Source organism: Cinclus cinclus, chromosome 1 (genome assembly GCF_963662255.1).
Source record: "Cinclus cinclus chromosome 1, bCinCin1.1, whole genome shotgun sequence".
NCBI classification, from domain to species: domain Eukaryota; kingdom Metazoa; phylum Chordata; class Aves; order Passeriformes; family Cinclidae; genus Cinclus; species Cinclus cinclus.
Window position 1 is genome coordinate 41,778,561 of NC_085046.1, and position 135,662 is coordinate 41,914,222.

At 45.0% G+C, this 135,662-nt stretch overlaps 2 protein-coding genes across 4 annotated transcripts; one reads left to right on the forward strand and one right to left on the reverse strand.

The window, feature by feature from the left end:
- The first annotated feature begins 58,002 nt into the window (after nucleotides 1–58,002).
- POMGNT2 (protein O-linked mannose N-acetylglucosaminyltransferase 2 (beta 1,4-)) lies at nucleotides 58,003–89,875 on the forward strand. 3 transcript variants are annotated; one of them, XM_062496620.1, is made up of 3 exons: nucleotides 58,003–58,037; nucleotides 60,271–60,403; nucleotides 87,554–89,875. In XM_062496620.1, the coding sequence occupies exon 3, from the start codon at nucleotides 87,646–87,648 to the stop codon at nucleotides 89,380–89,382; it is 1,737 nt and encodes a 578-aa protein (XP_062352604.1). In that variant the 5' UTR covers nucleotides 58,003–58,037; nucleotides 60,271–60,403; nucleotides 87,554–87,645; the 3' UTR covers nucleotides 89,383–89,875. The 3 variants fall into 3 exon arrangements, with proteins under 3 accessions (XP_062352604.1, XP_062352612.1, XP_062352621.1); XM_062496628.1 differs by lacking the exon at nucleotides 58,003–58,037 and adding an exon at nucleotides 58,365–58,394; XM_062496637.1 differs by lacking the exons at nucleotides 58,003–58,037; nucleotides 60,271–60,403 and adding an exon at nucleotides 61,599–61,625.
- An 18,862-nt stretch (nucleotides 89,876–108,737) lies between these two features.
- GASK1A (golgi associated kinase 1A) lies at nucleotides 108,738–120,287 on the reverse strand. The gene is made up of 7 exons (XM_062503272.1): nucleotides 120,195–120,287; nucleotides 118,772–118,921; nucleotides 118,603–118,670; nucleotides 113,453–114,107; nucleotides 109,886–110,008; nucleotides 109,510–109,613; nucleotides 108,738–108,948 (listed from the first exon to the last, which is right to left on the reverse strand). Exons 1-7 carry the CDS (start codon nucleotides 120,285–120,287, stop codon nucleotides 108,738–108,740), a joined length of 1,404 nt encoding a protein of 467 aa, XP_062359256.1.
- Nucleotides 120,288–135,662: the final 15,375 nt, after the last annotated feature.

Here is a 135,662-nt window from a genome sequence, read left to right on the forward strand (position 1 = left end):
AATCTCTGTGCTTTCCAGTGGGGTAGATACAGGGGCTTGTTCTAAGAGAGTCAGAGACATGCAACTAGAAGGAAATTCAGTCATGTCAGGTCTTCCATAGTAGTATGAGAAATTCCACTGGTCTGCACTTGTAAAAGGGTTTTCTAGTAGTAGGAGAAAAACAATCTGCAAAACATTAGGAATCATCTGACGAAGGAAGGCAAAAGATTTTTGCTTTTTCTCCTCTCCTCTCCTCTCCTCTCCTCTCCTCTCCTCTCCTCTCCTCTCCTCTCCTCTCCTCTCCTCTCCTCTCCTCTCCTCTCCTCTCCTCTCCTCTCCTCTCCTCTCCTCTCCTCTCCTCTCCTCTCCTCTCCTCTCCTCTCCTCTCCTCTCCTCTCCTCTCCTCTCCTCTCCTCTCCTCTCCTCTCCTCTCCTCTCCTCTCCTCTCCTCTCATTCCCCCTGTGGGTCACCTGTATATGTGGTTTTAACTCACTTCTGAGTAAACAAAATGAGGGGTTGGAGGTGCTGGGATGCAGATAGAGAGCAAAGCTTAGGAGAGATGCTATTTCCCAAGAGATGCTAAATTGATATTTTGTCTAGAAGTTGGAAGAGGCAAGATCAAGCACTGATCTCATAAGGAACTTGGAGGTACATCAAATCCCAGTGCCCAATTTTGTCAGGACTATAGTCCACATAAATCTGAGTACTTAGTGTTGAGCACTGGTGGCTCTGGGCTCTAAGCCTTACTCACATCTCTGGAATAATTATTCTGAAGCCTTTGGGGTCCCAGCTGATAGAAAACAGTAGGCACAAGGATTTAGGTGGAATTTAGGCCAGCAGAGCCTGGGACTAAGATCAATATTTAGATTAATTTAAGGTGTTATTCACCCTTCTCTCCCCCTCATTTTGGATAGCTAGCAATCAGCCTTTTCTTTCTTTTAGAGGTCTGAATATTCATGCAACCAGGAATAAATCTATCCTGACCTGCTCTAGCCTTTATACAATTAGTCATTCTAACTCCACTCCAGAGTTGAATCACATACCTTCTAGCAGCGATGTTCAGAACACAACTGGGTGATTGTCAGCTGGCCAAACTTGCACATGCTTTGGAGTGCATCTCTGGTTTCCTAGGGAACCTTGCCTGTGTCCTCCTGTGGTGTTCAGAGGCGCCCAGGAGACATTTTGTTAGCGCCACTGTTCATGGTTTTGTATATCCCTAATCAACACATGAAAAGTGCATTTGCATTTTTTTATTCTTAAATTTCTAAGGCAGTAAGATGAATTGCTGACCATACAAAGCTGTTGTACTCAAGAGTCTTTCCTAGAAATCTGAAGAAGAAGCTCTAGCTTATTCGTCTCACCTACACTGCCAGTATCAGCTAATGACCAGCTCTGACTGGCAGGCCACTGTTCATCCAAGCATCTTACCTGTGGCTTTGTTCTGATTTATTTGTCTCCTATTGTTCGGAACCAGTTATTCTTCAAAGATCCAAATCTGACTCACAGCCCGCAAACCTAGGGTCCTCCTGCAACCATTAACAGCTTACCTCTTACCTTGCACAGTAGGCGAGAAGGCTGAACTTTCTCAGAAAGTCTTTAAAGTACACAAAGTATCTTTGCTCAAGAGTAGGCTATTTATTTCTTAAGAGAGTGTGTGTGTTTAAGCACTGGATATTGGAGATATTGGCCAAAATCTTTTCCGTGAGCTTTTCTTTCAAAACAGAAAATAGTCCATAGAGAGCAAATACTTCTGGGGAAAGCAAAGGTTTAATTAGAAGATTTTCAGTCAGTCTTCATATGTGCTCATTCATCTATCTCTAGAGACTCAGAGACCCCTGTCACAGATGTAGGTTTGATATGCACCTTATCTTCTTTCTTCACACATGCTGGTCACAGATGTCTGAATGCTACATTTTCCATGGCAGGCTGAGGATTTAATGCTTTCCCCTAGAGAAGAGATAAGAGCCAGAACATGTGTAGGCACCATTACATTTTCATCTGTAATCAGTGATGTGTAAAGTTTGTAAAAGTTTGTTGACACTCGTATGATACATTCTATCTCCATTAGAGGCATAGTGGACAGAGTTACATGGTCGATACCATTATGTTGGAAAAGATCTCTTCTTTTGCCAGTTCAGAAATACTCTCCATCGCTTCTGTCTCGTGTAAAGAAATACACATCCTTAAAATTTTCCAGTCTTATTACTCTTTCTTATCATTCATATTTAATGTATTTCTACCTTATGTGTTGTAGCCATTTACATTTTATTGATTCTTGGATGCAGTTTACGAGTCAGTGATTTATTATCTTTAGTTTCTTTTTGTGCTGACAAGGAGCATTGCTATTTTGCTAATTCTGGTGTAGTGTGAGGTAACTATGTTTGCGTCCAAACCCTCTGAAAATATACACTTCACATATAAGCTCTGCTAATTGTTATTACACATATTTTTAGAAGAGGAGAGAGGAAAATTAATGGTAAATGGTGACATCCCATTTTCTGTTCATGAAGCTTGGTATTGAAGCATACACAATACATTCATTATCTGTCACTGTTTAGGGGGCTGTGCAATGTCTGGCATGAGAGAAGACACAAAACATTCTGGCCAGAGCTTTAAAACTGAGGTGCCAGAAGGTGGGTATCCAAGACTTTTGAATTAAGGATTGATTTAAGAGCCTATAAATTTAAAAATGGAATGTAATGCTATGTGTTCATAAAAAAAAAAATTAACAAAAACTACTGAAAAGTGAGCCAGAATATCTCATGTGCAGGGTAAGGTCTGGGGCATCACTATGGTGTGTATCACTTTCCAAGAGCAGCAGCATGAATAAAACCAGGAGATACGCACAACATGGGACAAGGACCAGCCACAGCTGCAGGGCACTGCTCACTCCCCTGATGATGGTGGCAGCTTGGACGTCTGGCCTGAGAGATTTGCCACTCTTTCCACACCAGGCATTGACAGAGCAAGGATCAGATCCCCTGTGTACAGTGTTATTTGCCCTGCCCTTTGCTCCTCTCTGCTTTGTACATTATTTTTTTTGTGAGGGATGGAATAAGGAAAACAAGCTGTGGTAGTTCAGTGGTCTTGGCAATAAATCATTCCCTTTTCTCTGGCTCTCCTGACAACAAAGCTGGTGAGGTGTTGAAAACCTCGTAGATTATTGCTGGAGGACCAAGTTCATGATGAAATGGCATGGCAAAAATTACACCTGGCAAAAGTGAGTTATTTGCTTAGGAAAAATAGTAATTTCTGCTCCTTATGGAACATGTGTGCCTGCCATTTCTCTAGCTGGGCTCCTCTTGCACATCACAAATCACCATTTGCTAGGAAGTTTCTCATTTTTGTCTGGCTGGGATGTTGTTACTAGACCTTGCCTATTGCAAGTCAGTTACTTGTTGCTTTACAGCTAAATTGCTGCCACTGTCTCATCTTTGGGCTACATCTACAGTCAATCCAGGAGCTGTATGCAGCTGCTCTCTTACTAAACAAGGTATTTTACCAGGAGCAGCAATTTTACGGGATCATCTGCTGGTTTTGATGTGAACAGCTTGCACAGGATTTACTGCATCCCTTTTCTGCTGTCAAAGAAGAGGATAGAGCACAGATTGCAGTTGAGGATAATGGAAGGACACTTTCTGTGATGGGCTCTCAGTTTTGGCATTTGCTTGAGGCTGTTTGGGGGCTGTGGGGAGGGGGGTGTTAATGATCAGGACAGGCTGTGAGCCTCTGTTTTTCGAGGATTTCAGAAGGGATGGGGCTAGACCTGACAGCATTCCCCAAATCTGTTGCGTTTGTAAAGATTTTTAAAAACATGACTGAAATACAATCCTGCGATCTCTGGCTGCTTGCCATGAGCACTAGCATGGCACTCACCGGGGTTTTACACCCTGACCCCACTACACTGAGCTTACAGGAGGCTCCTCAGGTGCTCCACACAGAACCACATCACAGCACTTGACTGTTCCTCAGTATCTCACACACTGTTTCACCATAGTCTCTCTCTGTTTTTCCAGTAAAAGAATTGGGATTATATGTAGAAATCATGTGTCCCAGCTCCACAGCTGCCTTCCTTGTGCTGTTCAGCAGCTTAAGCAGCTGCTGAGCCCCAGAGCTGCAAGTGCTCGAAGGTTCTCGTCTCACCTTTTCAGCCACCAGGGAGAAAGAAATCAGGCAGGTTTTCTGACTATTCCTAAATAAAATGAGCATGCTTACCTGGATGGTGTTTCCTAATGCCATGATCAGGGACAGAATATGAATCTGGACAAGAAATTTATTGTGCTGTCAGGTCTTATATCTGGCAAAAGAAATATACTGCTCTAGGAAAAAAAAAAAAAAACAAACAAAAACAAATTACCAAAAAAACCCCAAACCAAACCAAACCAAAAAAACAAAAAAAACCAAACAAATAAAAAAATGCTTAATGCCAATAAGCAAGCCTATATATTTCCTTGTTTAAATTTTGTGACGGATTTATGGGGCTCTTTGGGGTTAAGTCTAAAGTTCCCTGAGTACACAAGGTCCTCTGCTCTCACTCCTCCCCTCAGAGTTCTTCTCATCCCTTTCTCAGCTGGTTCAGCAGCTAAACCAAATCACTCCACTCTCCCTCTCTGTCATGTTTCCCTGTGTCTGTAAATCTCCCTAAGTATCTCAAGCTTTGCTGTATTTAAGATCACAGGTTAATACCTAATCTCTTTTTCCTGCTTCTAGTGGAAGTCTCTTCTTCCAAGTATTCTCCCTGAAAACAAACTTTGGAGGACTAGTTTTCCCAAGCCTCACTGTGGCCTCTAGCCTGAGGACTAGATCAAAGGAAAAGAAAGCTAAGGATAGATGAATTGTCACTTTACCTGACCTGGAAATCTTAAAATGTATTGTCAGTGCCAAATTCATAATGAGTGGATAAAGAAGAGAAAAAAGGATGTTTTTTGAGTTGTCCAGAGCACTCATTGAGAAGGAACAAACAGAACTCACTAAAAACTAGAGTATGTGTGGATCATATGCAATCATTTAAAAAAAAAAAAAGTACATCCTGTTGCAGTAACCTAAAGACCTTGCCCAAATCCTGTTATTGATTTCTTGCTCTGAACTGGCAGCTGTTGAAAGTCAATATTGGTCTAATTCTAGAAAGAGAAAGAGTCTTAGAGTCTTTTGGTCATTCAACAACACCCAGCTCAATCCAATGCATTGAGCTACACTTTCAATAGATCTGTTTGTTGGGATCCTCTTGAACAGAATTAAAAATGTAGATTTTTCAGATAGATGGGAGAAAAAAAATGGAAGATTCCTTAGGGCATCTCAAGATGGGAAAAAAAAACCAAAACAAAAGAAGAGAATAAATTCAAGGCATTGCTTTGCTGCTGAATGAGGCCACACTTCATCCTGTATGTGGATAAAAGACAAATTTCCCACTTCCCATTTCTGTTCTGTATTGCCAGGTTAATTGTTGTCATTGTATTCCCCACAAGAGAAGCTTCATCAATGGTGCCAAATAAACCAGATCAGGGGCATTTGCTGGAAGTGGTGCCAAATCCATTCTTGATCCTAATTATGTGAAATATGCTCCAATAATTTTCCACAAGGTGAATAAAAATAATGCCAGAATTGCTGCTTTCACTGAATCTCAATTAGGAGGTATTCAATAATCCCAAGGCATATCATAGCTGCTTCTGTGCAATTATATTCCCCGTTTTATAAACTGATGTTTACCTAGAGAAGATGAATATCCCAATTCCTGGCACTGATACAAGAGTGATATCGGGAGAGAGAGAAAAACACAGAGAAGGCCTGGCCCATATCCCAACATTAGGCAAACTGACCTTTGGTTTTGATCTCCACAGACAAGCTGTTGCATCTCTGTGGTTTCTAGGGGTACACACAGGAGATACACACTCCAGTACAGGGCTCATTCCCAAATCTAAAAGAAGAAGTCAAAAGCCACTTCATTTTGAAAATAAAATCAGATTATAAAAATTATCCCTTGTTAGTCATGGAACATTACCTGCAGTGTACAATATCTTGTTCTGCAATGAATTTCAGATTTCCGTGGTGACTGTTTTGCACCAGCTGACTAAGAAAGAGGTATGTGTCAAAAACAGTCAGTCACTTCAGACAACTGCAAATTCAGACTTTTGTTCTAACTATGGGAAATGCATGGTGAAACTGAGAAGCATTCAGCTATTAGTGTATAAGTATATAAGTACAATGAAATATGTGTTGATTGCATTTTTTAAAAAAATCCTTTAGAGCTAGATTTGAAAGAGGATGGGCAAACATTTACTGAAACAATATAATAACAAATTATATTTATAGTCTGTAGTTGGTTTATAAAGCAGTATCACCTTTCAAGATTCTCAAAGCATAAAAGACCTTTATTTTCTGTTTCTCACAATCCCCCCCATCTTTCTCAATTTAGAGGAATTTACTTATATGTAACCTAATCTGTTTTCCTTCTTGCCTTTATTTTTGTGACAAGTCTCACAAAAAACAAAGCTAATATTAGAGAAACAGATGTTATGTTTCATTACTTCATTTACCCACTTGCCATTTTTGAAGTTTCTCCTACCTCTAAAATTGCTGGGGACACCCTGTTTGTTGATTGCCTGATACAGAATCATAGAATCACAGATTATCTCAAGCTGGATGGGATCCATCAGAATCATAGAGTCCACTTTCCTGTTCCTCATAGTACTTACTACCTAAAACTAAACTGTATGACTGAGAGCATCATTCAGATACTCCTTGAATTCTGGTAGGTTTAGTGCCCTGGGAAGCTTGTTCCAGTGCCAGACCACCCTCTGGGTGAAGAACCTTCTCCTAGTGTTCCAGATGCACCTTCATACCACACCTTTTCTAGCCCAAGCTCTGACTGGTTTGTGGGATCGTATAATTGTTGGCGTCCAACAGAGTGAAAACTGACATTTAAAGAGAACAACAAAATTTTTAAGCTGAGTTAGTGACTTCGGGGTCGATGCATTCATAAGCTCATGTCATATTCTGTGCTGCTGTCAGAACTGACCTCATCTCCAGCTGACAGTTGCAATAGTAGCTCCGTAGGTCCATCTGCCCCAGTGGAATAATAAAGTATGTTGGTATTAAGGAAAAAGAAAATATGAGTCTTTCTTCTCAGCACATATATTGAACTCTGATTATACTCCCCATGCCCTCTCACAGGATTTGGCTAACAAAGGAGGAAGCACAAGATCTTACACCTCAAGCTGAAGTCCTTAAGCAGCCTATTATTTTCCTCTTGGCAAAAAAAAACCAAACCAAACCAACCAACCAACCAACCAACCAACCAACCAACCAAACAAACAAACAAACAAAAAAAAGGTAATTTCATTAGCAATTGCAGATCAGGAATAGGGATAGGAAATTGTGTATGTACTTGATCTACTTGGAGGCTGATCCCTAAAATGTAAGATGACAGGCAATCCCTTCTGCATACAATGTGGGGTTTACAGCTGTGGTGTCTCCTGATGCTCCCAAATGTGAAGACTCTTTGGATTGCTGCTGCTGCTGGATGGCATAATACGTTTTTTTCCATTGACTGCATTATCTCTGAATACAAACTAGTACCTTTCTTCCCCAGGAGCGCTGGCAAGTTGCCAGCAACTTGGCAATGTTAAAGAGGTGATAAAAGATGGTTTAAAAAGTCTCCTGGGTGAAGTCTGAAGGAGATGCACAAGAAAGCTAAAGCATGAGGGTACCCCTTGAGCTGCCTGCTTGCATTTCTTGCCACAGGGACTTCTGAAGTGGGACACAATTAGATGGAGGAAAGCTGCATTTCAGGAAGTGCTTGGGATTTGGGGAGCTTTCTTGTCTATTTGCTTGTAATGAGCTGTTTTAAGTTGCCGTGTAAAACCTAGCTGTAAAAGCTAGCTGAATTTCCTCAGGTTTTCTCACAAAATGCTAACTGGAACTTGGGAGATTGGGGATGTTTATAACCTCTGGGCTGAGTCTGAGGAATCAGTACTAGATCTTGAGGGTAATGCAGGTTTCAGGGAGAAGCTGACAGAGAAAATGTTTGGAGGGGAGGCTGTATGATCAACAGGTTGTACCTCACTTCTGTTTGGAGTATTCCCAGCAGGAATTCACTGCTGGGACTCCTGAATTAGAGTAACCCAGTGCATCTCCAGGGCAGGTGTATTCCTAGACCCTGTTTTGATGTGTGGGTACAAGACATCAACATACAGAAACAGACCAATAGAAGCATAACCTTGGAAACAAGTCCATGGCAATCCAGTAGTAAGCTTCCACCAGGGTGGCATTTGCTGAGAAATATTCACCATAAGTTACATACTCTGTTTAGTTGGTTAATGATGGTAAAGGTGTTCCTGAAATCTGAGAAGCATACAATGCATAAAAAGCAGTATCAGTACGCTGCATGATGACACTGATGGAGCTGGCCAAGCAGCATGGTTGAGTGCCTCTCTGAACTGCATGAAGAAATTTGACTGCACTGAGGAGTTTCCTGGAGGCTATGGAGGAGTCAGGGCATGGAAATGTATGCAAGCATGAGACAAAGTACTTGCAGTAAGCACATTCTCCATTGGAAAAAACGCAGGTGATTAATGAAGCTGTAAAGCAACTTGGGATGAGGAGACTCTTGTCTCTTTCTAGTGCCAGGAATAAACATTTTCTACTGCTGAGATGGGTTGTGTATGTCAATTAATTACCATTTTTTCAATTAATTGTTCCTGCATAGACCTTTCCCTAAAGAAATTATTGAGCAATAGAAGCAGAACTCAAACTAAATCTGTCACAGCTGAGAGGGTAACTGACTGCATTTGCAATTCCTGCTTCCCAGATGTCCCACATTTCTTCAGGTAATGGGCAGAAGCACAAAAAGGGTAATTCAAGATAGATATCTCTGCTCCCAGGTCTCATTGACTGATGCTCAGCTTTCTTATTTTGTCAAATTTGCTCAGTGTGATGCTGATGATTTTGTTAGCCAGCAGTCTCAGTGGATCTTGAAAAAAACAAAATATTTACATGGGCAGTGAATTTGTAGTGTGATGGGAACGAATGGAGGCTTTCTTTACGGAGTCTGCAGTGATCACTGGTGGTGATTGAAGCACTCCTAATGAGCAGCTTCTGCAGGCCCACTGGAGAAATAACCCGCCAAGACAAAGCCCCTTTATCACGAATTGCATCCTTGGATGTTCTGTCACAGAAACACAACATTAATAATTTCAGTAAAGACACTTTCTCCCTTGTACTCTTTGAGCTACAAATGCACCCTATGGGTCAAAATCATACTCTCTTACTGTGCCATGTCCACATATTCTCACCACCAGAATTTAGCTGGTTGAGGGAGGTGATTGTCCCACTCTGCCCTGCAGTGGTGTGGCCTCACCTCAAGTATTGCATGCAAGTTTTGGGCACAGCAATATAAAAAAGATATAAAGTTATTACAAAGTTTTCAAAGTAGAGCTACAAAGATGGTGAAGGACCTAGAGAAGAGAAGTGGATGAGGGCACTTAGTTTGTTCAATTTGGAGAAGACTGAGGGGAGACCTCATTGCAGTGACAATTTCCTTGTGAAGGGAGGGGGAGGAGCAAACACTGATCTCTTCTCTGTTGTGACCAGTGGCACAAAGTTGTCTCAGGGGAGGGTTTAGGTTGAATATTTTAAAAAAAGTTTTTCGCCCACAAGGTGGTTGGGCACTGGAACAAGCTCCCCACAGAAGTGGTCACAAGAGGTGAGCAGGTCACAGGTCAAGCCTGACAGAGCTCAAGAAGCATTTGGACAGGCACATGGTGACCCTTGGGGTGTCCTGTGCAGGGCCAGCAGTTGGACTCAGTGGTTTTTATGGATGCTTTACCACTCAGGATATTCTATGATTCTATGATTAGCTTTCTGTATCTTATTCTTTTCACTTGAGTACACAGCTAAAGAGTGGGAGCCAATAACTAATAGACTGAATTTCCTTGCAGGATAACTGGTAGAAATAGCATCTACTTTCTTCTAATAAGCCACAGAAGTTGCTGGAAGAAAATTAAATTCAGGAACACCCTTGGTTTTGTTGTTGCTGTTTCAAACTATTTTTGAATCTCCACTAACCTAGGAAGACTTCTAGATAAATGATTGCCAAAATTAGAATTTCTGATTCACATGAAATGTTGGGAAATGAGAGGAAGGGTTATATTAGCTATTTCATTAGAACTAACTCTCAGTGTCTGTTTCCCAGCCTGCAGCAGAAATGTCAAGAGGAGCAACTGCTACAGCACACAAGCCAGCAGAACATTTCCATCCCTGAATAAGGCAAAGGGGAGTGGGGGAAGCTGAGGGAATTGCATAAGACCTGAACATTGTAAAGTAGTGGCGGACTGTATGTCTGTAGAAATTTTGATGAACCTTTTATCTGTCCATTTTTAGAGATTAAATGTTGTTTTCTTTGTGAAGCATGCAGACTTTTGATTGTGTCAACATGCCATTGCTTTTGGGCTTTAGTGTGGTTCTAGAAGAGTGTACTGTACACTGTACACCTCAGCCCTTTGTAACACATGCTATTATTAGTAAGGCTTTTCGTTTTTAACCTCTTTATCTCCACTAGATGCCAAATAAGCAAACCTCTTGGCCTGTTATGCTGCTTAGTGTTACCAAACAACACTTGCCAGCATAAAAGTAGAGCAAATTAATTGAAGGGAACAAAGAGGATGGTCTTTCATGGGCTGTCACTCACACTTGAGTCTTAAGAGAGCTCCCTGACTAGGTAGGCCTTCAGCAATGTCATTAGGATTTATCATTTCTGTCATATATTTCTTTCTATATTTCTTCTGCATGAAGTTAGAATCCAGGTCTTCCTGGGAACTATTCTGCCTAGTATTTCTTCAGATATTGCTTAACATTAACACATTGTACTCATAAAGTATGTGAAAGGGCTGGGTTGGTGCTATGCCTTGTTAGTTGATGTCAGCATGTTGGACTAGAGTTTCACTGTAAAGCTGTCATGGTAGTATGCCAGGCTTTGAAGGAAAAAAAAAATTAAGAAGGAAAACATTGGCACTTAAGAAGTCAGGTGAGCATATAGGAAACCATGGTGCATATTCATTGCCAGTACATCCTTTGTTTCATCCCAGTGTCATTCCCCCAGGCTTGTAGAAATATTTGTTAATAAAAAATATCCAGAGGGGGAAAAGTAGAGCACTATGTGGTTTTGGGTATTTTCACATTTTTTAATGACACTGTGACAGAGCTACAGGTTTTTTGACAAGCTAGGTTGTGGGTGCATGTCTTCTTTTGGCTGGCTTAAGAGATCCCCGTCTGTAGTTTCATGTTACCCCCTATATCCTCTCTACCCAGATACGCTGCATGCTCAGTTGGTTCTCTGGACACTTCATAACTACTTTGGGACCATTTAAACTGATTAATCTTGTCCCTATAGTGGAGGAGTTTGGCAACACTGTACCGAGAGATGTGAGAGAGCAGTGGATGCCAGCAGGGAGGCTGTGTCAGAGCTCGGGCTGGTCATTTTGTCCTTCAGCTCAGCAGTGTTAGTAAGAGGTGGCATGGGCACAGTCTTGCTTCTGATCTGAGCCACACTCAGCTCCTAGACCACTGCAGCTGAGAAGCAGAACATTACTAGAGAGCTATAATTACCATGGGCTAGAGCTGTACTTTTACCAGAGCTCAGGCTCGTGGTGACTTGATCACAATCAGGTGACCTTCCTGCTTTTTGTTTCCTATTGGGTCTTGATCAACTTTCTAGGTACACTGACTGCTGTCTACACCATTTGTATCAAATATCCTTGCTGAGCTCACTCAAGTGTACAAGAGCAGCACCATGTCGGAACTTCCCATTTTACAGAGTGAATTTGCTTAGACTAAGAATTCCTATCACAATTCAGACTTGCTGTGTTACATCCAGCATTACAGAGAGCCTTCATGAAGCATGTGGCTATCACTCTGTGTAAAGTCCTGGTGATTCATGGTTGGATAGCTGTAGAAAGGCTTTTGTTTTATTTATCTAAAATGCGGATACTTCTAATTTATCTTCTTTGAAAAATAAATTAATTACTTTGTATTCAGTAAAAATATAGAACTGGGAGACCCAACTGGACTCTTTTACTCTGGTTCCAGAGTCAAAGTCTCAAGCAACCAGGTAATAGATGTTTATGATCCAGAAAGGTCTACAGAACACTTAATTTTCCTATTCATTATCTGCCTTTTTTCATAGCTTTAATTGTTTGTTATTGCAAAATGACTACCTAAATAGATATTAAGGCTTAGAAATTACAATCATTTAGTTTGACTTCCTCATAATGCTCATCCTAATGCTCATTCCTGCAGTGGAGGAAATTAATCTTTGCTGTTAATTTTGTCTATTAAGCCAGAATTCAGATAAGTCCATTTGGAGTCCTTATTAAATAAGGACCCCTGCTGGCCCTTATTAGATAGATGAAGGACCAGAGTGAAGTTCCTTGTCACTTAAATGAAACCCATGTTTAGCAAAGCTGTTAAATCACAGCTGAAGGCAGACATCTTGATGAATAAATCAGCATTCATGAATAAATAATTGACATGAGTGCTAAAATGGAATTTTCGTTTTCATGCTGTTTCTGTTCTTGGCCAAAAATTGAGACAGTCTGTGTAAGTGGCAGTGGTGGCCCTTGTGACAGAGACGAGTAAAGTGAGGTTTCCAAAGGCATAGATACAATTCTAGTAGGACCAGCAGAAGCATCTCAGTTTGTTGGAGGCTTCAGCTCCTTCAGTTTCAATGATTCTGATGAGTTAAGGATCTGGAATGAGCCTTACCAGCATGTTTCCCATAGGACATCAAATAAGTGAGTCAGTGCTGCTCTGGGACACATTTGCACTTTGATCTAGCAGTTAAAGGCTCAGTGTCCCATTAACAGTTTGTTCAAGACTGCTGCCTTTCCCTGTAATTGTCCTGGTTATTCACACCAGTGCAACTTTCATCAGCTAGCCACTTCCTGGGGACAACTCTTTCTCACTCTGCATCACCAACCTTAAATAGGTTATGAGTCTTGCAGCATTTTGTGTGCAAGGCCATGAACAATTTCAAGATCAATGTTTCTGGAACAGTCTTCATGTTTTTGTTAGCACAGTGGCTGTATCCTGCCAGAGACAGAGGAAGAATCACATTCCAGGCTCATCTTGCATAGAGCCAGCTCTGATATTTTTTGGTCTCCTGCCTAAGTGCTACGCAGGACCCATAAGAAGCATCCCAGAGTGCCATTTTGTTTTGCTAAATTTTTTAAATACCTGTGGTTGTGGGGAAATGCCAGTTCTGAAATCTGCCACTTTAATAATACAAGTGGTTTTCAGATGCCGGGGATAAGGATGCAGCTGCTCCAAGAGCCCAGAGTGCTGGTATTCTTAAGAACTGCAGCCAGGCACTTACAATGCCCTTGTGTCTTAAAGCCACAGCAAAGGGCAGGAACCGGTGCCACCCAGGAATCAAAGGCTGCCATTCATGCCCACACAGAGCAGGCAGGCAAAGCCTCTGCAACACTCCCAGTATCCAGAGCAAGACTCAGATGAGACTAAAGTGGTGCCAAGCTCTTGCTGTAGTTTTTTCCCTCTCACCTCACGCAATGCACATGATAAACATCAGTGCCCATTGCTGTCTGCGAAGGGCCAGCACGTGGCATAGCGTGCAGTCATCTGCAGTGCTTGCACACTTGAAGGGAGAAAAAGCAGGATGGTGTCTTACTACAGGCAATCTGTGGGCTTTGTGTCCAGTTACAAGAGCTCCTCACCTAGAATAAATTGACCCAGCTCCATCTGACTCAGCGGAGCTACACTGATTTACACATGCTCATGCTCTGCTTTGGGTTTCTGTAGCATAAAGACATTCAGTCTCTAATTTCACTGGCTCGTAACTTCCCCAAGTTACAAAACCAGCTAACAGATATTTGCATGCTATAAAACCAACAAGTATATCCTAGAAACAGACGTTCCTGGAGTCCTGGGACACACATTTCCTGAGCACGTAGCAGGATAATTGCGCAAGGCATGAAAAAGCCACTCATCAGACACTGTGAAAGACATTAAGCTCTCATGGTAGCATGACATGTAAAAGGAGTAGGTAAAAGGAGCACCAACCTCATGAAGAGGAAGAGAAGTTATGTGAAGTTTGTAATGAAATTTCTAAAGATCCAGAATTCAGGTGAGATAGGTAGCTAAGAATTTGGACCCTGACCCATACTGCTGAAGTTATTACATTGACCTTGCTCGATGGCCTCCATTGTCCTACAGCCTCTTCCTCTTCACCACTCTTCCAGCAGCAGAATTTCCCTTGACAGCTTCTGTTTCCCCACCAAATCTCGTTGTTCCTTGCCAAGTGTCCCTGTTTTATTTTGTGCATGGAGCACTTCCCCAGGATAGAGCCTGTTATTTGATAGTCACAGCATGTATCTGGGACGCGTATATTCCTATTCTTGTAGGAGAAGAAATGATGCCTGGGATCCCCACATTGTGGATGAAGCTTCTTGCTGTAAAAAGCAGAAAATGCAGAGTAAGAGTAAATTGTTCTACCTGTTTCACAGTTTTGGGCAGAACGGACTGGTCATGTGTGTGGTTGGAACACTGCCTAGGTAAGGTTTAATGGATGCCCTGGGCAAGGTCCATTTTGGACCTTGTAAGCCCTTCTGTCCTTAACTATGAAGCACCATGAAAATTGTGCTGTACAGACATAACCACCTGACAGCACCGGCCGGGCAATGCTTGGGGACTTTTTTCCCACTGCCTTTTGCACACAGCAGCTCCCCAAGTCTAAATATTGAAACCGGGGTACCTGCACAGGAAATCTGGTGGTAGAGATGTTGCATGGGGAACCCATGGGCAACTGTATCAATGTCTTCTTTTGTATATCCTCAGTCGTGGATTTCCTGTAGACCACTAAAATACATGCCAATGTGGGACCACAGGAAAACGCTTGGCTTGATCATGCTCTGTTGCCAAGAGATTGTAAAATAGGCTCCAGGCTTGCCAGATCCTTTCAGATGACAGGCCTCTATCAGCTGTGCAAGGCTCAACAAGGTTGGTATAAGCCTTTTTCAACCTTGAGAAGCCAAGTTTACTGGAGAAGTCTTACGGTGTTTGTACTATCTAAAAATGCTCCTGGTCAGCATTTTATTTTACTTTGTGACTTGGTAACCTAAGAAATGTTGTTGTTTTGGAGTTGCCTATAGGACTTCTTATTACTTTCTTCAGTGGATACAATATTTTAAAGTTTTGAAGCATAATTTTTACTCATCCATTAATCAAACTGAAGTTTTCTGGTCATGTGTTGCTCTGTATGTGTGTCCCCTTCATGTATGTGTGTCCCGTTCTGTATCTCTGACCTACAGATCAAACATTCTAGACTATTGTAGGCCAGATTTCAAGGGGGTTGTAAAACCTGGCAAAAACTGAAAAAGACCAAGACAGAAAATATATTGACCCTGATGCAGTCACACACAAAAAAAAAGCACCAACATTTTGCAGTGGAGCACCAGAGGGAGATGGTGCCCATCCAAAAATTCTTGTAGGAAACATTGTTGTTTCTCAGCAATCTTCAAAAGTGAGAAAAATCTCCCCGCTTTTATTGATGAAAGCACCTGCTGGTTCCTCAGTGATTGGTAACAACAAATAATGAAGTTGCAGAATGGCATTTATTTAACAGAAAGGTAGACTAAAATGGAATTTGAGCTCACCTGAGTCAGCTGTGCAAAACTCCCTCTGACTCAGTTCAGAGGCCAAAGTGCTGGAGGAGGACAAGGTGCTGGGCATGGCAGGCAAGATGCTGTGCTCAGGAAATCTCACTGCCCTGAGCATTTTCACAAGCACACATCCACAGTTCATTTCAGAATCTACTGCCTGCAAAGGTTTTTCTTCGAAATGTTTAAAAAAAATTTTGAAATTTTTTTACATATTCTAACATTTTAACATACTCTCATCAAAATGGTGCTTTTATAAAACATTTCTAATGCTTTTTTTCACAATATTTCCGTTGACTGCAGCAGGCTTTAGCATGGACGCTAACTGTACAAAGCCTAGGACTATAAATGTAGATTCCCAAGGACTTGACTGGAGGGAGTGACAGATACATAGCTTGACTCCATGATCTGCCAGGGCAACATTTTCCAGAAGCAAAAAATGAGAATCATCTGCTTTAAATTTATCCACACTTGGGTTTTTTTGGGACATGCAGGAGGAAATCGCTAGGGAGCAGATGACTTTTTAATCTGCCAGTAGTGTAAAGTTTGTGCACTGTCTTCGAGGCAATGCTGTTTATTACATTCCCTGGGTAAATTTTACCTCTGATGCAAAATATATGAAACGTCTTCACAAGGTAAAAGGGAGGATCAAAAGCATATGGTGAATAACCCTCTCTTCTTCAGCTCCTGCCTGAATTGTTGCTGGGTGCTCTTATGACATGGCTTAAATCTTGGATCCACACACCCAGTCATGCTGCTAACGTGCTTCCCAAGGACCCATGCACCTGGACCTGACCAAAAACCTCTCCACCTCAGGTTCCTGCTTTGGAACCAGGCTGAAATGCACTGACCTCCCACTGACACCCCACTGTCTATTAGAGACCTTCTTCCTCTTCAGACTGGAGAGGAATTTTTGTTTGGTCTGGCTAACAACATAAGAGCAGGGTTACATTTTTTCCTCCATTTCTGGTGACCTTTGGGGCTGGAAGCATGTTTTGGACATGATCTCTTGGGTAGCAGAGTGTTGTGTTTGCTCCTGCCATGGCGGGGACAGAAATGTGTGTTTAGAGGGAAGTTCTGATTAAAATCATCAAAGTGTTTCTTCAATTCAAACAGACCTGCACAGTGCAACCTCTGTAAGCCAAAAGCATGATTCAATGCTTTAATTGTTATGAGAGGTGATGGGGATGGAAAGGCATCACTCATTTTTCAAGGCATACTGGGAGGGAGATGCTCTGTACCAGTCTCATTGGCACAGCCTTTCTGTCAGTGCCCACCCAAGCCCTTCATCAGAGATGGGATACAGGGGTAGACAGGGCCTTGGCTTGACCCAGAACTGATACACTGATGCTTTTCTCAGTCGTTTGCAGCAAAGAGAACCAGAGGCAGTTTGAGCTGACTGGCTGGAGTGCAGGGCTCAGTAATTCAGGCATTCACAGCACAGGTTAGCAGGAAGGCCCTGGACGAGTCTTGCCATTGCACCTCCTCTCATTTTTCCCATCTGTCAGGAAGATTAACACTGACTCTGCCTGCCTTGCAGAGGTACCCTTGCAGGGCCTGAGTCATTTGGGAAGGGGACAGGCTCTGCATAGTGCCACTGGTCCCAGCACAGCTGCCTGGTGTTTCCTGAGAGGAGACCACAGCCAGCTGATGGTAAAGAGCTTTGAAGATGCAAAGAGACAGTGATAGCATTAAATCACAGGGGCTGACATGCTTTCACAAAAACTGTGTTTTAGTATCTCCTGATGAGCAAGAGAAAATGAATACCTCTCTGGAGGGTCCAGGCTCAATTCCCTCCTATGCCACCCCCAAAACAACTCTTTCTTCTGCACTTGTGGGAAGGAGAGGCTGGAGGCGGCCAGCTGGCTGGGAGTTGTTCCAGCAGCAGGGAGCACTCATCTGGCAGCATGCTGACAGTCTGGAGCTGGAGGACTGTCCCCCAGGGACCCCTGCCAGATGGCTGGGATTAGAGTAGCCCTCTGGCGATTTTAGCCCCTGCTGGAGCAGTGGAGGGAGCTGGGACTGGAGCTGAGCAGGACAAAGATTTTTTTCACTGGTTTATCTGGGAGGGCTTCAGGACAGAAGGGAACATGACCAATTGTATTCCTGTGGTTATTAGACAGGCTGAGAGAAGGGAATAGCTGCATAGGCAGAGAGAGAATTGTTGATGCTGGGTACTGTGTGAATACCAGCTTTCAACTCCTTGTGTGTAAATGTTAGTCTTGGACAGGTGATGATTGACCCTGGAATGTGTCACCACAAAGCCATTCTGAAGGGACTGGAGATTCATTTACCAAAGGCAAGGGTGTTCTAATGAAAAGGCATGAACTGAAATATCCACTCCACCAGCCTGCACTGTGCTGCTATTCACGGTTTGACACTGAGGGAGAAGCTGCTGTGCTGCTCCCCTTCAGTGATGAGAGGTGGCCTTGGTTTGCTGGACCTTTGTGAGAGGAGAGCATTGGCACTGTCTGCGTGGACAGACTGGCCCTCACCCCTGCCTCTCCTCTGCTTTGGCTTCATTGGCTCTGGGGTCCAGCATGGGTTTATTGCTCCTGTGTTCAAAAGCTATCTCTAACAAAAGATGTCGACAGTGCAGCCTGCAGACGTTCTCTCTGTAGAGGAAGGAAGGAAGGGGCTGGTTTTGGGACTGGGGCCCCAGGTTGACATTCAGAAATTGTCCTGCTGCAGCACCACTACATAGTGTCAAACATGTTGTTTACTTGCTGAGCTTCCTCTGCCCATCTGCTTTGGCATGGGGGATGGAGAATGAGAAATCTGCTGTTGAAACACTGGGCCTCCTGCACTGGGTCGCACTTTCCAGATATACATGTGATGAGGTGATGAGTATGGAGGTGCTAGTGAAGGGAGGAAGGGCAGCTAACAGGGTTGAATCCTTACTCCTCCTGATGCTACATGTGTGTTTCTGAATCCCATGGCACCATCACAGCCATCTGGTTTGTAACAGCTCAGTCACAGCTATGACCACCATGCTGGGGACTATAAAGTTTCTGAATAGATAGAGACAAGAAGATGGGCTTAAGGAAAACGTCACAGCTCTTGGAAAAATACCCTGACCTTTTATAGCCAACACTGATGTTGTGAGTGAAGAAATTGCTTCACTGGACAAATATGAGTTTAAGGGAGGGGTTTAGAAGGACTGTCCAAAGGAACCTTACACACAGGATAAAAACAGGGCTTCCAGATGCAAAAGGCACAAAGAATGAAGAGGAACAGTGAAGGGATGTAGTGTTTGGGTGAGGAGAACTGGGTGAGGTGCTGGGAAGGTGGATGGGTTAAAGAGGACAACTTACTCCCCTCAGACCATGGTCAGACCCTGCTGTAGTACCTCATATAGTCAGGGTATCAGTGTGCCAAGGGCTTGTAGCTACTCAGAGAAAATAATTCTGTGTAAATGTAGGATCATTATTCACTCAGCATGTCAACTTGTTTAAATTTCTGTGAGGAGAGCAAGTATATTACAGTATTGTTATCCTATGTGGAGAGTTGTTCATCTTTAATTATAGTTCATGAGAAATACAGACTCTTACAATGCATCGTCTGTTCAAACAGATATATACATCTTAGGAAAAAATATAATAGTGCCATTATACTGTTCTTATAAAGTGCTAGAACAAAGCACACATGCACATCTCCTCATATCCAGCAATAAAATAAGTGTAGATGACTAAACATAGAAATGTATCCTACAAATATGTGTAGCAGCTGACTGTGAGTCAACGGGACTGATCTGTGCAAATCCCTCAGGTACCTCTACGTAAATAGATGCCCCCCCACCCCAAGGGTGACATTCTTGGAAAAGGGAATGTCTTGTATTTCCTGACTTGCTTCCTTGTTCTTTAGAAATCACTAATCTTGCACTTGCCAATAGACAATTTAGGGATAAACTGTGAGCCAAAACCCCAATGTGACTCAGGGGGGCTCTTCCTGCCCACTGTGGATGTTATTCACATCACCTCACTCCTGACTGCTGAGAACTGCAGAAAATGAAGTGTTGCCATCATCCTTTGTCCTGCAGGCAGCAATTTTCTGCCTGCCTGTGGGAAATAATCCTCTTTTAATTTAATTATTCATTTTTCAATTATTTAATGCAGTACTCTGGGATAGCAGCAAGGCTTCTGGTTAGTTTTTAAATTGCTGCCACCTCAGACAGCAGAGCACTGGGATCCAGCTCCCTGGGAGAAGGGATTCGTTGTCTTTGAGCCACTGCTTTCATTAGGAGGGATATGCTGTCTCCTTTCCCTGGCACATCCCCTGGGAGGTTTCCATGTGTTCTGCCAACCTCCTTAGGTCCCATGGAGGCTTGATTTCGCCTGGCCAAAGTCAATGGCTCTGGACAAGGACAATTGAATGGCCACCACCAGGAGTCCCTCAGTGTTTCTTCTTGGAGGGCCCTGTAAGCACCTTCCCTGATGCCAGTGACTGCACTGTGCTTTAATGTTTTCTAGTGTAAGAAAAGCAAATGCTGGCCCTCTGTGGTGGCACTTTACACTGCTCTGTGCTGGCCCAAGGATTGTTTCCCATATTGCATGGGCCTTCACCAACGCTGATTTTCTGCTCTGAGCTATATCCATGTTAGCTCCTGAATGGCATCAGCTCTGATGTGGGGGGCAGGGGTCACCTCTAAAAGATTACTGCATCAAATATAAAAGATGTTCATACAGTATTGAGCAGGAAGAAGTTTGAAAGAAAAGAAGTCAGTTCTGCTGCCACTTGTGCAGTTTCTGATAGATGTAACTCCATTCATTTCTTGTAGCTAATTTTGTTTTATGCCAGCACAAGTGAGAGCACACTCAGGCCTTCCTCCTGCAGCAGCTAAAGAGAAAAGCATTTCTATTTTTAAATCTGAAAGCATTTCTTATTTCTAATAATAACATGTCACTTTGCTGGCAGTGATGGTGTAAATGGCACAGAAAAATTAAATAAACCTTTTATGGGTACTGCTTATGACCCTATTGCTTGCCCATCATGACAGCTACCAGGCATTGCTGGGCAGCAGAACCTAGAAAACTTCAGTGCCTGGGCAAAGACGAGGCTGATGGTGTTCACCTCTTCCACCCTAAAACTGCTAAAAGGGTGTCTTTATTCTTTATGGATGTCTGGTTTTGCACTGCTTCTGGATGCTTAACATCTCTAAGCTCTCTAGATCTCTGAGAAATTCTATTTCCACAGTAAAAGTGACTTAAACAAGGGGGCAGGTGTTCAGTGGGACAGTCTGCAGGACTCATTCTCATGGCTGACCCTGCATCCTTGGAGTGGCAGTGGACCCTTTCCAGGTGAGTTTGAAGGCTTTTTGGAGCAAGACAGGACTTCTTCCCCTCTATGTCATAATAAGTCCACTGGTAAGGTGTGTCGCAGAGACATTTTCTTCCCTCTCACAGGAAGAAATTTCCCTCCAGCTAGGAAATTTATTCTCTGTAAAATTGAACAGGAGAATAAGATTTCCAGAGAGAGCCTATGGCTGTAATAAAGGATTATTGCCAATTTCTCTGGCTGTGCACACAGAGCTTGGCACTCAGGTAGAAAATGTTGTGTGTCCAAAACTCCCCAACTGGGTGTACATGAATGCCAGGGTGCAAAGCCCTCCCTGAGCAATGACCAGAGGTTTCAAGGGATGCTCATCCCCAGATGAAGATTTCCTTAGAGGCCCTGTGAAGCTCCACCACGCATGCTAATGAAGCAATGTTAACAGTGTCACCATGTTAACCCCAGACTACGGTGCTTTGCTCGAATTTCCTATGTCAAACAGCTCACCTCCCCATCTGCAAGGCAGAGAGAGGGACCCTTCTTGGTCTCTTTCACAGAGAGGTTGTTATGCTGATTGCATTAAGGATTACAGCACACTCCAAGTGCTGGGGGAGCTATACAACTACCACGGGTTGGGATAAATATAAAATACTATAATTTAAAGGCCCTTATCTTTCAGTTGCTAATGGCTTAATTAAACAATAACATTTAACAGATGTGCTTTTTCTCCTCCAGTAATTCACTCCATCTGTGTCAACATAACTAGGTCCAAATTAGTGCATCAAAATGTAGATGTTAATGTCTTATTTCAGTTTTTATGTATCAATGTACATTTACATATATATTGTTTCATCTTGTGATGAGATGATTGCCTCCTTAGAAGGAGATATTGCACACTGTGGAGTTTAAAGAACCTCTCTTAGTTAATACAGTAAGAACAAAAAAAAGCAAAAAATCCAGAGACAAATTCTATACAGATACTTGGAAATTAAAAGAAAATTAGGCACATGTTATGCTAGGGGTTTTACATATTGAACTGCAGGATAACTGTGGCTCTGTGATCTTTAGGGTAGTGAATATTTTGTGAGCCTTTGTTTCTGAAGCGGTTTCTCTCCTAATTTCACATGATGGGAAAAAAGAAGCTTGCCTTGTTGCATGTGAAAGCAGATAACCATCTGAATTCCTGGAGGATGTGTTGGGGGAGTGGATAACTTAGACATATCTGTGAAGAGATTTGTTGTTTCATGAAACAGCTTTAATAGCATTAGAGATGAACGTAGCTCACTTGATTGTTATTACTATTACTTTAAAACACCCTTCCCTGCGCTAAGTGCTTTCTCGAAAGTACTTGGGAGTCGTTGCAGACCTTCCAAAACTCCTGCGCCGGTGGATGCTCCGTGTGGAAGCAGTCACACTGCTGGGGCAGCACGGATGAAGCAAGGAGCACGGTAATCCCGGCTGGCTCCGTGCTGCCCCGCTTCCCAACACTCGGCACCTTCCCGCACCCTGCGCTCCCAGCCCACGGGACCGGGAAGGGAAGGGAAGGGAAGGGAAGGGAAGGGAAGGGAAGGGAAGGGAAGGGAAGGGAAGGGAAGGGAAGGGAAGGGAAGGGAAGGGAAGGGAAGGGAAGGGAAGGGAAGGGAAGGGAAGGGAAGTCTGCAGGGCAGAGCCTGTGACCTCCTGCAAGGGCGTGTGACAGGTCCCACCACCAGGTCCTCCCAGCCACGCTGTCCCCTGGGAAGTCCGCAGGCTGTCCCGGAGCCAGCTGGGTGTACTGCAGGGCTGATGAGCAAGCACAGCGTGTTCCTGGCTGCTCCTGAGACTGGTTTTACAAGCGTGTGAACTCCTCAACCTAATCCATCTGGGTGATGCCTAGGAAAGAACACTCTCGGGTCCAGATCCTTTGTTTCCTTACAGTCTGAACTGCTTCTTTTCAATACTTTTCCTATGAATTCTTATAAACTGACTGGGTTACTTGACTTTCCCCTAATTTAATTTGGATTAATTTAATTTTAATCAGTCTGTCTTCTCAGCATCTTATTAACCTTCCAATGAACCCTTCCTATAAAGGGATTGCTGAAGGAGGCAAGTCTACATCTGTTAAAATACTAACCTGTTCTTTGGGCTGCAAATCATTAGACATCAGAAAAGGTTTGTTTGGCACAGCACATGGTCAGAAGGGATGGTGATTGATGATCCAACCTTATTCTCACTGAAGACTCCAGCAAAACCAGTGCATCATCTCCCCAGGTCTGCTTGGTCCAGTTCATACTGGCAGTAATAGGGAAAGCATCTAAAACTGTGTCTACCATAAAACTATAAGATCCTGGCTTCAGAACACCAGACTGGCGGTTCTGCCCTTGCCATTCTGAATCCAAGGGGACATTGCAGGCCCAGAGACACAGGTGGTCTCCAATAGATATAACCCAAATAACAAGATTAGAGTTGTATCTGCCTGGTGTTTCATCCTGTTATTCTGCTCAGTTTGCCATCTGCTTAAAAATTTATTAGACTCCTAACCAAAATCAGTTCTGTATATATGTACACAATATGTTGTCCTCAGTGTTAACACATGGCCAGGTAAATTTTGCTGACAATCAACCATGAAATATTCACAGCTTTTTTTTCACAAAAAGAGAGCCAAACTTTGCTGAGGTGGCAGCAGGACTCTCCTCTGAGTCACCTCCAAATTTAATTTTTTTCAAATTAAGGAGGGTAGGTAATAAAAGAATTTAGGTAAGAAAAGTCCGGGGAAATATGATTGTTTTATATTTTTTGTGATCACAAGGCAGTTCCTCACTCATCACCAGGAAGAAAGGAAAGTGTCCAACTGGGAGTCCTCAGCATCACAGATGTCAGTTATTGCAGCCTTTGCCACATTTTGACATGGGAAAAATCCCCAGCAACTGCATCCAAGTTTTGTCTGCTCAGGACTGACATGATGGTCACTTCAGTTATTCAGAATCTATTTCATCTTGTTAAAAATAGGCATTTAATGAACCTGTCCAATTAAAAGAATAGATATTTCCGAAAATCAGTGGGGCTCTGCCAGTGTTCTCTGGAAAACTTGTGTGCCATTTGGCTTACATAAATTTTTGTTCAGCCTTGCCAGGATTTCTCTCCCAAATAAGCAGCTGATGCATTTGCCACTAGGGCTGTTACACAGCCGTGAACAAGAAGAAAAGGGCTTTGGATTATCACAAATAGGGTGGAGAGTCCATTATGGAACAACCCTTTTGCTAGGATGCAGTCTGCAATCTGAAAGGGGGCATGGAGAGAGAGGTGTCTGATGCATGACAGTGCCATGGCTCTGTGCATTGAGCTGTGGAGGCTCAGCACAGGGCCCAGGAGCTGGGGGGTTGTCCCCCTGGGGCTTTGCATGGGGTCCTCAGCCCGAGCCATCAGCTCAGCAGGACCACAGCACCAGGACACACCATGGGATGAAGAGAGCCACTGTGTGGGACCTGCCAGGCTTGTCCCATGCCCACATCACAGCCAGGCTCAAACACCCAGCTGCAGGCACCTGCCTGCACCACAAGGCCAGCCTTAACCTCAAAAACAAAGTCTCCCTCTGCTCTCTAAGGATAGTCAGCTCTGATCCTGCTAACAGCTGGGGCTCTGACAGATGGGCTCTGGTGGCCTCAATGGTGGGGTTGAGGGTGCCACAAACCTCTTGTTTCCCCATGCCAGGGTACTCCCAACCTTGACCAGGCAATGTGCAAGGGCAGGTCCTTAACCCACTGCCAGTAATGCTGGCAAAACACGCAGGTCATGACATCCTTCCCTGGAGTCACTCCAGCCTCAAGCAGTATTTTGCTCACAAGTGAGCATTTTCAGGACAGTGGCATGGGGAATGCAGAGGAGCCATTGCACAAGGACAACCATCCCTCTTGCTCCTTTAAATAATTACTCCAGCTCTCCCTACCTTTGTGACTTCTGTACATTTGTGTTTGTGTGTAGAGATCTCCAGCCTGTATCAACTGGCACTGCATGGCTCTTAGAATTCAGTCAAGAAAATGGCAGTGGCAGAGCAACATCACAAAGTCAGCCCCTCGAAAATTAGGAGCTGTTGAAAAAGACATGGATAGTGCAATTTTAAATGAACAGTCCCTACAATATACAGACTTTAATTACTAATGTAATTGAGTGTGTGTTAATCAAAATATTTTTTTTTCTATGGGATTCCTGCCATCATGGATGCATAGGATAGAAATTCTATTTGGGAGCCACTATTGAATATAGTATTTTCCGTTTTCCCATCTTGTCTCTCCCTTACCTTTCAGTTCAATTTCATTCTTTTCTGCCCAAGCAATCCCAATTCTCATTCAATTCCTCATTAATTTTCCCTCCATCACTGTGTACCTGCCACCTGCAACCTCCATAGTCACTCCTAGTGTTGGTGTCTGTGACAAGCTTTCCTGGATCCCTTAGGGATCAGGTGTGCCCATATCAATCTGCTCCAGATGATGGAGCTACACTTGGCTACACTTGGTCACTTGGTGACTCTTCTTCCATGCACTGATCTGCCTCATCCCAGCTCCCAGTGTGGCCTGTGCAGGTCAGAGCGGGGCCATGCACTGCTAGGGGAAAAACAAGCTGGAACCTGTAGGGATGAAGGACCTTAAAGCTCATCCTCTGCTTCAAAATCGCCTTCCCCTGAAGCAAGCTTGTGTAAATTAGGAGTAAAAAAAGCACTTGTTTGCTGTCTGTAGAAGCATCCTTCAGTCAGGCAAGAGTCATCAAACCACCTTCTGTCACTGCTTGCCCCTCTGGTTCAGTGAGGCAGATATTCCATGGACAAGGCTCAAAGCCACTCTTACCAGTCCAGCCAGAAAACAGTGTCAAAACAACAATTTCTCAGAGGCTTATTTAAACTACAAGCAAATGACTAATCTATTATGAAGCCAAACATTCTCTTCCTCATTGTGGCTGCACAGTCAGATCTCAGACTGAGACCTTCTCTCCACATGGCCGTGTGCATGACAGCACCGAGTAAATGGGATTATTTTACTCACATACGTGCATGCCACAGATTAATGCCTGCAGATCATACACAACTTTTGTCTGAAAAGCAGCCTCAATGGCATGTTCTCCTTCTCCAAGCAGGAATGGGTTCTGCCTTTGGCAGCATGTGATGACTTGGGACCACCTTGGTCCACCACCTGCTCCATGTCCTTGTCCCTTCACATGGTTGCTCTGATCATCCTTTGAACCTGTGTTTCTTAGCAGGGTGAGAACAGGGAGTTCTGAAGAAACTGTGCCCCTGCTTTCCACCCCAGTATTCATACTGAGTCCTGGGGATATCCAAGTGGAGACCCCAGAGGCACAGAGTAGGAAAGTGTCATGAGACTAGAGGAGGGTGAAATTATCAGGGAATTCCTCTGAACTGTTTAAGTTCTTATATGCCTCTGAACTGTATTCTTAACATATGGTCTTGTTTTCCAAAGGCTTATACCTAGCCCAGATCTGAGAAGATTTTCACAGGAACAGCAGAAGGCACAACCCAAAGGTTTCTTGCACCTGCCAAATTTCACAACTCTGCTCCAAACCATGGAAAAATAGAGCTTGTAAAGGTCACTGTTATTTTTAGCCTACTTTGTAAGGAAATACAGCAATACAATCACTTGCTTGGTCCCTTTGCATTCCCTGCTATTACACTGGAATCATTGGCTGTCCTCAGACAAATCTGACAGAGGAACAAAAGGCGTGAAGATATTAAGTTCCTACAAGTTTCATGAAAATAGGAGCTGAGCATAGCAGTGATCCCAATAAAAGCAGCAAACAGAAGGAAGTAGCAGGCACTCGGCCTTTACTGGACAACAGATTAAATATCCTTCTTCTGCTTTGGCAATTGGCTCTCTTGGGGATATAGGGGATATATTTTGGTTGCAACATATGTTAGCACCTTGTAGCCCCTGGGCCCAGAGCTGATGGTCTTGTGGGAAAGGATTCACAGCTCTTTGTTTCCCCTGTGAGAGGCAGCAGCTGTAAGAGTCTCTGTAGCAATGCCTCCAGTGCATCTTTACAGGTTGTAGTAGGGTCATCTCTCATCTGGTGTTGGTGTTACCCCAGTGTAGTCATATATTTAGGTGCTTGTTGTAAACTAAGCATCTTCTGTGATCTCTATAACCTGAGGATTCTGTTTGAATATTAGCCAATATTTAAAAAGGCATGCCTGATACTTGAATAACGTAATTTATTTGCATCCCTCAGTGTAAATATGAGCTAATTAGTTTCTCACTTTAACTTTAATGACCTCTCATGTTTTATGTGGCATATAACATCCTGAGAGGACATAAAAGATGGCACAAAATGTGAGGCAATTAAGGCAAAGATTTATTTGTCACTTTTGAAAGAAGGATGTTTTGAGCCTGTAAGCAAGTCCTCCAGAAATCCCACGTCAGCAGCAGTCCAGAGGCCCTCAGGGATGAGCCAAGTAAGGGACAGTGTCCCTTGTCCCCAAGGGGCAGGCTGAATGTTGGGAGGCCACGAGTCAAGGTGGAATATAATTGCAGTCCTACCTCTGTAGGGAGTGCAGTGCCTCCAAACCAGGATTAAAGAGAACACGGCAACTATGAGGAGCCTTTAGCAGAGTAATAAGCAAGTCAACAAACAGGAGGAGGAACACAGAAGGCATCCAAATGTTGAGGTGGTCAAGGCTAGCTGAGGCACATGCCTGTGGGGTCCTGCCACAGGCTTATCCTAGAAGATCTGAGGGTCTTCTAGGATATTAAATTGTAATAGGGCTCTTACTGGACTAGTTCACCTCACAGACTGGATGTGGGCATGTGTCACCTGCCTCATCAACATCTTCTGGCCCTCAGGTTTATGGGTTTGTGTTTGGCTCTGCTCAGATGAATGCTTTTTGCTCAAGTGCAGGTGATGCTGATCTGTGCTATCCTTTCTTTGGTATTGCTGTTATCCCCCAAGGTCTGCATCACCCACAAACATCATCAGTGGTGGTGAAGTTTTCTTCTAAGTAGTTATCAAAAATATTAGCTGTAATGGACACAAAATACACGATCCCCAAAGCGGCCTGCACACCATGAACACAAGGTGATTCTTATTTACAGTTTGCTTTATGATGTGGACAATAAGCAGCTTGTAATTGCTTAATTTCATTTAATATTGACACATTGATTTCATGCCATCCTCATTTCTAAGCCAATGTCACGCAGTACCAAGTCCAAGGCATTTTATCGCTTTCAGCAAAATTTATCATCCCATCAAAGGCGGCCGGTTAGTTTGACAAAGTACATTTTATATAAACCACTGTGAGCTGGCATCGTTTTTGTGACCTCCTTTAGTTCTTAGAGCACTGTGCCAGCTGTTGCGTTATTTGGCCTGCATATTGGCCTCACTTCATTAGTTTGAATTTAACTCTGTCCTGCAATAAAACCCTGAAGCAGTTAATGTGAGAGTCGTGTCAGTTAATGTAAAAATTACAGGCATAATTTCTGTTCCTGCAGTTTCCTTATTTTATTCCACTCCTGATCCTAAAGTAAATGATAAATTTTAAAATATGCCCTGAAATTAAAATTCACTTTTCAACTGACTTTTGGGTTAACTGAAAGGTTTTCAATAACATGATGGATCTGGGATGTTTTAATAATATCAGCACACTTTGCTTAAACAAAGAAAATTGTAATTTCATCAAAATCAGTACATGGGGTGTGTGGTCAGTGTAGGGAAACACCAACCTTTCTGCCTAAAGGATAAGTGGTTAAAGAGAGTGACTTGGTTTTCCTGTGTTGACTTTGGTTTATAAAACCACTTTTTACATTCCCAGAAGAAAGAAATCCACTTTTTAATTAGAGCTGCAGCAGTTTATACTCCTAAATCTGGCAGTAGAGGCTCAGCCCTGCCACATTGCCCGTGACAGCAGCAGCAGCAGCAGCAGCAGCTCAGGCTCGGTGGAGATGCTGACATCTCAGAGCACTGAAGAGATCTCAAGAGAACAACATCTGTCCTCAGATATCAGCTATTCCACAAGGGAAAATACCCCCAAAATGCATTGGGGATCCCTGTTTTACCTTCCTTGGCCAAAGGGTAGCATGGTCATTCTTCCCCAGGGGAAGAGGAATTGGAAGATTTTTGATGTGCACCCCTGGACCAGATGTGGTGCCCCTTTCCCCAAGTCCTGATGACCTTTTTGTCAGCTTGTCGTTTGTGCCTGTGGCTGCCATGTCCTCAGTGAGCAGGGATTACCTTTTGCAATCAGATGGTATAAATGGAGCAGACTTAATCAGGCTGTTTTTGCGGCTGCTGCCCTTATGATAGATCAAAATATTCTCCTGTCGTGTATTTATTAACATTCTGTATGTAAGTAGCACATCTCAGTCTGCATCTTCCTTACAGCCAAAGGCAAACCCTGTTTTCTGTTTGTACTGGATAAATGAGACCTCTTAAGCAAGGGAGGCAAAATCCCTGACTTACCATGGAAGTCTTCTGATTACTTTTTCTTGAAAGCTGCACGTATTTCACCGAATGTCTATCATATTATCGCTTGGCCTGATAATCTGGATGCTTTGTCTCCTTGGCAACAGACAACACCCAGAGCAGAGTATCCCTCTGTCACCAGATGCTGCGGGAACCTCGCTGCCCCGTTGGGCAGGAGGGCTCAGCCTGGAGCTGGAGGTGAGGACCCTGGTAGCAGGGTGCCTGCAAGGGGAGGGAGGCAGTCAGCAGCCAGCCCATCTTCATCCCTGCTCTGCTCTGCCCCAGGTAATTCTCAAAAGCCACGAACCACAACAAAATTAACTTTTCTGCTTTTCAGAAATGTAAAAACTCAGTGTGATGGAATAATTAATGCAGCTGATTAAAGAGGAAGATTACACATTAACAGAGGAAGATAAGCACTTAATTTCCAGCCTTATTGCATTTCAAACTTGAATATATTGGTTCCAAAGGTGGCTGCAGACTTATTTGCCTTTCTCTATATGTAAGTATGTAATATACATATGTATGATTACAATCTCCTGCCCTGCTTCAATAATATACTTAATTGCTTTCTGGCCCCACCTCAAGCTGCCTAAAATCATTTCACAGGGAAAAGATTATTTGCTGTTGGCCTTTAGCAAGTAAATTGCCTGCCATCCTTAATCTGGGTAATAAAAGGTACTGCATCAGGCTGCTCGCAGTTCTGCACGATGCATCCACTGCCACACAAAGTATTACTGACAGCTATTTTCCTCGTGCCATCCCACAAATGGAGTGAGGGTGTAATGTAAAATGTAAACCCCACAGACCTACTGAGAGTCAGATTCCTTGTCTTCTGTTGCTCTTGCTGTGACTCTAAGTAAATTATTTGCATATGACGTTTGCTTTATATATTACATCTACTGTGCTATCTTTTTTAATGTCATGTATTATAATAAATGATAAATACGCAGGGGCAATACTCTGAGCAGCTCATATATTGGGATATATATATATATTTACACACGAAAGCACCCGGGTTCACAGCTGTCCATCCAGGCATCTGCACAGAAACAACAGCTGTGGTTCACATTGGTCCTGTCCATAGGCCTTTCCACCAAAGTGCCACACAACAGGACACAAATTGAGATAAAAAGGGGAAAAGACACCTAACAGACAAAGAGGGGCAAGTGTTCAGGCTGGGTTTTTCCACCCAAGAAGGTGTTGCTGATGTGATATTTTTCATTACAGGAGAGCACTAGCAGGCAGGACTGGCAAGGACAGGGGAACACACAGCCCTTCACTCCTGTTGTTTTCCCATAGGGGACTGTGGGAATGTAAAAGGCCCATGGTGGTACAAATATGGCCAGGCAATTTCCAGAACGTCAAGTGTGAGGTGGCAAAAACTAGAATCATGTTGCATCATTTAGAAGTAATCTAGCATGAGGAAGGATCTCCTGAAAGATAATCTCCTTGGCGTGCATGCTGTGCATCTGTGCTTAAGCATTTAGGCATCTGCGACTGTCTTTGGTGGAAGAACATAGGCCTTTGAAAGCTTCCAGACTGCCTTCATATTTTTTAGTATATATCAGGAGGAAGAGAAAGGATGTGACATTTTTTTCTCTGATAAATATCAGACAAATTCCACATTCAAGTTGCCAGAAAACAAGAATAATAGCAGCAAATGTCAGTACAAATTTTGCCATAGCCTCCTTCTGTACTGGTTTTGTTCAGCTCTCCATCAAGTGAACAGCCAAGAAGAGCATGAAATCATGAGAGGCAGGATGTTGTCAGGACTGGAACACAACCTACAACAGAGAAAACTGAGTAAGGTTGGTCCCTTACATTGGCAGACACGGAGGGATATTAGATAGATTGTGAATAGTTTTGGTCTTCAATGCACCTCACAGCTGGTCCACATTTAAAGCACAGCAGATATGAAAATATACGGGATATTGCCAGCCTGCCTGGTTTAATGATGCTAAAATATTATTCTTCACTCAAGAAAGGGGGGTAACTGGGTGGGGAGGGGATGGGCAGCTTCTTAAATGCAGGAGGTGAAGGCAGCAATTAAAGAAAATGGTAAGATGCTCATGAGCTTAGGAACAGCAAGGCAAAAGGGGAAGGGGTTGCCCAGAAGAGAGTTCTCCCTTTGCTCCTCCTGGGAGGAAAGAGATGCATCCACCCCCTCCAGCCTGAATTATCTGCCTGAGAGAGGCACTCTTTGGATGGCTGAGAGAGGATGTGAAGTAAGATATTTCTGCAGTGGTTGCTCCTGAGCTTCCCTCTAGTGTGGGCTCTGTGTTTGCTTTTTGGGTACTCTGGGGCAAAGACTGAGAAACTGAAGCAGTCATGCTGTTCCTACTTCACTTGTGCTACTTTCCAAGATGGACTAAGTGATCCCTGCCGTCATTCACTCATGCCAGGAGCAGAACTCCAGCAGTCTGGAGCTGCCAGTGTATCCACAGTCATGTCCAGCAGTATCATCCCCATGGCTGAGCATGCATCCAGGGGACAATGATGAAATTTTCCATGTAAAAGGCAACATGGCAACATCATGTCATGTGCATGACATGATGACCTCAGACAGATCATCCCAACGATGCAGCTCTTCTACCTGTAACTTCTTTGATTCGTTGTGAGATGCCTCAGGTAGAACAACAAGGCTAATGCTGCACTGCTGGGGAAAAAAGGTAGACAGAATTAGGGAACAGCTTCTGTGGGAGGATGGGCTGGATAGACAAGAAGTGAGATGGCTGCAGGGTAAGGCTGAGCATGCATGGGGCCCATGAAAGAAAGCGGAACAGAAAGAAGCTTTCATTCCTTCTCACCAGGCTTGAAATCATAATGTGGACTTACTAGACAGCACATTTAAAAGAAATGTGAGGAAACAGTGGTTCAGCACTTCATTGCCATTTGAGGTTGTTGGCATAGGATGGTGTAGGTGTTGGGAGCTTTGTCAAGGGTCAGAAAGCACTATACAAATTTAAGTAACTGAAATCCTTCAAGGGCTGCTGAACTCAAGGATGTTGTCTCAAGCAGGTGATGTCCATGAGCCACTGGACAGAATTTCCATGGGACAGATTCATTGTATGTTTGTGCTTTCCTCATTCCCTCCCTAGACATCTCCTCTGGCTGCTGGGCGGGGGCTGACAGGGGCTGGCTGCCCAGGATGGCTGCTTTCTCTCCTTGCAGCCTGATGTGCTGTACTGACATTCCTGCCAAGTGAATCACCTCGGCCAGCTTTTCTTCTTGGAATTAGACATGGAAAGGGCAGAAGTTGAAGGGACCCAGAGCACCCAGGAAGGTCTCCCCTGAACTATGTGAGTCCCACGCTTCAGGGAGCTCTGAGTGTATCTCCATCCATGCTGTACATGGAGGCTGTAGCCTGCTAATGATATTCCAGAATATGCCACACACATTTGTCACAGGGCTCCTGACTTGCTCTTGCCCCATTTTTCCCACTTCAGGAGTACGGTAGCATTGGTTTTGCAAAGAAATATTTTGTTCCTTGTGAATATCATGAACAGTGATTAATGGTGGATTTTAAAAAACCCAACCACACACCAAATTAAATGCAAATTTTAGAGTTCCTCATCTGGCACCTTTCAATGCCATTTAATTGTGCAGTTTGATGACACATTAAAAAATCTTTCATGAAAATTTTCTGGCATTGCCACAGTTCCCCATTCCTTTAGCTCTGGGCTAAGGAACACCAAGGCTACAAGGAACACTGAGCTTGACTAAGCTCACTGGGACAGAAAAAATAGAAAATTTTGTGTCTTGGTGTTCAGATCTGGTGCCCCCTAACAGCAAGGAATCTTGTTTTAATTTTAGAGGTGCAAATTAAACCATATGGAAGCACACTGTGAACTAAAACTAAACCACACAGGTGAAAATCCTGAAAATTGAAGCATTATGAAAGGAAAGGCAAGGCAAGGCAGGCTATACTGTGTGGGAAGAGGCTACCCAGAAAGTTTGCTGCAAGAGCCCCTGGAGCCTGTTCCCTGGGGGAGGTCCCTGAGGATGCTTGCTTGGGGACCAGCTGGCTCATCAGGTTCCCAGCAGCTTTAATTGTGCTTCATCTTGGATTTTCATCCTTCCTCCCCATCTTTCTCACACAGCAAGTCCCACAAGACACATAAGGGGTCACGAGGAGAGGCACTCTGCCTTGGCGAGCCCTCAGGGAGTTCTGTGGAGCAGAGACAGACCAGTGAATCTCTGGGCTTTACCCTTCATCTTTCCAGGTAGAGCAGCTGTGTCTAGCCAAGGGCTGGCTGAGCCTACCTTTTCAAAATCCCTCTGGAAAAGTAAAGGTGCTGCACTGCACAGCCCTTGCCCAGGGCTCTGCTGTCTGCTCCAGCTGTTGGCTCCATGTCCAGGCTGGTAGAGCCAGGGGCAATGTGAGCTGCTGGAGGGGCCATGTGTATTCCCAGCAAGCAGAGGAGGCCCAGAGGATGCTTATTCCTCCCTTCCCAGCTGGCAGGGGAGATGGGCTGAGGTGTATTCCTGTGTGGTCACATTATCACACTTGTCCTTGACTCGGACCCCTTGGAACCTCCCCTGGGAGGGGCTGGGAATGCTGGGCTTAACACTGGCCAACCCATTCTGGATAACTGGGCTAATCCTGCCCAGAGGCCATGGCCAAAGGGGAGGTGAAAGGGATTTGTCCTTACCAACTTCATTGAATACACGGGACTGCTGGCAAAGCAGCTGTGCTTGAAGCATGCCGAGAGATGCTGGGCTCCAGCTTTGAAGGGGGGGAAGACCTGCACCAAGGGGTTCAGCTTCAACTTTAAAATCTTAAAATCTAAGTAAAGCATGTTTTCCTTTGGTTTCTGTTGGAAGTAGGCTCAGACTGAAGCTCTGTGTGCACACTCCATCTCAAATTATATATGAAACGCAAATCTGGAGTTCTCGGGCTTCAGCATTACTTGGGACTGCAGCAGCACCCCAGACTCAGGCATCAACAATGCTGGGAATGCCTGGAGCTGGTGAGCTGCTTGCATGTTGGGTCTCTTTACTTAAATTATTCTTAATGAAAGCTGGAGTTGCCTGCATATGTAAATCACTCTGTTTATAGTTTTACTACAGCACCATCTGTTTTCATGGGATCTTGTGGCCATAAAGATAGTTGTTGAGAGAAATAGTGGTGTGTCTGTGTGTGTCTGTGTGTGTGTGTGTGTGTGTGTGTGTGTGTGCTCGCACGTGGAGGGGTCAGGGATCCACAGCTTTCTGCAGGCAGCAACCCCATTGTAGACAATATCATGATCTAAGAAACTCTGAATTTGGAGGCAATGCACATTCACAGGTGAGCAGAGCAGGTGACAGACCTGCTTTTTTCAAGATAGTGACTGGAGTATTTGTTAAAAGGAGTATCTGTTTTCAGACATCCTTTGCTCATAATGAAACCACCTTCTGCAGCATCTGTAGCCTGGAAACGGAGATTTTTTTCTGCCCTGAAAACCTTCTATTTTAATGCCTTTTAAAGTTACTAGCATAAAAGAAGGTATGGTTATTAATTTTCCCAGTTCAGAACTGCCTTTTCTTTTTTGCTGCAGCCCAAGCAAGCAGGTTTCTCTTCCTGAAATGGGCATTTGAAACATGGTTAGAGCAGCAGCAGGCAACTGTCAAAAACATTGGGTGCACTCACCTGAGCAAAGCATGGTAATATCAGCAGTGGTGAGATGAGTGAGCTCTGGACTCTGGAGACAAAGCACAAAAACCTGCTGTTGGAGACCAGCTTGAGAGGAGTGAAGAAGTAAATCTGTAAGAAGAGCAAGGTTTTGTATATCCAACAGAAATAACATTTCAGACCTGCAATGACACATAGCTTTAAACTGAGCAGAGTGTTCAAGCTGCTAATATATCCCATTGTCATGTTTCTTCTAGCTTTGTGCTGAAGGGATGCTATCAGAGGGTCTAAGCCAGAACCTTCAGGTTAATAAAACAAAAGGGTCCTTTATTTTTTTTTTATCATTTCAATAAAATAATATGTCTATTGCTTGTTTAAACATTGCTTGTGTATTCCCTGGCTAGTCTTGGGAAGAGAAACAAAGCAGAGTTCTCTGACGCAGAAGGGGCAGAGAACATCAATGACAAATGCCTGTCCTTGTCCCAGTCAAGCAGGACATGAAGCACAAACCCACTGCCTGAGTCCTGGAAAGTGCTGGAATAAAAGCACTCCCAGGCCTGAAGGTCAGCTCAGGTGACAAGGGAAAAAGAGTTAAGGGGCTTTCATCTCCTCCACAGTTTTAGCAGGAGGTCTCAGAGTTCAATAATATTCTACATATCTCAAAATACAACTGCCCTGTTTCAGAAGTCCAGGGTTATTTTTAGGTCTTTGGGATTGTTTTCTTGTACCCAAAAGTTTTCTCCAGGATTACAAAAAGAAGGTCAGCTGGAAAGCTTTGGTTTTAAGTTTGTTTTGGATGGCCAGAATTTCCTGGAGAGCTGTAGAGGGTTTGCCCCAGCCCTTGGTCCCCCAGCAGGGCTGTGGCACCAGCAGCAGGGGTGTTGGCTGTGCAGGCACCCCACATCACAGGGACTTGGCACCAGGTTTGGAGACAGAGCCTTGGAGCACTGTAGCACAAATACCTGCCTGACATCCCCACCAACTGGGCTATGATTTCAGATGGTGGGCTGCTGTTTTTCCCCTTCCCAAAAAGACCAGGAAGGAAACATCCTGATCTCATCTTCTTCTGATCTCATCTTCTTCTGATCTCAATCTTCTGTTTTCTTTATGTCCCTCATTAGTGCTGTGTTGGATGTGTGTAGCCTCTCATGGGGGCTGGCATGTATCCACCAGGACCATGCACGCAGCCTTCCATACCTTGTGTCAGGATAGGTGGACAGAAAGCTGTGTTTCCTATCTACAGCAAGTCACAGGATGTATTAATAGCCTTTAGAAGAGATTCCAAAGAATTTTGCAATGCTGTTCAAATTCTTTGAATCAGGATGTCTGAAAGGCCAGGTGCTACTTCTGGCAGTGCTTGTGATCTCAGTGCAGAAACCACTGGGTGAAGACGTACAGCTGAATTGTGAGAAGTTAAAACCAGATTATGGCTATAGTTTCCTCTGGCCTGAACATGGATGGGTCAGCAAGGGAGCAAGACAGAGCCTAGCTTTGTAAAACCAGAGCATTGGGAAGGCTGCGCCGCCCTGCAAGGTAGAAGCAAGGCTGTCCCTAAATCAGTACCTTCTCCTGGGGACCCTCCATCAGTCCTGGCATCCAGATGGGGATTTGCAGAGGGCACTGGGCACAGGAGGTGCAGGATGCCATGCAGTGTGGCCCTCCTTTGCAATCCTCCTCGGCTGAGTTCAGAGACATGCTCTGCCTGTCCTGCTTGGCCAGGCTGGGTCATGCTAAGAGACGTGTGTGAGGGATGAGCTCCAGAAGTCCACTGCAGTGGAACCACATTTGAGCAGGTTGCAAACCAAAGGTTAAAACTTTGCTAGAGGAGGAAAACCCAGCAGGAGCAGGTGGCAGGAGAGCTGACTCCGGGTACTCTCAGCTATGCTGGCCCACAAGCAGATGGTACAGAAAAACAGAGGCTCTGAATTAGTGAGTTCTGGGTTTATTTGAAGTAGGAGACGAAAAGCACTATGGAAAATTGACCTGAAGTGCATGCCCAGAGTTGGGATTTTTCCCTATGTGCATCTGTGGGGCTGCTCTAGGTTGTCACCTCCAGTGTGATGCAGGTTCCTGTTCTATATTTATCACACGGGGAGATGAACCCTGTCCTGCTTGTGTGTTAGACTCCTGTTTTGTGGTTACTACCTGCCAAATACCAGTGGGATGTTTGTTATAAAGGAGAACCATTTTTAGACCAGGCAGCCAGCTGGCCACCACAATGGATGAACACTGAACCCTTCCCCAACATCCTCAGCAGGCTGTGGGAAGGCAAAGAGGACTTGTCACCTTTAAACTTTTCCATGGAGTGTGCCCAGGTGACTTGCAGCAGTAAAAGACATCCCCAGCATGGGATGGTTGAGGCTGGTGCCAGCATCACTCCCCAGCAGCCCATAGCTGGCATAGCTTGGCCATGTGTGGAGCTTGCTGCTCCAGCCCCAGCTCCTGCAGTGGGCATACTGCCCGTGCTCCTCCTCACAGTGTCTGTTTTGTCTACAGGCTAATATTTTCCATTCAACGCATCCAAAAAAAATACAGCCCAGCTGGGCTGGAGAGTCCTCTGAACCTTGACACCCTGAGGCTGCAAACATTCCCCCCTCCAGCAGAGACCTGCAGCCAGGGCTTTGCATTCCCCACCACCCCAAGAGATCCCACTGCTGGTGATGTTTTTTTTTTGCCACCTGTTCCCCCTAGTTCTGGCTCCTCTGAGTGACTGGATGCTGGGAAGAAAGAATTGTGCTTTTCCCATGTCCAGGCTGGTGGCTCAGATCTGGGATGATGCTCCAGCCAGCCATGGAGATGCCAGGTCTCTTCGCTGGCAACTAGGGAAGTCAGCAAAAGATGCAGTTGCCATCCACCCCATGTGTTAAGGTGCAAACCATCTGACTGGGGTTGTGTGCCTCTCTTTAAAATAGTTGGTGGACAGGGAAGATATAATCTGAGGCTGGCTCCAGGCTGTTTTGCCTCCTCAGGGCTCTATCCCTGCTGTATTTCCAGCAATTATGGTTTAGCACATAGGAAGGTTTCCCAACAGGCTGCCCCCTCCACCTCTTCCTCAGGTGGGAGGAATGGCTTGAGGTGGCAGTGATGACCTTGCTGAGTGGGAACTCTGCAGAGCCCAGCAAGCAGTTTAATGAGCTACCTATCCCTCACAGAGAGCTCAGGAGCAGCTCCCCAGAACTGGCAGGCGGGGGGAAGCATGGGGTGCAGCGTGCAGATCACACGGCACATCTGCCTTGGCTATTGCACAGCCGCCCTGGGGCTGCTGCATGAGGGCATTGTGCTTGACCCAGCAGCAGGGCTGGTGACCAGCCAGAGGAAAACACCAGGAAACTCATGGCCCCACAGAGAAGAAGAGAGGAAGATAATTGAACATGCGTGAGGGCAGCAAAAACTACAGTGGGGAGGCATGTTTGTATAAATAAAACTAATTGCCTAGCCTGGCAATGGCTCTGGTTTTGTTGTTTATATCTTTTCTTTCCAGGTTCTGCCTATCCCAGCTTGCAGGTGCAGCACAACTTCCTGCAAAAAGCCACAGAGCAGACCAGCAGCAATAGAAGAAACTTCCCCAAATGCCTCTCCCATGCCTCTGGAAGAATTGCATGGCACAACCTTGACACTGGCAGCAAAGACCTTGCAGCACAGCTGGGAAGCTGGAAAACACAGCAGCAGCATCTGCTCCTTCCCAGAGGCCCATATAGAAATTCCGATCCTGATTCTACACAGGATGTGAGGGATCCTGACTAACACACCTTGCATAACCATGACTGGGAAATCACCCCATCATGCAAGGGAAAACACAGCAAAAACAGAGATGGAGGCTGAAAATAAGGAGCTGGGATCATTTTCCCAGCTAGCTGTAGGAGTGACTCCAATGGTGGTGTTTATTGCATGCCTTAATGATCTGGAAAAGAGGTGAGCAGTGAGGTGGCAAATCTGCAGATGGCCCCAGATTGTCACAGTTGCTTGGGAGGAGACTGCAAAGAGCATTTTTATGGTAAGTCCCCTGTCCAGGACCTTGAACACCCATTTGGGATGGGACTGGAGGGGTCCGCCCATTCAAGGTTCACTGTTGGCACTCTTTGTATCCTGGCTACAGCACACAAGGCAGCAGGGCTTCAAATCCTCACAGACAGTCCATGTCTTTCAGTTAGTTCTCAAAATAAAGCCTATGAAAGCAAATTTTGGAGTCACCTACCAGCCAGAGAGCGTGCACCCTGAGGGGCAGTGCAAGCAGTGTGACAGGCAGCTGTGCAGGCAGACAGGGAACCTGGAAGGAAGAGGTGGGGAAGGTTTTCATGAGGCATAACCTCTCCAACTGAGGGAACGAGGGGGGCTCCCATTCTCTTATCTCCTTAATTCTGCCCCAATAAATCTTCCCCTCACTCAACTAAACCATAAAAGGCTGCTGCTCTCTCTTTGTTTTTTTTTTTTTAAAAAAAAAGAGAAAGGGAAAGGGAAAGGGAAAGGGAAAGGGAAAGGGAAAGGGAAAGGGAAAGGGAAAGGGAAAGGGAAAGACACAAATCCCAAGGGAAATGGCATCATAAACCACTTCCTTCTTGGAAAAGAAAACAATAGCTTTGTGCTGAGCCTCTATTGCATCCATGAACAGGCTTAAATGAGTTTCACAGAACAAGACACCAACATCCCTATCTTTCCTAAGATCTTGGTCAACCTGCTCTAAATTCAGGACCTGACTCACCTGAAAAAAGGGGAATTTACCAACTGAGATCCCAAATTCAATGGGCTTAAATATGACCAGAGCAGCACATGAGCCCAATGGACCAGGGTGTTTTATACAGCAGTCTGGATAGCTGTGGAAAACACTAAGACTGAGCCTCACTGCACGTTCAACTTGCTTAAAGATGTTACAGTAAGTGAGCTAAGAAGCTGTGCTGAATCAAACCTGAGAAAAGCAGGCTGTAATGCCATGGTCGGTGTGTTAGACAGTGTTATCTTGTACATGGTGGGGAGCTGTCAAAACTCAGGAAGATGAATTGTGTCTAACTTCAAAAAGCATGCCTCACCTTCACATTTTCACATATATAATAGTGTTGTGGCAGCAGCAGTGAAGTGATAAAGCCAAGTCTCAAGGTAGCTCAGCAGGAATGAATAAATCTTCATAATTGACAGGCTGTAATAATAATAATAAATACTTGAAGAATTTATTTCTCCCTCTATCCACTTAGAAAATGACTACATGGGAATCCTTGCCAGCAATTGGGTCTCTTCTAAATAATTACCAAGTCAATGCACAACCTCTGCTGGCTCCAGCATCTCAGTAATTAAAAAGGTACCACTTGTAGTTAATGGTAAAGAGAACAGATGTTTCCCCTCAGAAGATTTTTCCTTCTTCTTTCCCATTGTTTTCACTGCCTTAAGCCATCCTGTATCTGAGTATCTCCCAGTTATGCCTGCACACCCATTCCAGCAGGTTGCAGAGGCAAAGTCCTGCACCCTGGAGCACGTGAGTGATGTACCTGCAGAAGCAAAGCTGGGTTTGTTGCACTGAAGGTGATTGCTGTAGTTGGCTGCAGGGTGAAGCAGTGGCATGTTCTCAGGAAGTTGGCTCAATGCCCTTAGCATTTTCCTGCTGGCACCCACCACTTGGATGCCAGGCAGGATGAAACACACAGCCACGTGCCCAGGCTGGCCAGGGCAGGAACCTTCAAGGCTTTCCCCACCTCAGTGTGGAGGCAGCTCATATATAAAATGGTGATTTGCTGTCTGTTAAAGACTCGTACCCTGCCCTTAGCCCTGGCACTGCACTGGACCGTGCACAGCCTCCACGTTCTCCAAGTGTGAACTTTGAGGGTTGTTCTTCCAGGCATGAAATCATCTGCTCAATGGGGCTGTTTTGCTTTCCTCTGACATTACAGCTCTTCTGTGGCACAGTTTGCTTTGCTTGTTACTACGACCACACAGTATATTATGACTCAATAAATGCTTCAGTCATCTTGAGGTGAGGTGTGAAATAGGAAAGCAAAATTTTTTGCTTGTTTGGGGCTTAAAAGATGCTTAAAAGAAGCAGAAGCTCAAAAGGCAGTATTTTTGCTGCTTAAAAATTGTGTTTTATTCAGTGAAATTGTATTGTTGCTGTTTGCTAGCATTTGATGTAGTAAACATGACCTAAATCTGGAATGCTGCAGATCATTAAAGGATGTTGGCAACAAAACTGCAAGCATGTGACACCTTTAGGTGGTTTCTTTCCACCCAAAGTTTAAAATTTGTTAGGTTCAGTTTAAGATAAGCAGTATTACTCTGGATTTGCATAGAGGATAAGTGGAGTTGCTGGGTTTGGTCTCTGCAAAGCTCAGTCCTTTTGCATCTGACAGACAGGAGCCATGGTAGTGCCATGGACAGTTTTATACTTGGTTGAACCCTTGGTGCCTCTGATCTCTCAATTACTGCATGGCTCATAGGATAAAAGTGGGATATCTGCTCTCCTTCTGGGTACAAATATAAGCAGGTTCAAATTCCAAGCTGTCCTAAGTTAGTCTTAAACTGGAGTATTTAAGCCACATAAGGAGATGGTGTGACTAATGTGAGCTTCAGCAACTTTTCACTCTACATCCCAGATACACATTTGTAGAAAGACAGACAGGGGAGGTGAAGGCACAGCACCTAAAAGCCTGTAAAACCAGACCCACAAAGCCTGTCATGAACCTCTCTGTACAAATACTGCAGTCCATAGCTGAAAGGAGCAGACCTGCAAGGATTTCATCCAGACAAAGATGCCTTACATAGTAGGTGAACTATTGGCAGCCACAGCCAAAATGTTATACCGCTATGAGCACACAATTGGTCAAGTTCCTCTTGGGGTGGGCAGTGATCAAAGGGACAACAATGGCAGCCAGTGACACTTCTTGGGCCACAAGGGGTGACATGGAGTGAGATCTGGCAGACATCACAGCAGAAAGACAGTAATCAGCAATGTGCAGGGGATGGAAGGGGACAATGGGCCCAAGGAGTCAGAAGGGGGGTACAGCAGCCTCTCCCCCCATGGTGACTGGTCACCAGCTCCACAGTCAGTCAGCAGTGCCCACATCAGACTGTCTGGCTGTGCCGCATGAGGGGTACCAGGGCTGGGGAGCAACCCCACTGCCTGGCCCCAGCCTACGGCAGAGGAGCACCAAGTGATCCCAGGACCCTCATATACAGCTTGTGAGACCTGACAACTTAGCTGAGTTTCTCTCCACAAACCCTGGCCTGATCAGGGTGAAGCTGTACAGATATTTGCATCCTTACTAAGGCAATCAGGGCTGGGCGGGGCAGGAATATCCTCATTTCCCTTTCATTGTCCAAATATCCTTTGCCCTGGAGGGATTGCACAACTTCTGCCTGCTGGGACAGCTGGACAATATCCATCAGCCTGCCTCGGCTGTACTGCAAGAATTATTTCTAAAAGCAGACACACGTGACATAGGTGCTCATATCATCTTGCAAGTCAAGAGGACTTGGGCTCCTTTGAAGGTTTTCAGTCCTCATGAGCAAAGAACTTTAAATATTTTGAAAACCACTGTAGAGGCATATAAATATTTGGTTAGGGTCATCCTATTTTAGACAAATAAAACTACCCACATGAACTCTTGAAGATGCTCACAACACACCAAGGATCATGGTGGGGCTGATGTCTCCTCCAAAGGTTACTTGTTTGATCTGCTCTCTTTTCTCATCTCTTTTCCCTCCTACTCTTTGGCTCCTGCAGAGAAAAGTGGTGACATGATTTATAGATGTATTCTGAGGCATTTGAATACCTTGCTCCTGCAACCTGCTCTGACAACTGCTGTGCCGAGGGCTCCCAGCACAAAGGCTTGGGACAAATGAATCCTTGTCTTCACTCAAAAGAAAGGTTTAAAAAAGATATACCTCCTTCTTCTATTATTTCCTTGTCTTGTTATTTTAATTTTTTCCCTGTGCAGACAGCAACATTAAGCCCACTAGAGAATGAATGAATATCAATGAGACAGGGCAAAGATGGAATATGCAGCAGTTCTCTCACAAAGTTATAATGAAAATGCCTACAGGGAGGCAGTATTGCAGCAAATAACACACACACTCTCACACCCACTGCTTTTGGGAAACATCCACATTTACTGGAAAATGTCTTCTAAGTGGGCAAATTTCCAGTTGTCCTCTCAAGTTTGCGGTGCACCCACTCTTCTAGCAATTTCATATAGGAATTGACTCCTTTCAATTACAAATGGAGGTGCAGCCAAAGCCCTGAGATGCAACAGGCTGGGAACACTAGAAAGTTAGATACAGGCTTTGCTGTAAATTCCCACATCAGGGATTGTTTCTAATCATAAATTATGTTGCTCAGGAATTAAATCAATCGATTCCTTGCTGGTAGGTAAAAAAGATGTGTTTCTAAAGAAAACAGAGAGTTAGAGACAGTATCTCTAAACACTGCACCAGCTAAATTCTCCCTTCAAAACTTCCTGAGTCCAGCCTTTGCCTAGGATGCCATTCAGCAGCATCCCTTCCTGCTGCTGCTGTGGGGATGCCCTCACAGCTCTCTGGTCTTATTAAAAATCAGGAGGGAACAGAGGCTTTTAGTGAGAAAGGAATTAAAGTCTAAAGCTGGTTCACAGAACTGCTGTCTGCAGCTGGAGCTGGTGGCTCCCCAGATGATTTCTGAGTACCCCTAGATCCTTCCTTTCCGCAGACTCCCAAAACAGAGGGACAACAGCTGTGTGTTACAGGACATGTTTTCCTTTACGAGGCTGCCCAGGTAATATCTAGTTCTAGTGACTTTCATGGCCTTGGGTAGAGGAGAAGCAGCTAAAGCCCTGCAGGGGGCAGAGCAGAAAGCAGCATTTTCCATGAAGCTGTGGGCAAACAAACCCCAACCCTGCCCTCCCTCTGCCAAAACAGTCTCAAAAAATAGGCAGCTTAAATTTTAGTTAAAAGCCAGTTGTTGGCACAGTTTTTATAAAAATATGGGTGATACGCTTTTCTTCTTTCTGAACTGCGCAATCACTGGAGAGCGAATAAGTGTTTTGTTAGGGTTTTGTTTTGTATGATAAAAAACTCAATGCTGCCCTCTGTCAGAAATGCATCAGTACTGGTCTTCAACTGCTGGTCCTTAATTAACAAGTACTGCGTGTTCTTTCCGTGGCAGAGCTTTTGACCACAAATCCCCCTCATCCCATCCAAGCGAGAAGATGATCCGATTGCCACCCGCTGCTCGGGTTCGTGCGCTAAACATCTGACGGTGATAAATAATGCACCTCCACAGCTCAGCTATTTTCAGACATGGCTCAGCTAAGGATGACTTCATGAAAAGAAAATCTATTACTGCCCAGGTAGAAAAAAGAAATGGTGCGGTTGCTGCTTGTGTTTGGTGCAGTTTAAGTGGAAGAATACATGGGTGCTCTGTTAAATGCTGATTAATCTGTGGCACAAGATGACTTCCCAGTTCATGAAGGCCAAGTTGAAGACAGGTGTACTGGGAGAAAAACACCCCTACAGTGTGTGGCACTGCGCCTCCCTAGCTGCTCAGTCCCATGCTGTGTGGCTGTAAAATGTGTGTATATGATCTGTGTCGCCTGCCTGGGGCGCAGGGCTTGTGCTGCCTGGACCTCTGCCCAGTGGTGGGTTTAACACACCAGGAGAAGTGATTGCTCAAAAGGGATGAATTACAGCTCTTAGCTATTTACCTTGTCAAAGGAAAGGCTAAATCCAGAGTTGTTTGGTCCCAGCAGAGTGTGGTTACAGGGGACACCTATTGTGGTAACAGGGGACACTCCTTGGCTAAGCCCCCTCTCAGCAGGGGCTGGTGAGATTTATGCACTGCAGACTTACAGACTGCTGCCTGTAGCTCCCAGTGAGTGGGATATATGTGCTGAGCAACTCACAGCTTCCCCCCTGAACACTAAGACAGTTTTTCTATGGCACCATGTCCCACAGGCCTATGAATCTATCTCCAGAGTGCCTGGCAGCCGTGGAGGGGACTGAATGGCCAAGGGGGTGATGAGAGCCTCCCTTGTCCTTACACCCCATCATGTGTCACCTTTGCACTTCTGCCAGGGTCACCACCATGCAGTCCTTGCACCTCCCTGAGAGGAGATGTTACAGTGAAGCCCACCTTGAGCTCAGCCAGCCTGCAGCCAAAGCAGATCTGCCTTCAAAGGCCACTTTGGACAGGATGGGCACATTCTCCAGTGTGGTTTGGCAAGGCCAGTAGCTGAGGGAAGGAAATCTGTGCTTGTAAAACACTGTGTTTGGTCAGTAGCTACAAGCACAAAGCACAAGGTTGCATTGCTTTTCAGACAAGTGTTGTCCTTGAGAAGGTGCAGAGGTCTGGGATGAATTTTCCTGACTGAAGATGGCAAAGATATAACTTGGTTTCACAATGAGTCACTGAAACTTGAGAAAAGCAATTCACCAGGGAAATCAAAAGGAGTAATTAAGAGAACATAGTAATTAAAAATGTATCCTAAGAGATTCTGTACGTGACATCCGCACCAGATGGAGAAGCATGCCTTTATCCACCCCAGGTTACACCAAGTCTGGGGAAAGCTGCAGCCACAAAGTCACCATGGTTACAAATGCACAAAACTGAGAGTGATGAGATGTCCTGCTCTGACACCAGCCACAGTGTTCATCTTCAAGCTGTGACTGTTTAAGTGACCCTGGATTGTGCATTTTAAAAAGAAAGAACCACAGAAAGTCCTAATATATTAATATATTCACGAATATGAAAGTAGACAGATTAGGGACTTTAATATATGCACACTGTTCAGGGTGTGCAGAGGAATATATAATATGTTATTGGACTGCAAATTGAGGCACTCATTATGCAGCCCTCATCCTGTGTCCAAAACTTCTGCTTAGATTTGCTTATATCACCTTCTGTCCTAGAGATGCCTGCATTTAACATACTGATGTATTATGTGTGCATTTGCATGCATGCATACTAAGATGTAGTTGTAATACATCATAAGCCCTGCGTACTAATTATCACATGCTAATGTAGCAAATTAACCATGCATTAGTTTCCATCAAAAGCAGATTTCCTTTGCATACAAGGTGCCAGATACAACTTCATGTGGCCTGATCAGAGTGGTGCATAATAACCACTTGGATATACTTCCCATGCTATTTTGATGACATAAATCCAGTGATAAAAGCTTAAGAAGCCACCGAGGATTTTAACTTCAGAGTGTTTACTGCACATGATAAGAAAACTGGATTTCACTGTCTGGATGTATTCCCAAGGGCACACTGATACACAGTGGTTTTTTGGGTGGTGGCAACAGTAAAATCCAACCTCACTTTTCAGATTTCTTGAGATGCCTTGTTATTTTTGCAAATGCTGTCTTTGTCTGATGCTGACAGGCTGCCACAGCAAACTCAGCAGGAAGTTACCTTGACTCTCTAAGCAAGTTTACAGGCAGGAAGAAGCTGTTTGGAAACACAAGCTGTGTTTACAGTAGGAAGTAACTCACCAAAGGGTAGCATCAGAGCCAGGTCCTGTCTCTTGCCCTGAGGCCCCCAGTCCACAGGACTATACTGACTGAAATTCCTCGCCCTGATCACCAGAGACCAAACAGCTTTTCTATGGCTGAGGAGGCTGTTCTTCCCTCCTAGACCATGGATACGTGTGTGACAAGCAAATTACATACTCATCCTTGCACTTTTTGCACAGACGTGGCTCCTAGGACTATTTAAGGCTTGCTGAAGATGTGTGGATGGAAGCAACTTCCACTTAACCACAGAGTCAATTGCATCTCACAGGAGGTTCACAGGAGTGCTCTTCCGAGCCAAGGCCAGCTCTCAGTGGATGTAACTGGCTGCCTTTGCTCCTGGGGAGATGAAGAAAGTAAACAGCAGTCTTTTTGCTCAAATATCTGAGCTTTATTTTAATTTTAAAAATAAAAGTTTGTAACTCCTGGCATACGGATACTCAGTATCAAACATAAAATGTTTTTCCTTGGAATCACTGAAAACACCTGCTCTACATATAATAATGGAACATAAAACAGAGCAACCCAAGCCTCAGACATCAAATTTCAGTAAAGCTGTTACAAGTAGTACTTCATAGGCAACGAAACTGCTGTCAGCATTCTGCTGTAAAGGATTACCACTGGGCTGGTAAGAGGACTCAGGCATTACAGAAAACCTAATTAGAAATGAAGTAATTTGCCTACCCCTACATGCTTACACCTTAGTCATGTCACTGCCATCTCATCTCAGGTGAGATGACCATGGTCTGTATGTAATGTCTACCATGATGAGGGTCTGCAAACATCTCAGCTGTAGCTCATGGTGCCCCTGCAGCTCCCAAGCAGCCTGTGCCCACAGTTCCCTTGGCCCGGGCGAGACAGTCCATGGGCTTCTGTGGCAGCTGGAATGCCAAATTTTAACTCTCAGCTACTGAGGCTCTTTCACCCTAAAATACAAGATTTTCAAGCCAGCCTTTTCTCAAAATCTGTTTTTTTTTTTTCTGAGCAGTTACTTTCCTCTGTGCTATGCATTTAATAGTCCAGAGCCTCAAGCTACCTGTCTGCATTCCTCACACATGGTCTTGCTGCTTTTATCAGCTCTTTGAGACATCTCTTCCCCTGGAATTGTCCAATTATCAATAGGGGGCATTGTTGTCTGAGGCTGCCTGGTCTCAGAGTGCTGCCTGTGGTTCCCTATTCCATTCCTTATACTGCATGAAGACTGTCCTTGAACAGATTGTGTGGTGACTAGAGAACTAAGACTGCTTTGGTGGGTAATCCTACAGGAGTTAATGATCCTAGAACCAAAGCCACAGTTGAAAGGCTTGGACTATAGCTATCATAGTCACACATTGCATCTACTATCTATTTGAAGAAGTGTTCTGTAGCATAAATTTGTCCATAGGAGTCCCATCCGCAGAATCAGATATTTACAGCTCAGAGGAGTTTGTGTGGACCTTCTTTACAAGGCAGAATATCACTATGCCTTGTAAAAGGAAACAGATGAGGAATAAGTCTTCAAGTTAGATTCAAAGTTGGGAACATGCCTTGAGGTTTCCATACACAAGAGTGGTATTTTGCAATTTTACTTTTCAAACAGTTTACTGAAAGACCCCAGATCCCTTCCCCCTGTAAATTTTCAGAATGTGTCAGCACTCCTCTGGTCAGATTTTCTTTTAATCTTTGATTTTGGAATTGGTAAAGTTGCCTTCAAATATGACCTAGAGCAGTGCTCTGACATGAACTTGTGCTTGTGCTCTGGATCCAATTCACTCACATACAGAGGAACCAGCAGAGGGATCTGTGTGCTGCTAACAACTTGAAAATAGGACTTACAGTGTCTCTGTGAATACTTTGGCCTTAAGACTGCTAAAGGGAGTGAATTTCAGCTCAAAATAGGACTTCATCTTCAAGCTAAAATGTGATTTTCACACCTGGGCTTTGCTTACTGAAGATTGCTATTACAGCCCTAGGACAAAAATGGTAATCCAATAGCTTTCATCTTTCCAGTGTCTCTGACCTGTCTCACTCCCCAACCACATTCTGGAGTATGCTCTGGATAGAAGGATATGCTGCAAGGATGGATGAACAGATAGCCCAGCGTTTCTTTAAACAGTTGTGTATTTAGTCACTAGCCACTATGAAAGAGTTGGATAAATTTTTATTGTGTAGCCTTCTCTGTGGAATAGCTCAGTCATTCACCCAAATAAAAAGCAAAAGCTCCTCCTTTCTTCCATCCCTGCTAAAGTACTCAGGTGAGACCCATCAGATCTGCACTGCACACAGTGAAAAAATGCAGAGGATTATTCTCTTCCCTAAACTGAATGTAATTGAGCAGGCAGCTGCATCTGAGTTAGCACAGGAATTGCCATCAGGACTAACCCCTCAGACCATCTGACCCAGTGTTCTTCACAAGAGAGTGCCAACACCATCTGACTTGGAAAAAGAAGCAAGTAAACCTAATAGAGCTGCTACAAAGGTTAGCTTTGGTCTGGGACCATGAGGACTGGCAGCTTTTAAATGCTTTGAATAGTGCATTGCTGGTGAATATTACTCTTGGATGCTCAAGCTCTCCATATGGCAGCAGCTTCTTTCAGACCTATAATAAAGGAAGACAATGGTAAAGACTAGGAAACACTTGAAAGCTGCAAAGAATTCACACATTTAAATCAAGCTTAAGTGAAAGACACAATTTCCAAGGTATTGGTTTGCATATTTATTGTATTGTCTGCAATCCCATACCAAGAATTACTCATTCCTGGCAGCATTTTTGCCTGTGAAACACAGTAATTGCAATTACACTTCCTAAAAAAGTCCAGCACTTCACCTTAAACAGTCCAATGTCTTTTGTCAAACTCACCTGCAAGGAAATATTTTTTTCATTAAATGCTTGAGAAATCACAGCAGACATCAGGTCTGACTTCAGTGTAAGTATCCCTTCATGTGACATACCATTTATGTGTGTGGAAAGGAAGATAAAAGCCCTTTCACAACTGGGTGCTACTCTACAAGTTAATCACTATGGTAATGTGCAGATGTTCTTTTGATACGACCTTTTTCATACTCCACACAGCAGGTTGTTTAGGTTTTCTGTGAAGAAAATGGAAAGAGACCCAGTGGGTGACTGGAGTGTTGCATGTTTGTTATTATCCACCTCACTCATCATAGCATCATATGAGTCGATGTGCCTGTGATTTCTCTTTTTTTAACATCTAATGCAGTCATTAGCAGCTGCTGCAGCAGTGCTGCCTGTGGAAAATTAAAGGATTGAGAAGTGAGGACAGATTTAAAATCTACAATTTAAATCCGAGTGGCACAAGAGGAAGAGCCTAATTTTCTATATCATTTCAGGCGTGAAGAAGAAGGTGACCCTGTGGAAATAATTTTAATAATATAAATGAGATGGAATGCGTCATCTGTAAGTGAGGGAGCAGGGGGAAGGCAGCTGCAGCTCATGGGGGGCTGTAGCTGCAGGGAGATGGAGCAGCTTCAGATGGAGATGGTTTTTCTGTCATCACAAAGCTCGTGAGGGGAGAGTTGGGGCATGCTCACAGACAGTAGTGCTTTGAAAGAGTAAGGGAAATGATCCTGTCTGAGAGATGCTCTGTCTTGCTGTGACATGAACGGAAGGAGCCAAACTCCCTGCTCAAATATGCAGGGAAATGTTTTGCACTACAAGATAAGAAAAAGAAAAAAGGAAAGGAAAGGAAAGGAAAGGAAAGGAAAGGAAAGGAAAGGAAAGGAAAGGAAAGGAAAGGAAAGGAAAGGAAAGGAAAGGAAAGGAAAGGAAAGGAAAGGAAAGGAAAGGAAAGGAAAGGAAAGGAAAGGAAAGGAAAGGAAAGGAAAGGAAAGGAAAGGAAAGGAAAGGAAAGGAAAGGAAAGGAAAGGAAAGGAAAGGAAAAAAGAAGGGGGGGGGGGGGGGGGGGGGAAGAGTACCTGTGTTACTGTTGCCTTGGAGAGTTTTTTCCATCCTGTGTATGAATTCTCCAGCAAACAGACAGATGCTGAATCCATGTTACATCCTTGAGGCCCTGTGTACCCAGATATGTGGAGCATTATTCTTTGCCTTGTTTTCATTTATTTTGCTGTGCTAGTTAAAAATTGAGCTTATAGGAACATACTTCCTGGGGCAGACAGAATCCAACAAGGGAGCCAGCTTTATTACCTTGCCTGGCTCTCCCAGTTCACTTCTATGATACCTAGGGCTTCTGTCAAGGAGGGTAAAGTTCTAGTTAAGTTGTGGAAAAGTTCACTGGGACCAAACAGTCCACTTGAAAACAATGCCACATAAGGATGGTAGCTGGCATTGCCTTCTGGCTCGCCTGGAACAGGATCATCCTGAAAAGCAGGACAACCAGTTTCCATTCTCTGTCACAGTCTGGCCCTCAGAGAAAAAGAGAGCATTTGGTCTCATTGAGAAGAAAGATCTGAACCCTTTCAGGTAGGAGCCAGCTAGTCCAGACTCTTCTGAAGGTGGGAGAAGGGTGGAATGGCCACCACTTCGCCAGGCAGTGGACAGTGGGGTTTATGAAGCAGAGGAATTATTGTAACTCATCCCCACTTGGATTTGGAACCACAATGGTTGTGCATGCATGTAAAAAACAAATTGCTGAAAATGAAAGTAATTGTCCTGAAGGAATAATGGAGCACAAAGCAAGGATTTCTTAGCATTAGGCTTGATGCTTCCTGTTATTTTGCAGGATGGACACAGCTCTCATGTTGCAATCTTGGGAGGAGGTATAATGCCACCTTGTTTCATACCTGTGTGTCATTAAATAGAGGTGACAGAAGTTAGGCTATGGTACACTGGGACAAAGCTCACATATTACAAATAGCAGATACAAAGAGCAAGAGGCTGGACTGTTCAACCATCAAGTGAAGCAGGGACATCTTCTATGTCCAGACCTCACACTTTTGCTATGGAGGGGTAACACATAAAACTGATTGTTTTCCTGTAAAATCACTTCCTAAAAATAGGCTGTGCACAGCCAAAACCTTATGTGAATGAAGGGCAACATAGCTCATTAGAGGTGCAGAAGGGATCCAGGGAGTGAGGATGATCTGCTGCATAAGCAGTCTTAAAGCAAAAATAAATAAATAAATAAATAAATAAAAATTCTCTCCTGTGTGGCGGCTCAGTACCAATGTCAATAATCTCTCAGAATTTCAGTAGGATGACCTGGAAGAGATGGCTGAAGAGAGGCTCCTCAAATGACTGCTCATCGTAGTGAATTTCAGGTGTCAGTTTAAACTTCAGCATCCAAGCTAACCAGTGACAAACTAGGCATCCCAAAATATATTTTAGCTGCAAGCTACCAGATATTTTTCAGAGAGTTACAGATGGATACTTGGGAGCCACAACACATACTTTAAAAAAAAATGGAAAGCAAATATTCTGCTAACCATGAGTTGGCAGAAAGAGCTGTTAAAAATCCTGTCCCCAAAGAGCTCATGAATAAAGGAAAGAAGGTCTTTGAAAAGAGAGACAGAGCATGTGAAAGTTGAGGTGAACCATATCTTTATTTGTTATCACTAGCTGAAGAGTTAAACGCTTTTTTATTTTGTTACAAACACTTACATGTAGAAAAAAGGAAACTACTCCTCTGTGAAGACTTTGTTTTGTTATTTTATTAAAGAACAGATTCCATTTCAAGTTAACCTTTGCTGGTGTTAGTTTTGTTTCTCAAACAGAAGCAAGGAAGCCCTGTGGTACTGAAACCCAGCTGATACTGGGTACTTTTAGCAGTAACACGTAGATTGTATTTTATTTAATTTACAAAATCAGGTGCCTAAGGCTCTGCAAAGGCAGATCTGCAGCCTTAATGCATCCCCTTGTGACAACGGGCTTGAATCAGCCTTTATACATGCATAGTTTACAGGAAGAGGCAGAAGGAATAGATGGAGCATATTAATTAAAAACAAAAAAAAAAGTGAATTGATAAATTATACCTCATGATATACAAATAGGAAGGTAAGACCAGATGTATCAAGCCAAGTCAAAGATCAAAATTTATGTAGCCATAGTTTGGTGAACATGCAGAGACATTGCACATTTCCAGTCATGTCTCTTACCACCAGTAACTCTCATGGAAGCAGGATGCAGCCCTCTGTTAGAGGAATTCCTGCCAGGAAGGATGGGAAGATCAAAGAAGTTGTGGTGATAGGAGGCCCCCTTTGTGCAGAACAGCGGGCGTGAGAGGGTAGGTCAGAGACACAGGGCTGGGAAAGCAAGAAGTAAGAGCACCATCAAATATGGGAGTCATTCTCAATGAACAGGGATGCCAGGCACTGAAGTTGGAGGATTTGTAATGACAAGACATGGCTAGCAGGTCTCATAAATACTCTGTGTGGAATAAGAATGATTAAATGGATCACATTCCCCCTGCATCTGGAGCCATCTCATGCCCTTTCACAGTGGCAACAGACAGTACTGCTCCTGCCATTTCCAAAAATGCCTCTCAGTGGGACATTGCTCAGTGCATCAGGGAACTGGTCTCTAACCACCTGTGTAATGTTTCTCATGGATTCTGGGCCCATGCTGTCCTGCTTTCTGCTGGACAGCTCTTCACCTTGGCAGTTAAATACATGACAGTGCTGTCACCTTAAGCAGGCAGACTACAGAATGCCACAGATAGCACAGCACCATCAATTCACTCACTGAGTGACACGAAGTACTAAGAGTGATGAATCCTTCCTACATGGACAAGAAATGATTGATTTGAATAATCACCCGAGAATATTCACATGACACTTGAACACAGTTGCTGTCATGATTACCAATGTCTCTCTTCCTCACAGAAAGTCTGTAATTGGCAGGAGTGTCTTAGATAATTTATACAGAAACAAGATTTTCACACTTTCCCAGTTTTGGATAGTTGCTAATATTTCATGGGACAGTAATTTTGTCATACAAGGGAGATTTTGGCACATCTGTTGATGCCGACTGTCATTGATTTCTCCATTTTCCTGTCTTTTTTATTCATTGTTACTAGTATCCACCTATTTTTTTTTTTGTATTGTGGAAGATTTATATTCATTTAATTTTGAATATAGATTAGTGCAAATCTTTTTCTATATTTAACAGAAACATCTGCTTCAAGTCCATATATGAATGGATTTCCTGTTATAAGGAAAAATTCCTTACTGCTTAATAATTTGCCTGTACCATGTTGTTAAATAAGTGAATGGCTAAATAAATCAGGTGTCTGCTTATCTAACTGTCCTGCATTCCAAACTAAGCAGACCACTCCAAAAACTAAGCAGAAGCTGTCACCACTCCAGGAGGAGCTAGGAAAGAGCTACTCTCTCCACTGCTTGGCTGTCATGCTCATGCAAAATGCCATGTGCTGCTCAGTTCTGTGTTCAGTGGGATCCCACTGTTAGCAGCAGAAGCAGGGGTTGGTGTCCCACTTGTGGGCCTGGGAAGTCTTCTTGTTCTCTTAGTATCACCCTGAAACTAGTGGATATGTTTAGCTGTCATCCTTAGAAGTCTTTTTTGATCTCTCTTTGCATAAAATAGTCACGTTTGGTTACCTGTTTAACAGCACATGTGCTCATTTCACCGAATTTTACCTGCAACAAGATAAAAAAAGCCTTAACCTTCTTTGGCAACATCAGCAATTACCCAGCCCTTGGGCTTAAGGAGTGAAACACTGGAACCAGAGCTGTGCTTTCAGTACACCCATGGTGTCCTTGCCGCCTCATAGGCGTAAGTCATTTCAGTAGCAGCATTGCTCAGCAGCAGAATTTTTTCTTTTTTTCACTCCTGCATGTGTTTGACATCAGTGTGTGAAAAATTGCTACTAGAGGGCAGACACTGATCATGATATAGCTATTACTGGATGCCAGGTACTGCAGATATTGGGGTCACTGCTTGCTTTTTCCAAAAGAGAGACATGTTTAATGAAATCCTACTCTTTGGAGGCAAGAAAGCATTTATCCCCTCCAAACAAATTCACAGTCCTGAGGTAAAATGACATGAATATGTATACTTTCTTTAGTGAATTACATAAATTTGTAAGAGAGGTTTGAGGCATATAACACTTTCAAACTCCTTCGTTCAGCTCTCTCTGCTGCCTGCATTTAGCATTTGCTGAGTGGATATGCACAGTTTCATGGTGCCTTCAGTCCCAAATGGCTTCACTAATGTTTTTGGCTGAAATGGTTTTCCTTGGCAGGATGATTAGGCAGCAGCACACTCCATGGATGTTGCTTATTACTTCTTACAAGACTGGAATCACTGGTGCTCAACATTATGTGCTGGCTGGTTGGCACGCAAGCTCTGCTGAGCTGTGATTATACCACAGGCAGACCGCTACATCCCTTGGGATTGTATGTACCACTACCCCTACCAAATGCATTTTACAAAGCTGGCATTTAAAAAAAATCTGAGTGGCTAAATCCTAGCAGGATCCTACCAACAGCTTGCATAGATCCTTCTCTCCGTCCTGCTGTGGAAAGGATAAGTGCACAAGTGCCCACAATTTGTGTAGCACACAGAGGTAGTGAAAAGCAAGGGAGAGCAGAGGCATTAGGTGAATGGCCAAAAAAGCTGGAGCAGCCTCACACAGAGACACACACCAAAAAGCCAGTGGACCTAGCTGACTTCAGCTAAGCAAGGCTTGGAGCACTGCAGTCCCATGTGTTGATGTTCATGAGCAGGCACATCCAGGACCCAACCCTCTGGTATTTTCTCATTCAAAGAGGCTGTACATACAGAGAGAGCTACAGCACGGGTATAGAAGGTGATGTGAGGAGAAGATGTATGGATTGGAAACATTACAATGTTTGCTTCAGGTTGGAGATACAGATCTGTCTATTGAACTGTACAGGGTGACTTAACTGTTCTAGCTTCCAGTTGTGAGCCCATCCTCTGCCTGTGTCTGTAAAAGCTGATTTATTCCCTGAATGGTCACATCAGAGGAGATTTGGGCAATATAACTGTGTGACACTACATTAAAGCTTAAGTTCAGGCCAGGCAGTGTCTTCTTATAGGTCCCATGTTTTATCTACCAGCCCTGTGCAGCTGTCTTGGGCAACCTAAACTTTCCGAAATGTCACCAGGCACCTATGTCTCGGCGCCTGAAGGGACCATCTCTGCCACTAGCACTTTCACACTGCTTCCAGTAGGTATCCCCTGTAGAACCTTGCACTAAGGAAAACGAATCCCTACCCCAAACAGAATATGTGCTTAAACAGATGTGGGGCTACAAACTTCTTACTCCAGGAATAACGAATTATCTGTTTTGCATGAAAAGTTTATCAGATTATGCTTTTTTTTCCCATTGCAGGTTATTCTGAAGCAGACATGACAATAAATCACAACAACCCTATGAATATTTCATAGAAACACATTTCAGCTTATGGGTGTTCTTTTTTTCTTGAACGATTATGTCTGTGTCCTTAGCCATTCATCGTCTGTGATACATGACTGGCCACTTGATTCAAATTATTGTAGTGTCTGGCTTTTGACTGGTTCATTAAATATTTCATAACAAGGAGGAAAAGTAGCACTGCAGATGACATTTATGTGAATATGTAAGCAGGTATTTGTGAAATCTTAGTCAGGATTTCTACTCACAAATGCTTTGGGAAGATTAATAGATATCTCTAAGCACTGTTGAAATAGTGACTTTTCATTCCAGTGAAATATCCAATGAAATAATGAAAATTATGGTGATAATGATTATTTGGCACTGTTGCTCTAGCTAAAGGGATATGGGTCCAGCATTCTGAAGTCTATCCAAGACTGGACTATGACTCAGAAACTTAACAAGAAACAGAGTAAATGGTATCTTTTGCAACGGATTTCAGCAGTGTAATAGTTCTTGAACAAACTGAAAAACAAATCTCAGAGGCCTGACATTTGCCTTGTCAGTCCATGGGAGCTTAATACTATAAAGACTCCAGAATTCATAGAGACTGTAATGGAATTAAATTTTAAGTAGCAACAAGCATTCCTGAAAACCTCAGTTCTTGTGTGTATCTCTTGTAACACAAGTTAATTCTTCCAAAATCTGTAAGGCAGGAAAAAGAGGCTGGAGGAAGGAGCACTAAGCTTTCAGATTTCACTTCCCCCAAATGATTATCAGCTTTTCAGGAACAAACTTTTCAACGGTTAAACTTTTATATTAAATTCCTGCATGCATGTTTAGCAGTCCTGTCACTCTGGGAGCATTTAACTATGCATACAAACACCAGCTAATGTGAAAGATGCTACCTAATCTCTATCTGTCCTTCCCATTGAGTGAGAACTCTGTGCGGGCTTGGAAAAGGCAAGCTCCCATGAGAAACAAAAGCCTCAGTGAAGTGAATGACAAAAGCCCCATTGACTTTTGGAGAGGCTGGGAGCAGAGGTGCTGTTACACACACTTGTCCACCTGCTCAGCTGATTCAACCTCTTGTTGCAGGCTCAGCATGCACTCGGCGGTTTATTCAAGCTGTAATGGTCTCTGAATGGCTCTGGTGAAGCCTGACTAGCAAACACCACGATGTGAAGGGGACCTTCCATTGCTGTCACAATTTCCCTGGTGGGAAGGAACCTTCCTCAACTAAGGATGCAGGTGCCTGCGATCTGTCAGGTTTTCCTGGTGGATTTGGAGCCATGTACTCATCATAAGGATTGCTGCCCTCTGCTTTAGCACCTCTTTCTGAGTGGAAGAGGGCAAGGAATGCGGGCGGCAAGGAAGAAGCCTGTCGGGCCAGGGGAGCAGAGTGTGAGAAAGGGACCCAGAAGGACAAGACAGGACAGTGAGGGGAGGTGATGGGGAAGTACAGCAGAAGAGGAGGCTCAGGGGAGACTTCATGGCCTTCTACAACCACCTGAAGGGAAGTTGCAGTGAGGTGGGGGCAGGTCTCTTTTGCCATGTCTAGCGTGAGAGGACAAAGGGAAATGGCCTTAATCTGGGACAGGGGAGATTCATATAAGCTATTAGATAAAAAAATTTCACTTTTAGGGTGGTCAGGCATTGGAACAGGTTGCCCAGGGGTGTGTCAATCACCATCTCTGGAGGTGCTCAAGAGACACTTGGATATGGTGCTGGGTGAAGTGGTTTAGGGGTTACAGCGGTAGTGCTGGGTGGACACGGACTGAATGATCTGAAAGGTCTCTCCCAGCCCTGATGATCCGATGATGCTACGATTTCTGTGGAGGCTGGAGATTTGGGAGAAAGACGAGGAGCTGCAGGTAGGCAACGCCAACGGCTGGGAAAAGCACAGGGTTCCAGGAAACCGATCAGCCGAGGAGGCAAGGGCTCGGCAGCCCAGGAAGAGAACCAGGAGGGGAACTCGCCGGGCTGCCGTGGGAACAGGGGCGGGAGCTGGCACCGGGAGCAGGGCGTGCGCTGAACGCGGGGAAGGAGCAGGGGCAGGGTGCGCGCTGAACGCGGGGAAGGAGCAGGGGCAGGGTGCGCGCTGAACGCGGGCACAGCACACGCACCCTGAGGGCCCGCGAACTGCAGCCTCCGCAAGGCCCTTCGCCCACACCGGGCATGCGCCGCCGCCGCCTGCGAGGCCCGCCCGCCCCGTTCCCGCCCGCCGCCGGGCGGGGCCACCGCGAGCGAGGAGGCGGCGGGGCCGGGCCGGGCCGGGCCGAGCCCAGGGGCGGTCGCTGCCGCGGGCGGCAGGTGAGGCGGCGCGGGGCGGCGGCCGGCCCGGGTACCCGCAGGGGGCGGTTCGTGGGGGGTGGCTGCCGCCTCTTTCCCGAAGGGAGAGCGGGTGATGGGGAAGCGGGGGAGAGAGGGGCCGTGTCCCTCGTGGTCGGCAGCGACCCCACGGCCGGGAGGCGGACAAGCCGGGGAACGCTCCCGGAACGGGGCTGGCGCCGCGGCTGCCTCTGCACAGGCGGGCAGCGAGAGCGGTCCGGCCCGAGAGCCCGCGGTGAGGGTGAGCGGTGCCTGCTCCTGCCGGCAGCTGTTCCATTACAACTCTGATAACCTCCCCAGAGGTCAAAGGCGCTGCAGGTTTAAAGCCTGCCGGGGCAGGTAAAGATGTAATTATAGTCTCCTGACAGGCTTCCTTGATGGCTGGGTGCCTTGGGACACCACCCTCCTAGCCCCCCGACGCCTGTCTTCGGCTTTAAAAGCTTGGCAATGAATTTGCGAGTTTGGCCCAAATGGGTATGGATGCCGGGTTTATCGCACCCTGCACCTTTTTAGTTACTGTGTGCTGACTAAGCATGGTGGAAAAGTTTCTCTATCCTGTGTCAGCTCTGGATGCGTTGCACGTGTATGTTCCGAGGCTGGGCTCACCGGAGTCTGCTGGGTCCCCTTGCTTCCTTCCAGCCCCCTTCAGTTAATCCACTGTTTAAATAGGCTGTGAAGATAAAGGCTACATGTTTGGAAAAATAAATAAATTGGGGAGGCATGCTCTTGTCTGGGGGTGAGAATAAGGGCTGTATCTGAACAACTGCTCAAGCCAAGGGAACGTATCAGCGTTTTCACACCAGTGCCATAGTTGGGTAACTACTGACAAATGGTGACTTCTGCACAGTGACTGCTGATTTTGGTAATAAAACAGAAACGACTCCTTTTAAGAGCAATCTCAAAACGCTTGAACTGATTGATTTAGCTTGTTAGCTCAAGCCTTGACTTAGCTGGGAAGCAGAAGAGCTCTTATTCTCTGCAACGACGTTCTCCCTGAAACAAATCTGACTTATGCTAAACACATAAGCTGTAAGACAGGGTGTTTATTTTGCAATGTCATTTTCTAAACTGTGGTAGATACCAAATGCGTGAACTAGATCCAGGAAAGCTGCCTTGCAGTCTGCTTTTCTGCCAGAGTGCATTTTGAAGGGTTTATGATTGCAAGGTGGCAGTTTTACTTGGAGTCTCACTTTTGTGTTTTAATTAGCTGTCATCAAAGCTGAAGTTCAGTTTCCAACACTTGTGAAATGTGCCATGAACATGCACTCTAGGTGCCTGGGTAATGTTTTGGGACTAATTACTTAGAGCCCACTCTCTATTAAGCAATGTGCAAAATGGATTGACGATATGGAAATCTCTTTCCTGTTAAATTTCCAATCTCCTGAGTTGCATCTCATTGTGAATTTACTGAGGTTTGCTTCAATCATTTGAAGGAAATTTAATATTCTTGTTCCCCTTTCTCTTAAAAATTGTTGCTTGAAAGTGCTCTATTAGTGCTGTGGGTTTAAATGGTTCCCTATGACATCAGCCCACATTCAGTTACTGCTCCCCAGAGTTTTTTTATGTATCTGGCCTGTGCTCTAACATAGCAAGGTCTTTAGGAGGTATTTAAAAACATAGAGGCTTAGACATCTTCCACCAGTAAAACTATCAAATGATCAGAGCTATAGATGACTTTTCTATTTAATGAGCTTTCTATTTAAAATGGCTTTTCCAGTCAGGGTATATCTAGGCTGTGAAAGAGTGGATTTTTCTAGGAAGTAGTGGGAGGCAGGAAGAATCATGAAAAAGAAGGTGGTGCAAAGGAGAGCATTAAACCACAGAGCATTAAAGCCAGAACCAGATCAGAGATCCTCAGCTATGCAGATAAAATTTCTTCAAGACGACAGTCTTGTCGCACTGTGGGACAGTATTTTCTTAGGTTGTGTTCCAGGGTGGTTGCAGAAGTCAGTGTTGTAGTTCACACTGAGAAGCACAGTGGGTCAGTAGGTAAACAAAGGTCAGGGAAGAGTGGGCTAGGAAGGGTCAGTGGGGGTTTGGGGAAGATGAGTGATGCTCCACTGTTCTGCTGGCTGCCTTCCTGAGGAAACCAGTGGCTGTCCCTAAGGGACTTTGCACTGTTGATACAGAGCACTGGCTGAAGGTAAGCATTGGCTGGTGATTCTGCTGTGCTGGATGAAGGCGTAACATGGGACCCTCTTCCTTCTCGTTTTAGGTCTTTCCCCCCCATTCCTTCACCTTCTGTGGCAGTGTGCGTCCCTTTCTTCTCCAGCAGCACACCACCTGCTCCAATACCACTTTGCCACCTTTCCTGCACAGCTGTCTCTCCCTGTCCTGGAAGCCAACTGGTAGGTGTGAGGGGCTGGAAGAAAGCAGGTTTCTTTCTTTGCCTTCCAAGTTTGCCGATTGTGCCTGGTGGCACGGGCAGGGGAGAGAGGGCCACTCACACGTGGTGGTGCCAGCCAGCGCCCAGCTCTGCCCGTGTTTGGTGCAAGCTGTGAGCGGGGCATTGAGCTCAGCACGGGGGAGGCTCAGCCACGAGTGTTCAAAGCCAATTAATGGACGCAGTCTGTGTATGACAAGCTTCAGTTTCATTAGCTGCCTCCCAGGAATATTGAGCTGTGCGGCTCACCTTTGCAGAGATCAGAGTCTCCTCTGTGATGTTATTAGGTGTTTTTAAAAATAGCTTCATCAATCCACTTTAAAAGAGCTGGTCTGTTCTGATAACAGTGCCTGCTGGTGCTTTTCCAGATAAGGAACTTGTCACTTTTCCTGCTGTCATACATGCAGCGTCTGCCCTATTTAGAATACAGTATAAAAAAAGACTACACAATAATCACCAGTCTTGAGTAAAGATTTATGTGTTTAGTTTAGGAGCAACTGAACACTCCTTATTTGACAGCTTTGGACAGCATTGGCTTATGAGGATGTTAGGATCAACATAAATAGAGAGTGGAAGATAATAATTCACATACCGGTTTCTTGAGGAAATCTTCATGATAATGTCTTTTATATAACAGAATGACAACAGGCCGAAGATACATTTTTTTTTCCTTTCTGTCCCAATTAGAAATTCCTTAGCTTTAAAAATAATCTGAAATACTATGTTGTTAATGTATGTGTATCATCTATACAACGGTAGGAAGCAACCAGATGAAATGGTGTAAAACCAATTTTAGTCTCTTCTGGGGGTCTGAAAAATAGTTCCCAGCAGTATCATGAAGAAACTGCAATTGTAGGACATACCTAGTAATTAATTCTATAATGGTGCATGTAGGAGCAGTGTTCTAATTTACACATTTCTTCGATGTTTTGTGAGCAGATGGCATTTTTAAAAAGGTCTGTTAATTCTGTGGGAATTTGGTAATGCCTAATTGCTGGGTAGTCAGAAAAGCTCTAGTCAAAGTGAGGGTCCTGACTTCTCTGCTCTCAAAAGGGAGACAGCCCTTTGCAGCCTCATTTTTAACCTATTGTCCTTTTAGAAATCCTTCCTTAAGAATATCCACCAGTGCCCTCAGCATAAATTTGGAACTTGCTGATTGGTCTTCATTAATTGGACTGTTATTACAGGTATAAAGTACTGGGGTGATCATGGCTTATTGTGGGACACGTTTGTTGGGGGTTTTTTTCGTTAGCTCTTTTCTCTTTCCCTCTTTCCTTTTTTCTCACTTGTTTCGTAGTTCCTTTTATTTTTCCTTTCTTTGTTTCTGTCTTTTTCACTGCACCTTTGACTTGGTTCATGTACTTCAGGCACTTGTCTAAAGGATTTGCAGCACAAGACCTAAGTATCTGTTTGCACTGTGACATCCAAGAATCACATTTTGAAATTACAACTTTTCCTTTGAACAAGAAGAAAAAAAAGGTTCCTGGTTGCTGTGGTGATGAGCGCTATATAAATGCCTATAAATAAATAAGTAAACAGCTGAATCATGGACTTTGATTTGCACAACTTTTTTCTTTTCTAATGAGATACAATTAAATATCAGAATGGGGGAAAGTGACTTTCTATCAGTTTTGTTAAATATGTGTTATGCCTTCTCTTTGACAGTATTTCAGCTGAGAATGGTTAAATAGTAAGATGTGTATTTTTCTCTCTGTAGGAAGTTGATGGTTTAGAAAAGAATAGTCTAGTATTTATAGAAAAAACTTTTAGATGCCAAAAGGCACTCCAGTAAAAAGGTGGTGTCCATTTTCAGTTTAATCAGAACATACATTTTGAGCTAAATGCCTATTTTTCTTATCTCTAAGAGACTGTTATAGCTGTTGCAACATTTAAGTTCCAGTCAAAAGTGTCTATAAATGTAATTATGTTCTTCTGCAGTATTTGAAAACCCCCTGGTGCACAACAGCAAAACTTGAAAATGTCACTGACTTTTTCTTTTATGTCAAAATGACAAAGGCACAGTAAAAAATCATATATTCCTTGTTGAAGTTCGAGGAGGAGGAGGGAATTGGTTTTTTCCTAACCCTTTTGTTCTCAGGTCCGTGATGTAAAAGTAGCTTTCTCTTTGTGCTAAAGGTGGTAATTGTAAAATGGATTGGATGGAGACAATAAACAGTGCACTGGAGTAATCCCACACACAGGTGTTTCTCACTCAGGAAACGGGTGTGCTTCAATTAACAGCAAAGGAGAGTCTATAATGGAAGGAGCTGTCCTTAGGGGAAGGAAAAAGGGTATATGTGATATACAGAACTACTCTCTGGTTAAAGGATCAGTCTGGTTTCTTGGTGGAAACTGATTTTGCCACACTGGCTTGAAGAGAGGTTTCCTTAGCCCTGAGCTGTGGAGTGCAGCTTGTGCACTGACAGGGAGTAGTTCTGCTTTCTGCCACAGTCACAGCTTTGTATTTGAAGCAACTGTCAGATTTCCAAAGGATTTGGAGCACTGTCCTATTAAACAATGTCCTATTAAACAATGATAAAATAACACCACATCCTTCACTGTCTTCCTTCCCTCTGTGCATTCAGATTCATGTCTGTTTGCTTTACCAATTAAAAATATATTTGACTAAATACCGTTTACTTCCAAGTGTGGGTAATTGGGAGGACAAGGACACATGGTAGATTTTTGCAGTTACACACAACTACTTCTCACATGCAAAACATGTATCTGCACACAGCTGTAGAAGGCAGGGGCAGAACAGGAGCAAAGAATGGTGTCCCTGAGGGTCTCAGTGGAGCAGTGACACCCTGCTCTGGTTTGATTTACTTTTCATAGGCCTGTCACTTTCGTTACAGCAGAGCTGCTGCTGTGGCCAGACTGGTAGTGCTCACCTGAAGGACCACAGAGCTGCTTCTAAACCTGGAGTTTTCTGCCATGGGACTGTGCTCATCTCTCAGAGGGTGGCACAGTGTCCCCACTCTGACCCTGTCCCCAGCACAGCACTGTTTCTTGTGGGCCTGAGGCTGGAGCAGATTGTGCCTGCTGGAATGTGATTTGCACTTCACATTTATCAAAGGCAGTTTTACCTGGGTTGAGGACAGGCCTGGGCAGTCAGTGTTTGACCTGCATGACTGACAATGGACAAGGCAATCTAAGGTCTCTCCTAAAAGAGTTGCTGCAGATGCTGATGAGGTTTGTAAGCAGCCTAAACCCAAACAGAATCTGCTGCCTGCCAGAGCAACAGGGACATGGAAAGGGTGGCAAACAGGGAGTCTTGAACGTGCTTCAAGTTTGCAACTACTCCCAGGGCTAACCACATAATTTGGTGTTCCTGGAGACCAGGCTGATGCTGGAGGAAGACCAGGCTCCAGAGTCATTGACAGAATTTTCTCAATTGGAAAGCAGCATTGTTAGTAGTACATACTGCCTTTAATGGAAAGGCATCTTTATTTGGAAGTCTTCAGGGAGGAGGATGAAATATAGATATTAGTGAACAGGACAAGCTGGAGCTATTGTGTATCTCCTTTTCTGGCATGGTAAGGACAAAGGGTGAAAGAGTGCATATACCAGATTTTTTTTTTTTTTTTCATTTCTCAGAAGCTCTGCTTATGTGTGGTTAGGATTTTTTTTTCTATCAGAATTTTTTTAATAGATAGATATGATCCAGGACCATCTGGTGGAATTTGCTGTTGTCACATCTAGGTTTTCTGATGTATTGCCTGTCAAGTTATGTTGTATGTTCAGATGAATTTCTCATATGATCTGCTGACAGCTACTGACAGCCCTGAGATGGGAAGTTGGAAGCCTGGGGGGGAGAACAGAGGGGCAGAGCTAGCTTTAAAAATGTAACTTTGATTGCTTTTGATTGGTGGGCTTTTATTTCTGATATTTATGGGTGACTTTTTTAGTGAAGAAAGGTGAATGATTGAACTGTAAACCAAGTGCAAATAAGTGCACCTGTAAAAGTACTGTAATTTTACTTGGAAGGTCTTGGAAGTCCACCTGTAGTTTTGTTGTTGATTTTTTTTCTTTGACACTGGGTTCCTTAGTCTTTCTCTATCTTTAGTTCTCCGTCTGTAGACAGTCTCATAGCTACTTAAATTGCAGCCTTTTCTTCATCCTTTACTCCTCTGTTCTTATCCAGTTATTCTTTAGAAAGATCTCAAAATATTTTTGTATTTATTAGGATACCATTAGTATCCTAATAATCATAGTATCTCATTATGCTAATACTAAATCCTAATACCATAAAAATTCTGTAGTAAAATGAACTTAGATTTTTGACAAATTCTTATTAATCTTTTCAGACAGATCACATGTATAAAAGCAATAAGCAACTCTGAAATAACTACAGTAATTCTTTTCTTGCTGGTATAATACTCAAAATAATTAATTAAAGTAGATGGTTTTTGATGTAGAGGTCCACAGTGCAACTGCATTTCCTCATACACTGATGAAGATAATGCTCTACTTTGTAAACCAGAATCCAAACAAGCCATAAGCACTTTAGTTTTGTTCTTCATTTTTTTCTGCCATAATTTGAAGCTCGAAGTAACAATTACAGGCTGGTGGCAAGATAAATTCCACAACTTGTTGTCATTCATCATTTTTCAATTGGTAGCTCATAAAAAAGTGGGGTTTTTTTAACTTTAAAGGTTTTTTCGTTTATATAGAGCTGGTAGAAAGCACAGTACAGGTATTTCTGAATGGGTTAGGAGGAAGCCTGTTTGTAGACAGGGGTGGGATTGCACTGCAAAGGCACCTCCAGGCGTGGCTCTGAACACAGACTTGCCCCCTTTTCTCTCAAAGCTGTCCTGGTTATACCAGGCCTCCTGCTCATTACATCCTGCCGAAGTGTTGATGAAGTTGGAAGTCACCCTTGAAAAGAAAAAGCTTTCTGCTATGGGACTTTGGATCTTAAGATGACAGTCCCCAAGCTCAGGGGACTCTTGCTGAGGAAGAAGCTGCAAAGCATTTACTTGCCTCTAGTTAGTCCTGTGAGTCCTTGATGCTGCTTCCTGGTCTGGGCACTGCCAGTGCCCTTCTGTGGCAGCTGAGAGAGACATCATATTAAGCTGACCAGGCCAGTAGAACCTGAATATAGGGACCACTGTTGTGTACTCCAGTCTTGTTCCATACTTTTAAAGTATCAGGTAAGGAGACTTGGAAATAAATGGTCCCACTCCTGGGCTGTCATAGGTGAGGGATTGGGTACGTAAGGGTCAGTGTAAAGACGCAGCAGCTCTCCATGGTGGTGATGGTCTGTGTTGGATGGATCATTGTTGTCATACTGCTCAAGCATCAGCTCAGCTATTTTCAGAAGAAGTGGACTTTGAAGGAAACCCCATAGATGGAATATGGTCAAATCCTCTGCCTGTAACGTTTGATAGCACTGCAGGGTGGCAAAGCTGGTCTTCAGTCCTTAAATGCATTGAATTAACGCTAGGCAAGCTTGCTGAGAAAAGGGTAATAAAGTGGGTCCAAACTGGGGCATGTGCACTCAAGTGAATGCGGTGGGCTTAATGCTCCAGGAAGCATCCCTGTAGGCACGTGGCTCGGGAGCAGCCTGGTCATGGAGCACACTGTGCTGTTTGTTAAATGTATTGCAGACCACAGGTGCAGCCAAAATCCCTTAGCTAGGCATAAAAGAGAAAGTCAGTTAGGAAGGAGAGCAATCCCATCAGGAGAAACTTGTGAGAGGAGCTGGATGCAGTCTGGCATAATGCTGGTTGTGGAGGATGTGTCCCAGTCAGCACCCTCTCAGGCCCTGCCTGAGCCCACTTTAGCAAAAATTTCAGCTTCTGATAATGGAGACTGATGAGGATCTCAACACATGGATTGTGTTGTTTCAGGTAGAGGCGGCATCTGAACAGGTCTGCAGCGTGACTGACCTTGTGCAATCTTCATCTTTACTTCATGTGATGAAGAGGTGGGAGGGTGGAGATTACTTGAAGCACCTGGCTAGAGGCAGAATGTCATTTATCAGAGTTCCTTTGTCTGAAGGAGTACACAGCCCATTTATAATTCAGAAACATTTAAAAATAGGGAGCTGCTGTCTTCTAAAATCAGTGAGCACCCAAGTCATATCTGGCTGTGTCTGCAATGAACCAAGAAAGTGTATATAAACACTACTGATAAAACTAAGCCCTTTATAAACTCAGAAAAATGTGTATTTTCCACATTTAGGCTGAAACACCTGGAGCTGCACATGGATTTATCCTTGTCAGTTCTTCTAAAATCACATTTAATAGAGATGTTCTTTTCAGATGTGATCTGTAAACAGATTTTTTTTGTTTGCTTCTTTTGCAGTAAATGTTGCTTCCCCCACTCATTTTTTTCCTTCTTCTTCAAGTCTTTTCTTCCTTCTTCTGATTTAAACCTGATGATGTTTTGCTATAGTTAAATTATCAGAGAGGGAGAGTGATATCAATGCCCTCCACCTTGTTGTAAAAAAAAAAAAAATCTATATTTTTGTTTTCTGCAGTGTATTGAGAGCAAGATAAATGAGCAAGGTGTTGCCATCCTTTATCACAGTCAGAATGATAAATGACATGTCCTAGAAAGTTTAAAGATGTGTAAGAATGCAACTCCTTGTCCCCACAAAGATGTGTGTTTGAAAGTGCTGATCCAGCCAGGTATTAGGCACATCCTTAAATCTAAGCAGAAGCATTAATTCCGTTGAGTATATGTACCTGGCACCATTCTGTGTGGGGTAAGCAAAGCACATTCTTTGAAAGGATATTTGACTTGTTTTAGTGGCTTGAAGTGGGATAAGAAAATTAGCCTTTTCCTGTCCCCTTGAAGAGCAGTCTGAGGGTAGTGCAGGTTTAGCTATTCTGTGTTACTGTCTTTGACTCAACAGTGTGAACTGATGTAGGTGAAAATCCTAATTGTTTGATACCTTACAGTGTATCCCTCCACTTCTCACTTTTCACACTCTGCCCATGTCTGCTAACCATGAGCAGAGAGCCTTGTTCGTAGCAGGTGATACAGCACTGCAGCACCTCAGCCTAGAAGGTGGAAGCACTAGAAAAAACTGAGGATGTTACACGGGATCGTGTGACTTTTCCTCCCTAGCAAACAGGGAAATATGTAGAAATTTTCAATAATTCACAACTCAGCCAGGAGGGCCAACCCTGTCCTGGGGGCATCAGGGACAGCATCACCAGCTGGGCAAGGAAGGGGATTGTCCCCCTCTGCTCTGCACTGGGGCAGCCTCACCTCAAGTGATGGGGGCAGTTTTGGGAGCCACAATGTGAAGAAGACATTTAACTACTAGAGAGTGTCCAGAGGAGGGCAACAAGGATAATGAAGGGTCTGGAAGGGAAGCCTGGTGAGGAGTGGCTGAGGTCACTTGGTTTGTTCAGTCTGGAGGAGACTGAGGGGAGACCTCATTGTGGTCTTCAGCATCCTCAGGAGAGGAAAAGCAGGGGCAGGTACAGATCTCTCTCAGGACGAGTGACAGGACCTGAGGGAATGGCCTGAAGCTGAGTCAGAGAACATTTCATTTGGTTATCAGGAAAAAGTTTTCACCCAAATGGTGGCTGAACATTGGAAGAGGTTCCACAGGGAAGTGGTCACAGCACCAAGCCTAACAGAGTTCAAGAAGCATTTGGACAGTGCTCTGGGGCATATGGTGATTCTTGAGATGTTCTACGTGGGACCAGGAGTTAGACTCTATCCTGATGGGTCCCTTCCAACTCAGCCTATTCTATGATTCTATGAAATTTTCTCTATATGGTTATTTTTCTGGTTGTCTTTTAGTTGAAGTACTCTTTTTGGCTCTATTTTCTTTCCTCCCTTGTAGTTCGTTTTCATGCCATGTTTCTTGCTTCTTTGTATTTGATGTCATTTGTGCTTTCTGAGGATGCAGTGTATTCTGCTCTGGTTGCTGTCCACATAGTCCTGGTAGTGTGAAGTCATCTATTTCTTTCCTCATGATTTGAGCTAGTTTTCTAACTGGGAGGTGATGTATCATTTCTGATGGAAATGTTTTTATTTGTTATTTTTGGTCTGAATTAGATGTCATCCCCCTTACATCCTTAAGACTCTAAAAGAGAGATGGAGGCTGAGTTTTCCTGATACAGTGATTTTACAGCATCGGTTTCACTGAATTACCACCAGCTGATCCAACAGCATTGTGGCTGGCACTGCAATTCTCACATTCTTCTCTTGTGTTTTAAGTGATTTTGTTTACTACATACAGTGCAATGAGGTCTCAAGCTCGTGACTGGAAATTTCTTGGTGTTTTATTGATAAATACAGATGAAAAAGATGATCTCCCTGCTTGGTTTTGTGTTTTTTTGTTTTTTTTTCCTAGAGCAGTCTTTGAAGGTTGCACATTCTTCTGTTGTACATCCTTAGTCAAAGTGTGTCTTCTTTTTGTTCTCTGTTCCCCTCCTATGTGTTTCTTCTTTTCCTTCCCTTTATTTTAGTCTTAGGTCTTTTATTCTTTTGGGTTGTTTTCTTTAGGTTTGAGAAGAGACACACTTGAGTTTAAGTATAGTTGGCTATTTAGAGCTAGAAATTTTCTTTACAACTGCCATGTAAACAAAGAGCTCAGTAATTTGCCTCTTCATCTCTTCAAGATTTTTTCAGTGTTAACTGAAAAGTTTCACAAACTTTTCCCATCCTGCCTGTTTCATTGCCTTTTGACCATCTTGTGCTCCAAAGCTTGCTTCGTCCTACCTGTGAGAGGTTGTGCTGCACAATTCTCACATCCAAACCAACTGATGTTTCCCTTTTCCTTTGTAAAATGTTTTCAGCTTTTCCTTTCAAAACATATATGAAAGTGCTCTCCTCTCATCTTGCCTTTGACTCTGCCTTATAAAACTTCAAGAGATCTAGGTACTCACTGGCAGCTGGACTTCTCTGCTCATTTGCATCCAGGAGCCCCTTCTTCAGCTGCTAGATGTTCTGAATCCACATGTGCATAAAAAGGGGCCAAGGGACACTTTGATATTCAGTAAAGATTTCTTGGTTCTTGTGTGGAGATTGCATATATGGACTTTGGGATTAGAGGTGAGAGGAATAAGAGTTTATTTGATAACAGAAGATGTTTCTCATATTTATGAAAAAAAAAATGTTTTTTGTACCACACAACTTACTTGCCAGAGTTCAGCTGAGAAATGTTATTCTCACTGAAAACAGATCATGTATTTTCAGTTGCAAAGATTTTTTTGTATATAGTGTTAATTGCCTTTCCATCTTTTTACTGTTTTACCTTAACAATTTGATTACACATGTATTTTTGCTCTCAGGAGACAGTGGGTGTGATACAATCTCTCTTTTAAACTGTTATCATGTAATTAGCAGGGAAGGATGTCTCTAAAGTCTGATCTGCTGGCTTCTTTGCTGCTCAAGATGCAAAGAGCTGCTGAATTATGGGATTCGAGTCCTTGTGTAAATTTGGCATAGACTGTTTCAGAGAACCATCTCTTTCTCCAGCTTAGAGCTGTGTATTAGAACTGTGCTTTAATGACATCAAGAAATTATGATGGGTTTCCTGGTTATGTTGTATGTACCCTTTGTATAAAGTGGGCTTTCTTATTCATCTAGTTATGTTCTCTGATAGTAAACCATATAGGTTTTTAAAGATTACTTTTCAGTATTAGCCATAAGACTTCACAAAAATTAATCTTCGCTCTCCCTTCTCAGACCTTCTAATCCAGACTATTTGGGATGTTCCTGCTACATTCTTCTCACAGCCATGCTCTGAGTTTTTAATGTCTTCTGTTGCTAAAATTTCACCCATTTTGTTTTAGGGCTCAATTTTGCATACTCTTCACTAAATAGCACTTATTCTTGGCAGTTCAGTTCTCTTCAATGGTGTACTAATGTGAATGTTTTGTTCTAAGAGTGGTACTCAAGTGAGAGTTTAGACCTTAGTTTCTTTAAACTCAGAGAGAGACTTGTGCAGTTTTAAGCTGTATGTGACTTTTGAATTACAGGTGACCAATGAAATACCTAAGCACAGTCTATGTAACATACCTTGGAAATGCCTTGAAGGAATTTGAAATCAACTGCCTCTGTCCCTTCTGTCCAGGAAAAGAAAACCCTTCCCCTTTTGAGTTTGTGTGTAGGGACTGCACTCCCCCTACAGAAGAGGAATGTACTGTGTATTGTCAATGATTCCCTAGATGTGATGGGGTTTTGCATGTGCTTCTGGCAAGCACACATTCAGGTGTAGTTAGGGATTGACCACAGTCCATCACACAGGATACTCACTGGTCAAGCCTTTGATGCATTGGAAATGGGTGAGTTGCTAATTGCTTCATGTCTTACTTTGCTTTTGTTTTCCCCTTTCTCAGCTCTCCACATGCAATGTAAATTGAGTGGGATGGTGTTGGATTGTAAACTGAAATACCTTTGCACCAGAAAATTAGTTTCCCTTAGCAGATGAGGCTTTCATCTGTAGCTATGTGGACAAAACGCTCTCCTCAGAAAGGTGTGTGACAGCACTTTCATGACCTCTTTTTTAGCACTGACTCAACTGTATCATAAACTCGCTTTCGTGAGCCAAGCCAGACTCAGGCTGTGCCTGCTGTTGTCATTTATTTCAATTTTAATTTCAATATATTCCCACTTACCTTTCACAACAGAGAGGAGGAGTGGCAGGAGGGAAGAGGAGGGGTGGTGAAAAACAAAAAGATGCATAAAGATTACTTTGCTGTGTAATTTTCCCTTTTAGAAGGAGGGAGAGACACACCTGGAAAAATAGGTTATCAGACCTCTAAGCACACAGATGAAATAATGTCCTTTCGAGCAGACACTGTGGTGTTGCACTGAGGCAATCACTTACTCAGCACTAAAACTATATGACCAGATTCATTTTGAGGAGGCATGATGTGGTTTTCTCTGTGTGTCTGCATTTTTACTGCCTTTAGCTAAGTTAGGGCCCTTGGTGCTTATCACTTTTTAATGATTTGTTCTTACCTCTGCTCCTTCTGGCTGTTTGTTCTTTACAACTTAGGTTGTTACTCATGTTCATGTAGAGACCTGAGAGTTAATAGAAAATGAAGATTGGAGTTGCTCTCACCTTCCCTTCTCCTGTAAGGTTGCCTGGGACAGTTCCATACACGTTTATATATTGCTTTGCAGAGTCTTGGCTTCTAACTCTGTTATGGTTGTGTCAAATATAAAGCCAAAGCTGGGAAGCTAGCAGCTCATTGAAATTAACTTCTTTGGATTTATAAAATCACTGAATAATCATCTTTTAATGTAGGTATAAACATGGATGAAATATGTAGTCTCTGTCTTAATTGTAATCTTCTATATGAATTTTTCAATAGTCATACATATGTATTATATACAAATATATATATATTTAGCACAGAGGTTGCAAGGCAAGGTATTATACACAAAGTTCTTTAGTCCTTGCTTAATTTATGTGCATGTATTGTTCCCATTGAAACACAGGACTCTTGTATGCATGCTTATTTTTAAGCCTTAAGTATATTAAATCAAATTAGAATGAGGTTTTTTATTTCACTGTATTTTGGGCTTTAGTTTGGTTCATCACCTTGATGGTAACGAAATGGTGGTTATTTTGTGTAACTGTAAGTCACTTAGCAAGATGGTGGTTTTCTAGTCAGTCCTCAGTCCCTGACTTTTGTGCTTTCTCATTTCACATAGTTGGCTGCAGTAACACATGTGCAGATTTTGATCTTCGTAGATGCAAAGAGAAGCACTTTTTGTGCTGTAGCTTTAATCCCTTTGCCTGGAAAGAAGGGTTGGCTACCTCAGCAGATTGTTCCTGTCAGCCTCCAGGTCAGATTATAAGCACATCATTCTGCCACAGAAGGGGTGAAGCAGGATGAGCCAAGGCAGGAAGGTTGTCAATGTCCTCTATCTCTGACCTCTCCAGGCTGGTGATAGGATTCAATGCCCGTGGCCAATACATAGGTATATTTAGTCTTGCCTTCAAGGTCACAAGACCTTCCTTTTTGAGGCTGCTGGGTGTGACAGCACTTATGTTGTTACTACGGCTCATCTTGAGAATGCTTCTCTAGTGAGGGGGTTCAGCCCTGCTCCAACCCTCCCCATGCTAGGTGGCTTCTCTGGAGAATGGCTGCATTAATGCCAGCAGAAGCCTAGAGATGAAAATGCACATCCTGCTGCCTGGAGAGCCCTTGATGTCTTGAAATACTCTGTAAAGTAGTTGAAAGACCACTACTCTTGGCTTTGCAAATATCAGCACATATGGATCCAGAACTGCACAAAATAAATGAGGGCAGATGTTTTTAACTGGAGCTGTCTCAAACAGCAGTTGGTTTATCGGGCTTATGTTGCTCTTCTCTCAGTGACAGTCAGGTTACACTTCAGTTACTTGAAGAGATTCTTATTGCCAAAGACTTGACTCAGCATTTGATGCAACAGAGGCAGCAGATCTTGCTGGTAGGAAGGAAGGGAACAGAAATAAGCTGCTGTGGAAGGGTTGGGTAAGGAATCTCCCATTGAAGGACCAGAGGTGAATAGCAACTGTGTCAGTAGTTTTGCAGGTGTTCCTCTTTCAAGAGATACTGCCTGCTTTTCCTTTGAAACTTTCACCTTCTTGCGTGTATTGAATATTATATCGTCTATTTATGAGGGTGTTAAAACCTCCACACAAGTGGGTCACAAGGAGAGCTTGTCTAGAAATGATACATTGATTTATTGGTGGGGAAAAACTGGGGCAAAAATTAACCACCTTTTTTTTAATTAATAACCAGATAAATACAACAGCAAGTCGAATACAAAAAAATTCCATCAGGTCAGGCTTGGACTTCTTCCTCCTGCTGCTATGCCCTTGATAAATATGCCTAGATTCAGTAGTCTTTTCATGAGTTTTCAAGCTGTTGAAGGCGTGAAGAAGCTCTTCTTAGGTATTGAACTGTAAATGTTTGCATATGACACATGGATGAGTTGAACTGGGCTTTTACAATTAATTCAGTGTATTCATCACACTTTCCCTATTGTGTGCAGCGGTTCATGTTGAAGCTGAGAGCAATTATTCATTTGCTTTCTTCTCCCTCCTGTCAGTAGCAGCAGTAGCCATCAGAGCAACAGTAAATGCCTGGCCTGCAGCCATGTATTACTACTTCTCTTCTGGGCCTTCTGATACTGTAATCAGATGAGGGACCAGGTAAGCATTGTTCTTTTCCATGGGGAAAATCAGACTGGGATTTTTAAGTACTAATCAAAACCCAGTTGTTAGGATATTTTTTAATTGGCCAACTGATATTTTTAAGTCCTGTGGCTTATGCTGTCAGGAAACTTTTTTTTCCCCCCTCCTATATAAGTTATTTTATGATTTGTGAGACCTAATGCTCTGTTCTGAAAGCTCTCCACCCAGAACATGGATGTTCTGTGCTCCCTTAGAGTCAGTTTTAAAGGTTACACTACAGGGAGGGTATCCTGTGATACTGTGCTCTTGTCTGTTGTTAATATTACACTGCTGTCCTAGAAATAGGGTTGGATTATATGCTGGCAGCATCCTTTGAAATGTGATGATGTGTTGTACAGGTGTGGCTGAAGAGGGTTTTCGAGGCAAAACAATCAGTTTGCAATTACGGGACTCAAAATGGCAGTAAACCTTTTCATTTCCCCTGATTTGATTTAGATTCTCCTTTAGCTTGGCTCTGAACTATTTTCTTGTCATGCTGCTGTTCTAGCTACTTCCAGGTGTTTGTCAGAGACTGGCTAATTGAAGTACATGCTCTAGCTTGGATCGAAACTGCTGTTTTGATCAAGACTGTAGATGCTGTTATTGCTCCCTTGTGGAGTTCTTTCCATCAAGTACTAGGACTTTGGTTTGTAGGTTTGGATTCTTGAGGTTTTTAAGAAAGCACAAAGTCTCTGAACATAGAAAAAGTGGAAGGTTAGAACAAAGGCAGCTCCAGGCAACGGTCCTCTCAGAGAATATTCTGAGTTGGAAGGCACCCATAAAGGCCATCCAAGTCTTGGACCTTGATCCTTGAAGCCCTCCTGTAGTCCTGCTTATGAACTGAGATGTTCTCATGAGTTGTGGAACAACTGCAGCCCACTTGCAAACCAGTTGCATAATCCAGTGAGGGCAGTCAAATTGTTGGACATCTTAAGACCTATCCTTTGGATACTTCCACACAGTTGTTACCTGTTAACCCCTATAGGTCTAAGTGGCCTGTCAGTTCCTGAAGACCAAGTTTTGTATTTCTGTTATGTCTCTTTTCCATACCCTGGCACCCCTACGATGTTCACATTCATGGGTGTTTTTCCTTTCAATAGCTGTATTTTGCTGGATATAAACATCTTAATTTCCTAAGACATCTACTTGACTTGCTGGTTATGACTACCCTGTTTGTCTCAACAGACAGGAAAGGAAGCTCTCTTCCTCCAGCATTCCCAGGACAAGTCATGCTGACAGGGCCTCCAACTTGAGGCTAAATTATGGGTTAGGGGTGGGGGGTTTCCCAGGCTTGCAGGAAGCCTCTGGACCTTCTGCACAGCAAGTGCAGTGGGAATGGAAGGGGTGTGGGGAGCAGAGCATGTCAGGCTTGTGGCTATTTCTGCAGCAGCTCTTTGAGAGGAATGGGGACAGAGCTGATAACTTACTTCTCTGTGTCCTTTACCATGTTTACTCTGTCAGTTGTGGTCTTGGAGGCCCCAGCTTCTGTCTTGAGCCCTGAAGCCCATGAATACAACCTTGGAATACACAAGAGGTTTTGATTGTTGGTAGATTTTTGACAGGAAGCTGCTCCCACATTGATGGATGCTGGTGTGGTACATCACACCCAGATCCTATTGACAGGTTTAGTCTTTTTGTCTGTAAAATGGGAGATGTGTTTCTTCAGGTGAGGTCATGGCTTAATATAGAAGCGTCATCTGAAAGAAGGCAGATGATCTTCCTGCTGCCTGGGCAAAAACAGTTAACAAATGGCAACTGTGGGAAGCAGCAGGGTGAGGCTGTACCCAAGGATCTCACAGGCAGTGTTTTACCCTTGGTTTCTCATGTCAGTCTTGCTGAACATCTTTGACTTACCAAACTGCTCTTATGAGCATGAATTAGCTCAGATTCCCTTACAGACGCATTGGCACTAATTACATTTGCAGGTGTGCAGTTGGCAAAGCTGTAGGAGAGGGAATTGATTTATCTGTTACCTTGCTGACCTGTCATTACCAATGGCAAAATGGGAACTTGAAAGAGCACAAGTGACACATAACTTGAATCAGAACAGCTACCAAAGCCATATCCTGCCTTGGGAGCTGGCAGGTGACTCTGCCACACCTTTCTTGCCCACACACACTGCATACAGCTGCAGGAGCAGGCCCGTGTCCCCCTGCAATGCTGCTAGGGTGGTTCCTAATACGGATGGAGGGGTTTATTAGAGTGAGTAGTTTAGCTATGACAAATTCAGATAGCAGACAAGTATATGTTTTATAAGTATAAAATATGCACATATCTGCAGAGGAGAATAAATACCTATGAATGTGTCAGGTTGATGTCAAGACATGTAACCTAAGTGTGTGTGTAAAATATATTTGATCATAATTAAACCTTTTTAAACCTAATATTTATGTAAAACTTGCATCCTACATCTCTTAAGCCTAAGACCATGTCATTCTTGAAGCACTTTGGCAAAGTGGAGTTTGACCCCTGAGATATTCTTCAGAAAAATACCTTATACTCCATCAAAGCATATTCTTGTTCAGGAATTTTCAGTATTTGGCTGAAGTCGTGATTCTTTTGGCATGAGTTTTTATTTTAGCTTCTACAGAATCAAAATATCATCTCCTATGTATGTCTTGGTATCCAGAAACCAAGTGCTTCCTTTGTGTCCTTTTTGTATTTATCAGTACAAAGATTTTTTTTGTTAGTTCAGGTGTAATTTTTTTTTGTGTGCTCTCAAACTGAACGCACTTTTGGTTCAAAAGCACTGCAAGAAGAATAATTTCTTATAGAGAGTCATTCTGGGACTATAAATAATAAATGCTGGGACTCACAGTGATGCAGGCACCTCTGCAACATATACATACACTGGAAAGATTCAGTAAATAATGATTTACCTGGTCTTCATCAGCCCTAAACCAAGAGGGATCTATCCAGGCTTCCTTACTAGCTTCATGAGTTTTGTTTGTGCTGTACTGCTTTGTAAGTGTTCTAAAATGTGGTGCTGTTTTTGAAGGCTGCAGCTTTATGAGGGATATTAAGTATTCATGAAATTCTAAGTCCTGAGACAAGACCTCTTATTCAAACCTCACCTGCTTATAGGTCACAGGTGCTGACTGTGAAGAGCTTGGGACTGCCACACTTAGTGCTTTATGTTGGAATAGTAATGGACAGTTAGTATTTCACAGTTGCTGGAATTATTTGATTATGGTTGCTCCCCCATCCCTTAATGATGTTGTTTTGTACTTTGTGGTGTGGCAGCCCTCTTCAGGACTGGTGTTAAACTCTTTAACTCTATGCATTGTGATAAATTGTACCTAAGAAATCTATCAATATGACTCACTCCAGGGGTAGAGAAGAAGCTTATTCATAAATAGAAGACCAGTCTGTATATGTTGTCCTTTCTTCTCCAGTAAAATAAAAGCTCATCTAAAAGAAAGAGCATGGTGTGTCTGGGTTATCTGGGATCCCACTGATAAAGTCACTAACCAATATCTGTGGGGTCAGTGGAAAGGCACCCATCAGCACCAGTGGGAGGTAGGTCACACTGTGGAGCTCTCTGAAGTGCAGAAAACACAAAGTCAAGATGTGGTTTTTTTCAAGTGAACTCAGCTTCAAATATAACTCCACTCCTGGAGTTTCAAAATTCAGGGGAAAAATATCAGACTTGTTCTGCACAAGGCAACATCTTTCTATTCGGAGGGGCAACGGGACAATGAGATGGTCTTAAAAAGGGAAGGGTGACTTTGGATTTCCTTCGTCCCAAGAAGGAACAATAGGACAGGCTGAGGGCACTGGGTGGGCTCACTTCTCTTTGCTCTTTTTTATTATTTATTTCCCCCAGACAGATGTGCCTGACCAGTGTGTCTCTGAGATTCTCTCAGGACAGGCATAGGTTCATGCTGTAGTTCAAAGTCTACTTTGAGCATGTGGGAGGGAGTGTTAGAGAACTTCTTTTTCATCCTTACTTTACCTGTTAGGTCTCAAAGGGAAAATCTTCACAGACAGATATTCAACAAGATGTGTCCTGCAAACATACAGTCAAGACGTTTGCAGAGCCTTGTGTGTTTGCTTGTGATCTCCCTGCAGGAGTGTCCCTGCAGGGCTGGGATTGCAGTCCTGTGTTTAGTAGTGTGACTTCGTGCCATGAACCTTTTGGAGAGCTATGATGTGCAGGTAGATCCCATTGTGGGATAAGAACTGGAAGTGTTCCCAGTCAGTTCTGTCTGGTTTGCTTCATCTTCGTGAAGCTGCTCAGAACCCACAGATTCAGGCTTTGCTGTGGAGGTTGGTGTAAGGCATTCACTCAACGTCCGTGAGCTTGTGTGCAGTAGGAGATTATTTTATAAGCTCCTGGATATTTTCTGTGCCTTTGTGTTTAGGAATTACTTGTTTCCACCATTAAAAAAATAAAAAAATAAATAAATAAAAACCCTTTAGTACGAAAATACTGTTCCCTGGATCTCTGAAAGAGGGCAATCACAGCCTTGTCTAATTCTAAGCTATTTGCTGACCATCACAGCTGGGAAATTGCTTTCCTGGTGCCGAGAGAATTACTAGAAAGCATGATGAAAGGCTTTCACGTCTTCAAGCAAGGGGCATTTTTTCCTTTCTTACCTATTGTTTTCTTCTTTTGTGTGAAGTGTTTGGAGTAGCAGTGGCGTTAATGATGTTCAAATGCAGGATTTCTAAAATGCGTGTGTCCCCCTCCCCAAAGCAGTTTGCCGCCTGTCTCCCAAGACACGCTCAGCTCCGTGGAACAGCACGGTGGTGTTTGTTTCAGTGTGGCCGCCCGTCGGGGATTTGCAGGAATACTGCAGCAAATCATCCTGCATGCAAGGCTGACCTCTGGGAGGCTAACAAATTGAGGTGAGCCAGCTGGAGCGATAGGACACTGCCGGCAGACGGAGCATGCTCAGACCTGGGGGAGAAAGGTAGCTCAGGCTGCAGATGGTGCATGGGTTACGGTGCCGAGAGCTCTTAGATGGGATTTTCGCTTTTTCTTTGTGATGGTAAGGAAAGAAGAGGGCTGGACAGTGCTCGTTCTCCTGCAAAGCATAGCTTTAAGGTGTCTTCTTTTTTCTTTCTCCTGTGAAAGAGAGGCACCGGATAGCATTTCCTGTTATTTAGCAACACCAGGTATGCGTGCATGTGCTGAAACACTGGTCTACCAGTGATAGTACTTCCTAGACTAAAAGGTTGCAGATGCTGGGAATTACTGCATTTCTTTGCTGGATGTCATTGTAACTGTGCTGTGTTTGCTGTGCTGATCACATACGGCTCTGAATTCAGTTTTGTTGGCAGTCCTGCTTGCAGTGTACTGAGGAGAGGGGGGAGGTTGGCATGTTTTCCATGATATCTCCTCGCTCTCTCCTTCCATGCAAGTTCACACTGAATCCCTCCTCTGTGTGTGTGCACATGTGGGAAGGGAGTCAGTAGTCCATTTGTAATTCCACGTCTTTGTAGTCCCTCTTTGTTTGACTAGTGGTTTGCTTTATCGTTTTTAAACAGAAGTCTCACGAGGAAAACATCGCTGGTATGGACTAAATTCTGTAGGTTTGCAGAAATGTACTTCTTGCCGGACACGTGCTGCTATGGGATTACTTTTTTTTTTAACCTTCCCCTAAAACATGCTAATGTGGAGCTTGTGGTAACCAAGGAGGGATTTTCACTGTTCTTACTGGCTGCGCTGTGCTCTGAACAATTTTGGCTCCTTCTTAGGATTTGCAGCACATGGGGAGCGGTCCTGATGGAAAGCGGGGAGAGCTCAGGCTGTAAATGCCGCTAAGCACCAGTCTCAGTACCCGGGTAACACAGGTACTCTGCCCGCTGGAGAACCCGGAAAGAAAAGGTAGATAAAATTCAGAGAATAAATAATAAATGGCAGCTAAAGCCCAGAGGCTCAGCTGGAGTGGCTGAAGATCATCTTGTTCAGTACTTTGGGATTTCACGTCATATTCTTTTAAATTCAGCTTTGCAGCATTAGTAAATTTTCCCTTCAGCCACCCCAGCTCCCTCTTCACTTTAGGCAGACCACTGAAGTAAGATAAACCTGCTGCTCTCCTGACACTTTTTTTCTGACAAAGGTATCTTATTCTCAGACTAAAAGCAAGAGACCAGGATAAACGAGATGTTTTTTTACTCGTATAACAGGGCTGTTAATGTAACCAGATAGGTTTCAATGGGCTACTCGGGTGAACAAAGATCAGCCGGAATCAACTCTGCCTGTTAAACTTTCCCCTTTGTCTAGTCATGGTTATTTTGAGTAACTTGTGTTTCCCTCTTTAGGCTTGAGACTCTCAGAAGGTGAACAAGACTTGAGGGCTGAGAGAAATATCCTTTTTTTTTTTAATTCACCTTTTTAGCTCATTTTTCTTACATCTCTTGCCTCAAGCTTGTTTATCAGAAATGCATCTTTTTAGGGGAATTTTCTGGAGATCTGGGATTTTGTTTGGGGAAAGGATTTAATACTCCATTATGGATGGAGAACTTGGAAATGCAGATCTTAAAATCCCAAGAAGTATTCTTTTTAGATTTATACTTTCAGTTCAGCTTTGTGGCTTGCTTCTATGCATTGACTGTTTCGTGTTAGAATTTTTTTTAACCTGTTATTTTGTAGATCAAGACAGGAGTGTCAACAAATATATTAAATCAATGTCTGCTCGTCATCACGACAGTCAGGTTGGGTCTCTTCCTGTCCCAGCTTTCACAGACTCTGAAATTAAATGGAAGAAGACTTAGGTTTTCTATCTCTAAGTACAGTTAGGAGGTGTCCTGTAGCCACCAGTCTTCTCCTGTTCATATGGAAGGTACTTTTGCAGTAGGGACCATTGCACAGAGCCTCAGTCTCCTCGGTTGCAGTCTTGTATAGAAAGATTTACAGTTTTGTTTTCTATTCCTCACTTAAGCTGAACCATAAAAAACTGAAGATGGACCTAATTTTGATCACAACTCTCTTTAGATAAAGTTTTTATAAGACAGGGGTTTTTAAAATATATTATTATATTTCAGTTTTTTTTCTGAAGAAAGCTCTATTTTAATTTTTTTTTTCTTGAGACTACGTAGTGAAGATATTCTTATTTTTCATGTCCCCTCTTTGTATCAGGCTTCAATAATGATATTTTTATCTTTAACTGCTGGGCTTACTCCCTCTACAAGAATCTGCTCTTTTCCTGTTTAAAAAGTCAGCACTTTTACAGTTGGCTGCTTTTTACAAAGAAAATGTTCCAGTATATCAATCATTCAGTGTACCATCGTTGCTCTGATATGCTATGTACTGTGAAAGATATATGTATCTCATTAAATAAATAGAGTGAATAAGATGATAACAGCTTTTTGGGCTGTGGGGATTGACTTGCTTGTAGTTCTGTGGGAATCTGTGACAGAGATGAGAATAAAAGCAAATTCTTGGCTGCTGAATCCCAACTCCCCCTCCTTCCAATTGGGAAAGTTGCCTTCTAGCAACTTCTGCTTTAAGGATGAATGAAGTAGGTATTTAAAACTGTATGTTATATACACTGAATCCTTAGTTAAGCCTCTTGCATCTGGATGGGAGAAAGGACAGAAGACATTTTGCAGGGGGAGTGCAAAATGCCATGGTGTTTGCATGCAGTTTTTTTCCTGTACTGGTCCTGGGAAGCCAGTCTAGCAAGAGATGGATCCAGGTGTGGGGAGTGCTGATGGGGAAAGTGTCCCTGAGGAGGGAACGTCTGTTCCTACCCCTCTCTCCTACTGTGTTACTGTAACAAGAAGCCCATTTCCTGCCCATGCAGCTCTGCCCTAACTCCTTGGCTGTCCTTTGGCAAGGGCAGCCCCAGTCCACTTCCAGTTGTGTTGTGTTTCTGGGAACTGTGGAGATGGTTCTGTCTGGACACCCTGCCACCACTGGCAGGCTGTGTACAGGAGCTGACCAGCTGGGCCAAAGCCAAGTTGGCCACCCTGAGGAGGCATTTCCCTCTGCACAGAGTGGTGATGTTCTCTGGAAATGTCTCCTTCATGCTTTTTGGTTTTCCATTTTATGAGGCCTTTTAGCCTGCTGTGGATATGGAAAGCTGAACATTGGTCTGGAAAATGTTTGGGCAGTTGGTAACAAAAGTCCATTGAAGTCTAAATAGACAAAACCAGCACTTCTGTTTTTCTTAATACCTGCAGGAATAGGTGACCCCTCTTTAGGCATGCTGGTCACCCTGTTCACCCTTGTTCTCCCTAATCAAGCTCTTGTTTTTTTACCCTTTGGAGGTCTTACTAGTGTATATTTGTCTTTGTAGTTGAGATTTTTTTTTTATTTGAGTTTTGTAGCCTTTCTCCCTGTTTCTTACCTAGATTGCAATTTTTAAAGTGGAGAGGAGATTTGGAACACTGTCCATCATATTAATAGCTTTAGTGATTCATCCTACTGTAGCTTCACAATTAAAAAAAAGAACAACAGAACTCATCTCCTAAATGAATCCAAACAGTTCTTTATGCCAACTGCCTATTAGTGGAAATTCCTCTCTCATCCCACCCACTCTGATCTCCTAGGCATGTTAACAGGAGATGGAGAACAGTGTCTGCATCTATGCTTCCTGTGAAATTACCGCTTCCTGAGGATGTTTAATGTATCAGATAACCTGTAGCTAACAGGCAGAAGGTGCTGCTGTGTCCAAACTTGCTTGAGAGTGTTATTGATCTGCAAGACACTGGAGGGCTCTGCCAGAAGTACCTGCTGAACACACCAAATGAATATTCCTGAAGACTTTACCTGCTCACCAGCAGCCAGTGCTAGTTAAAGGAGAAGTAGCTGGGCTGCAAGATTGAAACTGTGATGCTTTTGCTAAGTGAATGGGGGTGGAGGAAGAAAATGGGGTAAGCTCTTCATGCCTGTGAGCTCTTGGAAAAAGAGTAAAGATGAGCTCAAAAATAGAGTGCCTCCCACAGGCTCTCCGCTGCTGGAGCAGCATCCATTGTGGCTGAGCTGCAAGCCTCAAGATATGCTCTTAATTCCCCTGCACAGTCTTGAGCTGCCCCCACACCAGTGTTTTTGTTGAACTCCCCATGCCTGGCTCCAAGTCTGCTGCCCCCTGCCCTGTCAGAATCACTGCCAGGGGAATCTGCCCCTTCTACCTTCCTCTCTCACTCCTGCTGCTCCCCTGCAGCCCTCTCCTCTCAGGAGTCCTTAAGGGCACATCCTATCCCCTCCCATGGGACATCATGGCCCTCTGCCAGCTGGCAGCGAGAAGCTCTGTGCAGCTTTTGCATGCACTTCCCTTCTGGCTTGGCTCTGATCTATCAGTTGTGTCTCCTGGTGCTGAAGGATGGTGCTTTAGCATTTCAAAGCAGAGAGTGAAAAAATGTCAATCGAATAGATTTCCTTGGTAACTGGGGCATATTACTCACATGGAGCAGAGCCCTGGTTATTCCAGTGTCACTGGGAAGCAAGAGGGTGGATGAACGGGGCAGGGATGGGGAGGAGGGAGTCTCTGGGCAGCTCTGGGGGTGACTGGCCTAGAGGCTGCCCTCTATGTAGAAAGAAACAGCACAGAGCACTCTGCTCTTAAGAAGAGTATCAGTGTGTCTGGCCTGCCACTTCTGCAAGTGCCTTTCAGTTCTTAGGATGTTCTCTGATGACACCGTGGGAGTGGCATCTCTAGATCCATTTCATGAGAGAGATTTAGTAATGAAAGTTTCTTTTATTGTGAAGCAGCTTTCTTCAGGTGGAAAACTAAATGCTTTCACCTGTTTCAGTGTTACCCTCTGCCTCCTGGGAAAGTTTCTTAGTCCAGGTTACTGCTGACAGCACTTTATGACTGATCTCAGCTTGGGGGACTGAGGAACAAGGGAACATGGAAAGTGTTTTCTTGCCTTAGCTCCCTCAGTGCAGCCTTCTCTTGGGTATGTTAAAGCAAACAGGGGGATTGTTTGTTACTATTTATACTCTATCGTTCCCTGAGGGACCAAAAATAATAGTTCCTGAAGGTCTGTTTTCACTGAAAGTGTCAGATTGAAAAAAAGGTGGATGATAAAATGTGGGAAAACAGGCAAAGAATTAAGACAGTTCTCTGAGTACCTGTGAAATTCTCCTTTTATTTCTGCCTTCAACACCCCTTCTTGTCCACATCCTGTAGTTCACTTCCATCAAAAGCAGCTTTCTCCCAAGCAGCATGAATCAGGATTTAGGAACTGGCAATGAGGAACAGAAATGAAGATGGATTACTTTAGCATTGCTGACATTTAACATACATTCCTGACACCTCGTTGGCTAAAGCACATACACTCACTTCAGCTAAGTGCAGGGAGGTGAAAGAGCTGCAATGAGGGAAGAGGCAGAAGAGGGCCTTGCAGGTGATTTTTACTAAAAAGTTAAGTTGTTAATTCCTACCCATTTAGCAGTATGGCTGTGGCAGAGTCTGAAATGAGAATTGCTAACCTCTGAACACTGGCTGTGTCCATCAGGCCGCATCTCTGAAGTGCCTCTTGTGCCCTTCCCTTGAGGCTGAAGGGGAGAGAACAAATCAGTCAGGAATGAAACATTTGAACAGGCTGTTTTCAAGGAGCCTGTTTGGCTCAAGGGGTTTGTAATGGTTGGCAGAGCTCTCTACCACCAAAATGTCCATGAAATGCAGGTGGCATCAGTGGTGTTTTTATGGACTGTGAGCTTCTTATGCCTTTGAAACACCCACACATACACACTCATCTTGCCATAATGGAATAATAAAGCCCTGTGCTTTTCCCTCCTCTGCCAAGTTGTTGCAACTTACATTGACTCCATCAAACTTGTAGGTGCTTTGTTCTCCTGACCCACAGAAGTTAACTTTCACAGTGCCTGCAGACTGGCCTTCCTATAAGTTTGTGCTTGCAGCAGGGGACTTGCTTGTTAAAGGTTTTCTCCTCCATGTACTGGTTATCAGGCTTTGCACATGGCTGCTGGGACTCAATCCTTTCCTTGCTGATGCTGTTGAAGTCACTTAAAGCTGTGCTCACAAGATGAGAGGTTTGTAGTGGAGAGGTTATATACAGAATTGGATTATACCATTAGACATTTTTCAAAGACAGTGAAGAAGTAAAGTAAAGCTTTGAAAGTTAGTACCAATAAAATAATTCAGGATCTGTCCCCATCAAAAATTTCTCTTCCTGAAAACTGGTTTGATTGCATTAGCAAAACCTGAGTGATGTACTGCTGTCCCCAGTGGGTTTCCATTCCAGGCTGTCCATGGAATAGCCATGGTTGAGAGTTGCACAGCCATGAGAAGCAGCAGTCATCCCCTGTTGACAGAGGAGGACAGATTGAGATGTGATGTGACAGTGTCCTGGTTTGAAAGACAGGTGTTTGCCAAGGAAAGCAGAAGCTTCCCCTTGGACTGAAAAAAAAATGTGATTCTTCCGATTATTATAATTTTGGAATTAAGAGAGCTCTCAGGCAAAGATATGGGGGTAGGAATAACAGTTCTTTACTAGTATATTTAACAAGACAAACAAGAACAACAACAGCTATGAAATTACCCACAAACAGAACAGTAACTCAGTCCCAGTGTTTTTTGGCTGCAGGCACCTTTTCCCTGAGCTGCAGTTCCCGGTGCTGGGGGCGGGCGGGTCCCGCAGAGCCGCAGGAGGGCTGGGGGTGATGGCAGAGCTGTCCCAGGGGAAGAGAGAGATGGAGAGAGAGCTCTCCACTCACGGTGTCGGTTCTGGTGCTCAGCAGAGTGCTGGATGGTGGTAGTTCACAGCGAGAAGACAGCCGGGCAGGGTCCGATGATGGTTTCCCGACGCTGGGATGGCGGAGATGGAGGAGAGGCGGCGATCGTCCTTCTCGTCCGAACTCCGCGGGGGAAATGGGCCGAGACCCAGCCTTCTGTTTCCTCTTCTGGCTGTTTGAATCTCGCGGGGCTTCCCCTCTTCCCTCCCGTCCCCTCCCCCTTGTCACCAGGGCCCAGTCAACAGGTATCTTAGCATGACAATGGGGAAAATTCCACAGAGGGAAAAAAGGGAGAGAACTAACCCTCAACAGACAGCCATCATTTTTCTGTGCAGGATATCTGTGGCACCTGGGGCAAGACCTAGTTAAAGCTGCTGTGGTGGGAACAAAAGTGAAGTGTTAGAAAAGAGTTTATCACAGTCCTTCATGCCTCTCTCAACAGAGATGGGCTGAAGAGATGAATGAGTACTAAGAATGAGATAGAGAAGCATCTTTGGGGCATGGTTTATGGAGAGTTGATCCTGCCCTGGTAATCAGATGATCACTCTAGGTGGCTTTCCTTTCTTTCTGTGGTTGAAATCAAAACAACACAGTTTTAATTTGCTGCTTGCTTTCAGGGAGTTTCTAAACAAAGCAGTTTTCAGACCACTTGCCAAAGGAGGTGGACTTCATTCTGTTTAAGTAGCTAGAAATTGAAATGAATTAGTTGCTCAGGTCCCCAGAGATTACCTCATGAGTTTGTGTGGCTTACAGTTAGCGCTTGTTTATTTGGCATTATTCAGACTCCCACATACCTTCAATTCTTCCTAAGACAGATCCACCAGGCTGTTGGGATGAGATGTAGGAATCCCTTCTGATTTCATTGAGTTCCATGAATGATTCTCCATTCAATTCCAAGTAGCAGGATCAAGCTTTTAAGTTGCAGTAGCTGTTTCCAAAGGAACTCCTTTGGCAGTAGAGGAGGTGTTTGCTTTAGTCCCAAACATGCCTGGCTAACTTCCTCCACCTTGCCATGTACAAATATCTTTTTGGTTAAAATGCTAAGGGATACTTGGGATGTCAGAACATGTTGAGAACAGCTTGAGACATTTTTTTTTCCCCCCATGGCAAACTTGCACCAAAGGAAATTTAAAATGCCTACGTTTAAAAATGAAAGCTAGAAACAATCTAGTGGGGTAAATACTAATCAGAAATTTCCCTTCCTTAAAGTTCTCTATGAGTCATGGGTGCAATTATTTACAGACTGACTAGCAGTGAATCTTGATGCATAATGAAAATAGAAGCCCATAAATTCTGTAGGTGAAATCAATACCTCAATTGAAGTTCACAATTGAAGTTATAATCAATACTCTGATATAAGCCAGTACTGTTTCTGCATAGGAGGAAAACAGTGGCAGGCTCTAACAGAAGAACCACAGAGACTTTGGAGCAGCACAGAAAAGGTTCTCAGGTCGGGATGGGAAAATGCCAACAGTGAAACCCTTCAAATGCATTAGCTTATCATTTGTATAAGGGATGGCTGTGCTGTGCGTGCCAGACTCTCACTAAATGCAGGTTTGATTGCTTTAATGACACATCAGTTCCTCTCATAAAGAGCGGAGCTCTTCTCTCTCCCATGCCAATATTTCTTTTGGAAGACGATGGCAGTTTCTAGCCTTTGATCCTGGGTTGCAGCCGGAGCAGCACCCTAGTGATTCGGGATTCTCCCTCAGGGCAGTCCATAGACCTGCACGTCCTTCCCCCACCCCTGGATAAAATGAAACTGAATGTGATGTTCACTAGTTCACATTGCATGCTGAAGTGTAGCGAAATCTGCCCTGGCAGTGCTCCTGGAGCTATTGCTACCTGCACAGTGGAGGTGAGGGCACGCCGAGTGCTCTCAGCCATACAGAGCTGAAGGAGGAGCTTGGTCGCTCAGTGGAGATGGCCCAGTGATTGCAGTGCTCTATTTCCTCTCACTGTGGGACTGGTCTGCAAAAACCAGAGTGATCCAGAGTCCCAGAGAACATACTTTTCTTTCTAACAGATCTTCACAGAACTCATCCTTAAACTCTTTTTAAATTTTCTTCTTCAAAAGCATAGAAATGAAAATGAGAGAGGAGCCTTCCTGTATAGCTGCTCCCAGTTCTGTTTGCTTTATATTTCTTTTCAGTTTTGGGAAGAGCTTTGTCACTTTTTTTCTTCTTTCCCCTAATTCTCAGGAAGGGGGGAAAATTGTGGAAAGAAGCCTAAACTCTCTTGAATAGTCCATTAAATATGATTTATGGTGGAGCTGTTAGCCTGATGTTTAAATGGTTCCTCTTTTTTATTTTCCACAGGTCTTTGCCCTCACCATGCCAAAGAGTGTTAATGATGTGCTCCCTCTCCATTGCATTCCCCACCTGTCATCCTGCTAGGATCTAAGTACAGAATGAACATAGCAGCTGTGTTCAATGCCCTGCTTGTGTCCATCCTCGCTGCTGTGCTGTGGAAATACATCAAACTGTGTGATCATGCTGCCATGGTGGAGGAGGAGTTGGTCCTCATGCGCCAGTCTCAGGAACTTTCTGAGGCTCAGATTGACTACCATGCAGCTCTGCAGGCCCTGGTGGAGAACGGTACCAGGATGGTGTGCACTGGCAGGATGCACACCGACCGCATCTGCCGCTTTGAGTCCCTCTGCTACTCTACTGAGGCTGAGGAGTTTGTCTACTTTCACAGCAACTCCTCCGTCATGCTGCCCAACCTGGGCTCCCGGAGGTTCCAGCCAGCTCTGCTCGACCTCTCCTCTGTGGAAGATCACAACACCCAGTACTTCAACTTTGTGGAGCTGCCAGCTGCTGCGCTGAAATTTATGCCAAAGCCGGTCTTTGTGCCTGATGTGGCGCTGATTGCCAACAGGTTCAACCCAGACAACCTGATGCACGTCTTTCATGACGACCTCCTCCCCATTTATTACACCATGCAGCAGTTCTCTGACTTAGATATGGAGGCGCGGCTCTTCTTCATGGAAGGGTGGAGTGAAGGTGTTCACTTTGACCTCTACAAGTTACTGAGTAACAAGCAGCCCCTCCTCAGGGAGGAGCTTAAAACCCTGGGTAGGCTCCTCTGCTTTACCAAATCCTATGTGGGACTATCCAAAATCACCACTTGGTACCAGTATGGATTTGTCCAGCCACAAGGACCAAAGGCTAACATCTTGGTTTCTGGTAATGAGATCAGGCAGTTCACCAAATTCGTGATGCAGAAATTGAACATCAGCTTGGAGGAAAGCTCTAGTGAGGAATACATTGTAGTGTTCAGTCGGACAATCAACAGACTTATCCTAAATGAAGCAGAACTAATCCTGGCTCTTGCTCAGGAGTTTCAGATGAAAACCATTTCCGTCTCTCTGGAGGAGCATTCATTTTCTGACATTGTCCGGTTGATCAGCAACGCATCCATGCTGGTCAGTATGCACGGGGCCCAGTTAGTCATGTCGCTCTTCCTGCCAAGAGGGGCCACCGTGGTGGAGCTCTTCCCATATGCTATCAACCCCGAGCACTACACCCCTTACAAAACCCTGGCAACCCTTCCTGGCATGGACCTGCAGTACATTGCCTGGCAGAACACTGACAGGGAAGACACCGTAACCTACCCGGACAGACCTTGGGATCAGGGTGGGATTGCTCATCTGGACAAAGCTGAGCAGGAACGCATCATTAAGAGCACGGAGGTGCCACGGCACCTCTGCTGCCGCAACCCTGAATGGCTGTTCCGTGCCTACCAGGACACAAAGGTGAACATCCCATCTCTCATACACGTGATTAGGCAGACTGTGAAGTCTAAGCCAGGACCCAAGAAGCAAAAGTGGTCTGGTAGTCTCTACCCTGGCAAAGTGAGGGATGCCAAGTGTCAGGCCTCTGTCCAGGGCACGAGTGAAGCTAAACTTGCTGTGTCCTGGCAGATCCCCTGGAATCTGAGGTATGTCAAGGTCAGAGAAGTAAAATATGAAGTATGGATACAAGAGCAAGGGGAAAACACTTACATGCCTTATATATTGTCCCATCAGAATCACACCTTCTCAGAAAACATTAAACCCTTCACGATATACCTGGTGTGGATACGCTGTATCTTCAACAAAAATCTCCTGGGACCTTTTGCAGATGTGCTCTTGTGTAGTACATAACCTGCTGCACTGCCTGTACAGCTCTAACCTGCTCTCCACTCCATCTGTGGTTTATAACTTCTTGTCTTGTAGTTTGTAGAGGGCTGAAGAGGACTAGACTGTACCAGTGCCTAAGTGTCCATTTTATTGCACTCCACATGTATTCTTTCAATGGTATTTATTTCCAGTGAGTGTTTGGGAAAGAAAAAAAAAATAAATAAACCTCTTTGTTCTTCAGAGTAACTGCCACAGGTTAAATTACATGTTGAATACATGTAATTAAAAACAGAATGGAAGTGAATTGTGTGTACCTTGGTCGTGATTTAAATTTGTTCCTATTGTGTGGTGACTATTTAAGCACAGCGTTAAAGTGCAGTTGTTAATTCCATGGCTAAGTGGGCAATTCTCATCAGCTTTTTCATTGTAAGTTATATTTTTCAATAACTCTTGACTGTAACTTTGAGTTCAAGATTTTGTATGAGAGCTTTCATTAAACTGCTGTAAACCTCCTCAATACTTTTTTGCATTTTATTATTTGCCAAAAGCATTACTGTGATAGATTTGTCCATTGCTGTGATAAAAAGTGTATCCGTAGCTTCCTATATTTATATTTTGACTGAAGAGAACAATTACAGACTATAACTTCATGTTTAAAATCAGATTTTACTGCACCCCTATTGCAAAAGGTTGTAGTAACAGATAAGAGGTAGAAGGTATGGAGAAGATAAAATAATTTACTGTGTTTTAGGAGTTTTCATTTTGTGAATTTTGTACAAGTGTGCAAGAAAGGAGTGGGGTAATTTGGGAGAGCTGATGGGGAAGAGATTGCATTTACAGCAATCTGCTCAAGAAAATACTTTTTTGTGTGTGTCTGATCAGAATAATCAGTTGTTAATAGCTACTAATAGGTATATGTTTGCTAGGGAATAGGCAGGTGGTGGCAAAGGGAAGCTTTCTGTGCATAGATGTTCCTGGACGTTGGTGGAAGGAAACAGAGTCAGGCAGGAAACGGGTAGGTGTGCCAGGGCATTGGGCTGGCCAGAGCACATGGCAGGGATCAGGCTGATGACACTCACACCTCTGTTACTCCAGTGGGGGTAGTACTTTAGGCTTAAATTCATTTTCCCTGAGATCAGAATCTGGCTTCATTGCCAGGGTAACACACTGACTACTTTGGACCTGATCCTGATCAGATCTGCTTCAGCTGGAGACCCTAAATGGCACTGTCTTTGAAAAACAGCTCTGAGTCACAAGTGCAGTTCTTGAGGAGGGGAGAAGGGGCAGGACTGTGAGATGTTTCCCTGATAGATAATGGCACCCTGTGTAGTTTATAACCAGTGTTGAAGCAAAAGGAAAAGTGCTTTCTTCTCCTCTCCTTCCCAGTCCACACCTTCCCAAGGTCTGGATGGACATTTGAAGAGTAGTATAAATGTCTTGCTTTCTGGGCTGATAGAAGAGCATCTCAAGGCAGGATCATAAATATGGGTTCTAAGGAGAGGGGGAGTACAAATGGCTGTACAAATTTGGACAAGAAACAGAAGGATTGAAAAATGAGCAAAACACAACATTGGACCTTCAGGCAATTGCTACTTGTGTATATTCATTTTCATTATGTCCTGCTTTGTTTTCAAATGTGTTCATGATTTAAAGGAGGAGAAGAAACAGAACATGAGTCCTAAAGTCTGCATTTGCTTTGCAGTTGTAACCTTGCCAACTAAGGGTTTTTGCCTTGATATTTTAAAGGGGTATGGGAATATTCCCATTGTTGTTTTCTTAGGACAAATGGGCTTCTTGCTGAAGTGAGTATTTGAGCTGTTCCCCAAAGGCTCCGTGTGACTGCACATTCCACACCATATATGTCAGAGCAGAGTGAGAAAGGCTTCCTAAAAGATGACAGTGAAAGCAAGCTGTTCAGGGAAGACTCCAGGACCTGTGGCTCCCCAGGAGTTCACTGGCCAATGAACCCACTTACAGAAGGGTTTTGCAGCAGTCCTGCATCCTCACATCCATTCAAGCTGAAGGTCACCCTGTGGCCAGTGGCCATCCTGCTGGCTCTTGCAAAGGTGTTATTGTTGGTATCCTATTTGGTACTGAATGATTCTTCAGACATCTGAAATTTAGTCAGCATTCATTTTGTATCAGTTCCCAAAAAAATTTTCTTTGGGTGTGTGAGCTGCCTGTGTTCTTCTAGCCATTGTTCGTCCTCAGTGGGATATTGATCTGCTTGTTGCCTTCCTGCCTGCTTTTCTTTGTGCCTTTTGTAGTAATCCTTTGCCTGTAATTTGTAGATCATCCCATTTCACTTAAAATTAGTTCCATATGATTGCAGATTTTGTAACATTTGCAGATTGGTTACAGCACATTAACTATTTTCTTCTCGTATCCTAATGACTAATTAACAGAATTGGCTACAGAGCAATGAAGTATCATATATGTGGGTTTCTGTGCTCTTAACTGTGACATGAAACAGTCTCTTGTGTTCAGAGAAAGAGAGAGACTCGTTTTTTCCAGAAGATAATCAAATGTGCTTTCCAAAAATGTGCATTCACGTTCTGTCTTCCTCATCAGTGCTATGAGTAATTTATGAGGTGGAAAAAAAATAAGGGCTTTTTCATTTTCAAATTCTGAGGTAGCTGAACACGGAAGTTGTGCTGGTGATGTTGCCATTTGCCTCCAACATCTACCCAGTGTAAAAGTGTCTGTGGTGGCATCTCACTGCTACACCTTAATTTCTCCTCTGCCAGAGCACATAGCAGTGAGAGCCCCTGGTGCAGCCTCTAGCTGTCATAAACTGGGCACGGTAATGCTACGCTGATTTATACTACCTCAAGAACTGCTCTGGAGTGCTGGCATCTTTCCACAGTACATTTTCTTTCTTTTAATAACTTTGCCATCAGTGCTTTGCAGGCCCGTTCCATTTCTCAGCCCCAGACCTCCCCTGTCCCATGGGCACTTTGTTTCCCTTGCTTCTCTCCATCAGTGCAACTTCTGAATGGACCAGGAATGTTTGCCTGGCATCATTTAAAGTTCTGTCCTATAGTGAATGCAGACTCTCTGTGCACAGGGGCTGAGGCTGCATCTCTCATGTGTGCAGGAAGGCGGGACTGGAGCTGGATTAGTCGATATCCAGGAGAGCATTTTCAAGTGAGCTTTTGGGGCTCCTGACAAGTTGCTTTGTGCAAGAGACTTGGAACTTCTACCACTGTATCATTTATTTCTGCTCCCAAAGGGAATACATTATGCTCTCTGGTGCTGTCTGGCCACACTGTCCTGGAAGAAGAGAAGTATCTGGGATTAAGTCCAGAACCCTTTGGGAGCAGTGCAGGATGCTAGTCTTGAACTTGCTGCTGCTGGATTTGTCTGTGCTTGCAGAGATGGATCATCCAGGGGGATTTCCTCTGGCTGCCCTTTCATATCTCCTTCTAAATAGTCCAAGTGGAAGGACCAGCTAGCAGCTGTGGGAGCGCTCTTACTGACATGCATGAGGATGAAGAGGAACTGAGGAACTGGAGGACTTGGACCCATGAGATGTTGGAGCAGGAGCTGCAGGTTGATGGTAATACCTCCATGGGTATTACCCAGGGGCGGGCAGTGATGGGCTAGTTGCAGCCCAGATTGGTGACCTAGGGTGGGTTTTACAGCCCCAGGAGGTGACTGGAGATAGTCAATCAAAATACTTGGGTCTGCAGAGTTCAAATTGAGATGTTTCTGTCTCCTTTCTCTCCCCTCTCCTGATTCTTTATTGACAGATCCTTTTCTTAAGGAAATGGTAACTCTTAAGAGCAGTAACTTGGGACTTTGCAAAGTACCTTTTTTGGTTTATCACCTCAGTCTCTAAGAGCTAAATATATTACATGTATGACATGATTGTTAAAGCTGTCTGTTGACTTTTAAAATTTTTATTTTTTTCTTCCATTTCAAGCCACTTTATTTCCTCCATCTCTTAGGGCTTTGCATGTCCACTGCTCTCAGATCTGTGGATGTCTCTTGTCCCAAGACATCAACACCTCACAAGACCCAAATTAAGTGAAGACACTTAGGATATTATTCATTTCAACACCCTGTAGTCTGTTGGTGTTGATGGGTCCAAGGCAAAGGCACATTTACTGCAGGTGGACTGGTAAGGACCCTGACACAAGCCTTCAGCCTCCTCAGGGCAGGAGTCAGTCCAAGTCCACAGCAAAGAGGGCTCTCTGGGATCCCTGAGTGAAAGGAATTCTATAAGCACATCATCATTTAATTTGCATTGAATAAAAAAGTGAGTTTGGCATCTTTATTGCTGCATCTCTTCTGCTGAGCTGTATAAATAGCAGACTTATTTCTATAACATTTTTGCTTCTGATGTCTATGCTGGTGAAAGGCAGGATAGGTTTAGTGGGTAAAAGAGCACTTAATTTTTCCCTGCTGGACCTGGGGTAGGCACAGTCTTGGAATGGCTTTCAGTGTGATGACTGACAGTCCATCTGTGCTGTGGGTGGTATGAGAAGCATCACCATCTGCACGTGTGTGAGGCACATCACCGTCCTTATGTAAGAGAAGTCACCTCCCCCAACATGTCCCTCCTGAGGAGCTTTCAGCCAAACCCTCTGCTAGCATGGGGCTGGCTGCAACACAGAGGGCCATGGCGAATTTATACTGATCAAGGGCCTAGCCCTGCTTGTCACCCTCTCAAGTTGTCCCTTCAGAACATGCTGATTACTAAATTAATTGTTGGCACATTCAAACAGATGCATGGAATAGCCTCCTGTTTGCTTGAAATAACTTTGCAATGATCACCGCCTTTAAATGCCGCTTAGTCCTGCCGTTTTCAAATGTGCTGCCTTTAAAATTTAACTGGGTTTCCCTTTGTTGGGTGTGTATTCAAACAGCTCTTTCCAATTGCCCAGTTTACCTTCTGGGTTAGCCACGTCCCTGTGTGCATAGTGTAGCATCCACCGACAGATCCACTCAGGGTAACATCTCTGTTCCCTGCCCTAGAGACTCCCTGCTCCTGAGTCTCTCCTTGCTTTAATAATATCCTGGCCTCTAACAATAGCCAGCCAGCTGTGGGTAAGGTGGATGGAGGTGGAACAGTCTGCAGGCATTCCATCCCCAGCAGCAATGTTGTTTTCTTGCTATGTGTTTCCAGCAGTGTTATCCTGTGGATGTTCATAATGGTGTGATGTTTCTGTGATGAGTCAATTCCTCCTGCTTCTTCAGTCTGACTGGCAAAAACCTGCCAGATCCCTGCTGCTATCCACGAATAGGTACTGTGGCAGGAGCTGCTGTGTGGGCTCCAATGGATCTCCTGCTTTGGGGTGATTTTTGGGTGAGACACCAGCATAGGACTGTAAATTGAAGCCTTTTGTTTTAGCTTGGCACTCCAAGATTTGCTGTTTGTGCAAGTCCTCATCTCAATTCTGCTCCTCTTTTTCCAGGATTTATATAATTTTCCATTACTTTGTCCATTTTATTTGCTCTTCTCGATATTCCATCTTCTGTTTTGCCGTTAGAAGATGAAAAAGTTGAGCTGGACTTTAGGCAGAGGGGAGCAGGGGGAGAGCTTAATGAGAAAACATCTGTGTCTCCAGCTGTGGCCAGGAAGCTCCTGACAGCAATGCTACTGCAGGACAATGGAAGACGAGTGCTGTCCTCCATATTTCATAAACATCTTTTTCATCTATTTCCTTCTGACAGAGAAAGGTGCTTTCCTCCACACATGAGTACTTTTTCCGTTTCAGAGCCAGACAGCTGTGAAAAATCGCTTTTCTTTCTTCTTCCTTCAAATTCCTTCCTCAGGATGGTGATGATGCTTCAGAGGAGCAATTTGAAATGCTGTTTGCTGAGGTGGAAGAATGGGATTCAGTTGTCTGGGAGTGAGGGTTTCAGATGTTTTCAGTTCTTGTTCTTTTCGCACCTCTCACTTGCTAAATTTTGGGCAGGAGGTGACTCTGTAGGACATCCTCTGGTTGATGCTGATGCCTGGAAGATGCTGTATCCTTGGAGAAAGGGGACAAAGAGACATTTCTGCTGCAGCTCCAAAGGGCCAAACACCACCGTCACATGTCCCAGCTGCTTCTGTGAGAAACATTCCATTTCTCTGACAACTTTTCCTCCACAAAAAAAAGCCCCAATAAAACCAAACCAAACTAAAGAACCAAACTCTATTAGGGAGAATTTTTTATTAAATATCTAAATTCCAGAGCTATCTTTCAAAATTCAAAACTGGGTTTGAAACATTTTTCAGCAATTGATTAGGGTCTAGAGGGGGTTCTGATTAACTGTGTCTTATTTGTTCCATTTTCCTTTTCCCAGGCTAGAAGCAGGGCTTGGAAATTGGTGGGGCTGACCTGCACTGCCTGTCTGCAGTGCAGAATTTTCAGTGCAAACCTCAGGGCAGCCTTTTCCTCCCAAAACTGTGCTGCAAAGCTGGTAGGCAGAAAAAAAACTATCAAAGAGCAATTAGCCTCATTCTCTACAGTGCATGTTTCCCTTCTAGGTGTCACCACCCTTCTGAGAAAGGACCTAATTTGAGCATTCTCCTCAGGAAAAGAAAAAAAAAGAAACCAAAAACCAAAAACCAAAAAAAAGCCCACGTTTCTTGCAGCCCAGGTTTGGGAAATCTCTGACCAGCAGAGTACATTTACTATAGCAGTGGTGTGGAGAAGGGTGGAAGGTATGTAACCCCAGGCTGTGATGGACCAGCTGTCAATGTGGTTTTTCCCAAGGTGAGCACCACTGCTCTTACCCTGCTCTTGCTGAGTTAATCCTTATCCCATAGAAGGCAAGAGCATACTGGTGGCCAGTTTGATGTATCCTCAGTGGTAGCTCCACCTAGGTAAGCGCCACACACAAATAAATGGCACAGTTCTGGGCAAGGATTTTGGCTCTGCTTTCTCAGCTCTGTTTCAAAGCAGGAACATTTCAGGGGAAAAAAAGACCCACAAAGTGACCCATGTGGAGCAGTAGTGCACCTTGGTTTGTGCTGCTCCAGGCCAGACAAGCCATTTAGCTGGAAAACCTCTCTGCTTGGTGGAATTAAAGAGTATCTTAACAGCCAATCCCACATAATCTGTTGGAAAAACAGATCACCATTAGGTGATCAACAGCTTCAGAAGCAAGCAAACATGCCTGAACACAGCCAGGTGTAGTCAATGCGTCCAGCTGTAGCTGCATAGAGCTTTTCCCTTTTTACCCCTGTTCTGGTCTGATAGCTTTTTTCATACCCTTTGCCTTCATGTAAACAACCACACGGATTGCAGTGGAACAAACAAAAATCAGGCCCTTGAATGTCATTGCTTACCAGGAAAGAGACCAACATGGAGCCCCATGGAACACATGGGTGTGCAGTGCTGCCAGCACAGCCTCCTTTGCTGGGACTCTGCCGCAGTGGGGGCTCCAGCCACCCTCACTGCCTTGGGAGCCTGCTTACCTTTGTATGGATATACAGCAGGAGGGGAAATCTGGCAGTGGCTGTAAAAGGGATCCATCTATTGTTTAACTCTGGAGCTGCCTGGCTCACAGGGGAACCTGTTCCTCTCCACAAAATCTAAACAGACTGGAAATTCATGTTTTTAGGCTAAAGTGTTTTGAAACACTTTAAAAATGTTAAGTGTCCATAAATGCAAACTAATTGCAGATCTACAGCTTGAAGCAGAGGTAACAAGAAGCGTAACCCCAGTGCAATTTATTTTAATAGGTTTTGTCCGTTTCCATTTAAATCATTTAAATAATCACACTGGTACCTCTATGCCCACCTGATGTGCACCTGCTGCTACCTCAGCCCGGATATTTCCCGGGCTGCCAAGAGCTCCAGATATTTCAGACCTCAATGTACAGTGTTTCTTTCAACATCCTGCCTACTGGAAGCCATGGTTCTACAGCACACCAAGTGCTTGATTTAGTGGTTTGAGACCAGGCATCACCAAGACCAAGTTGCCATTGTTCACTTGGAGGTGTGGCTCAGGGTAAATAATTTCCCAGTTTAGCTAAGAAGGCAGCTCAAAGTCTGTCGGAATAGGATCCCATGTGCGATGGCAGGGCTTCAAAAGAAAATGCTGCTGCCAGTGGGCTCACTCTGTTTTCCCATTATCCAAGCTGCATCCGTGGTGACGCCAGGGTGATGCTCCAGGGCCGAGGCTGGGAAAGAGCAGGGGATTGGCACATGGTGGTGGTTTTCATCTGGTGTCCCCTGCCAAGTCCCACAGGTCACCTTGTCCCTGGTGAGATATGAGCCATTTTCTCCTCAGTTAACTCAGTTCGACCATTCCAGCTGGTCCAAAGCCATCATAGTGCCACATCTTCCCTGTTTCTCTTTGGCTTTCGACCACGTGCCCAGGCTCCTGCCAGCTCTCATCAGCCACTCCCCTGGTGCCAGCAGAGTAGCAGCAAGCCAGGGAAAAGACCAAGTGGGTCTGATGGTGCAAGGCCAGGTTTTGCCAGGTCTGGATGGGACTGGTGCGTCACCTCCCACCTCAGAAGTATGCTCTTGGGCTGTTTGCAAAAGTGGGATTAAATCCTCTCTGCATTTGGTGGCAGCTTCCCTGTCCTCTTCCACTGTTTTCTGGCCAAGTCAGAGGACCATGGAGAACCTATGCGTGTGTTGGCCTTGCTCCCCATCATTTATCAGAGTTGTTTCCTCCTTGAGGTGTTTCAAGCTCTCTACCTAGAGGACCTCTGCCAGGCAAGAGGGTTATCTCAGTGCAGCTACTTATGTTCCCCTTTATTGTCCACATTTACTTTTTTCCTTCCATCTTCAGAGAAAATGCAATGAATAAAAAAGGGTTTCATTTGAGGGGAATATGAAAAAAATTGTGGAGTAGAATATGTTTTGCTCTGTTTTGCTAAAATGGAGATAAAAGCTGTCCGAACTCATTCTGCACCTGGAGCTGAGAACTGCTTGAGGACTTCTCTGCAGGCATTCAAAGACCTGATGTATGACTACCAGGTTTTAGGTGAAATATTTTGTTCTACCCAATGGCAAAAGTGAAACATAAAGCCCTTCAAAATCTGGCTCTTCCCAGACACATTGAGGAAATGGACATATTCTTCTCATGTTTGGGGGCTGACATTTCAACATCAAGTTCAATGCTTGGGTTTAAGGATTCCTTTGGCATCTGGATGGGATTTTATTTGGGTTGAAAGATAGAGCTTGTGAGTGTTTTATTAGCTATTCCTTTACCTTTGAAGGGAATGTCTATTGTTTATTAGTTTAAGAGAAGTACAAACAATACACTGAGTTCTTGTTTAATAACATCCCCCAGTTCTCCAACACAATGGAAATGTAATCTCAGCATAGGCTCCTCTCTGGAGCTGGAGAAGATTCCAAAACCATGGGGAAAAAAACAGGCAAACCTTCATCCCATTGGGCAGGAGAAGCCTGTGACAGAGATGGTTGCAGAGGGACTGCGGACACTGGTGGTAGGGTCTTGTAGAGTGTCAAATAATTTTGACTAATAGCTGAATATGTAAAAAAAAATTATGTCTGGGTCTCCTCATGCATAATTCACAAGCAGTAAATTGAACATTGTTTTGCTGGTAGCATCTTGCCTCATACTTTTTGTCACATGTATCTTGTGTATGTTGCCACCTGGAAGCTTAGCTGTCTGCATGTGTATGCTACCAACATCTCTATAAAATCCAAGGGAAATAAGCTGTGAAGAGCCAGGGAGCTTTTAAAAGAGGAATGCTTTACAGAGGAAAATAATGCAGCATTGAAAAGACATCCAGCAGATACTTCTTCTCTTGGGATAGTTATGGTTTAAGATTTATTTGTTATGGGAGTAGTGAAGTTGGATCCAAGCTATTAATCCAAACCAGAGGGAGAGAGCTCATCTGAGAAATATTTTCCTACCAAACTTCCCCCAACATGTAGAAAAGCTGTCTCCCTGCTCATGCAGTTGGGTTTAGTTGTTCTTTTTGTCTCAAGGGACCTATGACTTTTTAATTTCTCAGCAGGATTTAATCTTTAAATTCTCTTCCTTTGCCGAGGAAGAAAGAAAGGAGAAATCACAGTGCTTGTGAGAAAGACCACAAGTGAAGGATCCCTTAGAGGGATCTAGGACAAAGCCAGCCTTGTTGAGGGCTCCCTGGGCTCCAGTAAGGTGATGATTCCAACATCCTTCAGACAATACAGTCTCACCTGGAAATAGGTGTGACCCCTCAGTCCTAGCATCCTCATAACTGAAACTGGGCTGAGCATCTGGGTCAGGAATAAGGATTTGGGGGGAAGATTAGGAAGACAACAGGACTTGAATGGAAATATTTGTTTTGCCCAAGGATTTTAATTTCTTTGATTCACCTGGAAAAGCTGCAGCGAGGTCATTAGAAACCAGTTCAAGAATTGGTTTAATCTGCAGTCTTCTTTGCTTTTCTGGAAAGGGGGTGCTCCACCTTCTCCCCACTCCAGACTAGTTCCCCAAACACTACCTACAGAACAGAGATGGGGGTGTTTTTCAATGTTTAATTTAACTATTTTTAAAATATTTATTCATTTCACATCTGTTGGTGGCTCATTAGGGTGTTGGTTGAATGAATGATTTAATTTTAAAGGAAAAAAAATGGGGAATATTTTCTCTTCCTGTGTAAGTGCTGATTAAAATGAATTCCAGCACTGTGGGGGGCTTATGCATTGGAGCCTGGGCTCTCCCCAGTAGCTGGGTACCACACTACCCCTTATTAGCCCTTAGTTCTAGAATTTGCTCATCAAACACCTCATACCTGCCTGATGAGCCCTGCCAAAACCTTTAGAGAGCTCCAGCCCAAGCATCTCCACGGAGATATTGTACAGAACAACTCCCCGAGGGGGTGTAAGGGACAGGAAGGTGGAGGACAAGGGGGCATTTCCTTTACTGATTCCCCATTAAATGGTTTCCACATGACCCATGCTGCCTCTGTGCCCTCACCCCCTCCAGTTCACTGATGTGTGGCACTGCTGCAATCTCCACTGCACTGCAAAGGTGAGGGAAAAGGATTTTTGTGCAAAATGGATGATGGCTGCCCCAATTCATGTGAACCAAGGATGCAGGTTTGCTTCTGAAGCATGTCAGAAGATGCTGACAGGAGGCACCTTTCTTCTCTTGTACCATTGCAAGAGCTTAAACTCTAATGGCATCACATTAAAAAAATTAATGGTAGCATCATTATAACCATTAAATTTGGGTTTTGATGAGCTGACAGGACTTGACTCATCCCAGGATATGACTGCTGTAACCACCCTCTTGTGATGTGATGATACACAGCCTGGGATGTCTATGCACATCTTTTGTGTAAAATGGCAGAGGTGAATGACCTGGGACAGCTGTGAGGAACCATCCTGCCTGGCAAATCTCCTTTTTGAGGATGGAGGAGAAGAGGCAGAGATTTGTTTCAAAGCTTCCAGCAGGTAGCACTGGGCTCTGTCTGCTCTTCCCTGGAAGTTCCTCTGATGGGGGTCAAGACTTTGCAATGCCAACTAATAAATAACCACATTTTTAGAGGCTTTGCTAAGCTCTTTTTTGAAAAATAAGTCCATAGAGGCTGTGAATAAATGAGCTATATCTCCCCACAGACAGGCTGTGATCAGCCTTGTCATTTGTGCTTGGAGGGTATTGCTTTTTTAATAAACCAACATGATTTTATGGTATTGTTCTCATATAAAGAAGAAGAAAACAAATTATTGATTCTTTACTCACAAAGAAGTTGTTTTGCAGCCTCCCTGTAATACCTGCAATGATTTTGCAATATATAATAATTTGAAAAAAGGGACAAGGACAGTTCACCTATGCTTGTGACCATCCTTGGCAGCGCACTTTTATTGTTGTAGGAATACACTGTTCACCTTACAGAACTATGTAAGAACTGCACAAGACCAGAGAGAGTCAGATCTTGAGCCATTTCCCTCCCTGGCTCTCTCCCCCACTGCCCACTGCAACCTGCTGCAGCAGCCCCTGGAACAAACATGTTATCCACCAGGCAAGCCTGTAGCTGCTGGGAATCAGGCACCGGTAGTGCCAGAGGAGACAGAAGCTCCAACACCAGCACCTCTGCAATCTGTGTCTTCAGTTTTCATGGAGCAAAACTGGATCTTGGAGGTGCCTCTCTCAGTCCTGACTCAGTGGTGTCCTTCATTATGGGAGCCTCCCTGCCCACGCTGGATGCAGATATGCTGCAGAGTGTGTTGGGGAGGGAGGTCAGCTGGGAGCTGAGAAACAGATCTGCACTTACCTGATCAATTCAGGCATAGCCTAAGATATTTTCCACCATCAGCCAGGAAATATGAGAGAGGGGGAGAAATTGGATTTCAGCCTCAGGAATGAAGCTGGAGCCCTAATCACTAACCTATCTCAGAAATGTAAATTTTGCAGAGTAACTCCTGCAGACCTGGTTTGCAGCACTCAGCTGGAGACAGACCTCTCCCTGAGATGATTAAAATCTGATTTACAAGGCACGATGGACAGATGGCATCTGTTTTCTGCAGTCAGTGGTCCCTAGAGAATAAAAGAGGCAAACTTCAAGGCCGTAGTTCTGCAAAGACAGAGAAATTATTGTCCATATCCATGCAGGTGCCTGTACTGACACATCTGCTCCCACCAAGCCAGTGGGTACCTGCTTCCCCTGCCTCTCAGCACCCAAATGTTTCCTATTTCCAAGCCCTTCCCCTGCCCCTAAAGCTAATGTGAGGGCAAGCCAGGACGTGGGCAGAAGGACCTAAAACAGGACTGTGCCTGGCTGCTTTGTGGAGTGTGCAAGAAGCAGCTCCAGCAGGCAGGGGCAGGGAATTGATAATGCTGCAGGCAAAAAAAGGGCAGTGTCTACCTAGAGCAATCAAAATGCCTCAGGAAGATGAGACTTTTTAGAAGGGTAAGTGCAAAAGCATCACCAGGTGGGAGAGGCAGGGAAGGGCTGAGCAGATTTTGTCTCTTCACAGCCTGGGGCTGGGCTGGAGCGGAGCCCCAGGATGTGAAGACCCAGGGGCTGTCACCACAGAAGCATGGCTGTGCCTTTTTGGAGCTTTTTTCCCCCAACTCTTGAACTGTGATCAGGCTTGGAAAGGCCATGCCTAGCTGAAGTAGCGATATCTGCCACACTGGTTGTGTCCCATTTCTAGAAGAGGAGTAAAAATAAAGGCAGGGAATAAGCTGCAGCTGATATAATGTCCCTGCACAGGCACTGAGTGCTACCCTCCAGTTAAGCTCCTCAGCAAATTGCTCTGGCCTTCGGTAGAAGCCTTTGCTCTCTGCCCTCATAGTTTACAGTTTTGACTCAAATAGGCAGGATTAGGAACACCTAATTATGACTCTTTCCCTGTGATGTCATGTTTCATGCTCAGATAATAAAGCAGGAAGCATCTGACCTAACCTGTCCATTCTGTGCATAGATGTTGTGCCACCTCTCCTCTGCACTCCAAATCAAGTAAAACCATGCTGAATTGCCTTAAATTTAATACAATCATCAGTTCCCTGCTCCCAGACTATTTACTGTTGGCAAGGAGCAGAGCTGGCAGACCCCAGTGAACAGAACAAAAGCCATTTAAAAAGATTTGTCCCAATTGTGGCAAATCTCAGCCTCCTGGTATCTTGTTGGCACCTAGATGTGCCTCCTAGAAGCCCAAATCTGCAGCTCAGCTTATTAGATCCCTTTTATCCCCCAAGATTTAACTCAGAGGAGCCAAGAACTTGTTTCAGGGAAGGTCAAGGCAATAAACCTCCAATTGTTTATGTACATAAAGAGCACTGGGATGTAACATGCTTTGCTTACTCCAAGCTTTCCCCAGATGCCCAGAATGAGCAATTAAAACCAAACAACGTGCAAAAATACAGCAACATTTACAGTGTAGCCTGCGCCACTCTATCCACTTACCTCATCCTCAATAAAAACTCCATCCCTGCTTAGATGCAGCCATACATTAATTCCAAGGGAACAAAGCTCACTAAAAAAGCAGGACTGGAGGAGGTGGTACCATACCTGCTCAAGTAGAGAGCCCGGCCAGCAGCACCACAGAGTCATGCTCACTTCTTGCCAGGGAAATACCCTTGCATGGGCACATCCTGTTCCATTTCTGTGCACAGTCAGGACTCAGGCTTTCCTTGGCCTCTTCCCTGTACCTGGATTGAAACCCCAGCATATTTATCTGGCTGGACTGGGGACAGGATTGAACCATTGTCCATGGAGAATTTCTCTTTGTCTTCCCAGGGCTGAGCACCTAGTGGGAAAAAATCTTCACCCACCCCTTTCAGATGTGGCATCACCACACACTGCCTCCTCCAGAAAGGTGGGGGAAAACCAGGCAACTCCTTTGCTGTGTTAATACCTCTGCAGACTGACAAATTAGTTCCTAGTGCTGGCAAGAGAACTCACAAATTGAAAGAAAAGAGCTGATGTCTCAGTCCCTGCCTGTCTTCATCTCTCCTGCCACACGAGCCTCCCTTCTGCCTGACGATGCAGAGACATCACCAACTACAGCCTCTCATCCAAAAGGAAGTAAAACAGTGAGTCCAACTGCCTAACCTGGAACTTGGACAGGGACTGAGGAGGGGAAAAAAAGCTCCTGTGGTATCCAAACACAAGCCAGGGTCAGAAGTTGGAGGGACATGCATTGCCTCACCACCCCTTGCATGGAGGCATGAGCAGCATCCTGCCTGTAGCTGGCATCAGGGGGTCCCAAGAGGGCCTCCAGGGTGCCAGATGCAAGAAATCTCTTTTCACCCAAGTCATCTCTTGGATTAGTGATGCTGGCCCAGGGGAATTAAAAAGTGGCTCAGCTCATCTCAGAAGAGGAGAAAAAGTGGGGGAGGTCCTTCAGTCAGGAGCGAAGCAAAAAACCCAGGGAAATTCCCAAGGACCACATGGTGATAGGTGATAGTCTGGGGGTAGAAAACTACTCCTGTTTGGGAGAGGCTGTTCCTATCTTTGGCTTGTCTTGCTTACAAACCAGAGGATTTCAAAGCCCCAGAGCATGGTTGGATTTGTGTTATCTGCATCTGGTTGGATGCACACAGCTCTAAAAGATGTATTTTTTAAAAAATCCATCCCAGGGACAGCTGCAGGGCCCATTCAAAATGTCCTGTGGCAATTTGTTCTTCAAGTAACCACTTGCTCTGTCTTGCTTCCAGCATGGAGCAATGCTCTGCTTCCATAACTTTAGATTTTTGTTGGAAAGAGAATAATTGAGGGGGGGGGGGGGGGGGAGGGTTGTGGAAGATGGTGCTAGTGAAGAGATATAAAGTACAGCTGGGTGGATTAGGCTGCAAAGGGATTAGGGACTTAATGATACTTTAGCATCTTGAAATCTGCCAGTCCAGAGATGAAGCTTTTAAGATGCTCTTGGCAAGCACTGGGAAAAGGCAGCCTGTCGAGCCAATGCCACCTGCTGGAGACAGCACTTGGACACTAAGATTCATGGCGCTGGTTTTTAGTCGTCCTTGTACCCAAAATCCCTCTTCTGAACCTTGAAAACCTGAGCCCATGGCTGGCAGAGCAGAGACCTTGGGAGCCCTTAAGCACAGCCCCTCTGGCATCCCCAGGAATGTTTTGTTTCTCCAAGGTTCCCTGTCTCCTTTCTTCCATTTGCATTATCTGGCAGGTAATTATCTTTCCAGAGGTAATTGCTTCAAGAACCATATGGGATCCATAAGTTGCTAATGCTGGGGGATTTTTTACAAAGAATCATAAGACCTGTACATTATTGTTGTTGATATTAGCATGATTATCACTGTATCACAGTGTAAAAGCAGCCAAAGTTACCAAAATAGGTTGCAGAAAATGGTTACAGCAGCACAGACATGAAGACAAAGTTACCGTCTCTGAAGTCTTAAGGGTTTTTAATTGAGAGGAAATCATATGTTCACAAGCTCAAATGAGAGAATTACAGAATAAACCCAAACCTAAAGGGAGGGAAGGAGGAGGGAGGTGAAATCTTAGTATGGAGACCATCCCACTGGAATTTGGGAAGCAGCTACCAACAGTGCGGCAGATCCAGGGGGGGCTCAGCACTTCCCCCGTGTGTGTACATGGTGCTTATCTAATAAGCCATTTCTTGAGCTTCAGTGATACTGCTACTTATATCATAAATTCAATGGTCTTCACTTTACTGGCCATTAATCTGCTTCTTTTCCTGACAATTTTATACTCCTTTGATAAACTGTTTGTCTAACTGCATGGAAGAAACAATGTCAAGAGCTGTACCTTAGGCATTCGCCCAGCTAATGAAGAAAATCCATCACAAGAAGAGTTTATCTATTGCTTTTCTGGATGTAAATAAAACATCAGGCTAATTTACTTCCATTTATCTCAAAGACCATTGCTACAACAATAGCCCTATGTCAGAGCAGACCTTTTCCCCCCTTTTTCTCATAAATATTTAAGTACATACTGAAAGCATAAATAAATTGCTTTCTAAAAGCCAGATTATTTTTACATCCAGAGATTTAACAATTAATTTGGATTTACTTGCTAGCTCTTTCCTTTCAGGCATCAGTCAACCCACGCTTCTCCTGTGTGGCATGGGGATTCTTGAGTGGAGGTTTGCAGAGCACCCTGTGGGGTCTCTGAGGGGCACCTGTGACAACCTACCCTTTTTGGGTGGGGGAAGGAAGCACAAGTGTGGATCATCATCTCACCCCCAAGTACCCCCCCAGTGGTGTCACCCCTGGCCATTGGGAGGGTTCAATGAGCACTGAGGCTGCAGAAGACTACTTAGTGTCCTGTGTCCAGCTCAAGAAGTGGCCCTTAAATGCAGCAAATGGGCATTTAGTTTACAGAGGGTGTGGCCAGCAAAGCAGTGGAGCAGGTTTGCTGGGCCTGTCCAGGGATCACCAGCTTTGGGGGGGGTAAGATCAGGCTGAGCAGAAGCAGTGACACAGACCGTGTTTGCACGTGTGAGTGCGTGTGCTCAGCAGGTCAGAGACAATCTGGCCCTTGCCTGCCAACCCCCAGCCCTATTTTCTGCCAGCTGGAGGGCTGTGCACAGCCAGAGAGCTGTTAAGCATAGATCATGTCACTCGGATCACTGCAGAATGAAGCAGCTCCCTCCTGGTGGAGTTCCGTGGAGGTGCGTGCCTGTGCTCCCAAATGCTGTTCTGGGAGCACATTCCAAGCTGCCAAGGGTGAGCAGCAGAGTGCTGTAGGGATTCGCCCCCATCAAGGAGCCCATGTCTCTCCACTGCTCTTTCCCTTTCTTAGCTGTTTCTACTGCTTTTTTAAAGACTAAGCCATCCTGCAGCCAGCTTGGATCATCTTTTTGTGACCACACCCTAACACGATGCGTGATGATGTGCAGTAAAATTTGGTAAAAGAGCATCCCTGCTCAGATGAAATCTAGTTTGTCAAGCATGGCCCCACACAAATATTTATAACTATGAAGTAGTTATAAGCATAAAAGTAAGTTTGTCATAGGAAACACAACACACTGATAGCTGGAGCAAACCAAGCCCAACCAACACGGTAAAGGCTGACACAAGCAGTCCACAGGATTCCTCTGAACAGCCATGACCACGGTTCAAAACCTGTGCTGGCATAGGCAAGCCCATGGAAAAACAGACTAGTTGGAGAAGATTAATGATGAGTCTCAGCAAGATCTTGGCTTTTGCTTCTCTCATTTATCCATACATGGCTCTTTGTTAAATCATGAGGGATTTTTATTCACATGTATAACTGCTAACAGATGTTCCCACATGTGTTTAGCCAGCAAACTCACATTACAACTAAAGAAATGCAAAAAAAAAAAAAAAACACTACCTTGTGCAATGTTAAGGTCAAGCAGATACAACCAGAAGCAAGGCAAAAACTGCTGGTCCAGCTCAGAAATGTCCACAGCTTTGCCCACTGTACAGAGCCCCTCTTGACTCTTGCTGAGAACTTGGCTTACATGGGATGAAAACCTCTCTTTTAATGAAATTTCTCACTTTAATGAGAAAAAGAAAGGCCCTGACTGATGCTGCACATCATAACTAATACTCTTGTTACCTCACAGTTTTTCCCAGCATGTTTTTTTTAATTTAATTATGTTACAAAGCTATTGCAATGGGACAGCTGCACCATGGTGCAGCTGGGTACCCATGCCAGTCTCACTGAGACTTTCCAGAGGGACAAGTGAATTGGAGTGCCTGAAGCATGGATGCTCTGCCTGTAACACTGGAGAAATGGAGACCCTTAAAAAGCCTTCTCATGGCAAACCATAAATCCACAGGCCAGGAACTGACTGTTCCAGGCATGCCTCAGCTGGGAAACACACTGTGGGGAAAAATGGAGCCCATCCCTGCATCTTTTTTTCTTCCTATTCAGTTTTATTTTGAATTATCTCTCAGCCCTGACATTTGAGGACCTACCTAGCTGGGATGCTGCTGTGCTTCATCAGAGTGGGCTGCTGGGTGAGAGCCTGAGGGGTGACAGGAACAGGATGGGCTCTGCCAGAGGTGCCAACATGCTCAGAAAAGCATTTTGCACTCGACTGCTTCTGCTAAAATTGTCTGGCATTTTTGTTAAAACATATTTCTGCAAGCCTGAGGAAGAGTTACATGCAGTCATGCCCAAGAGAGCAGCCAGTAGGGTTTTTCAGAAGTGGGGTAGTTTTGTCTTTAATCCCCTGGCAGTGAAGGGAAAGAGTAAACAAGGGACTTAAATCTTGAAATCCAACACTGAGAGCATTGGCAGCATCCCATTCCCACCAAGGCACATGCAGGGTTCATGGCACAGGCCACACAGCACATGGCTCTCACTGGGGATGGTACCATAGGCTGTGTGAGGGCAGCTGCTGCCCAGTGCTGCTGAGCTCCAAGGTCCTGCCCAGTCTAAGCTTCAGGCAGTGGCTCACACTCACTCCCAGCACACATCACCTCTTCTTCAGGGGGAAAGGCAGAGTTCAGCTCTAGTGTCTTGTCTTGGTTTAATCCACTTAGAAAGCTCCCCTCTGCTTTCCCCCTGCCTCTCTGTCTGGGATGTTTTGGAAATAGTGAAGGCATCATCAAAAAGCCCAGTACAAGTCATGGAAAGGCTGCCAGTGACTTCTTCCACTGTTTCTTTAACTCTTTCCAGGGTCCCTGTCAGCTGTTCAACTGTCCAGGCCTCCAGTTTTCATAGTTGCTGTGTGTGTGTTTGTGTGTGTATCATTAAAGGCACACAGAAAAACCTCACGGATGTGCCCTTCCTTTGAAAATCCATGCTGAGATGGATAACAGTCATAACTTGGTCAGTGTTGCCTTTCTCAAGCAGTTGTGGGTTGTCTTAAGAGACATCTCCTACCCATCTTTCCTACTCCCTGTGATTCCATCTGCTTCTCCAGATCATCTTATGAGGGAAAACACCTTGTGGAGAGCCAAGCACCAGCACAGAGCCTCATAATGTCCATGCCAAGGGCATGAGGTACATCCATGGCTGCTTGGATGTGCAAGGCAGGCCCTGTGAGCCAGCTGGAGGTCGGTTCAGCGCAGCGAGTCCTCAAACACCGTCAGGTTGTGCTCTTGGATGTGGCGGAGCAGGATTTGTGCCCGCCTGTCAATGGTCCAAAGCAGGGGTCTTAGCCCCTCGGCACCACCCTGGCTCTCCCAGAGCTCCCGGTCCAGGCGCAGAGACTGCAGCAGCAGGCTCTGCAATCTGCCTGACCGCAGCGTGGCCACCGCCGCCGCAGGGAAGCTGCAGTGGAGGAGCAGAAGAGACAGGGAGGGAAGGGGTTATCCAGGGAAGGCTGAGCAGAGAGGAAGGGAGCAGCGGGGCACTCAGATGCTTCAAAAGGAAATGCATGTCTACTTGGAGGAACACAGGACGAGGAGCCTTCTGCTTAAAACTCTACCCATGGTGAGCATGCAGGATAGCTCCATCAGGCAGAGACCCAAACAAATTCCAAATCAAGAGGTCTTTAGCATGCCAAAATGCCTCATGGGCAATGGTGCAAGAAATGCTGAAATACCTGATTATTCATTATTTTTGTGCAGCTGCCAATTAAAGAGGGGAAACAGGCTTTGGAGCCTGCCATCAGCAACCCAGAGTGGAATAAAGAGTTAGTTTCAGGGTAGGGGCACGTGGGATGTTTTTGTGAGCCTAGCCACCCACCCTGTTTGGGGTGGGAGATGGTCCTGATTCAGAGGGATGCCCCATCAAGGAGGCCAGGAGCAGCAAGAAGGTGAGCACACACAGGGCTGCTGGACATCCCCTGTGTGCCAGCTCAGCCCTTGCTCAACATGTGCACGTTCCTACCGGTCTATGCCTTGCAGAAGCCTGAAGTTGAGCTTCTCCTCAGGGTGCTGTGGCCTGCCCGCATTGTCAATGAACACCAGGCGGGATGGAGCACTCCTCCGGACCTGCCAGCAGGATGGGAAGGAGAAGTTCCTTCAGTGCAGAGTCACCAGTGTGGGGGGTATAGGCAGATTTTAATGCAGTCAGAAAGCCTGAGAGTATCTATGGGAAAGCAGATGCCAGTGTCTATGTCCCTCCATGCCTGGGCACACCTTCCAGGAGGGACCCAGCATCACCTTGGGACCTACATTCCCTTTGTTACCACCTCAGCCCTGCAAGTGCCTCCCAAGGCTCCATGTTAGCCCCAGAGCAGCCCTTGGACAGCAGGGAGACATACCAGGATGTGGACCAGGACCAGCTCTGCTGGATTCCGGCACTTCTCGTGGAGCATCTCCTCCACACAGGGCTCAGAGGGATCAGGCTGAAACCCACAGCAGTAGCGGTCCAGGCGGTCGTGAACCTGCAGGAAACCATTTGGGGACCTTAGCAGGGACATGTGCCTGGAATGGGGAGGTCCTATAGTGATCTGTTCTTATACGGGGGAAAAGAAAACATTTCTAGGTATCCTCAGGAGATGTGCAGTGGAAAAGCTGCATAAACTGGTGAGTGAGAGGAATGAAAGCACACATGCAAAGCCCCTTTGGCATGAAGAAGGTGATGACAAAGGTAATGGTGACAGGCTTTTCTGATGGAGTTCAGATACCTGGTACCTCCACATTCTGTATTTGCACAGAGCGAAGGGGTTGTGCTTCCAGCTGAAATGAAGATGCACAATGATGAATGAATAAAAAAAACCAGAAAAGCACCCAAGGAAACCTAGAGTCTGAAACCTCAAGAAGAATTTTTTTTCCAAGTCCTGGTGCTCTGTATGACAGTTTCATCTGGTTCCTTTCACATATGCAACCTTTCATCCATCCCTATGGTAACCTGAGCAGCTCTCAATGGAAAGATGAATAGAAAAGTATCACCAAGGGAAAAAGCAGTCTGTGCATATGCAAAGCATGCCTGACATTTAAGTTGTGCCACGGTGACTTGTTTAAGGTACGTTTGTGTTTAATCATTTGCAGGTGCTGCTAAGGCTCCATGTCATCTAGGCTGTCAAACCTCCTTCTTCCCATCCCAGTTCCCTGCAGAAAACCTGGAGCTGCTTGACAACTTCCAGTGTTTCAACCATACCCTTGGAGGAATGGAGGGCTTTTAAAAAACATAAAACTGTCAGACCAAGCCTCAGTATTTATGGGACTTTCCCAGCTTTGTCAGAAGCAGCTGATACATCCTCTGGGGTGATTTGTGGGGCAGACAGGACCTTGTTGGCTGTCAACAGATCTCCCCATGGCTGTGTGTTGACATGACCCTGTAGGGGAGCTGCATCACCTGATCCCACTCTTGAGTCCTATTTACAAAAAAACCCCCACATGTATATATATATGCTCCTTTAAATATATATGAAATATAAAATATATATATATAATATAAAATAAATATATTTTCTGGTTGCAGCAGGAAAATGTCCGACTTCCAAATTTGCTCAGCATTGCTGGTGCCAGCCCAGCAGGCAGGGCTCGGGGTGCAGAGAGGCTCCTGGAGACACTGGGAGGGCTGGAGCAGGTCTCAGGTGATCCAGAAGGGATCTATAGGTGACAACAAGACAGAAACCAAGTGACCCACAGAGGCTGCCTATTCCCGTCACCCTGGTAATTAGCACTTGGTAACTAAAAGTTACCAATTACAGGCTGTTCTTTGACACAGAGTTCAGTTTGAACCCAGACACCAAGCACTGGATAAGTTGCTGCAGGGAAACATGAATTGTGATCTCCATGGCCATTCCATAAATAACCCTTTGAGAAGAAGGATTAGTCCCACAGTGGAGCTTCTTAAACCTCTCTGTTTTCTGAGATTTAATGAAGAACTCAGGTCAGTATTTCTCCATTGGGAGACACTCCAGTTTAAAAAGTGCTTGAGCATCTTGTCACAAAACACATGGAAACAGAACAAAATATCACATTTCCTCCACACATCTCCTCGGTGTGCCTACTGGAGAGCTTAACACACCAGTTTCTGTCACCTGTTATGTTACTTTGCAGGCAGCGCAGAAGGTGAAGACAACCTGAGAGAAATTACAAAGACATTAAATGAGGCGCAGTGCTCCACTCACCAGCCCAGGAGCACTTGTGAAACCAAGGTGGATTGGTGCTGAACCCACAGAGGTGTGAGATGGAGGCAGATCTGTCCAAGTGGAGCCTCAGGAGAGGGACCAGATGGCTGTGGAGATGATGAGAGTGCCCTGATGTGCTGACAAACCCTCCCTCCCCTGGCCCTCCCCTGATTTTTTTTTGTATTAATTTCTTGTTTCCAGAACCTAAACATCTCTAATTCATGGGAATTTTGGTATTATTGCTAGAACCCAAATACATGAGCCACACCTCCCATCCAAGCCCAAACACTACCAGAAGCTCACTTTCAGTCCCTCTTATGCCCATCCTGGGGCATCCCCTTGCATCTGATAGGTTTTTCCAGTTATGATTCAGCCTGGGATGGCTTCCCTAGGGGAAGTTTCCTTGCTCTCCCCCTGGCTGCAAAGAGGGTGTCCAAGGACAGGATGTGGCTGCAGAGTTGATTTGTTTTGGGCCCTCTTTAAAATGCAGGACAAAGCCATCAGCAGCTGCCCCTTTTCTACCAGGCTTGGCATTTTGCCCCCACTAAAACTTTGCACATAGTGGGGGGTTTCCTTATGGCAAATACCAAGAGAAATCAACATAGAAGAAGCCAAAATTTAATAGAAATTGAAGAAAACTCCCAAGATTTCAATGCAAATGTACAGCAGGCCTCAACTCCCATTGCTTCTCCTTCCACAGCAGGAGTGTGAGATGCTAAAGCCATTTCTGAAAGATGTTACTCCACTTCTATAATATCCTGCAGACTCTTTACCTTCATGTGACTTTCCTGCATGGGAGGATTCAATCAGAATTATTGAGGAGGACCTATGGATTGCCCTTGAATTCATCATTGCACTGCCTCAGCCCTTGAGGAGAAACTCTCCTTAGAACTAGATATTTTCTCCTGCAACCTTGCCCTTTCCACTGCAGTCAGCGGTATTTTGGTCTGGGGAAGGGAAGGGCACTGGTTAATCTTCTCATTTCTCTGGTTGTTTCAACTAAAATAGTTTCAAGCCCAGCCAGAACTGCTCTACCTCTGCCAGCCATAGCTGTAAAATAAAAGGAGAAAGAATAAGGAAAACATATTTTAGTAGTTTGGGGTTTTTTTCTTTCTTCCTTTCTTTTTTTTTTTTTTTTGATATTAATACTTGTCCTTTCAGGCAGTTTTCTCTTGTCTGATAACCAGCCCCCAGGTGCCTAAACAGGTATTCTTCACAGAAATCACTTTCGCCTCCTTACAGCTGCCCTCCAAGACCTGATAACTCTCTGGGATACTGTTATAATCCCTTGTAGTAGCAGGGTATGATTTTCCAGACAGAAGATTAAGTGCTATTAATGCCGAGGAGGAGGTGGTGCTGTCCAAGGCAGGGCTCCGTATTTCCAGTGCCAGCAGCACATCCCTGAGTTTGGATGTGATGGGACTGATGCAAGACATGCCACTTTACCCTAGGGATGTCCCAAGACTCTGCCAGCACAAAATGAACAGCAGAAAGCTTGCCCACATGATGACACCTGTCTGTATTTCCCCTGCAAGTCCCAAACATGGACCATACTCAGGCCAAAGTGCTTCTGCACAAAGTTCTGCTGCTCCCCATCAGCTGACGAGTAAAAATACATCCCAAGAAACCACAGCCTATGTGACCCCTCAGAGCAGAAGGAGACCATGGTCAGACAATATATGTGCAGGTGCAGGGGAACCTGGGTGCCACATCTGACAGGACAGGTGGTCTCAATCACCACAGCCCTACCTGGAGAAGAAAGTCAAAGAGGGCCAGGCGGCTCCACTCGCTGCGTGGGATGCTGGAGCAGGGAGCGTCCCCAGCCACCAGCATCGGCCTGTGGGGCTGCAGCATCTCCTGGTACTGCAGCCATCCCAGGGCACAGGAGTTCTGGTCATTGTTGGCATCCTCCAGGTGCTGGAGGTCAGGAGCCCACCAGATGATGGGGCGCAGGGCACCATTGGTGTAGCTGTAGGGCAGGAGGCGGCTGCTGAAGCGCCGGGCCACGGCGGGCAGGCTGCGGTTCAGCCCCAGCACCCGGTCCAGGTGGAAGGCCAGCACCTCATACAGGTCCCCAGGGCGCTTGATGAGCCCACAGCGCCCATCCTGGCAGTCTCCTTCTGGGCTGGCTGCCGAGACATCCCCCTTGGCATCCCCCACGGCACGGAGCCCCACTCGCATGATTTGCCCGTGGGCAGGGACGCGGGTTTTGGAGACCACCTGCCCCCTGGAGAGCAGCCACATCTTCTGGAGGTCGTCAGCAGAGAGCCATGGGGCACTGTCACTCTCCATCCCCCGTGGCCTCCTGCTCCGGCCAGGGGCCTGATCCTGCCGCAGGAGAGTGTGGGGCTTGGGGAGCCTTTTCCTGTAGGCTTGTCCTCCGGACAGGGGAGCAGCCACCTCCCTCGGGGGCCCCGGGGGGAATGAGGCCGGCAGCGGGAGGAGGGAGTGCTCCAGTGGTGGGGGCAGATGGATGAGAGCCAGCAGGGCCAGGGCCAGCAGCACCCCGGCAGCTGCTGGGGCTGGGGGCTTCATCCCCATCCTTCGCCACGGTCGCTGGGCCTGCGGGGACAGAAATGTGGAATGATGCTGGAGTGTTACTGCAGGCAGAGTCCTGGCAGCGTTTGCTTTAGAGGAGCAGCTCCTCTGCTTGTGTGACCCCTGTAAGAGGCATTCCACAAACACTCGCTGCCTCCACACACCTCCACAGCACTGCAGCAGGAGCAGGAGGGTTATGGCTGGTGCCATGATTTCTGCCAGAAATCAGCTGCAGTCCCTTCAGAAGTAAATCAGAGCAAGGGCTCACCCCCCACACAGAGGTTGCCATATCTGCAGTGATGAGGTACAGGATGACCTTATGGGCAATTAACTTTTTGTGGTCAAATATTTTGCTTTGAGGACTCAAGAAATGAAAAACAAACAAACAAAAAAAAAAAACAAAACCAACCAACCAAACAAACACACAAAAAAAAACCCCAGAGCCATTTCCTTATTTCTTGTCTAGATGCGAACACTTTCCAGTTCCTAATAGATTTTCTTCTTCAGACCTTACTCTGGTTGCACACTCAATCCATAACTTGGATATTTCAATGTGTGCTGAAACAATGCCCCTGGAGCTCTGCCCATTGCTGTATCCAGCAAAAGCAAGGCAGCTCCAAGTGTCAGTCAGGACCTGTGACTGCCTATGTTTTAGAAAAAAAGGGTGTAAACTCCTGGAGGGCTGGAACACCTCTCCTATGAAGACAAGCTGAGATTGGGGCTGCTCAGACCAGAGAAGAGAAGGCTCTGGGGAGAACTTACAGCATCCTCCTGTTCCCAAAGGGGCTTACAAGAGAGGTGGTAGGATTTTTTACAAAGATGTTGAGTGAGAGGACAAGGGAAAAGGACTTTAAACTGAAAGAGAGGTTTAAAAAAAGTATTAGGAAAAAATTCTTAACTGTGAGAGTGTTGAGGCATTGGAACAGGTTGCTCAGTTAAGCTGTGGAGGTCCCATCCCTGCAGTGTTCAAGGCCATATTGGATGAAACTCAGAGCAACCTGGTCTAGTGGAAAGTGTCCTTGCCCATGACAGGTGGGTTCAAATTAGACATCTTTAAGGTTCCCTCCAACCCAAACCCTTCTGTGAGTCCATAATACAATCTATGCTGTATGTGAGTCCTAAAGTATTCTGATTCCCAGTACTAAGGAACTGCCTTTAAACAGCTGGGGCTGCCCTAAGCACAGGACATTCCCATTTAGGCTGAGGTAGAGGGCAGTGGTGGGGCAGCACTGTGACATTCTCCAAGCCAATCCAGTCCCACACTGCACCCATGCCTCATTCACTTGGGTTTGGGCAGCCTCACACACTTCAGGAGGCTGCAGCCACAAAAAGCACCTTGGCACCATTTCTCTGATTTCAACAGGCATTTCCAAGCAGCTCAAACCCACATTGTAAGTCAAGGCAATGGTCAGGTAGATACATTTTTTTCCAATTATTTATTTTGGAAGCATGAGCATATCCATGGCAGACACAGCAGGACAATATATTGCCAAAGAAGGGATAAAAGACTGTTTATAAGAGGAGAAGCTTGAAAAAAGAGCTAAAAAGCTGGGGAGGTGAGAGCCAGCAGCCAGAATAACTTCCAGAAAGCAGCTGGGCAAGAAAAGCATTTCCAGCCATGGGGTTTTTAGGACCACAGGCTCCCACTGACCACAGGGACCCACCACCAGCACAACTCCCGCCCCTCGAGCAGCTGCCCCAGGTGACCCCAGTGCATGAGCTTATAAGCTGAAACAGCACTATCCTAAAATCCACCAGGTTTCATGTCCTCAGCTTAGGGAGACTGCTTCAGACAGCCCCCTGGTGAGGAGCCACATCCCTTGCAAAGACACAGCTGAGGTGGGTAAGAGGAGCCACCAACCCGCTGGTCTCAACCCTAGGGGTGTTCCGTCCGTGCCTCCCTTTCAAGAGCAGATTTAATGCAGTTTATAAGAGTTATTGATGATGCACTTCGAGTGATTCAGCTTTATGGTTCTCACTTAATTGCTTCTCTCCCAGAAATACAATATAGTGCAGCAAAATATACCTGCTGGGCCAAATCGTTTTTTCAGGCAGAGTTTACACCAGCCTCTGCCAGGAACCGGGGGCTGTCTGGTACAGGGCTTTGGGACCTGTCAGGGGACCCCTGCTTTATCTCTTCCCAGAACAAAAAGGACCTAGTCTGGGGTGAAACTGTCCAGAGAGGGATGTCCTGTCCTAGATCACCAGCAGGGTTATTCAAGGCTTGGCATTAACTGTCCCAGACATCAAACCACATGGCTAAATCATTGTCTTAGGTGCCTTTCTGGGGAGGGGATGAGCATGAGCACCCCTAAGCACCCTGGGGGTCAGCAGCACTTCTGCAAGGGGCTGGTTGTGATGCCTCTCCAGCTTTCTCCCACTTGGATGGGATAATGATTTGCTGTGGAACCATAGCTAACACCAAGTGGCACAGGCAACACCCAAGCTCAACTACTCAAAACCTTCATGCCTTGGATTTCAAGCAAATTCTGCAGAGTGCAGACACACATTCTTTCTCAAACATCTGCAATCCATGTCTGACCTCCTGAGCAAGAGTTTAGGGGAGGTGCAGTGTCTAAATCCTAGTTTAACCATAGTAAAATAACTCCGGCATATAAAGGGCTGATCCTGGTATCCTGATACTCCTTTTAAATCATCACTGTAAGTGCCTCACAATCTGTTCCTTGGGCCTCAAAGTATGCTGAATTAATAACAGTGATATCTATGGGATCAATCCCAAAGGATAGGGCTACGTGTGAATCTCAGTATTCCCATCTTGCATCCAGCCAAGTCCCTTCCCAGTCTGTGCTTTCTTAGGCATGCTTTCCCAGCACCTCCCCTGTCCCACCCTTCTGGAGAGACACATCTCTCCATCCCACTCTCACCAAAAACCCCCCATAACCCTTTTCTTCAAAACAGAGGATTTTCAGGGTGATTGTTTTTGTTATCCAGCTGATAATAACCCTCTGGTTGTTTACACCATTCCTGGGTATCTAAAAGGCCTGTCTGCCAAAACTTCCAGTATCCTGTGGGGAAAGTGCATGTGGGAGCCACATGGAGAACCTTCAAAACACTGCAGGAAAAATCCTTTTTAACCCACAGCTGGAGAACAGAGTATGCCAAATGGATGGCAACGATTGCTAGGTTTTTAATGTCAAGTCATTTTACAGTCCAAGTGGTTAGGGAATCGTCCAAAACCACTTTGTCTTCCTTGTCAGTGAGCTCGGGTTTGGGCACCACAAGTTAGAACCCCATCACTTTTCCAGCCTGAACTTGAAACCCTGGGCTGTGAATTTGGGCAAGGGCCAGTACAGGATCCTTTCCCCAGTGCTACTCAAGGTTTCCCCACCACATCAACAACAAAAAGAAACAAAAAAGGTGCAAGTACAGTCTCTGTGTTATTTCTGGCTGTTTATATTGCAAATTTAATAATAGCCTAGGTGATAAAACACTCCAGAAATACTGTATTTACAAGCCCTGGGTAAATACTTTCCCAAAGAGTCTTTCTCTGAGCCCATGCTGTAAAAAAGTGCTGCAGTTTAAGCTATGGTTTAGATTCAGCCCAAAATGCAAACCATACGTACAGTTCTGCTTTGCCAGGATGATGTACTGACAGTACAGCATGTCTTTGCCAGAAATTAGGTCCTCTTCCCAGCAGGCAAAATCCATAAAAAGGCTTAAGAGAGGTACTACTTGTTCCAGGATGCCAATAAGTAAATAATATCTATTCTCACACATCAGAGGGACATACAGCACAGCCCAGGCTCTGAAGGCACAGCGGAGAGCTGTGCAGCTTTGATGCTAGGAGATAAAATTTCTAAGTCTAGTTGGGAGTGAGGTGGGGGAGGGTTATCCTTGACATTGTATTCCCAGGATGCTTGAACCTTGGCAGAATTTGAAGCAGAGAAGCCTGTTTTCAATTCCTTTTCAAAGTGCATCAAATTGGCTTTGTTGAGCTTGAAAGAAAAGAATAACAAACCCCAAACTTCATTATCCAAGAATGTAAGAAACAGCCCTGAGACTAGAAGGATGCCACGGAAATACGTGGCTCTTGAAAACTGGATTGATTCCTACTTTCCTCTGGCATTAAAATAAGTCCTCCCGCTCCTGCACCAGCACTGCAAGACCCTTTCAGCAGTAAATCCCACTGTCCCAAAGAGGTGCCCAAAGAAGCCAAGATGGCTCAGCCATGGCCATGTCACTCTTGGCCACCTGCCTGCCCTAGACTCCCAAGCTCAGAGGGCTTTGCCAAAGGTACCCTGCCAATGAGCAGGTTAAAGGCAGGCCCGTGCATTTCTCTGGGTGCACACTGAGCGAGGTGCATTCTGCATGGGGGGTGCGACACACAGGGCTATGCTCACCCGCCCAGCTCCATGCTCGCTGCCCGCCCAATGAACCGCAAAACTGTCTGGGCAGCAGGAGGTGCAGCCTGCCGTGACCAGTTTTAACAAAGGCTGCTTGAAAAACAAGTGGGAAACCTCCTCTGCCTGCCCCCCACCTCTGTGAATGTCTCCAGAGTCTTGCACCCACACATGGTGCTTGCAACAGCTCCTGGCGCAATGGGGGAGCGGGTGCATCAATCAGATCTGGGACTGGATTGGCCTCTTCTTCTTCAGACTGTGCAGGAGGTTTTCTTGGTTTGTAAAGGGCATGGCACGTGTTGTTATGGGTTGTTATGGACTGGAGACCCATAACAGTGCTGAAGACATGGAAGGAGACAAAACCTCTCCATCCCTGGAGTGACTCTGGGCAAGTCTGAGCAGAAGGAAATGCTTGGCAGCATCCATCGCCCATCATTCAAGTGCCTAAGTGCCTTCCTATATTATCCTGCTCAGGGAAGATAGATGGCTAGCAGAGTGGGAATTGACTAAAGACAGCTATTAAATGATGACTACCAGTCCCAAAGGTAGCTCTGGCTCAGAGAGGCTCCTCAGGAGGGCAGGTCTGCTGTGTTCCCCCAGCACATGGGGACAGCTCCACCAACATACACCTGCACCCACATCACCATGGGACATGAAGAATAAGATAGCCTTTCATCTGGACTCATGATCCATCAAAGTGGCTGCAATTCCTGGCAGACCCACACCAGCTTTGTGTCCAGGGCTTTTTCCTCCAGAGATGAAGGTTTCTATCCTCAAAAATGCTCTTCCAGAGGGGAGAACCATGACCCCACTATATTTCAGAACTCTGCAGACATGCTGAAGACCATCCTGCTTGGCTTAAGGACAGGGATGTGGCAGGTAGGCCATGCCTGTCTGCTCAGGGTGCTCCTGCAGCTCCACTTCCACACAAGTGGCTTGGGAAGCTCAAGCTAGGCACTGAGAAGGTGGGAAAGGGGACTGATCCCATAAACATTTTGAAATGGAGTCACAGCAAACATTGGGTCAGATGAAGCTGGGGAGATGGAAATGTGATACATCACCACATGGTGCTGGGTCCTTCCCTGCAGAGTCAGCACAGTCCTCAGAGCTGGCACACAAACCTCCCACCAACATGTCCAGAACCAAACCAGATAATGACTGAGTTAAATTGCCTCAGATGAAACCTTAAAACATGCTGTAATTTGCTAAATTTCGGACAGTCTGCAAAGTTTCTGGGATCATTTATAGCCTAAGCATGAGACAAGAGTTCTTTGCACTAGCAGAGGGCAGCGCTCTGGCAGCAGCCTAAACAGATGGAACAGTCTTGGCACCGTTGAGTCTGAGCACTGACTTCAAAGAGATGGTACTAAGACACCACCTTTAACTTCTCAAATAATGTTGCCTTCACAATTTTTCCCAGTTATCACTATGACCTTGGGGCAGCAAATTATAAAAACCTGGAAACCTTCAAGCTCCACAGGCTCTCTCTAGTAATAACCTGGCGTGTCCTTGGCTCCAGGCCTTGCATCAGCCCCTCGAGCTTTTTGCTTCCCAGGGATGAAATGTACTGTTTCTTGCTCTAAACCTCCCACCCAGACTGACTGTTTCTGGTTTTTGGGAGGCTCCTTGCCCTTGAGGTTCTTCTCTGCACAGCCATAGGCTGAGCACAGCCCCTTCTCACACATCCATCATCCAAAGGACCATTTTGAACAAAATCTTCAGCCATAGCTGTAAATTGCTCTGTTTAACGGTGCCATTCCCATTGCACTGTCTGCTCCCAGTTGAGTGGTACAGCAGCAGTGCAGCAGAAACCCCTTGCCCTCTCCAGGAGTAGCTTACAAGAGTGGCAAGACTCCCAGCATCCCAAATGCTCTGTTCAATATCTCTGAAGAAGGAAGACCTGGAGCAGGAGACAGAGGACACACCTTGAAGGAAACAGATGACCAGAACCTGGCTGGAGGACACTACAGCATGGGGTGCAGCTGATGCAGTCACGGTCCGGGCTGCTGCTTGGGGGGACCCAGAGGGGACACACACCTTGTCCTGCACCTGGTGTGGACTAAAGCCCTGCAGGGTACCAGCAGGAACTTGCTTGTCCTGTGATGACACCATCCTTACCCCAAAATTATGTGATTTTCCACTGAGCAAAAGGAAAGATTCATAATTCTCCTCACTCCCACTGTGTAAATCTCAGCTTGCAGACAGTTAATACTCAGCTCTGTGTGGGATGGGCAGGGAGTGTTTCATCCTGGTGCTATGCACAGTGCAGCTCAGGACCACTCTGGCTTAATCCCAGAAGTCAACAAAAAGCACCACAAAAATAAAAAGTCTACAGGGTGCCACATTTCTGCTTAAACTAAAAGCTTTCAGATGCCTTGTTTTCCTCCTGTTTAAGTTCAGAGTCAAGGTTCTTACTGCAGACTCTTGCACATAGCTGGATCTTCTACTTCTTGGAGACACATCTCCCAAGAGATTGATGGCAGTCTTTCAGGACACATCACTGGGATGCACAGGTCTGCTGTCATTTACATGTGCAGATATCTCCCTTACTTTTCACCGCTGATTTCAGAAGTGATATCAACCTGCACCCAAACCATCCAAATCACTGAGAACCTGAAATAGCATCCCGTGTTCACAGGAGACAGTGAGGACCTGAGCAGCCCTGAATACACAACTGTCCTGTTATCTTCCTGGGACAAGGGAAGTCCTCCTCATCTTCCCTCCTCTCCCTCTGCTCATTCCCCTAACCCTCACACTTACATGACAGCAGCACAACCAAGAAATTCCTGGCAGGGACGCCAAGGAGGGAGAGCAGTAGTTTTGGAAGGCTATTTCTCCCTCACTCCACCACTGCCGTGCAGGCTCCTGCCACGTTTCCCTTTTCCCCCTCCCCTCGTCCCAGTTTCCCAGCCAGCCTGTAGCACTCAGCTCCATAAGTTTTCAGACCTGCTTTCCCATCTGCCTGCTGAACCAGCAAGTAGGGGGCCCCTTCCCCAGTGAAACAGATGTGGCTTGCCTTTGTGCAACATCTGTGCCTCATGCCCCACTCATTTTGAACAGTCTTGCCTTTGTTTCTGAGGGGTTGTATGGGGGATGCTTTGGAGGAGGGCAGCAGCCTGTGGCCCGTGGGCTGGACTCCTTCCCTTCAAGTCCCACACACAGACTGCCTCCAACCCTGAGTTTCTTCTGGGGAAGAAGAATATACTTTGTTCCTGTGACATTCTGGAACTGCCAGTCCTGCTCCTCAGCAGGTTCCAGCCACAGACCATAGCTTAAGAGCTGACTCCTATGGGATTTCCAAACCAAACTAGGGACATAAGAACTGGAATCTGGGAGCCATGGACCCTCTTCCTCACAACTCCCCTCACCCCAGTAGCAGCTTCTCTTGCTGCACCTTTAGGCTGCTCACCAGCTCTGGTTTGATATCCCCAGAGGGGCTGTGCTGCTGCAGCTCCTCCACACATAACAGAGGCAAAGAACAGAGATGCTAGAAAGCCATTTCCCTCTTGCAATGTGTTCTGGGCTGTATTTAATATGGGGAGGAATACATTACAATAAAATCACATTTTATTTCCTCCTGCTCTTGATGAGTTTGCCAATACTGCTTGTGAGTGCCTGGAATGCTGCTAAAACTCACACATTCTGGCATTTGGTTCAGCTTTATTTATTTTATCAGGGGTCATGTTTTTTCTGTGTTTTGGGGAGGAGGGATTTTGAGCCACTTATTTTCAGTTTTCATTTCTAACTGGTGGACCAGCACCAGGGTACAGGAATACTTGCTTGGTGCCCAGTGAGGACTCACAGACCCTTCTTTAGGGTGTTGGCAAGGAGTAGCACTGGATTCCCTTGTTGGAGTTTCAGTGGAGGTTGCCCAAGTCAGACAGTTGAGTTTCCCTGAGCTGACTGTCAGGTTTTTCCCTTCCTGGAGAGCAGAAAAGTGCATTCGTGGGATTCCAAAGGGGAGAGAGAAGGAGGAAGACAGCGGGGCCTTTCAGCCCTGTGGGCTTTCTTCAAAACAGAATTGTTCATACCAGCTCTGGCCTCAGCCACAGAAAGGCAGCCCTATTTTCCTCCTGTTAAGCCGTTACATCTGAAGGAGGAAAAAGAGCAGAAGAAAACTGCTTGCCACTTGGCTCTGAGTGCTGCCTGTGTCCTGCAAACCCCATCCTGGGCAAAGCCTGCTGGCAGCCACCCCCAGCCTGCTTCTTCTCCTACCAAAGTTCATCGGGTGAACAAGCAGAGCAAACGTGGTACAAGCATGGGTGCAGGCAGGCTCAGAGAAAAGGGGCTTTTCCTTCAGGGCAAGGCAAGTAGCTGCAGGTGGACTGGAGTTACTGAGCATTGGAAACAGAAGGAATAATTGAGGCATTTGGAATCTATGCCAGAGGATTAATACAGTGTAATCAGCCCCTCGTATTTAGAGTCCCTCATACTAGGCGAACAACAGCAACTGGAAACTACTCACTGGCAGATTTTGAAGCCAGAAGAAAGAAGATGTTTCTGTAATGCAGTCATCCCCCAGCACTCTCTGCTGCAGCAGGTCAGGCGTGTGCAGCAGATGGATCCAACAAGAAGCTGGCTGCAAGTGTGCTCTCCATACCAACAGGGGAGCTCAAAGCTGGCATCCCTCTGGTTTTCTGCAAGGGGTCACCCTCCTGGTGATTTTGAAAGGAGTCAAAAATCACCTTGAGCTTTTTGTTTGGGGTTTTGCTGCAAATGAAGCGGCAAGATGACCAACAGGGGACCATAGCCTGGATTTACTCCTCATGACCATCTCTGCCCTGCCTGCAGGTGCCCAGACCAAGCCCAGATTATGGGCAAAATCAAAGCAGTCAATGCAGGAGCTCACAAAGGGGAAAGGACTGCAGAAGCAGACGTTCCTTTGCCAAGGCAAAATGGAAATCCTGGCAAAAAGTGAATACCCCACTCTCACATGGGAGACCACACCAGGTACCTGGCTTAGGCTGAAACTTTGAAATGCTTCATAGTGAAGGCTTGTACAGAAAAATGTTACTGCAGACAAAAGGCTGCTATGGGGAGAGTTGTCTTGCTTTTCCCTCTGACAGGGAGGAGTTATCTCCAAACACAAAATTGGTGGCATGAGCCCCAGTCTTGTCATTTTTTCCTGCTGCTGAAGTTGATTAATTAAGAAACCCAAAGCAGCCTGTACAAACTGTAGGATGGAAAGTGTAAAGCATGACACTAGTGTCCCCCGTACACAAACACACACACTCAGTGAATGCTGGCACAGCAACATTGTCCCCAGAGATGCTCTGAGTCATCAGCACACTCTCTAGGACATAAAAATGCTTCAGTGACACAAATGACCAGTTTCTGGCAGCAGCACTAGGCACCTCCTCAGCTCATACATCACAGGTTTGCAAGCCCTGCCCAACACAAGCTTGGCAAGGGCTGAGGTGGTGAAGCAGGGACAGAGCCCCCCCACCCCCCCCCCCGCCCCAGTGCAAACTCCCTGGCATGACACCCCTCTGTCCCCTGGTGGGGCAGGGGTAATGGGGCATGGGGGAACCACCCCAGTTCAATTGATGTGTGTTAGCTCAGATGGGTCTGCCAAGGGATGTTCCAAACTGGAGCACTAAAACTAGACAACATGAAACACCACCCTAAGGTTTGGAACACGCTACAGATACGGATATACCCTCTGATGCTGGGGAAGCACAGCATTTCTTGGGAGGGACGTGAAGTATTCCCTTGCCAAACTGGCCGATTCTGTGGCTTTTTGATGGAAGTGCTGTGCTTTGTCAGGACCAAACAGAAAGCACAGAGCAGCTCTTCGTGATCTCTATCTATACTTCACTGCCTACACCCCACCCTGTTCGCCTGCCTGAAGCAGTGGCACCTGGCCACTTAAAAGAGGTGATTTTTGGCTGAGGGAGTGTAGTCTCCTCCCTGGGTGACAGCAGTGCTTTAGCTACAGCAGCCCCAGGCACTGCCTTTAGGGGCAACCTGGCAATCTGCTTCGTCCATCCCTAGTGCATTCATGCATTCTTGCATTCTTACATTCTGCTTGGTCCATCCCTAGTGCTTTTAAGGATAGCAAAGTGCTGTAGCGATTCCTTGCCAAGCTGCCCCCAGGATGGAGACACCCAGGACACGCCGCTGTATTCCTCATCCCGTGGGGCAAACCCAGCCTTGCTCCCCACCACCAGCTCAGCAAGGAAACCCCAAAATCCTACCATGTCCCGCAGCAGCAGCAGCAGACACACTCCTCCTCATGCGTTTCACCGCCCCTGGGGGACACGGCTCACCGTCACCTCCTCCGGCTGCCGGCTGCCTGCGGCACTTCCATACCACTCCAGGAACCCACACAGAACGTGCAAACACACATAAAAATTAAAAAAAAAAAAAAAAAAAAAAAAAAAGTAAAAAATTTAAAAATTATCCAGCAACTAATCAGCCCGCTTCCTCTCCGCAGGGCATTAATCAGGGCCGGGGGCTGTCACCCAAGGGTGCCCCTCCGGGCTGCCCGCAGTCCCCGCTGCCCAGCTCCGCAGGGCTCCTGTCACCACCACGGGCCAGCGGTGCCTCCGCTCCTCCCTGCGCGGGAGGACACCCTTCAAACTTCAGCTGTGAGTTTTCAAACTCTGCCTCATCGCAGACCCACCTCCCTGTGGGGAGGGGAGTGGAGAGGCTGGGAAGGGGGTAACAGGCATTTGAAAAGTCTCTTTTTCACAATAAAAGCCCTTCTTGCAGTTTTGGGGTTTTTTTCCTGTGTATTTTTTTTTTCAATACCAAGGGCAAATTTGAGCCAGAAGGAGATGAAGAAGCACATGCTCATCCCAAGATCATTTGTTCTCAGTGACCCCAGTGCCAGCCAAGTAGAGGGACCACTAGAGCCCCAGGGGCCACAGAGACCTCAGAGCCAGGAAAGCGAACCTGAGGTCTGTGCAGGAGTGCCCAAGAAAATGCTCTTTGCAGGTCATTGCCTTTCAGTAATGGTCCAGCAAAAAGCCGTGCCACATCAGTGTCTGGAGTGAACACAGACCTGGGAGAAGATTTCTCATCTGCATAAAAAGCATTAATGCATTTCAACCATTTTTAGGGTGCTCAGGTACCTGCTTTTCTGGGGCACACAGCACCTGCAGGCAGCCAGGAGAGGGGCACGGGGGAAGAGGACCCTCACCACAGCCAGCAGTGCAGACTGCAGCATGCTGAGCCCTGCAGTGCCCAGAGCAGTTCCCCTACCCAGCATCTGGTGTAGGGTGAATCCTGAGTGCCATTTCCTCAGGCCTCTGGGAAAAGAGGGTCTGGAGGCATTGCTTTGGACAGCAGTGTGTTTCAAGAGGCCTCCATGGCCAAGCAGGATACACAGGCAGCTGCCAGGCTGCAAAGTATTTACTTTTCATGTAACTTTCCCCTTCCAGCTGTGGCCAAGCAAAACCCACCAGTCCCTCACTGTGGCAGGTGACACTGCCAACTGCTGCAGCTCCTCACTGGCTTCAGCCCCAACCAGCCCAGCCTGGGACAGGAGGAAACCCTCTGTCTCAGATGTGGGGGCTTTCCAGCTCCCCAACATGTGCAACTACCTCCTCCAGGAAACCATAAAACAAACAATATTGATGAGCATTGTTCTTTACCGATACTTGTATTTTTAAAAAATGTGATACAGGCGCAGTACAGGCTGTTGTGAGATATAATAATGATATGGTGGTCTAGAAAGAGAAGAGGATGAGGCTGAGGGAAGCTGGGCCAAGTCACTTGACCAAGCAGTGTGGGAGGGTAGTGGCAGACCCAGGAGGAGGCTCCTGTGTCCCCAAGTCCTATATGCAGCTCACTGACCATCCACAGTCCACAGTGATATTTCACAAGGTGATGCAACATGGAGGATGTTAACAATGATGGCAGCTCGGTGCTGTTGTGTGCTCTTGTGCCAGTCCCAGTGCCCCAGGGCCTTCATGCCCTCTTGGTTCACTGAGTGCATCTTATTTAGTATGGTAGGTCTCCCTGCCCCTTCCACTGCTACTCAAAACTCTAGCTAAGAAAAGAAGTGGTTTGAAGGTTACACACCAAAGCAGTGTGCCTGCTTTTGCCTTCAGCACACCCCACTCCATGCCATCCTTGGGCATGAGGAAGGGATGCGGAAACCAAGCCCTGCATCCCCTCCTTGCTGCTGCCACCAACCTCATTAACCCCACCTCTCCTGGACACTGCAGCACTGAACATCCTGAAACACTTCCCTTGAGGCCAGTTCCATGGGGGCAGATAATAACCTCATACTTCTAATACAATTAGCAACATGAAGTAATTGGCAATAACCTACTGTTGGCCTTGGCACAAAGATGGTCTGTCCAGAGACAAAGCGAGTGCCAGCGAAGGGATCTGCAGGGCTCTGGAGGCTGAACCCTGTGCATCACAACTCATCGGTGACACCTCATTTCAGAAGCGTTAGCTTTCATCTCCCTTTCTTAATTTTGAAATTATTCAATTTATATGCAATTTTCTGTCAAAATGATTCCTGTCAGCGCAGCAGCACTGCCAACCTTGACTGACACACCGAGCGCTCCGGCTGGTCTCTCTGGATTGCCTCTCCCTACAAATAACCCTTTAAAATGCACGCCTGACATTTGAGGAATTTGACACCAGAAACAGGCTTGGATGGCTGCTGTAGCAAACAGACTTAAGTGATCAGTGGCCAAACCAGTAAGGTAAATCTAGTGGGCCTTAAAACAAACGCTCCAACCTTGGCATTATGGAATTTCAAAAAAATTATTTCCCCCCTCCTTCCCCTGCTTTTTAATGACATTCACCGTGCAAAAATCAGCTTTAAAAAGCAGACCCAAGAACCAAGTTCATTGTAAACCAGTTTCCTTAGGAGGACTCCCCAAATCCATAGGACTGTGACTACCTTGTACCTGAGCTGGTAGTCCTAAGCCCACCACTGCAGCCCCCAGATCCCATAAGTAGCATCCTTGCTACTGCATTCTGGGAAATTAGTGAATGCGTGAACAGTGGAAACTGCTTTTCTTCTCTCCTTTTTCTTTTTTATCCCAACCTCCTCTGCTCACATTCTCACAAGCATTCATACTCACACATGGAGATTTCCCTGACATTTCTTGACTTTAGCTGAGGCCGATCCTTCAATCAGACACACACCATCTCTGCAGGATGAGGGACAGTCCCCATTCCAAGAAACTCCCAAGAGGTGTAGGCAGCAAAGGGAGATGGAGGAGGGCATGGAGGTGAGACTGCACCCAGCTTGCAGGCAAAATGTGAGTCTCTGAAATGGGCACATCTTTCACCAGGTGCTCAGGCCAGCTGACCTACAATTTCCAATACCAAAGATTTCCTGAGCATGATCCCTCCCACCTTGTACTTAGGCAGGAGGAAAAGCTGTTCTGTCCCTGTTGCAAGGCACAGAACAGCAGTGTGAGTGGCTCAGTTTCCTGGTATCTCCTGGTAGATACAGCTTAATAAGGAGCAAGTACTTTGAAACAAGACAGTTGAAACCTCTCCCTAGGGTTCCATAAGCAGGCCAAAATCCAGTGAAACCAGTGGAGAGCAAAGAAGGCTGTGGGTGCTGTTGCACCCTGACTCCATTTCATAGAGACTGACTTGCCTTTCCACTTGCTTGTCCTCATAAAGAAATGCCTGCTTGCAGAAGGATGTAAATAGGCTGATTTTTTTCTTCTTTCCCAGAAATACATTTTTCTTTCCCTCTCTGTCCTGGTGGACCTTCATTTATTTCTCCCTTGGGAACTAAAGACAGACAGTGGAAAGGGGGAAGATTTCAGGAGCAGTCAAGGAACAGAAAGCTATTCTGCCTCTCAGAAAGTAAAGCTGAAGGGTTTTTTTCTTCCTTTTAGAAAAGTGTGAGGCTCTAATAGGTCTGAGGGGCTATGAATATGACTTTACACATCTGCCAAGATAATTATAAGCTTGAATGAATTTCTGAGACCCAAACCCTGCTCAGATAAATCATACCTATCAGGCACTGATTAAAAACAAGCTGTTCAGACAGCCTTCAAATTTCTCTTCCCTTCCTACCCCACTGTCTCCTGTATCTGTTGGTAATGGTTCTCAATGCTTTACCAAGGAACTGCAGAGGAAACCCTGGTGATTCACCCTTTCTTTGCAGGAGGTGTGAAAGAGTTGGGAAATTAAGGCTGTAGGGATCAAGCAGAATGAAGAGAGATTTTGGCTCAGACTGGGTCTGGCACTGGAATGCATAAGATGCTGAGAAGCAGGTAAGGTGCAAAACTGAGTTTTGCATCTGCTTTCAAAGCATGACGTGAACCCATGCCCCACTTCACCAAGCAGTATCCCTACAGGGAACAAGCAAGGGTCCCTAACTCAGAGAAGAACCTGAATGAAGAAACCTGGGTGATTTCTTTCAGTTCACTGTGTGTGGGAATGACTCTGGTACCTCAGGTTTTCCTCATTGTTCACATGGAAATAAGCCCACCCAAATCATTTATGGAACGCACTGAATTTTCATAAATATGCTGAAGAAGCTGCACACCCCCAGTGCAGTGATTAGAGTAAATTAATGCTGCTGGGATGCCTTTGTCACAGTTTATTTGACTCAAGACAGAAGGCAGGGAGGTCACATCCTGAAGGGAGAGTAATCCTTTATAAGCAGTGGTTAAGATGCCAGAGAAAACAATAACATCTGCAGAGGAACCACACGTTCCCTGAGTGCACAGGCTTTATACTTCCCACAAACACCTATTGTATCCTCCTTGTTGTCATGACTCAAACACAAGCATATGGAGGAAGGGACAAAGAGTTATTAAGTCCTTCAGAAGTGATTACTCATTCCTCCAATTTAACATTTTAGATAAATGCTATAAACTCTGAATTTCTTGTCAGAACACAGTATTGTTTTTACAGAGCATGAGCTGAGTCAAATGAGTTGGGGCTCTCATTTCACTTTTTCATTTCTACAGGCTACTTTTAAAGCTCCCCCATGTTCAGCAAGAAAAAAGACCTTACCATTATTACCATCCTCCACCAGCAATTGAACTTCAACCCCATGTGACAACAATCACTGACAGCCCAGCTGTGTTGTGGCATCCCAAGTCCACGGCAGAGGGTGAACCTTCCAGGTGGCACAACATGGGTGTCCCAACAGGGTTCCATCCCACTGGGTGCCATCAGCAGCTGGTATAACAACTTGAACTCCAACACTGACTTTCTACCTGTATTTCACCCAGACACCTCTGTCCTCTTCAGTCAGTCCTTCCCAAGGCAAGGATTCCCCCTTTTTAAGCCTTTTCTTCCTCTTCCTTTCTCCTTTCTAGATACAAACCCCAGCACTCCAGTGAATCTGGAACATCCTTTTTTTGTTTTTTGTTTTTTGTTTTATTACTGTTACCATGTAAATCAAGAGATTCAGATGTCTATTACTTAGTATTCCACTAATCCTGCACCATCTGCAATCTTCTCTAGCAAATAAATGTGTGTGTATCTGTGTATCCTTAACTTGATCACTGTTTGAAAATACAGGATGTTGGATGAAGAACAATTCCACCCCACTGCATATAAAAGCTGATGTCTCATTTTGGGATCTGTTGTTGAGACAGTTCCTCATCTATCATATAAAAGCAGTCCCTGTAAATTATACCATTTGCAAAATAAAAAGGGCATGTGGTGCTGTGTCTGCTGCTTTGGACCCAGATGTACCCTGCCAGCACAGATGCTGTGCTCTCTTCAGGAAGGCAATGAGTTTGACTGACCATGAAACCATGTTAGTTGGCAATCACTACACTCATAGCTCCTCACCTCTTCTTAACAAAGGCTTTGCCTAGACATCCACTTCTGCTGAGGCCTTGAGAGGCTACCTAGAAGAGAGGCTGGACAGAGTTGAAGGGATAAAGTAGGTATTTATTAAAAGGCCTTTAAAGGCTGCCCCTTGGATAGTACAAGAGCCCAGGCGAGGGTACACCCAAGATGGACCCAAGATGGACTCTGAGTCACGAGTTTTCACAATTTTATAAGTTTTTGTCCATTTACATATTGAGGTTAATTGTCCAATTTATACTTTTCGGGCCTGAAGCCTCAACAGTGTCCTTGGTTCTCAGGCTGGACAAGGATTCTTTTGTCTAACTAAACTGTGAGGAGAAGTTGCTAACACTTTATATGAAGTTCAGAGTTACACACTAACGAAGTATAGAATCTGGATAATATGAAAGCTAAATCTTAAGATATCAGTGCTATCACACTCATGGAAGGTGGCCAGGAAAAGTCACTGGAAACTCTGTATCATCACAGAAGAATTGACAACACTGAAGAGTTGCAAATTTAGTGCACAGGTTACTTGGGCTTGGAGGGACTAAGATTTATCATGGGGGTTCAGAGAGATGCATGGCTGATTACCTTGGCCTCCTGAGCAGGAGCTGTCCAAGCTCATCTTGCTCTGGAGGTGCTTGGGGAGAGAAAAGGAGGTGTGGTGGGGATCTGCAGGGAGCAGCTCAGCTCATCCCTGCCTGCTCTTGCACCTCACAGGCAGGGCCAGGGTGAACACAGCTTCTCCTGCACCACCCAGAGCTCCCTGCATAGCTTAAAACTGCAGGCAGCTTTCAGGAAGCCTGGAAGGGAGCACAGACAATGCCAGGTGAGAGCACACAGTGTTGCTGCCTGAGATTCATGTCCGCAGCTACTGGTGCTGCATGCCCTGCCTCCCCACAGAGTGTGACTGTGGCTCTCCAAGACTTTGCCAGAGGTTAGTTCCTAACTCTGCATGTGAGCAGGCCAGATCCTGGCGGCAGAGCCTGCCCTCCTGGGTTTGCTGCGTGCCAGTGTCCCAAGCCCAGGGAACATCAAGCTAGAATATGACTTCACTTTCCTCACAGCATCTCAGCAAAAACCTCCAGCTCTAACCTGCAGGATCACAGAGAAACAAGGGGAAAATGAACACAGACTGATGCACGGAACATTTTCAGCCCCCAAAAAACAAGAGAGAGAAAACAAGACAGAAGCAATCTGTTTCTTTTCCTGGAAGGAGTTATTGGTATATGCTTGAGCTGGGACCACAAAGACACTCTATTGGCTGTGGACATACCTTTGCACTAGGGAAAGTCCTCTGCCACTGTGATGCCAGGATGGGGGAAAGCATATGCATTAACACATGGAGCAATCAGGCAGTATTTAATCTGAGACCTTTGAATTGTGGCTGCTGAAAATAGGGTCTGACCAACATATGGGCTCATTAATCTTTCCTGACAGCCCTGCAGTTACAGAAGCAAGAAGTGGAGCCTCCTGGTTATAAATTGGTAATGAATAAATTTAGGTTGACAATTAGAAGGTTTCTAATAATCAGAGGATTAGGTTCTGGGAACTTTCAGACAGGAGAGGGAGTGGGTTGTGAACCTCTGTCACTCCCAGTACGGCAACACAGGAGAAGAGAGGAGGGAATTGAACGGTATGTAGATTTCATCCTGTCCATGCCCCCAAGGATGGCTTTGTATCATCTGCTAATGGTACAAAGCAATAGCCCTGGAGCCGAATTTCTCCGAAGTTTTGAGTAGAGTGGCCAGAAAGAAAGGTCAGATTGTCAGGGTCTAGGCTGTCAGGCATGTTCTCCTTCCAAGAACCATGAAAACACCAAATTTCCTGTCTGGGCAGTGACCACCCAGGGTTGTTGGCAGTGCCTGTGACCTTGGGCACTCTTATCCTGTGCCATGACACTGAGACTTTCTTCTGACCACAATCTCAAATTTTCTGTGGGATGCTAGAAATTATTTTGCAGCATGGAGGGTGTGGATGCTTTTCAGTCTCCTGTGGAACAATTGTCCTGTGGAACAACTGCCTGCATTGACATTTAAATGCAACTGCCTCCCACTCTAGACCTGCTGCACTGCCAGCAGAGAGCTGGCATGTACAGTATGAATATCCTTCCTTCCAAGGTCACGTTCAGGTGTCTAGGAGTTGAGGAAGCCTGCTCACATCTGGGAGGAAGATCTGTATGCATCACCAACAGCAGCAGCTTGTCAGCCTCTCCCTGGACCTTGAAAAATGCTTCAAGCAAGCAAAAATGATGCCACTTTCAGCTAGTCAGACTTAATTTATTTCTTTATGCCATGAACTCGGATTTTTTTTACATTATCCACAGAGACTTCCAGGATGAGCTAAGACTCACATGTGCAATGTGAATGAGACAAGCAGTAGAAATAAAAGATAAACAAGGAAGAAACCCCTCCCTGTAAAGTTATTCAGGGATTCCAGGGAGGGAGAGAAGGAAGAAGGAAAAAGCCTCAAGCCTATTTTCCATCTCTTCTTTAGAAAATTTTTACAGAGCACCTGACTGTGGCAATAACACAGCTAGCAATGGCCCCTACTTTTATAAATAGGAAGTTCAGACAGTGGCTATAAAGTCTTGACTGGTGAGTTCTTGTGAAAAATATTCAGATGTTGTGCTTCCCCACTGTGTATCCTTAGTTAAAGCTCCAGCCAATCTCAAAGATAATATTTTTCATGCTATTTAAATATGCAAACCATTACTTTTTTGAAGCATCTCTCATTTTCATCAGAGCAGAGTTTCCTGATAAGATCCTGCCACATAAACGTTTATCAGGGTACAGTGCTCCAAAACACCACTCATGCTCCACCAGCAGCCCAAAGTGGATGCAAGGGAAGAGCTTGGCTTTGCTGAGAGCTGTGATGAGCAGGTCAGGGCCTCTCCTCACTATGTGTAAGGAACAGTTTACAGAACTAATAATCCTGAAAAATACCCTCCAACTGGGCATCACCAGGGAAATGTTGAAAAGTACTTCCTCTGTAACAATTACTGGGTCAATGCAGTTTAGGAAGGAGGAAGTGACTCCGTGCTGGTGGCAATGGTATAATTTATATGTTGGTGACCAGCACAAACAGCTGACTGCAGGTGGAAGTCTTCTCCAATTTGGATGCATATAGTAGTCTGAAAGCTTATGGAGGTGGAGAGTTTGCCAGAAAGACTTGCCTGGAGCCCACTCAGTTTTGTCATGACTGAAAGAGAGGCGAGGAAAAGATGACCAACTCCTTGTTTGTCTGACAAGACAAAACAAGAATGTAATTACAGGGTCAGGTGCACAAAGTGAAGGTTGGGCCACATTCACACTTAGTGACACTACGAAAGTGGCACAGCCCCCAGGAATGAAGCTTGTGCAGAGAAAAGGGTGTGGCTATATCACCAGTACCCTCGGGGCCTGTGTCAAGGCAGGGACAAGGACTGCATGACAGCGGGGATGTCATGTTTAAACCAGTAAAAGCTGATCTTTCTGCTTCACTGAAGGAAATCCCAGTACAAACTCAAAAGTATCTGAGTGTGACAATAGTATATGCCACTTCAAACTCAAAACAACATTAAAAATTCCCAAATTAAACCCCCAAACAAACCAGCCCAGCCCCCCTCCATTTCCCCAGAATTACATACTGGAATAACAAAAAAACTGAAGACCTGAAATGAGTAGACCACACAGTCATCCCTGTAATTTGCTCCACTTACCACTTCCTTGCAAACTGTACTCACTCATATACCAATAATGCTGTGAATAGAAATTAGCACCCCTTCATCTTGATAAAAGGCAGGCACGTGGAGCTTTCAGAGACACTTTATCAGTGTGCACAGGAGAAAAGCAGAGAAACCTTGTAGGGTTGGAAATATTTAAGCGGGACTATAATTGAAGCAAGACAAAATAAATAGAGATATACATTAGACCAGATTTGTCACAAGTCCTACAGTAAATGCAGATATTTCTCTTTCAGGTCTATTACATCTCAATGAAAAAATTGAAATATTCAGATGCCAAATATACTAGCAGACATGCTAGTCAAGAACCAAAAGCATGCAAATACAGCATTTTTCGAGAAGAATTATGCATCACCAGCAAATCAGTTGGCCCAGAACTGAGCCTGGTTCACGGTAATAGCAGATTTTACACCTTTTAACTACAAATCATGCCAAGTGGTCTAATCCTACTCCTAGAATTGCTCACATCTCCCAGACTTTGCAGCACAGAGATTAGGACTGGGTTTGCCAAGTACTCATATTGGTTTAGGAAATACAGCAATTACCTGCTGATCTCAGGGATGTGGTAGATGCCCTGCTCTGCCCCCAGCAAGCCCATTACACATTCTGCATGAAGTGATACGAGAAAACAAACACAGAGACTTCACGTTAAGCTCTTTCTAAACAGTAGACCCCATTCCTTTATGTTCAGCTCCACAAAGTAAAATAAGAAGCATATCCATAGTCCAGCAAAGTACACCTTAGTCCACTATAAAGGCAAAATGAAGAATTGGTCAAGCACGTCCGCTGCGCCGAATTGTTTGTGCCACCCCTTTTGTTTGGCACCATTCCTTGCACGGGAAGGCAGCGCAATTGCCTGGCCTTAGGAAGCGCCTTAGGAAGAGCGAACGTTGCCATCGTGTGGTAGCCTTCAGAAATAAACTGCACTCCTGCAGTTACTCGCCTTCCCCTTCTGTAGCTTTACAAAAAGGAAGAACCAGCCCAGAGGGCTGGACTGAAAGAAAGGTGGCTCGCCCACAGTACAGATCTGCAGGTTTCAGAGAGGTTTCATTGAGTTGCTGAAAGGAGCACCAGATGCTGCTAACATGGAACACCCAGTCAGAAATGCACGATGCAGGTACCGAAACCTGATGTAACCTGTTATTGCTCTTCACCCCTTGCAGACAAATTGTAAAAAAAAAATAAAAGTACTTTGACTGCTTGCTAGGTGTGGTGTTGCAGAGCCCAGCTTTCTTTTAAGGCACAGAACCATCTCGCTCCCTAGCAGTGCCTAAATCTTTCATGTCCTGCTCTTATGGTGCTGTGCTACGGCAAACACAACCCTCTACATATTTTACACGCTTAACGGGTTGCTCTTCAGGACAATCCCAGCTCCCAAGGATTACTGTACACCTTGTATTGTGGAAAAGTTACAGCTGCCTCAGCAGCTGCCGAATGGCTGGAAATAAAACACTGGATAAAGTGCTGCAGTCATAACCAAAGATGTGTTTAAAAACAATTAAATGGTGTAGAAAAGGCATTTCTGAGCTTCTTATGATTGAAGGCATGTCTATTTTCTGTACAGGCACTTTTACCCTCAGTCTTATATAAC

Bases quoted from the DNA above. Each gene is read 5' to 3' on its own strand.
- POMGNT2 (XM_062496620.1), top strand. From the start codon at position 87,646: ATGAACATAGCAGCTGTGTTCAATGCCCTGCTTGTGTCCATCCTCGCT.
- GASK1A (XM_062503272.1), bottom strand. From the start codon at position 120,287: ATGTGTGAGAAGGGGCTGTGCTCAGCCTATGGCTGTGCAGAGAAGAAC. The intron at 118,671-118,771 runs GTGGGTGCAAGA...TGGTCACGGCAG, and splicing joins AGCTGTTGCAAGCACCATGT to GCTGCACCTCCTGCTGCCCA. The intron at 110,009-113,452 runs GTAGGGCTGTGG...GGTTTCCTGCAG, and splicing joins TCTTTGACTTTCTTCTCCAG to GTTCACGACCGCCTGGACCG.